Here is a 144179-nt window from a genome sequence, read left to right on the forward strand (position 1 = left end):
TCTTGATCTCCAGGACCAAGTCAAATGGCTGCATGAAGATTTGTCACGCGTTGCTGGAAAGCACCTTCCAGTTCTGTTTTCATGGAAAATAACTACTTTGTTTCAATAGGCGAGAGTGACAAAGTCACAACGTACTGACATCCAGCATGAAAGGGCACTGACGTTCCCTCTGATTCTGCAGGCTCAGGTCCACATAAATTGCAACTGTATTTTTCTAAACATTCTCTTGTCTGATTTTCTAGAAATCTTAATAGTATAATTCTCATCTGTTAAAGCATTCAGGCACTGACTCAGGTGGCAGACAACTGTGGATGGCATATTTCTGGAGCAGAGTGGTGAGAGACAGAGGGACAAATGCCTTCACCTTCCTTTTTTTTTCTGTCCTCAGCTTCTGATGCTGCGGGTTAATAGACCTGCTCAATGAATATAACATAACAGGCACTCGATGTCGCCTGCGGGAGGAGGTGGGGGGCTTCTGTCCCAGCTTCACATGGTGTTGTCAGCGTCACCCCGCTGACCTTCCTTTCAACAGGCCCTCCCTCTAGCTGAGGAGCACTAACCAAATATCTTAACAAGCCCAAAGCCAGGCCCGCCGGGGCACAGCCTTGTTTATGCATAAGCTTCCCTTGTAATCCCCGTGCATCTGTTTCTCCATCAGTAAATAGGAGTGACAGTAAAGCCAACGTGAATATTAAGAGGGTGACTGAGTCAGTCATTTAACAGATATTTATTGAGTGCCTGCTGCATGCCGGGCACCGTTGCAGGTGTTGGGAACATGGCAATGGTCACAACAGAGGAGTCCCTGTGCTCGCAGGACTTACAGTCCTATGAAAAGAAACAGATGGCAGTGCGCTGATGGGAGTGACGGGCACACAACACACACTGCCTTCTGCACAGTTACTGAGCTCTCCCTGGGGCCACGGGGGTTAACAACAGTGATCTCAAGCACATATCCTCCTGAACACTTGCTTCCCTGCTTGCGCTTTCTGTATTTTCCAACGCAATTACAACGAACAGGGATTACTTTGGTAAAATATTAACAAAACAACAAAAGAGCCACGGCATAATTTACCCGATACCGAAAAGTGTTTCCACGATGTCTAATAGAGTTATGATTCAGGTAATGATTCAATAAACATTAACTGCCCGTGCTGTTTTTCAGCCAAGAGGCATATTTTCCAGCTTTAGCACAGTGGCCCATTCATTCTGCTACTTCAGCATCTTTCATCCTTGGGTCTAGTCTCTCTATCCTGAATATCCTGAACCTTCTCCTTTGTGGATGGATATGACCATTATTTTTGTGTTTTCAAACCCTCATTTAATTAAAAACTATTCTAAAATTTTTTTCATCTTTTTAGAATCAGAAACTCTCATGCAAACTCTATTGCTAGTGAGTTTCATACATTTCTTGGTTTTTCAGGTAAACTGTCTTCTCTTTTTTAACACGAATGCTTTGTAGTATTTCTGTTTTCCCTAACTCTGCATGCAAAATGTTATAATTAATACTTTTCTTCTTCCCTCCTTTGATAATCAGAGCATCACCAGATCCCAGTGCCTGCTTTGTCGTGGCATGTCTGGCTCTGCATAGATTAGCACAGCTTCTGAACATCCCAGAAGACCCCCTTCCTCTCCTAAACCCTCCTCTGAAACCATTACGTTATTGCATTGCTGTCACTCTTCTGGAATTACTTGGCTGATTTTCTACCATTTATTTTGCTGGGTTACTTTTTTTCTTGCTTGTGATACTCATTTTTAAATTCCAAAATTACTATTTTTGCCTCACATATAGTTATACAAAATGAAAGTATCTGTTAATTTACCTCCTATTTTAAGAAGAAGAGACTTGGAGTTAAGAGTCAAAAGCATTACCACATATTAAGCACTGAGGATGTTACTTACAACAAAGCCCTATGTAAACCATTCTCAACTTTAGTTTTAAGAAACCGCATTTCCCTTTAGTGCTGAAACAATATTCCCAAGACCACTTGCAAAAATATATTAAAAATTGTATAGACTCCTTTCCCCAAACGTTCCTGGCATGTGCCCTGTTCCATAAATCTACCCTGCATGCCACTTGGACCAAGCCAGCCTTCTGGTACCAGCTGTATGACTCCAGGCCCATCACACTCTCTGAACTTGGCTTACCAAGACTACTGCTGACCTCTCTACCTTCTCAGCCCTCCCCAGTGAAGGCATGGCCCATCTCTTAACTCTGAAAAGCTCAATTAAGCCTTAACAAAACTATCCTGAACATAGCCAAGCAGCACTTAAAACTGCACCTTCTTGGCCTGTTGCAGACTCCATTGGCACCTCCACAGACCTCTCCTAGAGACTTCTCTCAATTTTAGCACCTCTGCCATCACGGGCCTGAAACCAGCTCCCCTCCTCAACAGAGGAAGGCCCTTCTGCCAAATGTTTCTCATTCCCTGGAATCAAGACCCCAGAGAAAATAAATAGAATATTTTTTAAAGTAAAAGTTTACTCTAAAAACACAGCATTTTGTAAGGGAAGAGAGTAACATCTACTTTTTAATGCAGAGCAGCTCAGCTCCTTGTACAAATTCATTCCAAAATAGCAGCTTAGTCTTAAACTTGCATGACGTAAAGACTCCCCTGGAACAGCTCCTCCATAAACAAAGGGGGGGGGGGATCTTCTCTGACAAAGGCACACCTCTATCCAGAGAAGCAAAACGGGCTGGCCGCTCTCAAATATCAATATCCCTTCCCTCTCTTCCCACTCTCCCCATGTATGGCCATAAAGCTTCAAAACGACTGGGATTCAGTCTCAGAGAAACATGTTATGCACATGTATAGCTTGACTCCAGCTCTTTGCTTCTAATTATGAAACAAGTATTGAAAACGGAACTTGATTGTGATCTCAAGCTGAGGAGTATCACATTTTATTTTGGAATGTAAGCCAGAGAACACAGCCTCAGGACCAGCCAGTGTGCAGTTTGGCCATGTTTATGCAGAGCCGAGGCAGAAAGTGGCTGGCAGCTGCAACAGTCACATGGTGAGTGTTTAGTGGTTGTAAGGAAGGGACTAAAGACATAACCCCATGAAAGCACACAATACGACGCTATGGAAGAAACCCAAGGGAGCCAGTGGGGGCCTTCCAGACTGCCGTGCAGCATACCCATCCTATGATTGATATGAGTTTATTCCAAAATTTCCCTAAAGAAAAGCATCCAAAACACTTTTTCAATTAGGAATCCAGCAAGAAGCACATGATGTAAGCAAATGGGATAAATTGAAGAGAGTTTGATAAAGGGACTATGTACAAAGATAGGCAGCTTAAGGAAATCACAATTTATAGCGCAGCACCCCTGGGCCACTAATATCCCAGATCTGAAGGTTCAAGTTGAGAGGGTAGCTGTGGAACCAGGAGGCAGAGAGGTCTATGTGGAAATGGGGGCCAGCTAGGAGCTAAGGACCTAGCTATAGGGACCCAAACAGCCCATGGCAATCCCACAGGATGGAGAGGGAGCCAAGGGGACACAGACACTGCCGTCACTCATCTCTTACTTTGATCTCCTGCCTTACTTGCTCCCTCCCATGGCTGAACTCAATGGAAGCAATCTGTACCATATAGTCAGCTCATGGGGCACAAGCAGGAGGAGAAGGGTGGAGAGTGTATCTGGAGAGACAAACGTCCCGCTAACATCGCATTTCTGGCCTTCTTCCACTTCTGCCTTGTACAAGGGGAGCCTGACTTTTGATCAGAGACTGAACAGGAAGCCAAACTGGTCTAATAGAGAAAAACTAAAACTTAAGGGCAATTTATTTAAGATTTCTAAATTAATTTCTCCATTTTTCTTAAGCACATAATGCCTAGAACAGGTGCCCCCTCCCCACCCAAACATTTTGCTATGCGTACAAAATTAGATTTTATTTTGTAGGCAATAGGTTCTGATGAATTCTGAGCTGGAGAATGGCTGGCTCCTTTGCACATTTGAAACAATATCTATGGTTAAAAGATTATATTGAAAGTGATGCATCTAGAGATATTAGTACTCTATGAGATACTGAAGAGAGTAGAATAGAGAGAAGGTAGAATTATGGAATTAGGTGGTTGATTGAATATGGGCATTAAATTAGGAGTCCAGAATGACTTTTAGAGCCCTAGATTTTTTTTGAGAAAACGTGTAGATGGTTAGGAGGATGACTGGATAATCACTCAGTTTGGGACACACAGAGTTTAATGTCCCTATGAAATACGGCCACGCAAGAGAAAGAGACCTGGGGCTTGCCGTGACTAGCAGGCAGCCAAGCCCCTGGCTGTGAAGGGATCAGTAAAGGTGGGGAGCAGAGCAGAGCTGGCCGAGAACGGCCTTAGGCACCACATTTTGAGGAATCAGACCTCCTCCTGCTTCCGCGCCACCCTAATCTTTCCCACCAGACGGCAAGAGCCACTGAGGACGGAGCTGGCTCCCTTGTTTGTAGCCCAGTGCCCGGTGTCTGGCACGGTGCCTGGCACACGCCTCGCCCCCGGCACGCGGTCCCCAACGGGCAGCGAGTTCAGTCGGGCTGAGGGAGCGGCGGCCGCACCGAGGACCCGGGTGACAGAGGTCCTGGCTCCCAGGGATTCCCCCGCCTCCACGTGGCTCTCAGGGCTCCCTCCGAGCCCCAAGTTCCTTTTCCTGGCTGCCTGTTCTGGGGATTTACAGTGGATCTTTTTTGCTTCCATTTCTCAGTTCTTAAGTTTGTCTTCCTTCTTGCCTTTCAGACTTGGTGTCAGGCCTAGCCTGTGAGAAGGGGACATGTTTGATGGTGCTGTTTCGGTCCCTTTTCCCTGTACATGAGCTTCCCTCACTTGTAAAGCCGGAGGCCCGTTCTGAGCTTGGAAAGCGGTCACGGCCAACTCAGAAATACGGGGCACAGCTCAGGAATACGGGGGGAGATGGACTAATCGGAACGTGCTCCACGGACTGTGTGGTCTGCCGACCGGAGTGCACTACGTAACAGGACTGTCGGTCCCACCTCCTCATTTATGTGAACGACTTTTCTCAGTGTTTAAATCTTTAAAATCAAAATAGGGATAGAATTGATGCTGTACCATGACACATTCTACTTTTAAGAGCTTACTCATGGAAATGCAAATTGGGGAAAAGCAGCCCTAACCATCTCATTGAGATATATTTCTAATAAAATTTACAATTTGTATAAGTATCCTTCAAATTTTGTTAGAGCAGAATGTTGTTTTGATTAATTGCATATCAGTAAATCACATTGATAATGCAATCCAGATTTTTAACTTTTACACCTTTGGGTTCACAAGAGAAAATTAATTTCAACTTTTAAGTACAAATTTTGATTGTATATGCATTCGATAGCTTAATCCATAGAAGACTTTCAAGCATATAAATGTATATAATTTGGATAAAATTCCATGGGGAGAACTGAAATAAGAAAACAAGTCCAAAAACAAGAATAGAAAAATATAAAATGTCTGACTGTTTAAAAGTATTTTGATGAATCTCAGAGGGAAGGCAGGGATGGGGGGTAGAGGAAGGAGAGATTAACCAAAGAATTTATATGCATATATCTGTAACCCAGGGACACAAGCAACAGTGTGGTGAAGGCCCGGGGTGGGGGGTGCAGGGTGGAGGGGATCAATGGGGGAAAAAGGGGCATCTGTCATACTTTCAACAATAAAGATACATTTTTTTAAAAAGTAATTTTCTTCAAGTATTTTTTAAATGGATGATAGTAGGATTCAAATCATCATGGTATTTAGATTCCACTTGGTGTATTTAAAAGGGTGATGTTACATGTTTAATTTAGAAATGCAATATTTAAAATATGCCAAAAAACTACATCCCTTACAATCATTTAAATTTAGGATAAAAAATATTTTGGTTGACAACTTAAAAAGTAATGGAAATTTTACTTTAGAGCAAACACTTTAAAAAATCATTTAAGAATTACTGCCTTAAGGCAACAAACTTTTAATCTTCAACAGGGATCATTTGAGGAACTCAGATGGGACTCTGAATGAAATTCCAATTAAAGCCCTGGCCTTGCTTATTCTGTAAACACCACAACAAAAACCATTTTTGTTCCTGTTTGGCATTTGCTTTCTCTTCCAGCTGGGGCCCAAACATACAGAAATGAGTGATAGTGGGAAAAGATTATACAATCTGGAATGACTCACTCAAAGGCCTTTATAAACTTTCGCTTTAGACTTGTTTTAGAAAAGAATCATTGGGTGAATCCTGGCTTGTTTTGCAAATGGCAACTGAAGCCCAATTTTAAAAAGGGGGCGCACACATATCATCAGCACAGTAACATCCCTGCCGGCCGCTTTCTTCAGCAACCATTTCACTACATTTGTAATAGCAGGAAACATAAAGAGAAACACACTTAAAAATGTTGACATTCTCAATGACCCCTTAGCCGCGTGGTGACATTTTTTGCCTTTATCTAATATACATTCTCTTGTGGATTCTTTTCTTGGCTGGCATTCCATGCCCAGGTGAAGTACAAAATCAACTCTGAACCTCTATGTGAATTATGACATTTTTTCTGTCCATTTCCAAACTCCATAACTTTATTTTATATGATTTATGACTTCTGGGCAATTAGCTCAAGGCTAATCCAGTTCCTGCACAGTACTGAAAATTCTACTGGCAAAGGTCCCCTTGTTATCACGTTAAAATGATGCACCCCCCGTATTCAAGCGCTCTTCCCTCTTTTCCACTTCAGCTACCCTGAAATATCGCCTCTCCTTAAATTGAGGTAGGAGCACATTCCTACCCCTGATAGGCAACCTTGCCTTTAGACATGAATAAAAAACCACCTCTGGCTGACTGTGGGTAGTGCAGGGCTCCTTAAACTTCTTACTCTGTCCAGTATTCTGGGTGATGGAACATCTCAGAGTCTTTATTATTTGTACCTATGGCACTAAAAATTCGTTTGATGAAATTATAAATATCCAAAAGGATGTCTAGGCACAAGTAATGCAAATTCTTATATACTCTTTTGTGCAATTTCTGTTTTAAGTTCTATGTAAAAGATGTGGCAGATTGCACATTAAAAGAACAAGCTCAGCAAGGAAAAGAATCTCTTCTTTTCTGAATCTATTTCTGCCCAACTTTCCATATATCTTTGACATTCCAAGAGAGAAACCTCAAAATAACTTTCAACTCATCTTTGTCCTTTATATCTTATGTACAACTACAAAACATATATTTATTCTTCCAAGTTATCAGTAAAGATATTGAATAGAATTGGCTGTAAAATAAATCCCATAGGTTGTATCCAGTATAAAAATTTTATGTGGGCAGAGACCTGTCTAGCTCATTCCCTGCCAAATCTCCAGGGCCTAGTACAGTGCCTGACACAGAGTAAATAATAGTAAATGAATGAAAAATGAAGGAATGGATGGCTATCTAGATGGATAGAAACTTGATGTTTTTGACATCTTGTGATCATTATTTAGATATGATCTTCTAGCCAGTAAATTTACCCCTTAAGTGTATAATCATTGGGAACATAATATTTTATAATTTTCTTGAGAATATCATGCAGGCTCTAGGGATTACCTACATCCACTACAAACTAATTACGTAATTTTGGACAAATGACTTAAGCTCTCTACACCTGGTTCCTCATCAATCAGAGAGTAACAGCACCTCTTTCACAGGCTTATTGGGAGAAGATGCCCATGAAACATTCAACCTGGTCCATAGGAAGCATTCGGCAAATCTGAGCTATCGCTTTTCCTACTGCATGTTTCTTTCATATTTGAGATTAATGCATGTGTGTGTGGATGTAAACAGTATCAGAATTATTATGTCAATTCTTTGCAGGGACATATATAATCACCTCTCCGCTAGCCACAAAATCATTTTATCTGTGCAGCTTGTACTCCGTGAGAGAACCAGAATGTAAAAATGTTGGTGCACATTAGGATTTAAAGTTGTAAATAACCAGACCAGTCACAGTATAGTAAAAGAAGGACTTTAGGTTTCTTTGGTGAAACAAAAGCAGGTATAAAAAGTTACAAAGATTTTAGATTTTCATTCACAAAAAAACACAATCGTTCACATTTTACACTATACATGGTATAATATAAATACAGGATGTATTATGTGCATTGTAATAAAAGAGGAAAAATTAAATCCTAGTAGGTCGACACAGTGCTGTTCTGAGCTCTGGAACACTCGGCGGTGGGTCCCAGTTAACACAGCTACCACGGAGCCTTGCTCAGACACTGTGAATGACTGTAGCTACCGGGGTTCCTCTAAGCCAAAGGAGGGTGCATGAAAAAGAATCAGTGTTGGGGCTGTTCTTTTGCTATTTGCAGTTCATATGTTGTCTACTTTTCCCAAGGTCATTCTAACTGAAATTAGGGAAAGACTCCTAAATGCCTTCTTTTCATGACAGATTTTTATTTAAACATTAAATTAAACGGATAGTAATTCAAAGTCATCTTCGGCAGTCAGTTTATTCAAAGAAAGGGGAGAAAACGAGTGGAAAGAGAAAGGAAGACATTTTAACACATACACCTAACTATTTCTCTATAATATGCTCCTTGCTTAGAATCGGCAGACACCATTTGCTCAGAGCTATACACTTTTCCACTCTTTTCATAATAAACACTTGATGCATTCCATCCATCACATTATTTAATCAGGGACAAAGGACCTAAGATTATACGGTTCCAAACTGTGTGAGCAAAGTACAAGGGCTAGCACTGGAAAATAACTAGCACACTAGGTCAATTTTCAGGTCTGGGGGGAAATAACATCCAATAAATTAAATCAGTATGGCTTACTTCATTTATTTATGTATGCTTCACAGCTGCAGCATTCATACATGAACATTCAAAACTTTATAAAAGATTAAAATGGTTATATATACAAAATTTCTTTCTTTGAACGTGTGTTGCTGTTGTAACAATCCCCCACCCTCCAGAGCCCTGGGTCTCTATCCCCTTGAAATGTGTTGATCTGGAACCTTGCAAGTTAGTGTTAGGAAAGCATTAAAAAGTAGACCTGGTTGAGTTAATAATTAGCACTTCGACCCCTAAAAATGCTCCTGGTCATAGAGAAGTCCTCCGTTCAGGCCTTTCTTGTAAGTGAGGAAAAGAGGAAGGCAGCGAAGAAGTTCCACATCGCAGTCCCCGCTCCAGCGCCCGCAGGCCTGCGCTTGTCCCGTCCAGGGAAAGCCGTCCTCGGTCTCGCTGCCAGTCAAAGGGCGGGCGAAACCATTTCCAGCCTAAACAAACTACCCAAAGCAGCCAGACCAATGATTAAAGACCTCTCGGGCTCCATAATCATCATTAAATATGCCAGAACTCAGTGTGACTTTTTATTTTATATACAGGATTAAACTCAACATTAAATCATCTTATTTACATTGCCATTGGTGCTGAAATGGAGCTTTTTAAATAGTACAGTAGGCTGGTCCACACGATCAAACGGCCTGCGGGAGGCCAGAGGAAACTAAAGGAATCGCGTAGGCTGCAAATGGTTTCTCTCCGCCCTCGTTTGCCTTCATCTCGTTTGCTTTCTTTCTGAAGGCCAATGCTTTCGCTTAGGATGTTTCTGGGAGCGCAGCAACCCCAAATGACTGGACGGTGGTCCAAAAATCCAGAGCAACTGATAATACTTCTCGAGGTGATAGGAAAGGCACAGGAAGTTAGGACTTTGGCTGAAATGATGAAAACACATGTTCGCCATTATAGGGATCAGCGCCTGGACTCCTGCCACCTCCGGCTCCAATGGTGCTCATGTTTTGATGTATTTATTGAATTGTCCTTTGATGAGGAGGAATTTTTAAAGTATTTCTTAGAATAAGTCCTTTGGTATGCAGATGCTACATGGAAGGAAAAAAAGAAAGAAAGAAAGAAAACACAACAATATTACTTGCTCCATACCCTACACTGCCAACACCGCAGCTGAAAAATGAAGGTGTCTAGGAGTCGTTAGAGCACGGCTGTCCATTCTCTCTAAAGTACCACTTACGGTTCATGCAGGTAATTTTAGGCATAGCCCATCTTCCATTTCCTAGGCAACGGATGGTTGGAAGGTGGCGTTGAATGAAACCAGCTTTGCAGTGATATCTAATCAGGGAGTTGATTTCATAACGAGGTTTCATCTTTCCAAAGGTCTTGGCATTTTCTACAACAGGGGGCTGGCCGCAAGCAACTAAAGAAAAGTAAATTAAGTTATTTCCAAATAATCTAAATATTTCTAACAGCATGAGTCTCTTTTTATCTCTTTCGGTCTTTATGTAAGCCACCAAGCACCATCATCAAAAGCAGTCACTTAGAATTCACGAATTGAAAGTATTCAAGAAAAATAAAGTAAATATTGAGGGTCTGGGCTTAATTTGAATCTCAGATTATGTCATTTTGAATTGTATTTTATTAAAGAACCAGAGGGCTAAATGGTCACTTTTCTGGAAAAATTCCCAATTAAAAAGCACTAGTCTCATGCAGCTAGGTGGTATTGTCTTCATCACTATCCCAAAGTTTTTATTTATTTCCCACCTTCATTTGGAAAAATAAGGACTTTATAACAATTAACTATTATTGTTACTTCCCTGAAAAACTTAAAATCTAAAATAAGATCATAATTTTAAAATATGGATAAAACATGGCCAAAATATGGATAAAATATGGACTCTTAAGTATCAATAAAATATATCTGGTTCTATTTACTCTTTTTTGACTTCTGCATGGAGACAGAGGGAAAGTCAGAACATAATATTCATGCTTAGTTTTGTAATTATCTTAAAAATTTAAATTCAAATTCTTGAGAAGGGTAATGAAGGTAAATCTTGGAAAATTTATAATTTTTAACTTACAATAAAAATTCTAAATATCAACAAACTTAGAAATAGTAAATAATAAAAAATAAATAGAAGTAACAGAAACCTTGCAATTTTGAAATTCAAGAGGCTGGGAAAATTGATTCAACTGAATTTGAACTTTGAGTTTTATTCAACATTGGTGTACTTGTTTTAAATGATATACTTTAAAAATTAACTTTTATTAAGCGACTGTGTTTTGCTATATATCTTTTATAAAAATATAAATTAACTCAAATATAATTTCCCTGAATGGCATTTCCTATCCAATTCTTAAGAATTCTGGCACCACAAGGCCCATGACAAGAACATATTTTTTTCTCTCATAAAATAATGCAGCTTTTCACTGGGAGGATGATTTCCAGAAACCTCGGGACCAAGATGATTGAATGTCAACATCCTAATATTAAACATTTATAAATATTAAATTTATTTACATATTCATAAGGTTGTTTGCAACCATAAGCTTTTGCAATGACAAATTTGGGTTTAACTTATATATTCAGTTCCTCTACTTGACTTCTGCCTGACAGAACAGCTTGAGGTGTACTGACCCATGGCAGACAACGGTGTCTTTAAGAAAACACAATCCAAGCACTTCTTTTAATTAATATAAGAATTGCATTCAGATAGACATAACCTAAAAATAGATTATAAAGTCATACTATATATAACTAAAAAATTAGAAATGTCTGTGCATGTATTTGATCTTCACAAATTCCTAAAGCAGAGATTTATATAATAATATATCATTTTCAATTAATAAACTACACAACATATGTGGTTCAGTGATAATCCCAATCTGGGTACTAGGAAGTGTCAGATAGAATGAGATCAAACTGACACAGAAGATTAAAAATTATGAACTAAGTAGTTCATTATACTTAATTCTGTACTATGTTGACAAATTAAAAGTTGTCTTTATAATTGTGGAGAAAGTAATGTACAGATTTCTTAAAAAACTAGTTATATATGAACATTTAATAAAGCTAAAGAATTCAATGAGTATGGTATTGGCAAGGACAGGCAAATAGACCGGAAGTAGATCCCCACATATATGCATGGTATTTGACAGAAGCAACATAGCAAAGCAGTGAGGAAAAGTAACTTTTTCACTTGGACAATTGAGTATTTTTATGGAAAAAATTTACTTGGTTCCTTACCTCAGAGAACACATAGAAAATCAATTTTATATGGTTTAAATGTATAACTATAAAAGGCAAAACTATAAAACATTTAGAAAACAAAATAGAATATAGTTATGATTTTAGGGTAGAAAAGAATTCTTGAGATAAAAATGGTTTAAATCATAAAGAAAAATGTAACAAATTGAAGAATTCTGTTCATCAAAAAAATGCCATAGGGTGAGAGTAAAGACAAGCTACAAACTGGGAGAAGATATTTGCAATATATCTAATTATCAAGGGATTACTAATCAGAATATAAAAAGAATTGCTACAAATCAATATGTAAAAAGAGAAGCAACCAATTTAAAAAAAAATAAGTAAAAGACATGAACAGAAACTTTACAGAAGAAAAACCATGAATGACCTATAAGTGTATGAAACAATATCAAGGAAAAAGTATTCAAGAAAATGCAAATTAAATAACAATAGATAACATATTATACCCACCAGGTTGGCAAAAATTTCAAAGTCCAAAAATACCAAATGTTGGCGAAGATATGGAGTAACAGGACCTTTCACACATTGCTGGTGAGAGTGCAAACTGGTACAACCACATCAGAAAATAATTTGGCATTTTCTAGTAAATCTGAAGGTACATATATCCTATGACACAGCACTTCACTCCTGGAAAAATACTCTATGGAAACTCATAAATGTCTACCAGGAACAAGTTCAAGAATGTCCACAGAAACATTGTTTGCAATAGCAAAAACACTTACTGGAACCCAAATGTCCACTGACAGGAGAAATGATAAATAAAATGTTATATAGTCATTCAATGAAATACCATACAGCAGCAACAATGAAGGCGGACAGCTACATGCATCAACATGGATAAACCTTACACACATAATGCTCAACAAAAAGAAAGCAAGGCACAAAGTACAGACAGTGTGATTCCACTTAAAGTTTTAAAATGTGCAAAGCTAAAAAATGTGTTCTTTCCAGATACAAACATATGTGATAACACTAAAGAGAAAAGTAAGGAACTAAGTCATTATCTATGGTTGGAATTGGGAGGTAAATAGATGAGACTGGACAGAACCTACTGGATGCTCCAGAGAACTGTGGATAGTATTCACTGAGGCATTTCTTTAATTTTATATATATATAAAAATATATATATATACACACACACACATATATATATAAATATATATATATATAAATACACACACATACACCTTTTATATATATTAGCATCCTCCTTTACAGGCATTTAATTAAAAGTAGAATTATTTAGGTCTGTATGTTTTAAGATGCCTATATTATCTGAAAGGAGAAATGAGTGTCTTTTATATAGACATATATAAAATTCATATAATTCCCCAGAGTACTGATTAACAAAAATTAAATCCACATAAATAAAAATCAGACAGTAGGGAGATAAAGTACAAAGATCGTTTTGTTTTGTTTTGTTTTGTTTTGTTTTGTTTTCTCCTTTAATGAGGTAGAGCCAGCATTCTATGAATCTCTTTCCCCATCGGGAGATGTAAATTGTGATGCTGGTTTTGTGAATCCTTTTTAGCTATAGGACAGTGGTTCTCAACCCTGGGGTAGTTTTCTTCTGCTTCCTCCACAGGGACAGTTGGCAATTTCTAGAGACATTTTCAGTTGTCACAAAGCAGAGGAGAGGAACGTGGAGCGAAGGAGAATGCCCGTGGCCTTCAGCGCACAGAGGGTAGAGAAGATGCTAAACTTTCTGCAATGCCCAGGACCGCCCCCCAGAGCAAGGAATTATCAGGCCCAGAATGTCAACAGTGCTGGTGCTGAGCAACCCTGCTGCAGGAAAAATTAACATAGGAAATAGAAGAAGGTTAGGATCATAAAATCAAAAGCATGACTCCAAGGACTCTTTGGAGATCTGAGAAAGCAAACATGACATTTGGGTAAAGACGAACAGGTCATTAAAGACTTCTTACATTAGAAGCAGGGAAAACAGACACTTGATTTGCCATTTTCACAAGTCCCACTGCAGAAGTGCTGAAGTAATGCACGTGGTCAGGAAAGCGGCTCGCGTGGAAAGGATATTCACAACAAACTCCTCTTTAGATCAGAGAATGCAAAAGCAGTCACAAATAACAGGTGAGTTTTGTCTGAGCTTTGTGTATCTTACTGTTCTCTTTATTATAATAGCATTTCTCATTATTGATGTTTCTTGAAATATTTATAGAGTGAATTTTAGTTTTATTATTTTTATATTCAAAACCAAATCAAATGGATTTTTTATTTTGCATTTGTACTTTAAACTCTTACCTGAGGTGGGTAAAAGTCTAGATATAGGGACTAAAATATTCACACTTTACCACCACTGCAAACAGGTTTAAAAGTTAGCTTACTGAATTCCTATCGGTTTAAGGCAGAAGTCTATAGGGTGTGCTTTAGAAATTCAAACATACTGGTCAATCATAAACACAACACATTTTTTAAAAACCAGCATTCTTAATTTTATCTGTTTAATGGCAACTAAGCAATTCTCCTCATTATGGAACTTACATTAACAACTGCTTTTGTTTGACTGCATCTTGAAGGCATTCAACTGTCTCATGGTTTATGAGCATTCAATAAACTTCTAAGGAAATGAGTTAAAAACTCACAGCTGCCCGGCCGGGCGTGGCTCAGAGGTTGAGCATCAACCTAGGATCCAGGCGATTGGGGTTCGATTCCCAGTCAGGGCACATGCCCGGGCTGCAGGCTCGATACCCAGTCCGGGGCGTGCAAGAGGCAGCCAATCAATGACTCTCTCATCATTGATGTTTCTCTCTCTCTCTCTCTCCCTCTCCTTTCCTCTCTCTGAAATCAATAAAGACATATTTTTAAAAAAATAAAATAAAAATAAAAACTCACAGCCTACAGAGACCAGGCAGTTAAAAACAGGGAGGGCTGAACAAGGACTGCAATGAACTGCAGGCCATGGTCCCTCTGAGGAGAGCAATGGTTTTCAGCTCCAGGGCGTCAAACCATGGAAACATTTGAACAGGGTCAAATGGTACCAGCTGTGCTTTTTTAAAAATTTATTTATTTATTTTAAATATATCTTTATTGATTTCAGAGAGAGGAAAGCAGAGGGAGAGAGAGAGATAGAAACATCAATGATGAGAGAGTCACTGATCGAGCCTGCAACCCAGGCATGTGCCCTGACCAGGAATCAAACCCCGATCGCCTGGATCCCAGGTTGATGCTCAACCGCTGAGCCAGGCCCGGCTGGGTGTGCTTTTTTTTTTAAAGTAAAAAAATCCAGAATATTTTATTATATATCCCAATTTTTTTAATGCCTTCCTCTTCAAAACAAACAGGTTCTTTAGCTCTTGGGCTGGCCATTGCTGTTGTTGTGTGTGTGTGTTTAAAGATAGTTGGAGATAGTTTTTCTACATAAATACTGCATTGTTATCTTAAGCACCTGAAATTTATGGTGTAAATATTACTGAAAACAAACTTTTTAATTGTATTGCAAGAATGAAATATTCCAGAGCAACAAGAAATACACAGTCTGTGTTTTAAAGAATGAAGCTTAGTCTTCCTGTGTTTACTTGGTAAAGAAAATGTAGATTAAGTCTACATTATTAATAGGGTGATTATTACCTGTTCCTTTTTTGCATGTATAGGTGAGATGGTAATTACAGGGAACATCATTCCACTCGCCGTTCTCATGCCAAATGATCACAACACAATCTTCTCCAGCAGAAAAGAAGCTGTCTGGCTGGTTGGGCCTCCAGTTCTCATATTGCTGCAAAAATGGAGGGAGAGGATGACTACTTGATAGGCAAAGAGAGCATATTATAAGGGTCACAGTGGCATTAACTCATGATCAAATTAGAATGGACTAAACAGTTTCCCTTTAACATCTAGTTAAAATGATTTTGGTAGTAGAGAAAGAGACTTTTATATTGAGTGGATAACATATGTATCTCTCCAACAAATATGTACTTTTTCTTTAGCAATGACATATAGCTCAGGAATTTTACTCTACATTTCTAAATATATAATCAGTGCTCAATTTAAGAAATTAATCATGTTATTATTATCAATTATAACAGCATTAATGAAAGTGGAACAAATAAAAAGATCCATAATCTTATCACTCTGATCCATCCTTTTCCTCCAGCCTTTATAGGCACGTAGAATTTATATGGTTGTGATTATAGTACAGTTAAATTCGTGTTCTTTCTTTTCTATGTTACCACTATAAAGTACCCTTCTTTGTCTTATTTAAAGTAATCATTTAATCCAAATTCATTTATTTGGTTAAAAAATTGAGATATTTCCTCTATTTATTTTATGTAGTTACCTGCTATACCTGCACACATCATTCTATACTCAACCTCTCTGAGTTATTCTGTTTGAGATGTGTTCTTATGTGCACCATACAGTTGTGTTTTGCTTTATGATCTAATCTGGAAGTTGTTTTTTTCTTAATAGGAACATGCATCACATTTATACATATTGATATAAAAGATAACCTTTTAAAAATATATCTTACTATAAATATGTTTGGGTATTTTTGTGTAATGAATTTCAGATACTAATTGAAAAGGATTTAATTGATTTGATGTTTTTCTACTGGTTTCCCTTCTATCTCTATCTTTAGATGGTATCTATTGGTTTCCCCATTCTAAGCAACGATAAATAACTGGAAATATCTTTTGCCTTCTATTATCGTAATACATGCCATTTATTCAGCACCTCCAATGAATAAAGTCCTCTTCTGGATGCTTGTTAAGCATTATCTCTTACAATACTCGAACAGTATTGGGAGTAATTTCAACCTTAGATATATTAAGCATCCAGGACCCTTCAGTTTATGTTCAATTTTTTGTTACTTTAAATACTGCTTCCACGTCAATCAGTAATTATATGAAAAACACAGCCCCTATCCCTATTCAAAAATAACAGACATTGATGAGATGAAAATAATATTGGACTATAAATAAGAGTTCACTTTCCTAGACTTGGGTCTCTTAACTAGAAATTAGAATGGGACAATTTTGTTTGTTCAGTGTCTTTCTTGCTCAACTTGAGCATCACTTCCCCGCTATGCTTTGCCTACTGTGGTATTACATCAAATCTAACACTGACAAGACAATGTCGACAAGCTTCCTTCATACGGTAGAAATACATATTCAGATTTATGTAACAATGGCTAACATGACCATCTTTTCTAGGCCTACAGGTCTGTTAGATTTTCCTTGAATGAAATTTAAAATAAGTCTATGATTTGAAACAATGAGTTAAGAGATTTTATTTGAGAAAGTTAAAGTCAGAGAAGGAAGAACTGTATCTAAGAATCAAGGCAATTCTCACTTCAGAGCTTGCAAAACAATGGTCCTACTATTTGCTCCCAACAGCACCATGGCTTTTAAAAGTGTATAATAACTATACTAGAGAATATCTATAGTTTTTCTTTCTTCTCAGAAGAAAAATTCAGTTTTTAAAACTTTCAAATATGGTAAAAAGCTAAATCTTTGATAAAATAAATATTAAGAAGATTATACTTTGCAAACCTCAGGATTAAGAAATCTACTTTTCCTTCAATCTCTTTGCTTAGCTTTGCTTTAAAGTTCTCCTAAATCATGCCAAAATTAAGACAGGAGACTAGAGGTCTTGGCTTTATTTATTTATTTATTTATTTATTTATTTATTTATTTATTTATTAAAAAGAGTCTTTGGAGAGTGATAAAACTGCAAAGAACCAAGAGAAGCTTAATAAATTTTGTTTTTTGTTTTTTCCCAAACACAGAATGAAGGTTGTTTTTAATTCTCTGGTGGAAAACCAAATGCAGAAATGATATGGATTTACACCCAACTCTAGTAGACTGCACCATACCCTGAGTAACCCCGGATGGCCCTGGGTAGGAAGCTCAGACCATACTCACCAAGGTACTCTGACCGGCAGGAACGGACCTTTGCTCTGAACTGGGTTTCTAATTATTTCTCTCTTTTCCTTGTGTTTGCTTACTTCCCTACCCTTATTACCTTTCACCCTCTACTTACGAAGCCTTTTCTCTCCCTGCTCTCCTTTAATAAATAATAAACAAGGAAATGGAGCAACAAATAGAGATACAAAAGTCCCCTTCAGTCTGCTGCTGGTGTATAACTAACTTGTCTTTAATGGATGAATTAAGGTAGGATAAAAATAATAAACAAAAAATAGACATTTCTTTAAAATAACAAAAATATACATTTAATACCTTTTATGACTAAGATTACAGAGTTCCTCAAATACTTAATTTGGATTTTGGAGCTCAATACTTTCTATCTTACTTTTTAACAAACCTCTTACAAGAAACCAGGAAATGTACTCAAAGTTGGAAAATTACCAATATCTCAATAGTATCTACAAACTATGCAACGCGCAGTGCTCCCCCTTCCTTGTCCCTACCCACACGGCCCATCTCCCTTTCCCTTTCTTTCTTTCTTTCTTTCTTTCTTTCTTTCTTTCTTTCTTTCTTTCTTTCTTTCTTTCTTTCTTTCTTTCTTTCTTTCTTTCTTTCTTTTCCTTCCTTCCTTCCTTCCTTCCTTCCTTCCTTCCTTCCTTCCTTCCTTCCTTCCTTCCTTCCTTCCTTCCTTCCTTCCTTCCTTCCTTCCTCTCTGTCTCTCTCTCTTTCTTTCTTCCTTTTTTAAATATGTCTTTATTGATTTCAGAGAGAAAGGGAGAGGGAAAGAGAGATAGGAACATCAATGAAGAGAGAGAGTCATTGATCGGCCGCCTCCTGCACGGCCCTTACTGGGATCGAGCCCGCAACCCGGGCCTCTGCCCTGACCAAGAATCAAACTGCAGTCTCCTGGGTCATAGGTCGATGCTCAACTACTGAGCCACGTTGGCCAGCCTCCATCTCCTTTTCTTGCTTTATTTTTCTCCATAACACTTATCGGCTAACATCCCATATGATTTACTCATTTATTTTATTTTTTGCTCCCTAGTAAAAATGTAAGCTCATTGAAGACAGGAATTCGGGGTTCTTTTGTTTAATACTAAATCCTCGGTGCCAGGACCTATGCTGGACACATACTGGTGCTGTTTAATAAATAATTTGACATTTAGAAATAATGAACCACAGAGTGTGTTGCATTCTCCCCTATCCATACCTACCCCTGATCGAAGACATTCTTGCTACTAACAAATGACATGTGAGACAGACAACCACAGGCACAGCCTGTGGAAGTAGATAACTTTTCTGGAAAACAGCTGGCAATATATATCCAGAGCCCCAGAAAGCTCCTACCCTTGGTCCCCATAATTCCACTTCTAAAATTCCACCCTAAAAAGTAATTACAGATGTGAATAACTGATTTATCTAAAATACTATTTATACTAGCAGTAAGTGGGAAACAACCTACAGAGTGAACATACATTCAATAAACTATGGTATAGCCAAACAAATGGATTATTGTATAGTCATTAAATATCCTGCCTTTGAAGAATATATAAGGGGATGGGAAATACTAAAGTATAAAGTTAAAATTAAAAAGCAAAACACTAAAAACATACAACGATCCAAATTTACACATACTCTCCGAAGCAGCTGTGTGTGTAAAAGGCCAAAAGTAAATGTAGTAAGATGTTATAAAGTTTATATCTGAGTTATTTGAGACTAAAATTATATTTTATTCTATGCATTCTTACATACTTTCCAACTTCCCTAGAGTGAGCATGAGTTATATTTCTAATCATTAAAAATGAACATTGTAAAAGGATCTACGCAGATTTCTTAGCTAACCCTTTCTCAATCTAACCTCAACAAATATCACTTCAAGTTACAGTCATTTGGCAACCCTGTATTTTGCAGCTGACATTTCCTCCTGATCTGACAATAACCATCTCATTTTCACACTGAAATGAGATTCAGATTCTCAGGGTGCAAGCTGCCCAGACTCAGACCTCTGGTAAAAGATTTAATTGTTTTTGGTGGGAATTACATTTGGCTTGCAACAGTGATTTAAAACGTGTGTTCTGCGTTGTTGCTTGGCAGAGCTGTGGCTTAATGGTGCAGGACCAAAATTTTAGGTCTGTGGTTTTTACAAGAATGTCTGATACTCACAAGCATGTCACACTATTACCTCATATCTGATAGCTCCATTGTGCGGATTTATTTTGGCTGGATGCTTTGATTCTGCTCCATATTATTGCCAAACTGAGTTAGCAAAGGAAACTCCAGTTTTCTGAACAACTTTCTTTGTTTCCTCATAAATGCTTTACAGCCTTATTTAACATCACTTGCAGAGAGAAAGAGTATAAAAAAACCAAATCTTTGACTTTAGGTTTAATAAGGTTTGGGGTTTTTCTCACTACAGTTAAATGTGAGGGAGGGATCTCTCCTCAGGAAAGCAATCCTAATGGAACCACTTTTATACACATGGGATTTCATACACATAGAAATAAAGATTCTTGGAATGAGCACAGAATTCACCACTCCCATAAGGATATTTTTCCTCTTCATTTGGGATTATAAGCACACACCCTGGGCGATCTAGCCTGGATCAACCCTCTTCTAGGGCTGGATGGGCAAACTAAGAATTATTTCAAAGAGCTAGCATGACTTGGGGAGAATTTATTTGAACTCTGTCGAAAAAAATGAATGCAGCCTGGCCAGGTGTGGCAGTTGAGCCTGGACCTAGGATCCAGGAGATCATGGTTCAATTCCTGGTCAGGGCACATGCCCAGGTTGCAGGCTCCATCCCCAGCAGGGGGTGTGCGGGAGGCAGCCAATCAATGACTCTCTCATCATTGATGTTTCTCTCTCTCCCTCCCTCTTTCTGAAATCAATAAAGACATATTTTTTTTTAAAAGTGAATGCTGATCAGATTTTCTGCATGTTTGTCTGTTTCTCAAAGCCTCATTTCCCATCCTGAACCCCAAACTCTCTTTGCCTCCCCTAGAGACCAGGATTAGATCAATACTCAGAAAAGGGAACCCTAAGTTACTTTGCATCTCCATTTTCTTCTGATGGCAGAGAAAATGATGGCATAAGACTCAAACTGTTGATGCAGAGAAAAGCTAGCTAAGATGTAACATTTTCTACATGTTCTATAACAAGCTTGCATTTTATTAAGTGGTAATTATTTTATACCTAGTATGAAGCTGCTCAGTGCAGTACATTATGTGATGAAGTTCCTTTTTTTAGAGTTCCAATTAAATGACTACCCCTGTCTACCTATAAAAAAAAGTGGCAAAAGAGTCAATCATTTCAATTAAATTGGATTTAGTAACTTTTCAGTTATTGTTTTCTCTTTCTTTTACCCCAATTAGATTCAAGTGCATCAGTTGCCAAAAGCATAAAATGATTAAAAAAAACACAAAAAACCCAGCCACAGTCCAACAGCTAAGTACAGTTTTCTCACTTTTGTCTCCACAAACCGGAAAACCCATTTTGAACCAATCGTAGATTGAGGAGAAAAGCTCAGAGCAGACTAGTTATTCTTTAAAATCGATCAAACTTGATAAATGCTTAGATGACTCTGAAGGATCCATATTTTACCATCAAAGCGTTGTCTCGGTCTCACATTAACACAGAGGTGAAGCGTCACTGTGCAGGTCCTCACGGGCACAGGGCGCCTCCCTGCGGCCTCGCTCCTCACTGAGGGCGGCTGGGCTCCCCAGATCTAACGGGCCTGACTGCTTTTCTCAAGCAGAAGGGCCGGAGAGCTATTCTCTCCTTCCTAGCTGTTCCCAAGCATCCAACTTGATTCAATAAACTTACTAAAGGAAAAGTGTGTGTAGGGGTGGGGGTCTCTGCTTTTGAAAATTATCAGTAACCTTATAAAGTCAGGCGGGGTTTACACCCTTTCAAGGTGAATCTCTGGCTATATAGTGCCAGCTGTTCCTTCAGAGATACCAGGCATCGACCTGAACAACAGTGTTGTGATTTCGGGGGCGGGAGGGGGTTGGGGGTGGAGGGAGGGTGGAGGTGGAAGAGGGCATAGAAGATATAAATGGTGACGGGAAAAAGAAAATAAAACCAGTAAAATAAAATACACACCACAAGGCCATGATCGATGGGCCTAAACCCTCAGCAGACAACTAGCGTTACAAGCAGGGCTCCGTGGCTGAGCACCGAGCTATGAACCAGGAGCTCACGGTTCCCTTCCCGGATAGGGCACGTGCCCAGGGTACAAGGGGTGCAGGGGGCAGCCCATCAATGACTCTCATCAGTGATGTTTCTGTCTCTCTCTCCCTCGCCCTTCCTGTCTCTATAATCAATTTTTTTAAAAAGCATGAACAAAACAAACTGATGATAAAAATGTAGCTAACTGCTCTTTTCCTTAGGCAGAGATAGATAACTGCCTTTTTCATAAGGTTAAGAAAGCATTATTTCAGAAACATACAAGATTTAGAAATAAACCAGGAGTTTTTCATTGCTTTGCTTTAAAAAAAGTTTACTGGGGTTCAGTTTTGAGCTCTGCTTTTGGTTAAAGGAAACAACACTAACCAGTATTAGTCAGTTACAGCTGTGACAGTCACAGCCCAGCTGCTCCTTTAGGTGACTCAGATGTAAGCAAATCGATTTATGAGGAAAACAGCTCAGTGGTGAAAATGAAAGGCTGGAGCAAGGGCGGTTCTTGAGGCAGAGAATGGCTTGCTCGTATCCCTCCATGCAACATTACAAAATAGTGTTCATTTTGCCACATGGAGATTTTTTAAAAAGTCTTTGAAGGAGAATGTCAATTGAAGAATCAAAAACTTGAAGATACAAGGTCACGCCTCAACCTCTACTAGAGAAAGAATTCCCAGAACGTTAGAGAGTCTTGTTTTTAAATTCTTTTATCAGTGTCTTAAAACTAAGAAGTTTTCAAAACACACTTTTTCTATTCAAACTTAATAACTAGCCTTTCTTCATAATAGTTGAAATTCTTTTCATTGCAATTTTATGATTTCTTAACTTGGTCAAATAACTACAAAGAAGAATCAGTGGGCACTAATTAGCTCTTCTAAAGAGTTAGACATTCTGTTTAGAATCTCTCGGTTTCTCTCCCTCTGTACTGAAAAGAAAAAGAAAAATTTCACAGACACTAGATAAAAGGACAGGTCGTCTTTTTGTGAGTCATAAACCTGAGATTTACCACCAGCACACACACCACACACACACACACACACACACACACACACACACACACACACATACAATTTACACTGTGCGTGTTGGCGCTAGGAAAGAATACACCTAAGGTCTTCGGGAATGGCCCTAGTCACACAGACCTGTGCAGCAGGTAGGCTCCCACCACGAACACAATGGAGAATACACAAATGGGTAGGTGATTAGCAGAGTAGACTGCAACAGAGCCCTGGAGATGGGAAAACTACTGTGCATTAGACATAGCTAATCGAACAGTTCTTACACATTGGGAGCCACTGCCTGAGCAAAAGTTACAAATTGTTTCATATTGTAGAGCTCCAAGGCCTTTAATGCATAACTGAAACTGCGAATCTTGAACCTGCAGCTGCCAAGGCCTTACTCCATCGACCTATGTATCACCTACCAACCCTAAGGATATTTAGATATAATTTTTTCAGCTGAAACGAACCACCTTTTATTATTTAAAATTCACTATAATTTAGATTACCTTGAATGGCCAATTAGAGGCTCTATGTTTTAGAACTATTATGAATGTTGCCAAGCACATTTGAACAATTAATCACACGCATTCTATTGAAAAAACCATACTTGACATTTGTCCAGGGAAGCTATTCTATGACATAATATATTATTGTAATTTGGGGGAGAATTACTAAAGCTTCAAGTTATAATTTGGGTGTTTTTTTTTCCATGAGCAGTCCAGTCACCTTTTTTTTACCTACTCCGCCTCCCCCCAAACACCGCTAATTTAATTCATTGTAAAACATTTTCATAAGAAAACCAAAATAGTCCTCTAGGTTCACACACCAAGGGAACTAGCCAAGGAAAACTTTCCGTTGGGTTTATAATTGTGTATAAAGAAAAGATACGTGAAAGACGGGTCCTAATATTTGCCCCAGTTGCTAGGATTTTACTAAGCACGTGACTCCATGTATTAGCTTCACGCTGCGTTTGAAAAATCATCTTTCTTACATTTAACTTTCAAGTTCACAATATCAAGCAATTCATGCTAGAATTTTCAGGCTCAAAGCTACAAGAACTTAATTCACAGAGAATATTATTCCTGTACAGATGTAGGTGGTGGTCTGGGAATGTGAAGTTTCAAAACACAAAATACAGTATGGCCACTAGGTGGAGATATCCATCCACCGTTCTATTATGTATCACAGGCTCCTGTTAACAAAACAGAATTCAGAATACGCCCCCTGAAATCATGTTTATTTACTCTATGTGGCAGAAAAAAAAAAGAAAAAAGATTTAAGGACTGTCTGTGATATGTTCTCTCAGTTTTGTGAGGGAAGTCATGAAGAGAACACTTCGCTAGAAGACAGGCCTAGCCAGACGGTATTTGCCAACCTGATTGCATTCTATTCTGCTCCAGGCTATTGCAGTCATAATCAGAATTTTCTGTTTGACTAAAATGTTCATCTACAACAGCTTATTTTTCTCCATTTTTGCCTTTTTAAATTATCACACAGTTTACATCAATGGTGAAATCATCTCAGAAGCAAAGCCGAATCTATAACATCCACCTAAATAAAATCCTTAGAACGGGGCAGGCCATAAACACCTATGCACACCAATGAATGTGGGCAGTGTGATTCACATTTAGTTGGGCTTTAGGGGCAAACTTATCTGGAGTAGCTATAAAAACATGACACCTGTACTAAAAGCTGACTTCTCTGTGTGCAAACTCCTCTTATCACCTGTGCTCCCACAGCTACAAATGACATCCCAGTGCAGTCGATGCCAAGGGTAAGCAGATAACTACGAAAGTATAAAAGCAAACTCCAAAGAGAAAACACTCTGCCAAGAGGACGGCTTACCAGTTTGAAACACAGGCTGATAAGAAGCTACCTTTTCCCTAAATAAAGAACTCAGAATAACCACGCTGGGTTACCCCCAGCCTTTCAGAACTCAGGTCAAACGTTTATCAGGAAGAAAGCTAGGAGGACCACTTATTACAGAAATCAAAACATTTGGGCATTTTAAAGTGCCCTTTTCCCCCCTAGATGGCTGTGGGACACAATAGGCATCTGTTTGCAGTCTGTGGAGGGTACATTTAACTTTGTTTTATTTAACTTGTTTGGGGCAAATGACCTCCCTGCTAGGTAGAGATAGACCCTCTTCTGATCTTTGTACTTGCTTAAGGTTACTCCGCTCTGGGTCTGAGTTTATTTATGTTTTAAGGGAGGTTATGGTTTTGCTGTTGTCTTTTAGTTGAACAACCGAAAGGAAAAGAGCAGCTTTGTTTTAAGGGAGAAAGAGACGTTTGTTTTGGTGTCACTGGCCTAGGCTGGCAGCCTGGAGTCGGATCCTACAAACATGAATATGCTGAAGGGAAGAAAAACGAACTTGGGGTCTCTTGGTAGTTGTGAAAGTGGCAAGGTGCCCATTATTTTCCCAGCTGGCAAATCTCTGTGCGGGAGAGACTATCTGCCAGCTCTTGAGCACAGCACTAATCTTGTGTAATAGCGTGAGCTCACTGCCCTACAAAGGCAGTAATTATCAACAGCACTTTCCGAAGGATGTGAGTTCCTCCCACTGTGAGACGCTTGGAGACAGGGCCCCAGGCAGAGCCCCACGGAGCCGCTTGCATTCAGTCCCCACGATGAATGGGTGCCAGGGGCTCCTTCACCCCAGCCGGCTTGTTTGCACAGGTCTTCAGTCAGGAAGTGCTAACAATCCCAATGCAATGGGGAAACTGCCAAAACCCATTCAACTTTTTTTTTTTTTTTTGGTCCTTTTTTGATGGTGATTCATTGCCTTAACCTTATTAGCCATGAAATTTAAATGTCTGTATGTGGTTTTAAAGTTTCAGAGAGCATGCAGGAAGAGCATCTGTGAGAAGGAACTATACTGCATTGATAAATTTCTTTCATAATCTTCTCAATAATGAAATGATTTTCCAGCAACTGCTAAATACTGTTCTTCCAGCTGTTTGACCATGACCCTCACTAGCTATCTGCACTCAAGTAAAGGCAAGGCGGAGACTAGGGTTTTGTGTTATTTCCCAGGTAGAACCAGAAGGACCAGTGCTTGGTTCCCAATCAAATTGAACTGCAGCACAAGCGAAAGTTGTCATTAAGAGCTTGGTGGTCTTTCGCAGAAAAGAAACTGAGAGTTCTACTAATGAGGAACGTGTTAAAGGCTGAGGAAACAGCATATGTTTTCCTTGGCTTTTAGGTTAGTATAATGAAGCCTGTGAGGTTTAACGTAATTAAATTAAGGTTGATATGCAGTGTGACTTGTTCACAGAGAAGTGGCATTTGGAGCTAAAACCGCACCACAGCTGACACACATCCATCTGCAAATACTTTATAGAAAGTTTTCTAAGATTTTCAGGTAGAAAGAGAAAACCTTAAGGTTTTGGTTTGAGGGTCTTGTTTGGCATTAATTTTCTGCTAAACCATGTGCCATCCTTTCAAATAAGCAGAAACCTACAAACAAGCTTAGAAAACACCATGAATTAGTTAATACTCCTGATTCTCTTTTCAGTGTCCAAGACATCTGGGAGAGGGAGGAGGCCAGAGCCTTTGTGTTTATAAAGGGTAATAATGATCCATTCCTGCAGAAAAAAGAACCGCTTATGGCCTGCGATTTGCTACTCCTTTACTCTGCCCCTTTTAAGTGTCTCTTCCTGGGTTAAGGGCTATTTATTGTTCCTACCTTATTCAAAGCTGGTTTTTCTCACTATACTTTGCGTGACAGACTGACGTGTTTATTTGTGAGAGAAGAAAAGGCACTCTAGATTCAGAGTCAAACCCACATCCAACCTGGCTATTCTCACCCATCAACTCTAACTGGGAGGGCGAGGGGGTCTCCCAAGTTCTAGGTGTGCCAGCTCACCAATGTTGGACCGTGCTTATTAAAATTAAAAAACAAAACAAAATTCAGTTGTGTTCTAGAAATATTTTTAAGTAGGATTTTTTTTTTAAGTAGCAAAGGCTATCCATGAGCATTTTGTAATCTATATCATAAGTATCAAGGGGCAAGATGAGTTGGCTAGAACTAGAAAATAAGACATATATCGATCTGTGAGTTTAGTAACCTGTTCAGGAGCTTCCTGACTAGTTCAGACACGTGCAAAGGAGAGGGGGTCTGTGTGGACCTGCAGAGTGAGAGGAGGTCATGGAAGTATCCTAGGAAGCCTGTAAGCCAGCAGCCTCGCAGGGGTCAGGCTTAAGTGCTAATGAAGTGAGGTGACCGAAGGGAAAATATGAAAGAGACGTAGAAAGTGTTTGTTAAAATGTATAAGAATAAATGCAGGGTTTGGTGTGGTGTTTTTTTTTTTTTACCAACAAATCAGACTTTCCAAAAGCTCCTCAGCTTTTAAACGGGGAACTGAACTGTCAGTTCTGCTCACTCCTTCAACCTCTGGGCAATGCTACAGAAGGTGACATTTTCCTTTCAAGCAATTGTGTCAGATCCACTGAAGCTTCAGGCCTCCCAAGGTGAGGGGTTAGCTTTGAAGGTGCTGGGGAACTCAGGGAAGGGAAGAGAGAAAGGAGGGGCACAGACCACAGGGAAGTCCCCTCGTGAGAGTCTTATTTATTCCTGGGGACCAGGAGCAGGAGGGAGCAGGATGGTAACAGCTTTAAACCTCTGTGGTCCGGGAGTTGACTTCAAACCACGGGTTGGGGAAGCAGGTAAGCAGTGTGATTAAGGCACCTGTTTCGAATATCTTCCTGATTGTGCTGTCCATGGACACACTACAGTCTATAGTTGCAAAGAAAGCTGTAAACATGTTTTGCTAGAAAGTATGTAGATAGAAAAATAGAAACGCTTCCACAGTGTTCCCTGGTGGTTGGCTGCCTGTGTGCTTTAAGAACGGTCCCAGATAGTGGATGAGTAAGTGAAGCTCTGTCCCACCAGAGGCAGCAATTCATCCTTGGTCAAACAGTCTACAAAAAATAAAATGAACTGACACCAGTCAGGAGTAAGAGTTCCCTTTGCTGGCCTCACTACATTTTGGATTTGGATAATAGGATTCTTTAAAGTCATTTTTCTTAAAAGAATATATGTCTATCTTGAAAACAATTCCCCCTTCAACGTTTCGAGTAATTGTCGGTGCCCTAAAACTCCATGGAAATCTGCCCTGATGTAACTCAAATCTGCAGCGGTGGAAAAGGTTGATTTCCACTTTTTCTTCCCAGAGCTTATTGTAAATGTATTCTCAGGACAACCATGGACACAATTGCCATCATTTCCAGCAGGAGCACCTGTTTCCTTTGAGTTAATAACTTGTAAAATGCATTAAGCTTGGCTATAAATTTCTGTTTGTTAGGAACAGTTTTTTCTTGTCATACCTATTAAGTTTTAATGCTTTTCATACTGGTACAACTTTGAATAAAATATTTAATTTAGATACATAAGAATTGCCACAAAGAGATTTAGCCAAAAGACGTAATTGGTCATTTCAGGATTCAAAAGATAACAGTGAATTGGTTGAACAATGTATGGGTGTTGGTTATCATTCAAAAAACATTTATTAGGTATCTATTTTTGTCAACAACTCTGCTAGGAATTTAACAAATACAGATGAAAGTTAATCCCTGCCTCAGAAAGCTCAGTGTCAGAAAATCTACCCCACAGGAGTCTGTGGTAGGATGGAAAGAGGCCCAAAGGGCCACAGGAACACAAAGGAGGAGCTTTTAATCACATTCAGCTTGGAAGGCTTCCTGGAAGAAGCAGACCCTTAGCTAAGCAAGATAATTGAATGCTTATTAAATAAAATTAGAGCAAGGGGCATAAACATTCTAAGCACTAGGGCAAGTGTGTGCAAAGGCGTGCAGGAGTCAGAGGTCCTGGCTTATTCCAGTGTTTTGAGATGGGATAGCTTAGGAGGTGGCAGAGCGAGTTGGTGGACTTGGTATGCCATGATAATAATTAGGATTTTTACTACAGGCAATAGGAAGACAATGAAGAATTTTAAGAAGGGAGTAATAAGAGTTCATAGCAAGGAGAAAGGAAGGTCATAGATACTGAAAACCAGATCTGGGGGAAACACTTCAGACTAGTCATTCATTTAACAATTAGTTAAAGATAGAACTTAAAAATCAGATAATAGTATAGAAGCAAGATAAGAAACATTTGTTTAAGTTGGCCAGCTTTAATGTGTATTTAACTTGGATGGTTTAACTTCATGTCTTTGAAGACATTACTTGGGTGACAAGTAGAGTAATTCATTACTTAAGTTATTTGTCAAAGTTTCCAGCAAAGCACTTGTGGCATTTCACTGTTAGAGATCAATAGTCCAGTTAAAGAATAACTGGTAGTAAAAATAATTGCTGGTAGAAATAACTTAGTAGGAACCCAAGTGACAAAGTGAAAATATAAATGTGTTAAGAGAAAGCAACCTGAATATAAATCACAAGGGGAGGCCTAGAACCAATTTTATTCATGAGTATACTTTTGTGAAATGTACTGGACAAGCACACCAAATAAATAATAATAATAATAATAAAAAGATTTTTAAAATATAACAAAAGCAGGAATTTGGCAATTTGTTAATTCTATCAACATCCTATTTCAGGGGCCAATAATGTGGAGTGAATCGATCAGGATCTGAAGAAGATGGGCAATTTAGCTAACTTGGACAAATAACATTGTTAATTTAGTATAAGCATGCAAATTGAATGAGTCTAGCTGTAAAGTATAATCATGTTAAATATGATATAATTAAACTGCAAGTTGATTGAAAGCAAAGTTTAATTATTTCAAGAAAAGAAATCATTGAAATTGAGACCTAATATAAACATGTTTTTACTGAATGTTACACTGCGTAACCAAAGATAATATACAGTAAATATCAAAGGTTCTTTTTGTTTAAATACTGCTCTACCTCCCAAGAAGGTTAAGCTCTAATAAATCTTTCAAACAAAAAATGGGGGAGGGGAGAAATCGCTCTAAAACATAAACAAAGTCTTTAAAATTACACACAGTCAAGTTAACACCATTTCCAAGTGTAAGCAGATACTGCTTTCTCCGAGGAAGAGTTTACTATTAGGGGTATTTTCAAAAGCAAGACACTTGGAGTAAACAGCGAAACAAAGGAGAACTATTTTATTCAAAGGCCTGTGCACATATGGAACCTGTTAAGGGGATGGTGGCTGCAGAAAGAACTACAAAGGAGTGTGAGAGACACCTAGGCTGTCTCGGAAAGGAAGGGATGGAGGCAAGGGTGGTTACAAAGCAGAAAGTGGGCCAGAGATCAGTCGGATGGGAGGGAGACAGGCTGTTGGGCAGATGGTCTTTTCTGTTCCAAAATGTTCAAAGTTAAGGGACACTCCTTACCACACTTTTATTTCATACAAAGAGTGAATTAAGAGGAAACCAAGAGCAGGTCAGAGTTTTTTCTGCAGTTACTTGTGTCATTTCTTTGACAAGCTTTGCTTGTCTGTGTAATTCATTGTTGCCTTCTTCAAGTTGAGGCCCTCACTTGGTGCTCTCTCCATAACCTTTAGTTTTCATTTAAAAATGTGAATTAATTAAGAATAAGGTTCCTGTTTACATTGTACAGTTATCAATGTTAGGTTATCTTCCTCTGAAAATTTCTGGGAAAGATCAATATTTTTCGACAAAGTGCAATGCTTGCTTATTTACCAAGGTTAGGTCCAGTAAAAAATTAATGGACACAGACCCCCCCCAAAAAAATGGTGTAGTTGGCTTGCTTTGGCATAGTGGGAAAATGACATCTGATGAGCCAAGCTCATCAGACTGGCACCTGGCAAGGAAGATAAATTCCCTAAGATATTTTACAGATCTTACATTGCTGCCAGATATAAGTCAATATTCAATCTCATTAATCAAGCTCACAGAACTTATAGGGCCTTATCCTGGACACCATGAGAAACAAAAAGCAAGCAAGAGAAACACTTCTTTGAAGAGCTGAACTGCTCATGGAGAGACTAGAATAAACATTTAGTAACCTGCAAAAATGGTAAGAATGAAAACAGACAAATCAATTTTATGTGACCAATGAGAGACTGCACATAGTCTGGGACTCGGCCCAATCAGGTCAACACGTACGTAGCAAATAACAGGCTTTACACACACTCCACCTGGTCAGCTGCAGCTCTTCTAGGCTCTGGGTTGGCACATACAGCTAGACGATGTAGTGGCCTAATCTGCAGGGCACCAGTAAGTACCAACCTGAATGGCCACCTGAATTCTTGGCATTCTGACTTCTATAATAAAGTTGGGAACCCACCTGCACTTTTCACTGGGCTATTTATAAAGGAAATTTTGTGAGAGGAAGACCTAATGGTGGGTACCCTAGAAACCCAGTTTATCCCACAGAGAGCAGTATGCATTCAACAAGAGAAAACACATTAAACGCCTAAAGTATATAACATACATTAAAAGAATTATGAAAATGTTTTAACTATCTGTAATATACAGGAAAAAGTCCTTTTAATTTTTATATTCACTTATAATTTAATAAAAACAAAAGTCTATATTCAATTAAAATTAATATATAAGGACTTGTGCATACCAACCACTATTAATCTGACTAAATCTATCCCTCTTAGGTACAACAGAAAGAAAACATTCAGATGCAAAAATTCCAGATACACCATCTAGGCAGGACAATTAGAAGAAAACAAGACTAATTGATCCAGAAGGTGTGGTTCATATATCTTACTAGGAATATGTTTATGGACAATCTCCTTTCCCTATTATTTCTGAGTCCTGCGAAAGAACCTACTTATGAACTTGAATGGCAAACAGTGCTGATTAAACACAAGGAGTCATGACAAATAGAGGGCAAGCCAAGTTTTATTTCAGGGTTGGTAAAGGCAAAATGTAATAAGGATACTCTTTAAAGTGAAGTAAGCACCAGCCAGAAAAAGGTCTGTGGCTTTGGACACAGACCTGAGTTCAAATACTGGCCTCACCACTTACTAGCATTGTGACTCTGACCTCAGCCAACTGACTTTCCCTTTCTTTACCTGTAAAGCACTAATGCCTCCATTAAAGGTTACTGTGGGGCATACACAGATGCCAAGTGCTTAGGACAGAGACTGACACAGATGAATAAGGAATATGTCCACAAGAGCACCAAGAATCTTCCTGAACAGAGTAGAATTTCCAAAACCAGAGATTACTCTGGCATTTGTTCTAAGATGAACTTTACATTTTGCCAAACTCATTAAATCTAGATGAGTGGCAGGAAATGAATGAAATTTAAGCAGCTAAGTAATTCGCAGCTAAGTAATTCACAGCCAAAAAAGAGCGTAACAACTATTTTCAATTTTTCTTCTTGTTTATCTAATTTAGAACTTAATTTATAGTTACTGTCTAGCCCAGTGGATCCCAACTTTGTCTGCACTTTAGAATCACCTGGGGCACACTTAGAAAACATAGCTGCCAGAGGTTTTGCTGTAATGAGTTTGAGCTAAGGCCTAGGAACCAGTTAATTATACTCTCCTGGTGACTGTTGCAGCCAGGGCCTAGAACCACTCGTACAGCTAAACACAAGGAGTCATGACAAAATAGAGGGCACCTGAGCTATTTCTAAGAAACAGTTTCGCCAGTCCTCACTTAAGAACCTTACTCCAGCCTACTCAAGGCTGTGGCCAGTATTACCAAATCACTCCTTTCTTTATGAAGTAGAGAAAGCTAAAAACATATAATTAGTCAGCAGAGTTTGACTGGAAGGAAATTCATAAGATCATAACTCAACAATCTTTTGTGAGATGAAAAAAAATGGGCATTTTTGCTTGAATAAAAACGAGCCATGCCTTATACAGGTATTTTTAAAAGGCTTTTTCTTTTACAGTTATTCCTTTCCTTTTCATGTTAAAGCTGAACAAAGCCAAGATAACCATCTGAAGGACAGACCTGAGGCAATCCTGATTATGTGGTTTCCCAGTTCAGTGAAAATCAGATACAGTTCTCTTTTAAAGAGAGCCCAGCAACTGGAGGACTGGTGGTTGGATGGACTCTCATGGAACTGTACTCTAATTCCCCTCTATTTCACTGAGTGACCCTGAGCAAGTCGCTTAACTGGTCTCCAGTCTAACGCATCCTCCGCACAACACCTCGACACACCAAGTTCCTAGGACTAGAATCATTTTCATCAGCAACTTACCAGTGTGCTGCCATCAGTCCAACGGAAGTCATGCTCAAACATCTTGTCATTAAGGCCTATCCACTGATAGTCATGGCCCACACCTGAAAGATGGCAAATAACACGGATATTTTTATTACCTCTCCATTATATGAATGAAATATATATTTAAAAAATTATTTTCAGAGTAAATCCTGCATCCTGTTTTCTGGCTGGATTTTTGTTTAGTTGCTCATAAAAATATTTCATGATCTAACTATCTTTTGTTCTTCTGCCCAATGTGCTTTAAACTAAAAAGCTAATTTGCAAACATCGTGAAACATTAAAATATCCTAGACAATTATTTTTCTAGCAGTTTACTACAATTTGAATATTTTTTTCATCCTTACTCATGATAGAAAATTTCAATTTATTTATTTTTTATTAAGTTATGCCATTGGCAAAAGTTCAGTGACCCAATAACATGTGACAGATCTTACCATGCTGGCCTCACTTTGGAAGCGACATGTTTCTTCTCAAAGCGGTTTAAACAGTGAATACCTAGACCAGACAGTTCTGCAAAATTTCTTTAGAAAAATAATGGCTTTCACCATGAGTCACTGGCAAGCATACCATGCAAAAAAGTTAACTGAACTTCTACAAACTTCTAAAAGATAGAAGGCATCATGAGAACATATTTAATTGAGCATCAACCAATGCTTCATGAGCAAAAAAATTCTATGTATTTGCCCTCCTCTTTGCTACAGTTTAAGGAGTTAGTTGGAGGTAAGTTTCATTAGCGTTGTCTCTGTCTACTCATGATCTTAATATGAAGTCCACTTTCCATGTCTAAAATAATTAGAAACTATTTGAGAACTAATTATGCACAGAGGATAAGATTAGAACTAATTAGCACAGAGGATAAGATTAGAGTGCTACCAGCAATTCACTTTGAATTACTGGGGCAAAAATAACTGAAAACAATTTTCTCTTTAACTTTAGACAACATATGCATGTACTCAAAATAGACACCAGGAAGGTAACCATCAGAAGAATTACATTGAACGATAAGAGGGAGCCATTATTGTAAGTCAAAAACTGGTCAAATAGCAATTTTCCATGATTCAATCTACAGCGGGCTGTTCCAGCTCTTATTGCGGGCAGGCCAAGAAAGGCCCTCCTGGGATATAGCGGACGGTTTCCCAAAGCGGGGCACGCATACGGCAGAGGTGACTTCAAGTAGCTTGAAGATGAAGGATCTAATAAGTTGAATCACGACCGAGGAAGCTGCTTTGTTTTTAGTCGGGCAGAGAGGAAGCTAAGCAGGGGCGAGAATGAATAAGCTTCGGGAAAGGGTGCGCGGCGGGTACGTACGGTTCACGAACATCTGCTCCTCGTGGGACAGGATGCTCGTGAGGTGGGCGCCCTGCAGGCGGCACTCCCGCTCCGCCGCGTCCCACGTGCGCCGATGGGCGAAGTACTTGTAGCACTGCCCTTGGAATTTGTGCCAGCCGTAGTCGCATGTCTCCGTGTCTGGGAACAAATAAGGCAGAGGCTTGTTAAACTCACCTTGGTCACTTAAACTTGGCTCACCGACCGCGTGCTAACACGAGACCCAAGGCAGTGTCAGGGCAGCATTCCTGAAGTAGCAGGTTCATAAAATTTGGTCCTGATGACAAAGAAAGGATGACAAGGAGAGCCCAACTGATCCCTGCCCGGCAGGTCCTCGAATAAGGTCTTGGCATTCTGGTCAACTTCGTTTTGTTAAGTTGATGAGGTGCTGTGGGAACTTAAGGCTCGTTTATATCAGTTAGCCTGTGGACAGACGCAGGCCTGCGACACCAAACTGAAATAGAGACCTCATTCCACTTCAAGTGCCAGCGCCCGTGGAGGGCGGTAAGTGAGAGCTTCCACACGTCTTTGGACTGAGAGCCAGCGTCGCACTGCAGCTTCCTGAGCCGAGCCAGCTTCTGCGGGAGAGGCCTGCAGGAGAGGCCGGCCAAACCCCTCTGGCTGCAGCGTCTGCTGCTTGCTCGTGAAGCCGCTGGGGCTAATTCCTCACCAATGAAACTTTTCTAAAGAGCTAATAGGATTTTGAATGCTTGCATAAGGACTTCAAAGGCTTGAAGCAGTCCTTTCTCACTTGCCAGAGAGAGAGCTGGTGGCCAGTCACTGGCCAGGTAAGATTTACGAAGAGACAAAATCTTCATCAGTAGGCACCTTCCGAGCTACAGCTAAGGCCGGACGCCTTCTGCCCAGAGGAGCAGGAGTATGGGTAACTGCAAATGCCAATGCATCCGGATTTTAACTTTATTAAGAATGAAAAAACGTAAGTTCTTTAACTTCATTCCCAGGGTTCCACCAAGCCGTGTGTGTGCATGTGTGTGTGCATATATGTGTATGTATGTGTGTGTATATATCCATATACACATACATATATATCTAAATTATACATCTAAATTATACACTGGCAGTGAGCTTCAGCTATACTTTCTGATGGCCAGTTTTCATGTGTTTTCACAGGAAAGAAGCCCTGCTCATAGCATTGCATTCTCAGTGGCACTCTTCCCTCAGACTCACCCACTCACAAGTGAGATTAAACCCCGTATTTAACAATAATTGATGGAAATAATTTTTATTTCCACAAACAATTCTCACAAATATATTTAACTGATTACATGTAAAAACTGTAAAGTTCACAGTATTTTAAGCACCAAGAAAACTTTCCAGAATACCTAATTCCCGTTCCTCCTGTAATTTTACTGATCAATGAGGAAAACAAAAGTCAACTACATGAAATAAATGCTTCTTTTATGTATCAGACTTGGTGGCCAAATTGAAAGCCAGATCACCTCCTCTTTCTACAATTGTGGGAAAGCCTGCAGCCTGAGAGATTAAAGTTATTTTTCCCTGGCTTCAGTGATTTAGGCCATAACCATACGACAGATGCAACTTATCTCTGAGAACAGTCTTTATTTCAGTTTAGTCTATCTGGCCTGTTGTTTAGTTACAGCCAGCTGACTAATTGGTTTAAATCATATGCACTGGAAGCTTTGAGTTTTATTAAAGTGCTGTTTGGAGACCACCAAATCTCATGGGAAAGGACACAAGACACAGCTAGATGACTTGGTATAAAAGTAGCACTCAGTGCCTAAGAATGAAGCATATTTTGGTTACTTGGATACAGTAATTTTCCTTTTGGGGAGTTCCCATAGAAGAACTCAGAGCTGAGCTACAAGGGGTGGGGAAGAAACTGATCTTCATATATGAGGGGGTTAGCTTACATGGGAGGAGAACTGGAAAAATTTTTAGAACACTCCTACTGCCAAAGTCAATAATATGATATTATAATAGCACAGCATTCCTTAGCCTTGGAAATTATCATTTATTTTTAAACACACAGTTTAAAATTCCAGAGGGTCCCTTATTTATTGAATAATACATCACAAAACATTCTTCCATATACTTTCTAATCTTCTATTAACCCAAATGGTTTTAGTCTGGTTTTATATTTTATCATTAAAATAGGTTATCATTATTTTTCCTTTTATACAAGAAATCACACGTTCATAAAATGTAGATGCGTGAGTACGTCGTTGCCGCAGTGCTCTTCTCAGAGAGCAGGTGCATATATGCCTGTCAGAACATGCCTCCAAAAAGTAGGGGCGGAGTTTCTGTTGAAACTAAACAGGGACAGCGTATTTATCTGCACTACACAAACCATAGCTTCCCAATGATTATAAACATATGTGCAAGTACCACTTAACAAAGTGACTTTTTTAAAAAGCCAAATATCCACACTGATTCATGTAATTTTTATTATTCATGAATTCAATAAATGTGTAAGGAATGACTACTTGTCAAGCAGCATCTCCTAGGGTGTTCTTCTGAAAAGAGGTATCAGAAGCAGTCTGTTTATCCCATCTTACCTAAAAATAATGTAATACACATTTCATTTATTAAAAGGCAACTCTTCTGGATGATACCATCTTAAAATTCATCTGACACGGAAATATTTCTTACACGTTAGAACTCCTACAATGCCTAGGTTGCATTATAAATCCCAGGTTTCGTTTTGCCCATGCATGTTGGGGGTGGCTGGGGGAGGGTACAACTCCTGCTTATGACCTCAGAAGATGAGTCTATCACTCTTAAACACTCTCACAAAAAAATCAATTCACTTTATGATACGCAGGCAATGTTTTCAACACCTCTGACATATAGCTGTCAAGTCTTAAGAAATTGTCAACACTTGGGCACTTCTCACTGGCAAGCTGTCATTGACTCTGGCTGGGGGCCATCTGTGTGTACAGAACTGTCTCTCCACTGTTCTCAGCCCCCTTTTAGATCCTAAGTCTGCTATCATCTCACCAAAATGTAGCCCCCTATTCCAGGGTTACTGGGAGTTGGGATGTTACTAATGCAGAGAATAGGTCAGCTGAAAAAACAAAGACACAGTCATCACTGAAATTTGGACAGAAAACTGTTTAGACAACAATGCTGCTGTTAATGAAGAAAACATTTGTTCTTAGGCAACCTGCTAAGAGCAGAAAAAAATCTTTCTGAGTCCTGGCAATAAATCACAGGAGCACAGCTGCATCTGGTAAACAGACCAGGATGGCTGTTTCTCAGCATCCTGTGGATGAAAGTTAAACTCTCTGTGAGGGAATAAAGAATGTACCTGAAGGTTAGGTGGCACCAGAAATGAGGGGGAAAAACCAAAATGTTTTCTTTCTGATATCCCTTTAAAGAGATGGAAAAGGTATAACTGGCCCAAAGTCCCTCCCAAGGATGTGTGACCACTGAATCCACCAGGTACACACATAAATAAAAGGCTTATCTGTGAGAGTGACCTAGAAGGGTAAAAATATTGAGAAAAACCTAGGCTTGAAAAGGCAGCTTAAGTTCATTTTCCCCACTCTCTAATTTACTAGCTGCGTGAGCTGGAACACATCCTTGTTCCTCTCTGAACCTCAGTTTCTGACCCATTTACTCATAGAAATGCTGTGCCAACCAAATGAAATGATGTACCTGGGAGCATTTGATAAACTATAAAGTAACCTACAAATAGTATCTCTTTTTATTCTCTGCCAAGAATTATGCTGAGTCACCAAGATCAAGGCTGGGTCTGTGTTGTACAGAGCTCTATCTCCAGGGCCCAGAACAGTGCCTGGAAAATAGTAGGTGCTCAATAAACACCTGTCAAAAAAAATGACTTTTTTTATTGCTCCTTATACTTGGAATTAAGGGGAGCAAGAATCATTTAAACATATTCTAATAACTCAAGTGTATCATCCTTTGTTTTCTTCAACAAACACCATTTTTCTATTTTCCTTCTTAAGGAAATTGCTGTCCATTTTCATATCTACCTTTTAAAATTCTAAAACAAACAGATTCATCCTAACCAATAAAGAGAAAGAAAAAACACACACACCTAAAATCTCAGCCATCAGCCATTCTCTTCAATTGGCAATTTAATACAGGCTCCTTTTAGTTTTGCTTTTAATTGCGGTGACGTCTGGATTAGCTCTGAAAAGCAGAATGTAGGGCCAGACCCGTGTGTCTGAGTGTCTAATACATTTTCATTCTGTCTGGTGGAATGGAAGTTTGGCACTAGGCACTTTGGTCAAAGCCAAGTCACTGTATGACTTTAAGTGGAGGAAATGGATGTTCCAAAGCTTAGTGTGCTGAGCATGCAATCTGTTTCTGATTGATGGCCTAAGAAACATTACCCTTAACCACCTAACATACACTCTCAGGTTGGCCATAAAGTGCAAATTACAGGGATCAGGAGATTTAAGCCATCATGAACATAGGCCTTTCTTTCATTCAGAAAAAGTAAATGCTTCTTCAGCAGGAAAATTCCCTGTCGAGCAGATTCACAATATCTTTTACGTAGCATTCGCCAAGCCCAAGGTAATGTATTCTAACAACTCTATAAACTCATTCTCCAGAGATGATCAACTATGAAAAATAAGCCCCTTGAGTCTCAAGTGCTTAGGGGGAGAAAAGAAAGGCAACTAACACTGAATTCAACACTCGTCGGTACTAACCACGTACGTGGGTTAAGGTCTATTCCTAATTTGTCTTCAGAAAGAATACATATGACAATGTTCCTTTTGTTGGCTAGAGGCCTTACATTTGCTCCGTGTACCTATCTGCAAAGGCATTCTATCAGCAAAATAGAAATGATCAAGTCAACACTATTTTTCAGATGTGAACTATGGACTTGTAAGGAAACCTAATGTACTGAGGTAACCTGTGATTTCCCTCTGCAGGAAAGAATATGCACTGTTGCCAAAATTACTAAAAACATCCGAACCATCATTACAAAAGCCTTATCTAGAAGTAATATTCAAAATGAAGTTTTCCATAAGGTTCATCATACAAATGTTGCAATAGCTCTTACCTTGCTCGCAAAGTGCACCGACATAGCTGGGGAGACAGAGGCAGCTGAATGTATTAAAACCATCAACACACGTGGCTCCGTTGCGACAGGGGTTTGAGTGACAATCATCAAAATCTGCAATAAAATCATAAAAGGCAACAAAAGTACTTTCAAAAACAGTCAAAGGGTTCTATTTAGTGTAAGGTTGCTAGATAAAATACAAGATAGCCAGTTAAATTTTAATTTCAGATTTAAAAGAAAAAAAATTTCGTATGAATATGTCCCATGTTATATTTAGGACATACTTAAAGTAAAAAATTATTCTTTTTTTACTCTAAAATTCATATTTAACTGGCATTCCTGTATTTTTATTTGCTAAATATCTGGTGACCCTAAGACAATTTCAAAGATATTAGAGGAGGGTCATTGTGTCCATTTCCTTTAGATGAGTCACACGAGCCCTCAAATGGATAATGTTTTAATCTAGCCTACCTACCCTCAATCCTGGTTCATGCTCTGATTACCTCACTCCTGGGATACTGAAAATACCTAACAGGCCTCTCACCCCCTGGGCCCTTCCCTCTCCGAGATATTCTTCACTATGCTGATTGCCACCTTCTTGGGGCACAGTCATGATAATTTTACTCATTGGTTGGCTACCAAACATTCCATAGATCCCAGCTGCCCAGGACAGTTGTCCTCATTGTGTAGCCCCTGGACCAGCAGCAGCAGCAGCAGCAGGAGCATGTGAGAATGGTAGAAATTGCACATTCCCAGGCTCACTCCAGATCTACTGAATCAGATATTGGGAGTGGGGTAACAAAAATTTGTAGTTTGCCAGGCCCTCCAGGTGACTCTAATGCACACTAAAGTCTCAGAATCACTCAACTAGAGTATGAAGTACAACTATTTAGTGCATGGATTCAGGACCTCCTCAGACCTATATAGATGCAACCTGCTTTCTGGTACTCTCTCCCAATATGTTTCTCTCCCACAAACCCATAAATATACATACCCAAATACCTGCAATCCCCCAGATGCATTCTGCAGTTTGTGGTCTCTGTGCTTTTGTTTGGGGTCCGAGTCCCCCACCACCACCAATCAAAATCCTCCCTACCTCTTGGATCTGTATGAAATGCAACCTTCCTACAAAGACTTCCATGATCTCCTCTGATGAAATGAATGACTTCATTCCCATAACATTTTGCAATTCCACTAAAATTTTAATTAATGTTTATATTAAATAAAAGGAATATTTTAAAATGAATATACAATATAAAATAAATTTCCAAGAAGTATATAATGATTCTTACCTAAAGAAATGGTCTTAGTAATGATGACATCATATAGTAATGATCCCAAATACTTTTATGGTGCTTACTTAAGTGCCAGCCATTGTTCTAAGAGCTTCAAGTATATTCACTCATTAAATTACTTTGAATTGACTTTAATGTAAAACGAATGAGGGCCAGATAGATGCTCTTATACAGATATATGGTGTTTAATATGTAATTATTTCTTAAATATTATCTATTGCTATATCTATATCCCTTCCACTTAGCACACAGACAGAGCTTACTAACTCTGTTGGCTTTTCTTTTTTTTTTTTAAAGACAAGCACTCTTTTAATATGAATGTTGGGGATTTTACACCAATATTTCTGTGGGCCTTCTTTCCACAATCGTTATGAGAAAAGCATCCTGGTACCTCTAAAAGAAGCACCTGACCAATATTATATTCCATCAATTCTTTCATCAGAGACGAGGGCTATATGTAGCCAAATTAAAAATGGGGTCTTTTTTTGTGTGAAGTAAAGGAAACCTAAATAAAAATGGGAATAAAAGGAACTGATTTAGTAAAGACACAATTATATTCCTCGGAACTTGAAAGAGAGGAGGCAGCCAGCAATCTCACACCTCCTGGAGGTGAAGATGGGTAGACGGGCTGCTGAGGACAGCCAGGGAAGGCACTTTCCCATTTCACACAGAAGAGCAAGCTATCTCAAAATGTAAAAGCTAAACTCCCTAGTTTTAAAATATAGCTTTGTAAAAATCTGTTGTATTTAAATTGATCATTTACTGATATGCAGATTTGGGGGATAGATTAAAATCTTTGTTAATATTTATGCAACTTTACATTTGTAGAAAGCTTATCTGTAAAACCCACAAAAAGACATAGCTGACCTCAGTAAGTAAGCTTCACTGAGTCGGGTATATAAACAGAATTCAGTAACCATATGTCCCCATTTCCCAGAGTTTACTTAAATTACTCTATGATTTTAACTTCATTGAACATGTAATTCATCTGGAAATAGGTTTCTCTGAAACCCTCTGATTGATTTGAGCAATATAAATTCTCCCCCATTGTATCTTTTGGAAAAGCACTACATTATTTCAGGCAAAGACATCTTACCAAGTTCACACTGGTCACCGCTGAAGCCCGGCACACAGGTGCATACATAGGAAGTTTCGGTAGAATAGCAGGTGCCTCCATTGAGGCACGGGTTCGTTTTGCAACGATCAGGTCCTATCATGTTCAGGAAAGGAAGAAAAGCGATTAGGCCCATCTCTAACTTTCAATGTATTTTAGCATAAAATGCCACTTATTGCTACCATGATATAAATAAGCTTTACCATAGCAATTTAGCGATACTCCACATAAAAATTAACATTAACTTTACTCTCTGGAGTGTTTCTTGGCATTATAACTAAGTATTACAAATTGCATCTATCATTTCTGGGATTCAATCATCATTATTTCTCAACAATATTTTGGTACATTATCTGACAGCTAATATATTCTACTGCAGATTTAGTTGGCATGATAATGGCAATTGATTTTAGTCAAAAATGATTACACATATGTGCACGGAATGGAAATGTATTCTTTTAAACGAGGTTAGTTCATGTGAAATGGCTGGGTACACAGAACATGCATTCTTTTTAGCAGATTGCTTGTTACCATCGTTTGGATTATTATTGCCTTTTACCACTTAATGCTCAGAAACTGTTTTTCTTCGAAAGTGTGCACTGAAGTCTCTTCTGCTACATTAATATGCTTTTTCCAAAAACACGTTCCAAATGTACTCCTTTAAACTATACTTGAAGAAAAGCAACACATGGATTAAACTCTACTGTATAAAAACAAAACCCAAACACAAAAACCTCACCTAACATGAAACCCCCAATTTTTATTACAATTTTCCCCATTAAAACACAAATAAAATCAACACGCCTAGCAGATAAAATATAAAGGCTAGAGACACAGATTTATAAGGAGAAATAGTTTAAAATATATTCCCTAAATGCAAATACTTTAACGCTATGTGAAGCACATATATTATTCTGTAACAACTCTTGGATAATTGTTTTTACATTAATAGCTTATGTTTATTATTTGAATGTTTTTCTAGAATTGCTTGTTTCAAAATGTTCAAGAATCCAAATCACAGTTTAAAGTTTTACAAAATAATTGTGATAAGTAGGTTATATGTGGGCTACAACCTATTTTCAAGAATCTTAAGACCCAAAACCCTAAAATAATTGCACATGAAAAGAAGCCATCTTCCAATGAAACGTGAACTTAAGGATAACGGAAAAGGAGGCAGTGCTGTAGAAGGTAACAGTGTTTTCACACAGCAAAGTCACACTCAGACTTTCTGAGTGCTGAGTAAATTCTGAACTACTGCAAAGGCTTCCCAGATTCCTGTTGGCATGTGTGGGTTCCACATTAGGTTACTTAGGCTAATTCAGATGCTTATGCCTACTTCTTCAAAAACGACCCCAACTCTTCTAAGACTTTCTCGTATAGTCCTAAAAAATATGTAAAACCTCCCTAGAATTTTAGCCTGCTGCCTTTCACAGTGCTCTGCCTAGATGACAAGGCCACAGCCGGCAGCACTCTACATGCTGCTCTCGGTGCAAAGTCAGCATGACACGAGAAAGCGTTTGGTAAAACCGGTGTGCCACACGAGTGTGACGTACTAGTATCGTTCCCTCCACAGACACCAGACACCACGCTGAGAGTACGGGGCAAGGGCTCGGCAAGAAAGGGGGTCTTTCTGTGAACATAAAGTAGCTGAGATTAGAAGAAAAATTTTACTTTTATGATTTTTATTCTTTCCTACACAGTTGGAATTAATCTCTGAAAGCTGAACCTGCAACAGCTAGTCCAGGCAATGCAATACGAGTGGCCGGTTACTGAATTAACCTAAAGAGACGACCTGTTTTGCAATGAAGACGCAAGATCTAATTCTAGGTAAACACTGTGGACTGGATGACTGGTGCACATTTCTTATTCATTTGTCAAACTTAATTCTCTCTCAATATATAGTTATTACCAATGATTCCTATATCATATTTTCACCAACCTGAAGTATATTATAACTAAATTACAAAAGGATAAATATTGGCCAGATTACTTGGTTATCATTTACAGGATAAATATATAGTGATGACAAAAAAGTTCATCAACCACCTTTGATAAATTTTATTCATTCATAAAACACTTCAAGTCATTTATAAAAAGTTCCACTTTATGGCTATTTTCCTCTATCTGAAGCACAGCAAACTGAAGTGGCACCAAAGATACTATTGAAATGATCAGAAGAATAATTCTAAGTATAGTCATGCAGTAAAGCATATTCATTAAAATAAAGCTTATTTTCAACCAACACAGCCCTTGAAGTACTGATTTCTTTTTCTTATTCTAGGTAGTAGCTAGGTGGTGATGGTTACTTGTGGATTCCACTGACAGTGTTATTTAAGTAATGTTCCAGAAAATACCATTGCAGCAGACTTCTCAACATTATCAGGCTAGAGAAAAAGAAAAATAAATTCTACAAAGTAAATAGTCCAAGATTTCTGGTTTACATATCATTAACTATCAATTACCCACTTTTATACAATATTAATAGGAAACCAGCAAAGAGCAGTGAAAAGACCATGAACTTTGGAATGGGGCTGATCTGGGTTCAAATCCCAATTTTTCCATGGTGTGTGTGGCTGTGCAGCCCTGAGAAAATTACAGACCCTCTCTTATGAATGGGGAGAGCAGTATGTGCTGTACAGCCTTTTCATGAAGGTCAAATGAGACAGTCTACATGAACCAGTATCAAATTCACGCTTTCTGTTCATTCGGTAAAAAGAAAAACAGAAATCCTCTCTGAACACAAAGAGGGCAAATAAATACTAAATGAATGCCCACTACGGCTAGGCACTGTGTTAGAAGCATTGTGTAGACTACCTGGACCAAGGAAACTGAATAAAAGTATGAACGGATAACTGATATTGCACAAACTATGTGGAATGTTTATTAGAGTTATTTACTACTATCAAAATTTAAAGGCCTGACACATTTTGATATTGCCATAATAACACTTATCAGTGAGAGATTTTTAAGAATGGATTTTTTTCTGGGTTTAAAACCAAGAGGTGTAGACTATGGTACATATGACAAAACAATATTTTAGTTGTAAAACAAAAATAAATTTTTACACCAGGAACATTTTCAATTTTCCATGGTACAATTATGCATTGTTTCTAAAACCCAGAAAAATACAAAGAACATCTATAAAGCTCGGAAATGATCCATACTTACTCTCTTTGCATCTCTTTATGGACTCAATACTATGGCCTAAACTACTGCTATGTGAGCAAAACAGAAATCTCCACTTGTTTAACATCATAATAAAAAATTGTATACATATATATGTTAGGACCAAGGGACTGTTTCCAAGTTTGGAAACAGATTTATCAATGTCGTGACCTTACCTGGTAAATAGACTGCTGTGCCTTCCACTGACTCTTCATTCATGTCAATCAGGAAACTGGTTTCCTTAGGAGTTTCCAGAAGGAAAGGTGATGATGTTGGAAGTGGAATATGTAACTCTGCAGTGCTCACTGTTGCCTGATTATTGGAATCAAGAATTCTCGCTGAGGCTTCCTGATCCGATGCTGCCACTGTGGAATCCCGCCCTCTGACAGAAGCTGCTTGTGTTTCAGAGTTTATCTCCAGAGAGGAAACAGTGGGCTTCTCGGAAGTCTGGGGGCTGGGCTGAGGCACCACACCTGCCCCAGCCCCACCGGTCGCAGAAGCAGACGTAGACGTAGAGTGTGGCCACAGTGTAGCACCTTCTGCCCTAATCCCACCTGCAGCCGTGATAGCCGCTCCAGCCTCAGGTGTTCTCATGCTAGAAAATACTTGGACTGTTTCTCCAGAAAGCTGAACACTTGTTTTGTTTGGGGAATCTTGGAGAATCTCAGTTCCTTTTTCAGCAATTAGTTCTGTTGGAGAAGTTCCCATTTGTTCTAATAAGTTAGGATTCGTTTTATCTTCTGAAGGTTCTGGTTCTGTGTCAGGAGCTAAGGATGAAGGCCCCGTGGTGTGAAAGTACTCTTCACTTGATGGTTTGAAAGTCACTTCAATATTTGCAAACCTGCCTGGGGACATTTGAGACGTGCCGGCACCTACACCAGGCAGAGCACTCGGCTGGGGGCTCTCTGTGTGCTCAGCGGCTCCACTGCCTAAGTGAACAGTGAGCAGAGATGATGTCTCAGAGGACAACCTTGCAAAGGCCCAGGCTGCTGATGTGTCAGTGTAGTCGGGGGGATGAGATCCTCCCATCACACTAGGTGCTTCTGTTAAACTCTGAGCCGTAAGGTGGACAGTACCAATACTTACGTGGGGTGTAGAATCGATTAGTGCCTCCCCAGCCCCTGAAGAGAATTCTGGCTGCAAAGAAGGACCCACATATTTCTTTTCTTCATACTCTTCCTGTGTCCTTTCAAAATGGCCCAACGTTGACACTACTTCACTTTGGTCTGCAATAGCCTGACCATCGGACAAAGTGCTTGATTCAAAGATGTCTTCCAGGGCTTTTGCTTCAGTTTTTGGTTCTTCACTATTTGGATGAACTGTGGCAGACTTACTAGGAATGGGCAGGGATGTTGCTGTGGGAAGTAAAATATCTAATTTTGTTTCTGTGCTTGGGATGGGGATCCCAGTTGTGAAGATAAAGCCCACGTGATCAAATTGGCTTCTGTCTTCAGAAGCCATGGATTCATTATGTGCTGCCTGAGTGTAGCCAGGCAGAAGAGTACCTCCAGAACCTTCAAAGTGTTCCTCAGTTAAGGAAAGGTTAACAGCTGCCTCATACTTCTCTTGAATTTGAGTACTGTCTTCATTATTGCCATGTGATCCTGATGGTGTCTCTGGATCGATGTCTGTTTGCATTCCAAGGATGTCTTCATACATGGGTTTAGTGTGATCAATATCTATGATAGTATTTTTATCTGATGTCAGCTCAGGTAGAATTTCAAGGATGGTACTCTCTGTAATTGTTAATAACAAATCCTTGTCCTCTTTGTCCAGATCTATTATAATATTTTCAGTGGCTTTTTTTCTGTCAGGTTTTAAGGTGGAATCCTCAAATCCCCTGAAATCATCGTGGAAACTATCTGCACCTTCTGTGGACCTCTTATATGACACTGTATTAGACAGTGTGCTAGTTGGATCTGGGGAGCTTTCATTCTGCTCTAAATGAAGAGGTAGGTCCACTGTAACTGTTGGGAATCCATCAATAGTAATGGTTTTAGCACTTGGAACCTCAGGATGTTTTTCCAGGGATGTATTAGAAACAAATGTGGTGCTTCCTTTTCTGGTTGCCTGAGTAGTTCCAGAAGTATAGACTATATCAACTATATCCAGTTCCCCAGATCCTTCTCCAGAATGTTCATAAAACAAGTCAGATGATTTTGGTGCTGATGTAACAGATCCTTTGGCCATTTCAAGACCATGAGTTCTAGCCAAAAAGCCAGTGGAAGAGGTTGCTGTCTCCCTAGTTTCTGCTACTGAAGAACCCTTGTCAGAGACTTGGTCAGTAGTAGGTTGTGGTCGACTACTCTGAATTTCTTCTTCCCAACTGTGAGTCTGAACTTGAGGATGTTCAGAGTCCGTGGAGAAAGTGAGAGGTGCCATAAAGGGTCCTTCTGTCCTGGTGTCACTTAAAATTTCTAGTAAGTTTGTGCTGGATGCTGTCTCACTACCTTCTGTTTTAGAAGTGAGTGGTCTAACTTCATTTGTTGCATTTTCCATTCCCTCATAGTCTTCAGTGGTATCGCTTGAGACGCTGGTTTCTAAATTTTCCACATGAGCAGTCTGGGGATATAATGTGCTAATAACTTGTTCCATTTCAGTAAAATTCACTGATACTGTAGTAGGCAAAACTTCTTCTCCTGATCCCAGGCCAGAGAATAAATCAGTATCTGGCTCTTTAATTATTGGCTTCATAACCTTGGGAAAGGGTTTTATATTTTCTTCCCCGTTGATTGATGAATCTGTAACGACACTTTCAGCTAGTATAGGTTCAGTCACTGAGGCAGTAGCCAAGAAAAAATGGGACTTTTCAGTAACTTCAGGGAGAGTAGTGTAGGGTTCCAAACCCTTTGCTCCTGGACCTGGAGTAGGCCTGTCAACTAAGGAAACACCTTCTGCCTCCATTTCCTCATCAGTGCCATACATTTTCTTTGCTGCCAGTGTAGAATAATCTGTGGTTCGAAATCCAGTTTCAATAAATGTCTGTGAATCAAAAACTGCTTGCTCTGGTGCAACGGAGCTTTGGGGGAATTCAAAAGAGTTTTGTTCTTGAATCTCTTCCTCTGATGCTGTTTTGCTCTCAATTTCTTGTCTTACAGGATTGACTCCTTGCCTGGACCACAACTCGGTTGGCTCCATTGTCTGGGGAAAGTCCATCGAAACCGTGCCATCAACCTTCACTTTCCCCCTTTCTGTTAGAGCTTCAGGACCTTCAGCTTCTGCTCTTGGTAAACTGGTGGGTCTCTTACCAGCTTGTTTGGTAGTACCTTCTCCCAATACCTGGTCAATAAATGGAGATTCTGTACCAAGAACATTTCCCACAGCACTGGGAAACACTTGGTCAATTGAGCTGCTGACTGAGACCACTTGCTCACCTGAGCCCTCAGCTGAGGCTGTGAACTCTTCCCAAGGGAAGGCTGAAGTGCTGACCAAGGTGCCACCAGGTCCTTCTGAGTCCGCTATGTGATTAATGTGACCTGAAGTAGGTATTGCTGACGGTGACATTTGGGTATCTTTAAATGCTGCATCCCCAGAGCTTTCCAGCATTACTATTTCTTCTTTGGTTACAAAATTAGATACTGTCGAGTATTCTCTTAAGTCACCACTGAAATCTTCCTCCAAAGGAAAATCTGTAGAGAAGCCCTTTATGTCTGTCCCGTGAACTGGCTCTCCTAAAACCTCTGATACAAGGTTTTCCTTGGATGTTTGGCTTATAACTTCAGTAAACTCTCTTGCAGTACTCAAACCTAGTCCTGTCGGCTCAAAAGGGAATATAGCTTCCACATCGGGAGACAAAGTGCCAGCTGTTTCCTTTTTAATTTGAATTTCAGGCTCTACTTTTAATGAAAAGAAGGAAACAGTGGTGGTTTCTGGGTCAGCAGCAGCTTTTCTAGAGCCCTGTTCCATAAAGACAGGGACGGGGCTACCCGGGATAGTGGACAGTCCTTCCTGAACCCCAGGCTGACTGCCACTGCTGGGCTCAGCAGTCTGTGCCCCCCAATTGTCTAAAACACTTGTTTCTGGAAAGACAAGGTTAGAACTTGTCATTGCCCTTTCAGACTGTATGGGTGTTGTCAAGGACACCACACTGTTCCTGGTAGCAGATACCAAATCGCTAGATGTAGCTTCATTTGAGTTTTCTAACTCAGAGGGTAAAATTAATTGATCTGCTCTCTGTGTGGGCAAATGTAGCTGGACTGTGGAAGCTGTACCTGCAGTTCCCTCCTCTGCATCCTTCCTTTGCTTTCCCGCCAGAGATGTACTGAAAACCCACTCAGAAGTGTCTGGGTCCCTTACAAATTTGGTGGGCACTACCTCTGTGGAAGGCTGTTCAGACACCAAGTAAACGGCAGTTGCAGGAACATCAAAAAGGTCGTCTGTGATCACTATCTTGCCAGAGTCTAAAGTAACCAGTGCGCCCGTAGTATTTCTCTGGGATAGATCAGTTACCACGGGGAACATTTTCTCTTTGTCGTCTTCTGCTCCCCCGGATCCTTCTGGTATCAGAACCGAAGGACTCCCCGAGAGCTCTACAGTTTGTCCAGGGGTCATTTCCACCCAGTTTTCCACAGTGGCCAATGGGTCAGCAGGCCTGGGGTTCCCTGTTAAGGTGACTGACACTTCCTCCAAAGCGTCTGCGGACCCAGAACTTGGAACTGCACTTGGAGTATGTGTGAGAGAAGCACCCCTTTCTGCCTCCCGGCCGAACGTGACTTCTGTAGACCTTGAAAAGATTGCTTCTGGGGGTTCTTGGGCCACAGCAGCATCTCCCGAAGACTCTTCTGGAAACGGAGGTACAAGCTCAGTGTGCTCAGGCACCAGGTCCCCGAGGTCGGGCCCCGGCTCCGTGGCCGACTCCGGTCCCTCCGTGGCTGCTCCCTCAGGCGACGGGGCCGTGGGGAACACGTCGGGCTCGCCACTGGAAAAGTGGTCTGGCGTGTCGGGGTGCGCGCCGGGCTTCCATGTCACCTCGAGCGATTCAGTTGTTTCTTTAGGTTCACTGGGTTGCACAGCAGGAGAGGACTCCGTTTCGGACATGAGAAACTGGTGAGTCTCGCTTTCGCTGCTGTCGGAAAAATTCTGAGAAGGTGCCACACTTTCAAACTGGCCACGCCTGGCTTCTGCCGCCTCCGGGTCCCTGGGCGCAGGGGTGACGAGGTGCTTCCCGTTTATGTACTGCACGGAGGGCGTGGTGGTGGCGTCGGTGGCGTTTGCGCAGCCCTCGTCGCCCTCGTCTTCCTCCTCGCTGTGGTATATGTCTATGTCAATTAACTCGGGGAAAATGGAAGCGATTAGGTCGTGCTCTGAATCTGTTTCTTCACTACAAGGCTCATCTTCTTTAGATTCTGAATCTATTGGATGACCAATCACACTCAAATCACTCATTCGACCTGAAAAAAACAAAGAGTTTTCACAATACTTAAATAAAATGTTTGACAGTGTATGACAGAAGAAACTGCCGGCAAGGCTGGCAGATCACACTCGCACACAAGGAGGGGCTCCAACCTGTCACATTAAGTACAGCCACCCTCCTACACACGGTTCTCAGTCTTCAGATTGCTGTTGTATAGTGACAATGGGAAAAATAAATCCGAATACAACATGATAGAAACAGGGCATGAAGACTCTTTAACATGTTTAACAAAGCTGCGTCCGTAACAGGAAACAAGAAAGCACATATATACATTGTCATCGTGACACGTGGGAATGCATCTTCGTGCGAACTGGGGAACAGATGAAAAATTAAGATCATTTCACCAAATTATACAGAAAAAGTGATCGATTGTTGACCCCCGCTATTCAATAAGGCAATGAGAAGAGATTCTCGCTGGCCTCCTGTCATGATTTGTCCTAAAGAAGACTGTTTTCTGAAAAGCGGAGGAGAGGTTTCTCTTCGGCCCACCCACGGTGCAGTGGCAACCCCTCCCCAAAGCAGGTGCGACGAGACGTAGCTGCGGAAACTGCAGCCACCTCCGGGGCACGGGGCCGGGCGCCTCGCATGGGCCTCCGCGCTTCAACAGCTCGCCGAAGGCACCAGAAAGGAAGAGGCCCCCACACTTTTGCACCTTTACCCTGCGTGACAGATGACCTGGACCGGGTCTATTATAGCTCTTTTTAAAACATTTCCTCCAAAGGAAGTTTTAGAGTCATCTAATAACATTTGAACTAGCATACTTTAAATAACAGATATCCTTAGAACGTTCCCTAGGTCATGACTTGCCATAGGGTGCAAGCTACTAAGCACAGTTGACTTCTCTGCCTCCAGAAATACACCAGCAAAGCCCCCTGTCTGGGCGCCAGGAAGGAGGAAATTCTGGGCGTCGCTCTGATCAGAGTGGAACTCTAAGGGTCCCGCCTCTACCGGTGCCCGATTCCTGGCATCACGGCCATGTGAAAAGGTACCTGTGGGGCACTGACCCACGAGGAAGACAAAGTAAAGCACGGAGGGTTGCACAGTCTCGCTTTCCAGCCCCCAGAAATGCGGGCGCAAAAGTAGCTCCAGCCTCGCCCCGACCCAGGCCACAGGTGCTCAGGCTGAACCTGAGAAGCTTACAGAAGGAAAGATTATGACGGCGCCACGCCTGCCCCCGTGGGTAGGGAGATCGTTCCTGTTGGAAGGATCTACTCCTTTCCATGTTTGAAGATCAACATCTAGAATTTACTGAGAGTCAGAAAAGGCCCTACGGAGAAGGATCAGTATTGCTTGTATTCTTTATGCATCAACACAAACACAGACATGGATGAACTATCAATAAAAACTCTACAAAGCTCCTTCTATGTCTTTAACTATGGTTTCTTAACAAAACAACAAAAAGCACAAGACCTTTATGTAGCTAGAGGACATATACTATATTTACATTTACCCCCTTCATGCTAATAAAAGCAGAAAGGAACGCTTCTTTGTATCCCATCTTTACTGTAATATCTCCATAAAATACTATTCATGCAGGGATGGCTTCCTCTTATCCCAATTACATGTCCTTCCTTATTAACTTTCACACATTACCGTTCATTCTTATATCTCAATCCCATTCCACACCATACATCCAGCCTTTCAACTATGTCAAAAAGGCTCATGGCTATTCAAATGAATGAAAAAAATATTTCAACCATAAGAGAAGCGAGGTTAATCCATCACTCTAGACTATCATAAAATATAAAATGAATACAGGTGACTTCTGCCATAGGTGTTGCAAGTACTCTTAATTGCCAAACAGGAAAATGACTAAATGCCTTACCTTTTTTCAAACAACATAATTAAATAAGTTCATTCAATTTTAGATCACTAAAGTTGTTACAGTGATCTTATAGTACCTCATGTTGTATATGTTTCTAAAGAGGACACCATAAAATTTTCAAATAACACTTTTAATATGGCTTACAGTAAAGCCTACTTTTTCACTATGAAAAAAAGAGTGAGAGAATAGATATGCACGTGCATATATATGTATGAAAGCAAATAAATTTAAATGCCTTTTGTACAAATAAATCTCTTGAAATATCATATCAATAATTCTATTTAGTCACCAAATTAAGTAGTCTCTCACTGCTAATACTATTTGAATATAGTTGAGGTAAGCCAGGTTTGGTTAAACTATTCTATACTTTATAGGATTTAACTGGAGCTTCAAAAATGTGCCTATCTAAATGTTTATACACTTGTTTTACCTTCAACCCTTTTCATTAGGAACAAATAAAACCAGAATTCATATTAAGAAGTATCACACACGCAGACACTAAATGCACACAGTACCTTTCATTTAAATACAGAAAGAATTTTAAATAAGAAATGTGGATCCGTGTCACGAATGAAAAGAATCACCACCACATTTTGTACCATTTTATAAATAAAGGAGATAAAACTAACCATTCAGCCAAGATTCTCCAGCCAAACACAAGGATCAATAAGGAAATAACTGTTCAATGTTGTTTATTTATAAACTCTTAGGCCAGGGATAGGGTAAAAACCGCTCGTTGTTATTATAGAATTTGTATGGGTTTCTAAATACATTTCTTAGTTTTAAAAATAATATTTAAAAAACAAAACTGATATAAATATATCCCATGAACTTCTTAGTGAATGATTATAGAGGGAGGTCCCATCAAGTATGATGTTGGTAGCTCTAAAAATAAGTAGAGTAGAGAAAAGCAGAGAGAGAAGATGCTAAGGTTGCCAATGTGTCAAATGTCAACTTGTCAAAGAAATTGGCACATATGATATTCACCTAAATGCTTTACAAAAGAATGAAAAGCTTAAAAACAAAATGTTTTTCTAGAAGAACTATAACTGAGAACAAGCAATTATATAATAATTTCACTGGCTATAAATTCTTATTAATTCAATTAAATAAAGACCCTGGCATTCACTTTACATTCTCTAATTTTAGTTCCAATGAACAAAGTATAACATTCTTTGAGTCTATTTTCCACTTGGATAATAAATTCTAACACTTCTTGTTACTCATAAATCTATGAAGATTTCCCTTAGCACATTAAACCATCATGTCAGAATATTTCACCAAAGACTCAACTGTTAGGTGCACCACATTCCATTTCCTAACCTAAATAAATACCACAATATTTCTACCACAGCAATATAAACATAGCAGAGAGATGACCTTTGCAGAGTCTCCATAAACACAGCTCAGCTTCATACTGGTTTTGCACACAACATTTAATTCACTACCACAACCATGCATGCCACCCAATTGTAATATGTTTCAGGAGCCAGTTGATTGCACAAAATTTACTGAGCACCTATTATGTACCGGGTGGTACAGCAGACACTTGCCTACCAACTTTATAGACACCTAAGACTTCCAAAGCATCTCCCAAGTATCTTCTGACTCCCTCCCTTCCTCCCTCTGCTCTCTCAGAAACAAATGCTCTTGCCAATAGGTTAGAGAAAGGAGCTTATTAAACTCTTTTCATCCTATTTTTAAAAGTTTTTGTCAATTTCCAAATGGTTTCATTGGATTTCTTAATACTGGTTTGAGGGTGAGGGAAATGTTAATTGCCTAGGGCTTTGAAGTTAATTTTTTCTGCCAATAGGATTCTCTCCAGATCAATTTACATTTTATTCTCTCAGTTTGGCCAATTAGTTTTCATACTTCTTTTAAATTTTTGTGGGGGTATGGTGGTATGAAATCTGTCGAGACAGGTAGATTCTTTCTTTCCACTGGACTCCTGTCACCTGCCACCTTATACCTAACCCCTATTCCTATTAGCTCTCCTTTGGTTAGTCAGTTTCTGAAATTTCTTTATGCCCCTTTCTTATCACCACCACCCCACCCAGTGCATGTGTTTTCAGAAAGCTGTGAACGCTATAATTATTGCAAACTATTAAAGTTTCTTTGTAGGGTGTGGCAGGGGAAGGGGGCACCTGTGCTATTGTAAAAGCAGATATCTCATTCCAAAATCAGAATCTGCTCTACTTTGTACTACCAGTGCACCCTGACGGAGTTATTAACATTCCCACCTCTCGGATGAACAAGCCCTTATAAAAGGCTGCTCTATTTTAGAATTGTATTCTAAGGGTAATATAACTTTTATTTGGATTTCAAGAGTTAAACCACAGAACTCTGCACAGTGTATGTATAATCTTTTCTATGTTTATATGAGTGTACTTTAACAGCTTGACTTGAATATACTAGTACCACGGTTAATAGATTTTTTTAGTGGCCTTTCACACAGAGCTTTATTGCTAGCTGACCTCAAGATAGTTATTCACCAAGTATTTTTAAGTACTTCATGGCAGAGTTTTGTAGATGTAGCACAAGTCCCCCAGTCATACTGTTAGCAGACACAAAGCATAGTTGCTAAGATGCATGGGCAGCTGGCTAAAGTTCATGTTTTCAGGGAATTTTACAATTTAAGTTTAAGAGCTTTCGATTAAATGTAAGCATATAGCAATCTACTCAGCAGAAATATATTAGTATCACATTTCTTTATTAAAATGGATTTTATTTTAATGAGCAACAGAAAATATTTTGTTTCCTTATTTTAAAAGTACAATAGACAGCCATACTAAAGTGTGTGAGAAACATGCATAGCATTTAAATAGAAAAAGCTTGAAGTTCTTTAAAATGTTTAAGTTTTCTGACACATACCTACAGATCCAAAAACCAGTCAGAAACAAATGCTTCCATTTCATTCATCTTTGATATGTTCTTAATTAAAATGAAAAGCTAACTGGTTTCACATGAAGCAAAGAAAACCACCTAATGTGAATTTCAACCAGATTATTTCAGACATTCTAAATTCCTCAACGTTTTCAAAATTTGAGACACTAAAAATGGTGCCAACTCAGGATATTTAAAAAAATTGACATTAGTAATCGAGATATAAACATTCTCCCAAAACCTTGTCAGATATTTTTGCATCCTTAATTACCTTAATGATTGAAAATCATGTGATATTTATACAATATTCAACCTCCCCAGAGGTGAGAGAGATTGAACTAAAGGTTGGGAGATCAATATTGGATTCTGCAGCCCATCTCTCTCTATTACCTCTGCTGGCTGAGGTACATTTGGTGTGCCACCCAAGCATGTTATCTTATACTGACAGCCTGCTTCATGCTGAGTGAGGTCAGTATTTCTCAATTCATGAATTTTACCCCCAGAAAGAGTAATATATATGTATGAACAATATAAGCGTTTCTGATTACCTTACTCTTACGAGGCAAACATATTATGGGGATGATAAATGGGAATCCTCTCTTTTCCAACTTCAGATAATTCTCTAATAATGCTGCTCCCTCAAGTGGAAAGAATGTGTTTAGATACAGTCATCTGGCCTAAGTGTACTTAACGAGCTATCACTGAGTGTGAGCTTGTCCTGCTTATAGGAAAGGCCCAAGGGCCTTCATAACTTCCAATTTTTAAAGGGTAAGGGCTCTGCTGGAGAGCATAATCAAGGAATCTGGGGACCTTCAAGAATTTCTGAACAACACGATAAAGAGAACTATATGCAAGGTAAGTAAACCACGTTATTTGGTTTCTAAATGTTTTCTTAAAAGTAGAACAAATAAAAAATAACCAACCAAGGGCAGTAATTTAATAGCTTTTTCACTAGTTCTGTAACATTGTCAAAGTCTGTGACAGACAGACAGACACATAGCTACATAGATAATTACCAGATATCCTAATACCAGAAAAAATGCTTTGGCCATATGCATAGATTCAAAATTTAAGTAAAAGCTTTGACTAAAGTAAAACAACTGGGGCAAAAGTAGATTTACAGCTGAGAGTACACAAAACACAGAGTTTATTCTTGTATTATTATTTATTAATTGTTGTATTATTTTCCATCGGAACAACTGTAAACCTATTTTTGACCCACCCTGTATATATATATATATATACTTCTTTTCTGAGCCTCCCAAATATGGCTACTAAGCTAAACTTCACTAAACACCATTTTATTTTTTAATTATGACACTTCTTTCTTCAAAAGACAGCAGTAGTTTCTGGTCACCTCTTCCACCTGATCTCTTCAAAAGAGTGTTCAAACATCTCCATTAACTGACCCCACATGTGTCCTCTCCTTTCAACTCTGTTGCTGTTCTCTGCTTCCCTGCCCTGCAGACCAGCGGCTCCGTGTCCCTGTCTCAACACCCTCATTCCGTCTCAGACATCCGCTCAAGAAGCATGCCCCTTGCCTCCAACTTGGAATGCTTTATAAACTCTCCTTTGAACTTGACCCATGCATTTAGGAAGGATTCAGCTGAAGCCTGCTGTTCTCCAACATACCTTCTCTAAAAGTCCTGAGCCCAATAAGTGCTATTTTTTATTTATGCCATAGGATTATGTCCTATTGTTTCTTATTTATAAATTCCCTAGTTGTTTTTACATTTCTCTCTCACCTCCCTTACTAAATTCCATATTCCATATTTAAAGTGAAGGGATCCTTTAGACATGTAATGCTTGTTCTTCTTACTCTGGCCAGTTAGCCCCTCTTGGGAATTTAGTTGGAAGAACGTCCACGCAGTTATTTCTTATCAAGAATGAAAAGTTTACATTCTACTTGTTTGCTGCTTTCTTTAAAAGATTTGCAATTTAGCCTGAAGAAATTGTTGTTCGTTGGCTGCAGTAACAGCCCAAATTTTAAGCTATGCCTAAAGAACAACGCAGATAACTCAAACACTAAAGACTCCGAAGGCTATAAAAATCCAGGTAATCTAAATATGCAGGCACAGTCTCAATATTTTCTTAATCATTTGTTTTCTTTCCAAACCCAGCATTCCATATAGACTTATATCAGGGAGGCAATCACTGCTTTCCCCAAATGTATATACTATATATATCAATATAGACAAAAGAATACTTAAATCCTAGCATACATATTTCCTTTTAATTTCCATGTTGATAGAGAGAAGGCAACGGGTACAGCCAAATGAGGTATGCAGTTCTGGGTAATTCGAGATATATTCTCTACCCTTCAGTATTGCTTCTGATTCAATTAGAGTCATTCCTGAAACTTTTAAAAACATATTTCAGTGATATTTAATTCTACTTTCTTCCTCACTTACAGATGCCAAGATTCATTTAACATTTGTGACAAAAGCTATACTTCCCAAAATATGATCAAAGGCCACCATTTCGCTCAGGGAGACTGGTTCAGATGTAATTTTTTCCTCCTTAAAACTGGTCAAGTATCTTTTAACCTGGCAGAGCCTTAAAGTAGCCCCTTCCCCAGGAATTTCTGTATTTCAGCTACTGGCTATAGGTCAGAAAGCCTTTAGTTTACCAGTGGTTTTCAGCCCTCACTGTGTGTCAAAGTCACACGGGGTGCATTAAGAAGTACAGATACTAATAATAATAAAAATGAAGCAAATTTAAGAAAAGAAACTATCAAAAACCAGAAATGCCTGAGCCCGCCACTAGAAATTCAGATTCAAGTTGTCTGGTGGGGGTGAGGGGGTCGAATTTTTATTTGGAGGCTCCCTGGTGATTTTGAGGGATAGCCAGGATTGAAAAGCAGTGTGGGCAATACTCATACACTGGGTGATTCTGGGTGTTTCTCAAACCCCAGCACGGAAGGGCATCATGGTTGGTTAGCAGGTTGGTGCCTGGCTCGTGCAGCTCTGGGTCCTCCCAGGTAAACTGGGTGATTGCCTAGTGAGGGGATAAATGTTCAGAGTTTCCCGGGAAGCCAGTTCTGAGACTTCGCCTGCTAAAAATGCTTTTTATATAAACTTATTTCATATTACCTCTATTTTCCCTTTCACTAAAGCAAGCAATTTTCCTATATTAAATACTCTCTTGCTTACTAATTATTTCAAGTTGCCTTCCTACTAAATCTATAGAGTGCATTATTTTCTCTCCTCCGGCCACACAGTAGCTTGACTGAATGACTATTTGAACAACCTTCTGAAATATTTCCTGAGGCTGAGTGTGAGGAGACAGGCAGAGAACATTTTATCTCCGGGTAGTAAAATGGCTCCCCTAAAGAGCAGAGTAAGGTAAGATCGCAACATACTGAAATATGATAATCATGCTACATTCCACTAAACTATACAGAATTATACATTGGTACATTTCCTTTTCCTTTCTCAACTTAGAAAAACAAACTTTCGGAAACCTAGTATATGCATCATTTGGCCAAAGCAACTAAGTCACCCTGTGAGATCCTGGGGACACTGCAGCACAGAGCCAAACAACGAGGCCACTGGAAGCCAGTTAAGGTGGGGCATACGGATGACACGCGCACAGCCAGGTCTGGGTGCAGTGCCATGACACAGGGTGTCAACTGTTCAGAGACATAGATACTGAAATATAATTAAGCTTTTCCTCTCCCTCCAAAGATTCTATGCAGTTTAAAAGCTCCTACTTATACTGTAAATGATTTATGAAGAAACGCTTTATACATTACTGCAATAATTCTAGCAAGTACTTAGAAGTTTCTTCATAATTATTTTCTTCCCAAGATTAAAATTACTCTTTTTAAGAAAAATTGTAGTCTTCTTGACAATATTTAGGTGTTTCCCTCCTAATTCATGCTCAAAAGCCTAAACTCTGGCATCTCTCTAAGGAAACCATCCTTAATGAAATAAAGTAGGTGCTCAGTTGTCCACAGGGTGCCTTAGGATGAAAGAATGTTTTACATTTTCTATCGCTTCAATTATGTTGTAAAAAAATTCAAAGTACTGCGATACAAATGAAAGAAATATACAACAGTTTTCACCAAAACACCATCCTTAATGCCTCCAGCTAGGGTCATTCTTGTAACTGTTCCATCAATAAAACCACCGAATACCCAATTCTTCTTTTTGCACCTGACAAATGTCTTATTGAGGTGTCATGCTTTGTAAACTGACAAAAATAGGCAATCCCTTCTTTAAAAAATAACATTTTCAGCTTTACCTCATTAAAATGAAACCTCAGAGAGCATTTCTTTTTCCTGTTCTTTGATCCCTATTGCTCCTCTCCCCATGCATGTCTGTCCCCTTAGCTACACCTACCAACCCCACCCCTCCCCCCAAAAAAAGTGCTGAACACTGTCTGGGCCCGTGAATGCAGTTTTTATTCATTGTACAAATGAATGATCTGAGGGCCATTAAGGAAGAAGAATGTAATCCCTGTGTTGAGAACTGGGGGTTTCCTTGACGACAGCAAAAAGACAGCAGGGAATGCCCATGTGTTCTATGAATATGCAAGAAGAGGCGAGGCCCAGTACCTGGAAAATTCATACAGAACTCAGAAAGAGCTCTTTTTCTTTTTTTAAAAAAATCAGATTGGTAGTTATCAAAATCATAAGCCCAATTTCCACACATGAAAAAGAGCAGGAAGCGAATGGATTGTATTGGTAGGTACTACAGAATCAATGCTACATTCAAAGGCTATATTATAATAAGGGCTGCAGCGGCTTCTGATCTGCACACAGTGGCATCCCCCAAATGCAATCCATGGGGGATTAAAATTTAACAAGCTCTTGCAGCAAGCAGATTCAACAGCATAATTAGAGTTGGCTCCCCACGGCATCAAGCATCTTGAATTTTAAGAGAACTCAGTTTTTACCTATTTAGTACAAAACAGTCTAAATTTCCTACATTTAGAAGATCAGCATAAAATAATTCCTAAAAGCTGAGAGGGGTTTAATTTGTACTAAGTGGTTCCCATGTGCTAGGCACCGTGCTTGCAGCTTGGTTGTCATGGAGTATTAACTGTGTGTGATGTGTCCACACAATGACTGGCCAGCCCTTGGAGAGGTTCCTTTCCTTTTAAGCGATCTGCTGTGTAGTATTATTATATATGTTTAAAGTTATAACAACTGAGATTATAGAAATTAAGCAATTTATTCAAGGTCAAAACAGATTGCAAATAGCCATGTTGATAATGAACCCAGGTCTGTTTCCAAAGGCTCTTTCCATTACATCAGCTGCCTCTTCTATGTCTCCCATGAAGGGAATTGCTCACCCACCCATTTCATTCAGAATATCACACAGTGTGCTTCAAAATACCAATTCTAGTCTTAAAACTAGTGCATGGTAATTGTTTGACTATTTGTTGAATAAGTGAGAAATATATATTTGTATATATACATATGTATATACATATGTATATATGATCATCTTGTTTCATAATCCCTGTGATTTGGAAAAATAATAAGGGTCAAAGTATAGGAAGTATTATTCTCTATATACATTAATAGCAATTATATCCATTTTACTGGCAAAAACTTTTGACAGAGAAATTAGGAAATTCTGGATGCACATTGCAGATAAGCAAAGGAGAGACTGACTGTAGATTCTCCATTTATAGCACCTGCTTCTGTCACACTAATGACTCAAAATTCACTTAACAAGATGTCATGAACCTTTAAACCACCTTTCGGGAGTATATAGCCCACTCTTCAAAAAGTAATTTTGAACTTTACAGTGTAAACTCTGAGCTATGATACTTCATGGGGATATATTTTGAAAAGTTAAGTGTACTTAACCTACAGAAGATGCTGTCGTTATTAACAAGTACAAATCACTGAAGAACAGAAGAGTGGCATGAGAACACCCCCTCCTGAGGAAGCTGGCTGAATGCTTCTGGTGTCCAGGACCTGTGGGCTTCCAGGTGTGTCCTATGAGGACACTCATCTTGTGAGGCAGCCTGCATTCTTTGTCATCTGAGCTATATTTAGAGAAATGCCTGTTAATACTGAGAGTTCCTTATACCCACTTGTGAGCTTCTGTTGGGAGGCAGTAGCCTAATAACTGGTTTCCAGTCATTTGTTTTTGACCTACCCCTCCATCAAGGACTGGCTTAAGGCTCTTCCATCTGTCCTGTGCAATATTCTCTGACCTCCCTGCCTTCACTGATTCCTTCCTTTGCTGACCTCATCTGCCATTCACAGCCAGCACTACATGACCTAGTACATTAGGCTCTGTTTCTTTACTGCAATTAGATTTGATTGTGTTACTGTTGGTTCCCCAAAATGCATTTAAAGTCCTTGGGATCAGGGACTATGGTTTATGTTTATTTTGTGCCCTTTTTAATATCTGTCAAAGAAGTAGTCAGGTTGTAGCTTTACCTGATGATAACCCTTGATTGATTCTATTCTGCTGAAGACAGTGTAAGCCTTTCTCTCAGGGTCACTGCCAATGACAGCTAAGCGGTATCTGTCTTTGGATAATGCCCCACCTGGGCAGTAGTTTTGGTAATGGTAAGTTGCAACTGCAAATCCATTTTCAAAAAGAATAGGCATTGGTTCATGTTAAGAAGAAGGTAAAGTTCCTTTTAGCTATCTATGGAACATGTCTTTTATTATTAAACTTCAATCTATGAAGAAAACAATTTCAATTTCTTAATTTTTTCCTCGAGTTCAGTGGGTTCATACAATATTCATAGAGCATTTTATAGATTAAGATGCTATGTGAGTTTGTGTGTGTCTGTGAGTGGTATTTGCATGTTTATGTTATATATACAAACTATTTCACTAAGAAGGATGTTTTAAAAAGGCCACCTTTGCTCTGTAGTGCAGTGCTAAGATCGTCAATAACTTAGAAACACTAAAGTCAATTCTTTTCTTTATACAATAGAAATGAAGGGGAAATGGTCTCTTCATTTTTCATTATTTGACTAATAGAAAAGAAACTCAATCTTTTTCTAGATTTAGAACAGCCAAGGAGGGAGGGGGAAGCCACTCTAATTCACCGCAGAAAACTGCGTTTCTCTGGCAAGGAGCCACAGCTGGAGCCCAGCAGAGGGAACCACTCATATGTGTAGGGAGCAGCCCCATCCACTCTCAGGGATGTGCTCCAAAATTCTGCAGGAAAGCAGCGCCCACAACCAGGGCTACAGATTTCAGCATGCTGTTCTCTTGCCATGGCAGGGCTCTGAATGGCATGCATGCTAGAAGCAAACTAAACCTAAGTCATCTGCTCTTAACAATTCAACAGAACGCCAATGAGAAGCCAGTATTTCCAGGCTCTGTGCTTTTTCAGGAATTGATGAACAGGTCAGCACCTGAGCCAATAGGGGGTCATCCCTCCTGTGAGTTCATCAGGGGCAAGAATTGCCTCACTGCAAAAGTGCTCCAAGGAGTGCCAAGACTGTTAGCCCCAGGGCCAGCAGTGTTAGAGCCAGTGTGCCTGTTTGCCCATCTGCAATTTTTCTCAAGTTGTCTCACAAATTATCTCTGAAGTTTAAACATGATAATATATGTAAAACATAGTCTGACAGTAACAAGCTCTAAGTGTGAGACGGGTAGTAATCTACCTCTGCACATACCAGTGACATTCTGAAATGTATCTGGATATTATCTTGATTACACATGGGCAGTTATATGATTGAAATTAGATTTGCTTCCTTTAGCAACATACAGAGTTATTCAAAGTCAATATCAATAAATGTGCACCATTATAGTGAAAGTATTGATAATCAGACTAATTAAAATTTTTTAATACTTTATAAAATCAATTCCTTCAGGAATGAGTAATTGTTTGGGCTTTATTTTGAGTTATATCATTCTCTTTTTAGCTCTTCTTTGAGGTACATGTTATTTTAGAAACTACCACAGGGCCTAGGGGAGAGGTTTCAAGACAGTGGGGCCCCTATCTCCCACCCAAACATGAACCAGAACAGCCATTCCTTTATCTGCTCCAAATGTGAAGCTTCTGAGTAAGATTTTGTTTGAAGAAATCTGATCCTATAATAAAAAATATGAAAGTAGTTTTTCACATAATTTCTATAAAAATAAAATATATGTGATTAAAATTTATATGAGGCTATCTTGAAGGAACATAACGGTTTTAAAGATGGTGACCTTGAAATCAATGACACAAATACTGGCATTTTCCTAGATTCCTCCTGTTCTCAGAGCCAACATCCCCTATTCTTTACCTTTTCCTCAACACCATTGGATTCATAAAATCAGCCTTTAGCTTTATGAACAAACAAAAATGCTGAAGGGATTAATCACATGGGAGTTGCTTCTGAATGACATAAGCATAACTCTCAATAAAGAAACTAAGCAAAATAAGTTCTAATTTAATGGCCAAAATTATCTTAACACCTCATTGATGTTTAATATCATCACATTAGTAATTTTATATATCTTTAAAATTTGTTATTTTAGTTTAATAGTGGCTTTACATTTGCCCTACGCTCATATTTAGATTGATACAAATGATAAAACTAGCAAAACAAATCTGACAAGACAAATAACATCAAGCTGGCCTGACAAAGAGTATGTAGTTTATATGAACTTGTTTTAGAAAAACCTAATAGGCCACCTATTTTAAAGTTATAACTGTGAATATTTTCAAGTTTTTCTTTGATTTAAAGACACCAGTATAAAATTTAAAAAAATATATTCACAGTTCTGTTACACTAACTTGTGACATTTCAGATGACTCAGAGAAAAAGCATTCTTTAAAAAAACAAAACAAAACAAAAGCCCAGAATTGAAGAAACTCTTCCTACATCATTAAACCCTGTAGACTCCATACATGTTCACAAAGAAAACCTTTTAATAATTTTTCAAAATGCAGGTGTGCAAATTACTCCTGAAATAGACAAGAGTCATGTTTTCAGTATCCCCCAAACCCACTGTTAAATACACCCCATAGCATTTTTCAGCTCATAAAACTTTTATGAGCTGAAAAGTTCCTTCAGATTTTTTAACTGCTAACTACAGTTGCCCTCCAGCAACAGCACCCTAAGTTGCTATTAAGATCCATTTGAACAAATATAACATAAACATGTCCTGAGTAGCATGTTTTGTTTCATAGCAGTAAAAAAAAAATCAAGATTTATATGACTTGCTGAGTGCAGCAAAAAAAAAAAATTATGAATGTCTTGGTTTACTGTAGCATGGGTGGTACTTTTGCTTACTTGGATATATAGTACATGTAGAGGTCGAGTCTATGTTTGTGAATAGGCTTATACAAGTTCGTACATATACCAAGGATTTTCCAGTCTGGAAAATGTGCCTTGATACATAAAAAGGTTGGTTTTCCAGGCACATATGTATTTTTCTTTGTTAATGTACACCTGCCTTAGAACCTATTAATTTAACATCTGCTTTAGGGCTTTCCCTTGCCAAAGTTCAAAATGCTTGAAAAATTAAATTTCTCAGAGGAAACAAATAAAATAAGTAAAAATAAGCAGTTGGATCTGAGTTAACCTCATTGTCTTAATAAGACAATAAATAATGCTTTTAGTCATAAAGAGAATGGCATATATAAACTATACAAAAATTATAAAAGAGAGGGAAGGAGGGGGGAGGGAGAGAGAGAGAGAGAGGGAGGAGGGGCGGGGGAGAAATGGGGGGGAACTAGGTAGACAGATGCTTGCCCCACGCGCCCGCCCACGCGCGCCCACACTGGGATCCTGTCCTGGAGGGAGAACCGGGTATTCCCTTCCCGCAGAGCTTTCTGACCATTTGTTATCCATACTGAACAAGAATTAGTTTGCAGACAAATCTTGGTCCCATGTTTTACAAATGGAAGAAAGAAGAGGAAAGCCCTGGCCGTGTCTCCCAGCCCCCGCTGAATTAAGTTCCCAACTCACATATAAATATGCGCCTCTGTGTAAATGGCTCTGGGTCGGGTTACTGGGCCTCCATTCCGAGTAACGGTTTATAAACCTAGGTTTTTTCCTAGGGCTGCCAGCTCTTCCAGGGAGATGGAGTTTCACTTTTCCATTCTGTAACTTGATCACCCTAACCTTAACACGGTTTCCCATTTAGAAGAGTTTTTAAATGTGGAACACTCTTTACATTTTCTAGATTATTCGACTGGGCTTAATATCCACACTGACGAAAGAGTAATCTAAATGGGGGAAAGCTGCTGTGTAGTCACTAGTCATTCAAATATATATATTTTTAATTCTCAAATGAAGTGTTGGCAGTAATTCCTTCTCTGCTCTCCCCGCTTCTTTCTCTTTCATATCAATACCCTCGTTGCAGTTTTCCAAGCCAGCTAACAGCAATCCTGGTCCCCGCCTGGCAACTCATCTTCTCTCTCCAACTCCAGTTCCAGGAGGCAGAAAAGGAAGGTAGGGAACATGCTGGGGTCTCCAAGACACAGCATGGCCAGTAGGGAAGTAATGCTCCCATGCCCGCCTCTGCCAGCTGCACTGGAGCGTGAAGATTAACTTCCAGACTCCGGTGATGTGTTCCCTTCTCTACAGCTTACTGCCCTGCGACAGCTTTCCCACTGAGAAAATTCTGGATAGTAGAGCTGTGAAGATAGAAGATCTGTGAAATGTCCCCTACAGCACTGGAAGCCAGCTGACCTGACAATAGAGTGACCTGTTTGTTCCCAACAGGTGCCCTCCTGAGAACTCTAATGAGGACAGCATCGCTCTTAAGAAAAATGAGAGCCTGGGGGAAATATTCCAACAGGACACGAGAGAGAAAAGAGAACATTCTTCTAGCCTGACTTCTCAGAGCCGTGTCAAGGGGAAATGAGCATCTATTCATTTAATTCACATCTTAAGACTAGGATATAGCTACTTAACTAAAGTCAATGATCTTGACTCCTAACATAGAGAGACAAACAAACCTGAATTGATCTATTGAACTGTATGCACTGGGTAGTCTCAACTCAGCTAAAACATGGTGTGGTCTTTAGAAAGGAATACATTATGTTTGATCATGAAAATTGCAAGTATTAATCAGTGTTAAAAAAACAGACAAACAGCTTTTAAGCATTTCCCCAGAGAGATAAATAAAATAATTAAGCAAAATAGATGGCATTGCAAATATTCCTATTGATGAAACAATTAAGTCATAAAATAATAACATTACAACCTAGTTTTAGGGAACAGAGGTAATAGCCACCTTCTGAAATTATAGTTGATGCAATGAATAATAGCATTTCCTAGAACTGAGCTAGATTGCATTTGTTCTGAATATTTAAAGCCTCATTAAAATATCCAAGGACAACAGCTTAAAAACATTTGGAACTTGCAAGAAATAACATTTAAGCAACAGGCCTGTTACCCACCCCACAAGTCATACGATAAACCTGCAAAATCCTGGAAAAGAAAAACCACAGCAAACCTTTAGATGTCTTTCTGTCGGCCCTAGGAATGGGAAAACGGGTTTAGCTGTCCACAGTGTAAGTGTTGAAGGTTAATGGTTAAAGACCAATGGAATGTTAACACAGTCTAGTACTACACTTGAGTAGTAATGCATGGAAGACACTGAAATTAGAACACTTGGTTCTGCATGTCCTGAGGGATGTAACGTGATGATCTGGTTATATTAGATGACAAAGCAGGGCTTCTTAAAACCTTTAAAATAAAATTGTATCTAACATTCTTCCAAATTGTTTAACATATTCCTCCAATGCTTGTACAAATTTGTGAAGCTAAAACACAGAACTTTTTCACACTCCAGTTATCTTCTAATGGCAGCATTTGGTATGTTGACTTTTTTTTTTTTTCCAAAAGAAAATTTCAAGATACAATGCTGATTGCCTTGACTGGTATGTCTAGAAAGCAAAGACTTACCTGTCTTGTTTTCTCTGACCTCAATAATGTAAATATTTATGTCAGGGTGGAATTTTGTCCCCGTTGGGGGCTCTGGAGTGGAAAGTGCCTGAGGACCGAAGGCTTCTTTGCCTTTCACAGTGGGTGGTCTTGCTGGCTGTGTAACAGAAGGAGGACTTGAAGCTGTGAAATATTCTCTATCGATACCGGTTTCCATTTCCTTGGCTACAATATCCTCGAGAGTGGTAGGAGGAGCACGAGATGTTGACTCTGCAATGATGACCATGTCACCCGCCGTTTCCTCACTGGCTTCCCTGTCAATGAGAGGTGGTTTCTCAGTGGGGACCGAGGATGGCTGGAATGCTGGAGTCCTGTGAAGTCTGTCCACTGGGCTGAAGGCAGTAGTGGTCTCACCTGGAACTGTGGCTTTAGTTGTTAAAACTTCTGGGAATTCTGTGGTTTTGGGCTTTTCGAATAATCCTGAGCCTAAATCAATATAATCTAAGGATGTTTTCTCTCCTTCCTCAGTAGTGGCTTCTTCTACAGGTTGGGTAGCACTTGGACTAATGCCTGGTGTTAGTGTTAGCACTTCCTCTGTTTTTGCTTTGTGCTCAGTGACAGCACCAGGTGGGTAAGACGTAGTGTGTTCAATTCTTCCACTTGGAGTTGTTTCTAGAATTGGGACTCTCTCAGAACTCGTCGCCAATCTATCTTCAGAAACAGTATAGGCCGACCCATCACTTTCCTGTTCATCCAAAGGTGCTGTCGCCTCCGTGGCTGTGCCAGCTGTAGAACTGAGAGCAGGAACTGGTTTCTCCGGAGTCTTATCTTTCCAAGGAAATTCTTCCTGAGTTGTTCCCTGGGTCATTTCTGTTGTTGTTCTTATAGTTTTAGGAGAAACAGTTGCCTCAAGGTGAGCCTGATCAATGGCATGTATGTCTTGAGAGGGTCCACCTAGGACTTCACCTTCTGATGGAAGAGAGGGGACCAGCACTCCCCAGTCTGTCTTGGGGATTACAGAGAGGGGAACGGTATGGGAAGTGTCTACATATGTAGTAGGCTCCGGGGGGCTGCTGTAATTAACAAATGCCAATCCTTCCACATCTGAAGTGTGTGCAAATTGAGGGGCAGTGGGCACAGGCTCAGAGACACCCGTGTCTTCTCCTTCATCCAAAGCACTTCCTTCTACAGTGGAATGAGCAAACCGCCCCTCCATGCTTGTGACAGGTGGAACCCTTTCTTCAGCTGTAGAGTCCCTCAAGGTTGACTTTTCTGTAGCGCCAGTCAATGTAGCTGGCCGAAATACAACTGTGACTTCCCCGTGGTCTGTCGTGTCTTCCTCAGTAAACTGCTCTGACGGCGTCTGAGTACCATCTGGGATAAGAGTAAAGTCACCCCCTCCATCCCGAGTGAAACCTGGGACTTCTCCACCCTTTCCACTCACCCCCGTAGTGGTGAGTGAGGCAGGGGGCGGTTTTGGAGAGCCTGCACGTTCTGTGAACCCTGACGGCTTCCAGGCCTTTCTATCTTCATCCCATAACCATTTGGAGACAGTGGCCACCTCCACACTTAAAGTGCCGGGGGTCGAATGCGCTGCTGTGACAGCCTCATCATGCTTTGTCGTATCTTGATGGCCGTCTGTGTCTAATCCAACTGCAGTTCTTGTGGAGTCTCCCTCCACCTCGCTCGCCTCTGTTGGCGCCACGCTTGGCTTTGCTGTTGTCGGTGGCGTTGAATCAAAGAATTTGGTCATTTCCGCCAGAGAACCTGAGGACGTGGTAGAGAACTTCATTCCAGAGAAGGCTTCTTCCTCTGTTTTGCCTATGAAGGGACCTTTGGTGATCTTTTCCTGTATTTCATCACTGGTATAAGCACCTGTTCTCGCCTCTGGTGGCAGGGCTTCTGTTCTTTCTCTCCCTTGTGTCACCTCTGTGTGCGCAGGGGGATGAGTAACTGTGGATACCCCCTCGGCTAACCTTTCATCTCCGGAATAAGGAAAGGACTCTGTGCCATGACTGTCAGGCCTAGCTCCCGGGGAGGCGGCCTCCGCATCCTCTGGTCGACCGGCTGTGGCGTCTTCTGAAGTCTTTGACACTGTAATGACTTCAGGTATTTGGCTAAAGCCCCAAGTGCTCTGGCCAGGTCTAACTGTAGATGTTCTGTCTTCACCACCACCTTCTCCCAAGGTGAAATAGCGGGTTGTGGGCACTGATTCGGAAGCACTGCTTACTGTTTTCTTTTCAGATTTAGATTCCAGGGTCATTCTTGTAGATACAAATGGTGTTTCGGTTACAGGGAATTCTCTGGAAGGAATGTGCTTTGAGATTTCCATAGACGTTACCAAGGGACCCACTTCTATTTGCTCAATTTGCGTAACTGATTCTCGTGTTTGTATGTCTTCCATGACACCATCCCATGAATCAGTAGCATGATGGGAGGTGACGGTTGTACTCTGGGGCACTTCTTTCTTAATTTCAGATACGTCTGGCTTTCCAAGTGGTCCTGAAGCAGAAGGTGAGTAATAGTCCCTATCCCAAGGCTTCTTGGCACTCCCAGCAGGTGTGGGTGGTTGAGTGGCTAATTTGTGTGTGACAGCTGGAGACTGAACTGTGGATTTCTGCTCAAAATTGACTATGTTTCCCACAGAAGGGAACTTTGTTGTAATGACAGGTAAGTCAGTGGTTAAAGGGGTGGTTGGTGTAGTTCTGTCAGGTACCATTTGTAGTTCTTTGGATAAACTGTGTGATGCAGTTTCTGTAAGGATATTCAGATCGATGGTTGTAGCCTCTGTTATATTCTGTTTAGCTAGAAAATAATTTCAAAGAGTTGATTAGACAAGTCACTAATAAAAAGTTGCACGTCCAGTGTTTGTTAAGTGCTGCTGTATGTTTTGGGGTGACCCAAAAGTGTTTTGTGATGAACAGGAGTCTAAAAACTATACTTAAATTAACCCAAGGGCAACTGAACATTTAATAGTCACCAACTGATCACGTGTTTTATAGTGTAAGGATTATCACTGCTTTTACCCATAGGTATGAGTGACTGTTCTTGGTTAAGGAAAATGAATATTATGTAGTTTTAAGAGAAGGAGATGTCCAAAAACATATAAATGCAGAGTTTGGAAACAGCGGATAGGTGATATATCAGAAACTAGAGCAGCAACTTGAAGCCTAGCAGAACTTAGTGTTACTATTCTGGAAGCTTCTGTACCCTGCCTCTGGGTTTCTCCCTCCTTCTCAAGCTGCACAGTGTCTCAGGGGAGAGGGAGGGCCTCCGATTGCAAAACAACAAAAAGCCACATCAAATGTCCCCAAGCTACATATAAACTATTACATTGTCCATAATGTGGAGGGTTTCATAAAAACAGGATATTAAACTTTTTAAAATCACCCTTCACTTGATTCCAGGTGTTGGACATTTGTCTTCTGCATCCTTTCAACTCTGGTGGAGCCTTGTTTCTAATAAATAATAAAATGTTTCTGGCAAAGGCCACTTGGCATTTGTCGTAGTTGTACGTTTTGTTCTATGTTCTACACACTGTGTTTGTAACTCTTAAAGGTCTTGGTTCCAGGCTTACTTTAGCATGAAGCACAAGCATAGAACAGGAAATAAAGTACCCACATGATATATTTTAGGTCTGTAATTACAAATCACTGGAAACAACCCTGGGCATCAGAAAGAATAGGCTCAGGCAATAAAAAGTAACATGTCATCATAAAACGCTACATTATAAGGCATCCAGATTTACAGGGAATGGTTTGACCTGCTTAAAGAAATTTAAATCGTGTATGAAAGTGACAGTGTTGCAGACAAGATTCCTTGTTAACACGAATCTGTTAACAGGAGGTGATAACAGCTCGATTTTGCTGTTATACAGCTTAGTGCATAAAGAGTCTGGGTGGTTGTTGTTTTTCAAATTCAGACTTTCAAAAATCAAAAATTAGCTGCCACTTAACTCAGAAGGAACTGTTCTGAGGAAACCTTAGTCGTTGCTTTGCCATAGCCTGTACTGCTTAAAACTAGTTGTATGGGTAATGCCTGGTCCCACTGATAAGAGTTGTAATATCTGTAGTATCTATAATATCTTGTGTCTTACTACTAATAATACCAAAACGGAGTCCTTGGAAAACAACACTGGATACCTTTGAGCTCCATCTACTCTGTCAAAACTTAATGATATTAGGTCAGTGAAACTGTTCTGTATGATACTAGAATGGTAAATACATGTCACTATATATTTTTCCAAACCCATAAAATGTACAGCACAAAAAGTGAGCCTTAATGTAAACTACAGACTTTGAGTGATTATGATGTGTCCATGTAGGTCTACAAATTAGAACAAATGTGGAGAGGAATGTCGACAACGGGGAGGCGATGCCTGAGTGGGGATGGGAGGCACATAGGAAATCACTGCACTGCCCGCTCCATTTTGCTGTGAACCTAAAACTGCTCTAAAAAATAAAATTATTTTAAAATTTTAATGACAAAATGATGTTATTTTTTATAAATCAGACTTGAGCTATAATAGCCCAGATTAACCAACTTTATAATAAAAACTTGATAGCTATTTACATTATGGTGCATTTATATAATCTTTAAAGTCTGTCATGATTTGTCCTTTTATAGTAAAACAAAACTAAATTTAAAAACAGAATTGAACTTTTCAAAATATATTAAATATCCTTTTTCTCTTTTTATTTTTTTAAGAAAACCTTTCTGCATTCATTTATTGGAAGAAGCTTTAGTCTATTTTGATTGAAAAAAGCAACTTAAGGAACCAAAGTGTGGCTGACTGTTTTTCTTTTAAGTCAACTCTCTATATCCTCTGAAATTCCATAACCGTTACCTCATTTAACTGCCAAATATCATTTTTGTCTTATAACTGCATTCTTTGGGGAAATAGTAAAATGTACGTACAGAGAAAGTTCCCATGGAAACATAATATAAACAGCACACTGCATATTAGAAAAAAATTAATCATATTAATAACAACAAAAAAGGTAATTTTGCTTTTACCCTCTGAGTATTTCCATGGCTGATGAAATTAACTTAACAGGAGGTGATAACAGCATTAGGGCCAAACAGAGGGCCTGTGAATGGGGTCTTCTTATGTCCCAACCCAAGTTCTGTGCTAGTAACTTCTACAGTGCTATGAAAACACTTTGAAAGTGTTTGAAAAATGAAGGAATCAGATTTTTAAAAAACTAAATAACTATGTCCTGGCCAATTTGTACTGTACCATTGGTGTTGGCCTCATGTAGTCCTGGAGCACAGTGAAGTGACCGTAATATGAGTCTCAGAGAATCTCTTTTACAAAGCCAGGATTTGTGATTAAAAAAAAAAAAAAAGAAGTTTCTAATAATTTTAGAGCCCTGTTAAAATGTCTGCTTATAATTAATTTAATTAATTATACTATTTGAAATGGAAAACCTCAAACTTCCTTTTGGGGTTGGGTGGATTTTTCATCAACTTAACAGCTGATTTCCATCATAACTCAGTATAGCTCCTCATCTGTGCCATTTGTTTCAACCATTTCTCCCACCCCACAAAATCATTTTTAAAAATACCAATATTTATGAAGAGATATTTTAAGAATAATGTCACTGTATTAATGATGATTATTACAAAGGTGAGAACAACAACTCGAGATTATTCTAACGGTGTCACTCCGGACGGAGCACTCACATGAAGATGTTTTCGTTTTAGAAAACTGCCAGTGTCCCCTCAGCTACATGAGGAAGCCAACAGAAATCAGCACACTTCTTTTCCCACAAAAGCTCCCTTCCAACCTTTGCAGCTGTCTACCACACAGATGTTTCACATCGCTCTACTTATGGCATTTTATGTTCTATGGACTATCTTCTCTGTTGTAAGACATCAGGCAGATTTTTCTAATAAAATATAAAAATCCTGTTACCAGCATGATAGTCAATTTAACTCATACCCATACAGCCTACATTATAGGGAAGTGACTAACTTCAAATTAGTTCTCCTAGATTAAATGTTTTTATACATAAATAAATGTAAACATTGGAATCACAAGTAAAGTGGATATTCAATAAGTTGATTCTGGGTTAACAGGGGAAAAGTAAAGGTTGAAACAATGAGATTAAAATTCAAAAATTTTTTACAAGTTTTATGAGTGAGTGAATGCTAACATATTCAAATTCAATAAACAGAAAACATTTTTAAAAGGAAAAGTTTTGGTGCCTATGGTCAGATTATGATCTAGGGCACAAGAAAGATAAACTGACCATAGGTTTGAAGGTAAACAAATATGGAAGAAAGATAGCATATGAAGTGGTGGGTATTTATTTAGCCTTCTTTGGGCCACTATTTTTAGTTCCAAGTTTAATCAAACAGAGGGATGTGACAAATAAGGAGGGCTCGAGGCAAGATCACATATATGATTTAAAGGCTTAGACAGTAAAATTTCAAAACAAGGAAGTTGTTTCCGTTGAGGAAGATGTTGAGGGACAATGAAGAATTGTGCTCAATAATAGAAATAGCTGTTCTTTAGATTTTGGTCTCCAACTGAAAAGGAAATATGGGCTCCAACTCTAAGGCAATGGATTTAGATAATTAGAAAAACTATCTGAGTGACAGTAATAAGATATTAGAAGAGCTTTTCTAGGAAACGTGTTCTACTCCCCATTTTGGAGATCAGTAATAACATCAAACAGAGATGATCATGAGTCTCGAATGCTTTCCATTCACTTAAATTTGAGGATGTGTGAGTGATCTCTCAAAGCCCCGTGTAACTCTCTGACTTCCACAGAACTAGCTTAACTCTGAGGCCAGAGAAAAATCAGAAGTGGTTTAGTTTAATCATCACAGGGGAATACAGAGGAAAACTTTATTTCACAGACATTAATTTATTTGTTTTTTTTTAATCTATTTGACAAGAATCGATTCTAATTATATTTATCATCAGCCATTATTAATGTTCTATTCAATGATTTTAAAAGGAAAAAGGGAATTATAGCAAAATGAGATTGGGTATTGTTCATTCACCAAGAAGGGGCTATAAAAACACTTTCTGCATTTGGTAAAAGCAAACAAGAAAAACATGATTATATTTCTAAATTCCTCTACTTTACCAACCAACTGTATATCTTTGAAATCACTTTGGAACTGTCACAAGGGCCACAACTCCTACAATATTTACCCTACAGAATTTAGCCACTACTCAACTATGTGGGAAAAGTGGATGGCAGTCAAGTCATTGAGAATATTTTTCGAATTAAAATATGTGTGTGTGTGTATATACACGTGTGTGTGTATACACACACACACACATATACGTGTATATATGTGCATGTATATATATACATGTATGTACAGGAGAGAGGGGCAAAAGTAGGTTTACAGTTGCTCAATATTAAATAACAATACAAGAATAAACTCTTGTGTTTCTCGTGCTCACAACTGAAAACCTACTTTTGCCACACCCTGTATATTAAGATAATTTTCGAAAAATAAATTAGAAATTTGGGAAGCTGTTGGCATTGCATGTGCTTTAAGAAAGGTATTTATGTTATGACTAAACATTCTAAGCTTTTTATGCACTGAATAAATTTTGAATATGATAGGGTCTTAGGTAGGGGAGAAATAAACAAGAATTTAGCTCAGATGGGACAAAACCCAAAATCTGAACCATTATATTTGCAAGTTATATATTTCCAAGTTATACAGATTAAATGAATTAGAGAGAAAACAATGGACCTAAACTTTCCAACTTTTTAAGATTTTAATGTAGATTTTTAGTAGGTGGCTTTTCTATTTGAATTGAAGTACCTTGCTATTTCCTACATTCACGTGAATTCTTCATTTAAACAAATAATTTAAAACACATCGGGATGAATTCTTTGTGGCTATAGACAGGCTTTGACTTAAATTTTGCCCTCAGGGAGAAAAAGTGTTTAAAAGTTTTCTAGTGCCAGTTTTATAAAGCACAAGAAATATATATAATCAAGCAAGGTAGTGGAGCTGGAGAATTCTACTCCTTCCCTAATTTAACCTCTCTAACCCCTTCAATCCCAGCACACACCAAGCCAATTTTGTTCCTTAATCATATTAGTCACTTAATGTAAAACTGATCTTAGAGCTTGAATTACCTGTTATGAGAATGTGATGTAAAAGAATATTTCTTTCTACTTTTAAGGGTAAGGTTTTTTCATTGTTGTTTGTTTTCCTAAAAATTTATTAAGAAAGACTTTTCTGTCGTTTCAGGTTTTAGAAACAAAAGCTAGTATTTCCAATGGCTTTTTATGACCCACTTGTATTGGGCTAATACACAACACATGGCCTTAACACTCAGAAAGTTGAGTTCATGGGAGGAGATCCAAGCAGAGGCATCATAGCTGGGAGGCAACAGTGTGCGAAATCACACCTTCCCGTTGTACTAACATCTAGTCTGCTGACTACTCAGATATCCCAGCTGTATCTTTCTGGCTAATAAAGAATGACTGTGTATTTCACTTTAGAAACCAATTACATAACAGGCTATTTTCTACTCATTTCAGTTACATATTGCTATAACAAGATGTATTAGAAACTAATAACTTTTCAGTGCATTTCAATATAGCATGCCCCTACCTTACACATAACTCAAGGTCACCCAAAATTGTAGCAGATCCCTGTTTAGTTGTCACATAGGCCGGACAGTAAATATCACCGGGCTCTGGATTCCTTGCTTGTTTAATTAAACATTCTATAAGTATGATACTATATCATGAGACTACTATTGATAAAATCATTTCAGGTTATTTGAGAATTTTGAACAAATATATCTTGAATGTTGAAAACTGTTATTTAAAACCAATTTAAGTAGTAAACCTAATGAAGGTAGCAAAAAACATATATGTATGCCAATATGGTACTAGAGAATTAATTATTAGAAGACACATTTCTTTTACTTGAAACAAAATGAGATAAAAGAAGATTTTTATTTATAGCGTGGTTCATTTTCAGGTATTAATTAATTGAATGTTATATTATCCATGTCAGTTCCAAGTACTCACCTGCAATTATTGAAATTTGAATTCTCTGCCATTTCAAAGAAAGACATACCAAACAAAGACAAAATAAACAAAACTCAAGGTCTCAACTCAGCTACAGTTGGCCTTGACCTTACAGCACCATGATCTAGTTGCATTTAAGGACTGAATTAACATAAAATAACTACTCAGATATATGTTCTGTGGTGCAACGGGGCACAGTTAAGACTTGACAATTCCTCATTCCTTTTAAAAAACCATTTGTCAAACTTCCCCGTTTTAACCACCTCGCTGCTGTTCCGTTTGCGTGTTTTGGCAGTTACTGAACTGTTTCCATTGCTGGTTGAACATCAATGCATGCCTTCGAAGTATTTTTTTTTAATCTGTAACTTTTAAAAAGGTATCAAACACTTACGTTTAAAGCAGTAGGCATCAAATCTGCTATCAGGGGAAGGAAAGCCTGTCTGGTTCTCAAAACGATACAGGGTTCTCACCCCAAGTAAACCACCTCCACACTGGGCCTTGGCCACAGTCACAGGGTGGCGAACGCTGGCGTCCATCAGCCACCCGTAATCGCACTGGTCAAAGCCATTCCTCCAAGCCGCGTGGAGCTCCCCCACAGTCGCCAGCTGGGCGTCGTGGTTTTCACACTCTTCTTTGGCCTCCTCATAGGTGAATTTGTTGGGAGCAGTGATGTGGAACACATCACCTGAAATAAGGAGAGGAAAAAAGCCCTACATTTAGTAGTCATTCCTTTCCAGCCTGGGGTGTCGGGGCGGGGGGGAACATGTAATACTTTTTCATGATGTCGTAGCAGCTTCTGCCACTTTAAATTGGGAAACAACGGTTACTTGATTTCGTTACTATTCATGTATGATAAGAACACATACCAGAAAAGTTTCATCTATACGCACTTTATTCTCAGATAACTGCTTCTATATACACATAGGCCATAGAAGCAGCCACTTGATAATAAAGTTACAATAAATTCTTTAAGATGAACAAACCTTTCCAACTGAGTCTTTGGATTATTGTGCAGGAAACGCTGTCCTTACTAACATTGCACGCTGGAAGGGAAACCTGTAGTGGACTCTCACTGAGGTTATTTCACTTGGTTTATCCTAAAATCAAATGGTAATTCTCTGACCTTCCTTCTCATGTATCAGTACCATCAAAATGAATTAAATCCCATCAAATCAAATAACAAAACAAGAAAACCTCCAGGGTTTGAAGTCCAGAGGGGATAGAAGCCGCTGTTACCTGCCCTCCTGTCCGGGGAAGGGGCTGTGGGATCGTCCTGCAGGGCAGAGCCTGCACGTGGTCAGGGCCCAGAGTGAACGGGGGCCATCAGCTCCCACCCAACCAGCCAAAGACACCAAAGCCTCCCTGGGAGGAAGGGGCACCTTTTTTTTTCAATTTACTGTGCCCAGGGAAGATACCTTTTGCAATCTGTCTGCCTAGAGGGGTGCCTTTCTCCAGTTCTCAGAAAGACACCAGGTGTGCCAGATAGCAGGGCCTCTAACTAGGTTTGAGAGGCTCATATTTGCTTAATGATTAACAAAGAAAGGCTGAACATTTACTTTGTTCATCACCAGGCCCAATTAACGGAGAATATGTTTATTATCATTTAACGTGTCATAATAAAATGCTCCGGAAATGCCAGTTTGTTAAATTGGAATGTTCCTTGGGTAACTAACAAAACAATTGGCTGACATTAATTCAATGGAAATTAAATGATGCTTTCCACATCTGAGCACAAGTGGCCTTTTATTTTTATTTATTTATTTTTTTTGCACAAGTGGCCTTTTAAAAGACAGAGGCAGAATTAGAGAAGACCTGAGCAAATATAGCAGGCAGGTGGAAGGATATGAAATGAAACGGAGAGGAAGCTAAAATATTGATAGCCCGTTATTGCAGCAGCTGCGGGTCCTGTTTCCCTCTCACCGAGGCCGCTCTCTGATTCTATGAGATATTAGACAACTGGGACTCCAGGGCCCTCACGATTAGGGTCTTCACCTGACAAAGCTTAGATGTAACGAGCAGTTGTTTAAAACAAATAGAGCCATTACGCTCTCTGAGTGTGTGGCAGCTTTATAAAACAAGCAAAATTGGTCATAGGAAAATAGCCAAATCACACATATCAGCTTTTCTCACTATAAATCTAAAATTGCTACTGATGAAATTGGGTCAAATCCCAATAAGAACTATTTGAAGGAGAGAAAGAAAAATGACTTTTACCTGACTGAAAAGAGTAAGGTGGGGTGTGAGTAGGTTTGTCCTTAATGATCTAGCCTAGCAAAGGACAGTAATCCTCAAATCTAAAAATACATTATGAGAATGTAAGTCCCCCCTCCCCACCCCTTCGATGTCTCTCTCCCTAATAAGTTTTAAAAGCGTAAGGGTCACCATGCCAGTCAGAGTGTGTATTCCATCCCATTTGTTCAATGAATGCCATTTCACGTCCTTGTTAGAAAGCAAGGTGCTCTTTCTCCCCTCCTTCCCGAGCAGCAGCTAGCGAAAGCCAAGTCTGCGGCGGGGCTGTGGGGAGCTGCTGCTGGAGCAGGTGACGGGTGTCACCTATGGGCTTGGCCCAGGCAACAGAGGGACAGAGGCAGGCGGAGGGGGAGAGGCTGGTCCGCGGCCAGCAGCCTCGCTCGCGTCGCGTTGCCCTCGCAGTCGGCCTGAAAGGGACCAAGCGTGAAAGCGGGCGGCGCGCCAGCCGCCCCCTCCAGGCAGAGCGCTGGGCTTTGCTGTCACAGCTGGCATGTCATTTTTGGTGCCCTAGTTTCCTGCACTGCGAGCTGCTTCTACATTGAGGCAAAACTACTGTTCCTCCTAAGTAACAGGAATAATCAATCAGCCAACCAGAGCAGGGCAACGAAATATAATTAATTGGGTAAAACTGCTTCTCCAAACAGCTACGTTAGTGGGTCTGTTAGGGGAAATCAACCTCTCCAAGTGCGGCCAGGCCAAGGGGCTAATGAGCAAAAGCGCCGGCATGATTTCACGGAGGCCGCCTTCCCTGTCTCAGATGGCATGCATGTTTGTGGTATTCAAGGGAAGAAAGGTTTCAGAAGGTGCTGGCAGGTAAGAAAGAGAATTCTCTTATTATTCAATCATAAAAATCTACTTGTGGAACTCTGTAGAGAGAGATTCTTGTTAAACCTGACTTCATGTGAAAATATCAATTGTTTCATTCATTTTTTGGAGGGTGCAATTTCCATCTATCTATCCAATACCCATGAGATAGTGATTTTACTTATTTGATTAAATTCCGTTATTCCCTAAAGCCACCTATTTTTCTTTTCACTTATATGTAGGAATTTTTCAAACATGAAAAATAAAATTTTAAATATACATATTGAAAGATACATCACCATTGGGTTTTGTGTAACTCAGACAAAAAAGGGAAGATTTAACTGACATTGAATTTACTTGAGGTGAGAATTAAAAGGCATCACCTATAAAGGTACATTTGCCATAACTGTTGTTTTATTTCAAAATAATGAGAAAAAGAAAGGAAAAACATTTCCTTTAACTCAGTTCCAAAAAATAAATATCTAAGACTCCTAAATCGTAATTGTTTAACATAAACATTACCTTGCCCACTTCAAAAAAACCAGTGATACAGTGAGCATCCGCATTATAGGATTATTTTACTATATCTTGATACTCCTAAGATTAACACTGAATCTGTATCCAAAGTGATAAGTCAAATGTCCAAACTTTGCCCTCCCTATGTGTTAGCCTCAAACTATTAAGGCCAGGACATCGTATTCTTTTATAAAATATGCCAGACTACCCTGGCATCAGTTTCGTACTAAAATTTAAATCACACACACAGGTAAATCAATGGGTAACACACAGATAGCAGTGACCGAACTAATTCACATTACTAAGAGTTCTGAATTTCTAAGGCATCTATAACTTCCTGTCAAGTACTTTTTTTGACTCCTTAGATGCCTGGTTTTAATTAGGTAATCCTTTGATATTATGAGATTTTTATCTAACATAATACAAATATAGATGACCTGCTGTTTAAATCAGAACTAATCTATTAAAAACTTATTGTTGAAGATGTGGATCAGGAAGATAGTCAACTTATGGTTCAAATTCTAAGAATATAATTTCCCAAAATGTCTTCCACAGAAAACTGGTGAGCCTTGAGATGTGACTAGGTATTCCAAAGAGAAGAGGTTCCATAGACAACTGCATTTAGAAAAACAAACACAACTCACTTGACAGGTTTCATTTCTACAAGACTTTTTAGAGCATTTAATGTTACAGTATTTATCATGAGTCCCACACCATCTGACCAGAGAACTCTCCTTTTTTTCACAGAATACTACTTAATAGGCCATGATCTGTTCCATGGAATAGTTCGGAAAGCATTGCTCTAGAGAATTATGTGTTTCAATGAAGAGGAACCTCAATTCATCCATAACAAATATAACTTAGTATTAAATTTCTGGTTGCCTATTTGTCAGCCTGCTCAAGATAGAAGGAGAGTAAGTGGATCAGGTAACCATACAGAATCAAAGCAGGAGCCAAAAAACTAAAGAGACTGCAAAGCAAAGGGCATATTAAGTCCATTGTCTCCCAAGGTTGCTTCAAAGACTACAAGTGAGCAAAGGGGGCTGGAGCAGAGTTGGGTGCCCTGATGAAGAGTCTAAGATAGTTTTTAAGCCAAACACAGAGGAGTTCATTTATTAAAAAGATATTTTTTGAGAAAGCAAAACAAGATACAGCCGATAGAAGCATCAGGCTTTCTCCATTGTAATAAATAGTAGGCATGTCTTTCCACACCATATCCCACAAAAAAATACAGGTCATGGGCTAAATACTGACCACTGTTACAATGAGAAAGCAGTCAAGATATTAAGATTTTCAAAATTCTTATTGATCTACTTTCAGTTTTTAAGTCTATATTCAGGAATTATTTACAGATCAAATTATATGTTCTAAACTATAGCAAGGTGGAATGAAATTTGACAGACACTGAGTCTGGGCCAGTAACAATAAAGTAACTCCAGTCTTGGTCCAAAAATGAGTGATAACCAAGAGATAAAATCTAAGGTCCAGAGGCAAAGCCAAATCAGAAATCCAAGGACAAGAGGAAGGGAAAGAAAACATGGTCAACAAGCAAAGCAGCTCAGAGCATTTGCTTAGTTTCTCTCCAGCATGACTTAATTGGTCATGTTGTGTAAGTTCCTACCCTGAGGGTGTCTTAAAGGGACCTTTTTGCCTCTCGTGTGGGCAATAAAATTCTTTCTGAGTTTTTATCCCAGTACCACCTGCAGGGTGAGAAGGGGGAACCTTCTGTGAGAGAAAATCCTATTTTATAGCATAGGACAAGGCTGTTCTATGTCTACACCTGAATACTTGTAACTAAACAATTTCATGTATTTTGGATTTACTAGATAGGTAATTGCCTTCCTGGAAGGCAAGCAACACTTTTATAAGTTGAGCCCACTATTAAGTTCCAGAAATGGCCTCATCAAAGCAGCTACATCTACAGGACACTTTTATCAAATTTGTAACTAGAGTGCAGATTTGGAACATGTTTCTAAATGTTATCTACCCATGAGACAAACTTCATTTTTCTCTAGATACAGAGAGCTAATAAAATACCAAGAAAGAAATACACAAAATATATTTTATGTACATGCAATAATGCATTACTTAAGATAAAATGTCAAGTTAATTTAAGTTGTTCTAAGAATTCATCGAGGTATATACCTATGCATTCACATTGGTGTACAATGTTAGAACAGAGGCTTTCACACACAGGCTAATTTGCATATTTCATAAAAAGCATATATGCAGTATTCTTGACCCATACTTTTCCAAAATTTCAAATTAAATACTGTGGCTCTGAATTATCCCCATTATTTCAACCTCTCAGGGAGAGTGTCCTGGAAGAAACTGTAAGATATTGCTGGTGAGATTTTAACAGCTGTTGACACTCCACAAACTAAATTCATCTTAACCATGGGAATTAACATCATCATAATTATTTAAAAAAAGACAAACACTTTAACTTGACAACTAATTGCTATAAGACTTCCTAAAAATTTGGACCATGCATGTGCTTTTCCCGCACTTCTGATTGCTAAACGGGAAAGCTGTTTCCTGGCTAACTCAAAAATGACACGTACTGAAAAGGCAAACGATGATAAAAACAAATCAAAACATAAAAACAACCCACGCTGTTCAAAAGTTAGAGTTTATAGCCAGGAGTAACTCAGAAAGATTAACAAGCCAGGGTTTAGAGCAAAGGTGGGATGGGATCTTTCTCTCCTGCTGACAGTTCCTTGTGAAAAGGGAAGTTGGCATCAGATGGCAGATAATACTCAGTTCTTTCCTGGACTACAGCTGACAGACGGGCTGCTCTCTGTGGCAGTCAAAGCTGAGCTCGCACCACAGTTTTCCAGCTGGATACTTGCTGGGTAGTGTGATAAATGTTTATGCTTCTTCTGTTTATCTGTGCTCATAACCCTTCTTTCCTGAACTGTCTAGTCTAAAAATTAGTTCTTATAAACGAGTCATGATTCCCTTTGTCCACTTGAGAACTGAACTCCCTGATTTTTTTTTATTATAAGGAAGTTCAAGATTTGTACATTTCCTTGCTCTTTGGATCAAAAGGGTATATAAGTAATAAATGTGTGCAAAAGTAGACACGGAGTGAGCTGGAAGTAGTCACGTGAAATGAGTTTCTAAATGCCCAAACAATAAAACCGCTTCCAGTATACGGCAAGGCCCATGATGATAAAAACAATTCAATGTAATTATTACTAGCTTTGAAGTTTTGGACTTTTAAGTTTTTTCAAAGGAGGCTTCTTTTTTTCCTTCCTCTCCCTCCCTCCCTCCCTCCCTCCCTCCCTCCCTCCCTCTCTCTCTCTCTCTCTCTCTCTCGTTTTTGCCCATGTCTGCGTACACAAGATCAAAGCAATGAACTAATGCTCGTTATTAGTGGATCCTGAAACCCATCAGCTGTGCATGTTTGGCTAACAGCTAACATATACTGCTATATAATCTTTTGAGAGCCAATATTTGTAGATGATTCATAAGCATGTCTATCCCCCTAAGATGTGATCCTTTAACCTGCACAGAGACCACCAACCTCCTGTTAACAGGGACAAGAAAATCTCCGGATCTGCCAGAGTAACTTCATCCCCATGTCTAGTGTTAGGCTGGTGATGTTTCTCATTTGAGGGGCAATGAGACTGGAAAGCCAGGTCAGCACCTTTCCAACTTCTCCCTTGTCTTAGGTTGAAGTAGAAGCATAATATGGCTTAAAGCATACACTTTGGGTTCTGAAATTTGTAACCTCTGATTATTACTACAGAATTGTCATTAATTGACTTTGATAGTCAGTTAACATTCTCTAAATCAGATAACATTCATGGGAACATTCAAATAACATTCATCTGTTTGTCAATGTGTTATCTATCATACAAGAGCTCATGTATGTCAATTTAAAGGGCTTAAGGACACAGGAAGCCCCACTAAAATGTAAATGTTTTCATGGATGTCAGTCTCATTCTTTCCCATTGACAGAGCAGGAAGATTTTAATTAGAGTGAGAAAGAAGTTCTAAAAAATTTCTGGGTGTCTGAGTCTTCAAAATATATATGAGATTGAATGTGTTATTTGGTCTGACAGGCACAGCATGGCTGCAGGTCAACACAGGAGGATCAGCCTAGTTTTCCGTGTGTGTTTTTTCGTGTGCATTTTTTTTGTGTGTGTTTTTTTTTTTAAGTTTCACAGTTGAGAGGTAAATGGCCACTGTATTTCCAGTGAATCTCTTTGAATTCAAAACTCCAGGAGACCTTGACATCAAAACCTTAATGCAAATAACTGGCACATGCTTCAAGGAGTTTATGTCAAGGCATTTCTAGTTTTTAAATGTAACATTATAGAATGAAAAATAACTATTATAGAAAATCCTAAGGATTCCATTAAAAAACTATTAGAACTAATAAGTTCAGCAAGGTTGCAGAATACAAGGTACAACATCAATATATGAAAATCAATTGTATTTCTACACTTGCAACAAAAACAGTAAAAGAAATAAAGAGAAACCCATTTACATTTGCATCAAAAAGATAAAATTTTTAGGACTAAATTTAACAAAAGTACTGCAAAACTTACTCTGAAAGCTAAAAAAATCATTGAAATAAATTAAAGAAGATCTAAAAAAAAAATAGAAAAACATCTCATGTTCATGGATCCCAAGAGTTAATATTGTTGAGATGGCAATACATCTCAAATTGATTTAGAAATTCAGTGCAATCCCTATTAGAATCCCGGGTTGCTTCTTTGTAGAAATTGACAAGCTGATCCTAAAATTAATATGGGAACTCAAGGTACTTGGAACAGCTAAAACAGTTTTGAAAAAGGAGAACTCAGTTGATGGTCTCACATTTTCCAATTTCAAAATTTACTACAAACCAACCATAATCAAGACAATGTGGTACTGACATAAGTATAGACAAATGGTTCAATGGAATGGAATAGAGAGTTCAGAAATAAACCCTGTATGTATGATCAGTTGATTTTCAACAGGGTGCCAAGGCCATTAAATGGGAAAAGAGTAGTCTTTTCAACAAATGGTGCTGGGATAAGTGCACATCCACATGCAAAAGAATGAATTAGAACTCTTACCTCACACCATATATAAAAATTAACTCAAAATAGATGAAAATAAAAGCAAAACTTAAATGTTATAAAACTTTAGAAGAAAACACAGAAGTCTTCATGACTGAGGATTTGACAATGTTTTTTTAACTATGACGCCAAAAGCACAAACAAAGAAAAATTTTATAAACTGGATTTCATCCAAATTAGAATATTTTGTACTTCAAGGGGCCCTATTGAGAAAATAAAAATACAACTCACAGAATGGGAAAAAATATTTGCAAATCACATACAGTATCTGAAAAGGTGCTTGAATCTAGGGTATATAAAGAACCCTTACAACTCAATAACAAAAGGGCAAATAACCCAGTTAAAAATGGGGAAAAGGTTCTAAATAGACATTTCTCCAATAAAATATATAAATAGCCAAAAAGCACATAAAAGGTTGCTCAAATCACTAGCAATCAAGGAAATACAAATCAAAACCACCATCAGATATTACTACATATATTACTGCATACCCATTAGGATGTCTATGATCAAAAAGACAGATAGAAAAAAGTGTTGGCAAGAATGTAAAAGAAGCAGGACCCCTAAAAACACTGGTGAAAATTTAAAATGGTGTAGCCACATTGCACAACAGTCTAGCAGTTCCTCAAAAAGTTAAAAAGAGAGTTACTATTTAACCTGGCAATTCCAATCATTGCAACCAAATCAGTAATGCAATCATTACTCAAATAAGAATTGGAATACTTTGATGTGATAAGTCAGAGAACGAAGGAGCTGTGAGAGCGCTTTGTATCTCCCTGATTTATACAACTGCCTATTGCTCTGCTAGGGAATCTTTGGTGGTCCTGAGAGTTTACTGCAGTAGAATAGAAAAAAAGGCGCATGCAATCACTCTCTGGTGCCTCAGTTTCCTTATGTTCAAAAAGGAGGGTTGTTTGTTTGTTTGTTTGTTTTTAAAAAGCCTGACAAGCAACCATTAATAAATAGTTCCTTCCTTGCCCTACCTATGGCTACCTCACAGTCTACCTATTGAAGTCACTGTACTCGATGAAGATGTCATTTACCAGAGGTGCTTGAGCGTGCCATGCCTGGCTACCTTCCTCAGTGGCTCATTGCTAGACCATTCAAACACTTAAACAGAAAAACTCCAAGCTCAGTTTCAAACCCCTAACAAGTTATGTTAATCTCCAAAGCCTATATAAGAAGCATAGCTGTGATCTATGATTCTGGGTTCTACAGAGGATAGCTAAAACGTTTTCAGCCTCTTCTAGCACCAGCTTTAATCAATGTGGGGAGGTTCTGTAATCCAGAATCAGTCATGAATTATCTGAACCACAGTTGCAGGAAGCTCTTCTAGCTGACTTGGGGCTTGTTAAATGAATAAGCCTAGTATCACTAATTCTTTTATTTAATTTTATCTTTATTGTTGAAAGTATCACTAATTCTTAAAGAACTCCCATCAATGAAGTATTCTGTAGAAAGCATGCTATAAATTCTATTAAAATCAAAAGCCAATCTGAGAATCTACAGGCAGGAAATTACACAATTTCCTGATTTGATGTGTAATCTTAGTCCAATTAAAGCCTCCAAAATCTGAGGTAGTTTATTCCATTCACAGAATCAGGATTGTGATGCTGGACGAGACCCTGTGAATTATCTAGTCCAACCTCCTAATTTTACAGATAAGAAAATAGAGATCATTCTTTTTTATGTGTACACAGCTAAAATTAAATGTATAACTCAACTCAATACTTCTATTTATATATTTAAGCGTCTAAGATGTCTGTTGATACAAATGAAACTCCATTTCAAAAGTCATGGAAACTTGTATTCCATAGGTTTTATAATGAAACTTCATTGAACCACCTAGACAGTGTTGCCACTATTCAACTTACACTTGTCTTTAAGAATCTCTGACTAGTGCTGAGTGAGAAATGATTATCTAAAATCAATCAGACTCTAAGCATCTTTAAAGCAAGGCTTGTATCTTGCCTGGCGTCACACCCCTAACAACCAGCAGAGTACCTACCACAAAGTAGGTAGTTTTTTTAACGAGTTGACTGGCCAAATGAATGAATGAATGATTGCTCTGAATATCAGTGTAGCAAAGTAAATAGGAGAAGTGAAACATGAAAACCCCTCCTGGGCTAGCTTATATTATTTAGTTGTGCTTTGGGGTGTTGGTCAGCACTTGGATTCACAATGGTTTGTCATCACAGGATTTTACCTGAAGTTCTCACAAAAATAGGTACCACACTTACAGCTTTCTATTCTTAATGCTCTAAAAGTGTGTTGGAAATAGTCCAATAGCAGCATGACTGAAAGAAAACCTGCTATTAACTAAAGACATTTCTAACCTGCATAACCATGTACACGCTCCTTCTCTTTCCACTTTAATTTAAGCTTATTTCACCACAGAATCATACGGTCATTTAAACTAAATGCTGCTGTTTGGAATTTAAACAAGCATGGAGACTTGTTTTATTCCAAAATGCTCCCGGTCTTTCCTCAGTTTTCTTAGTTCAAATGAAACTAGAGAAATGTAAACATCTTACCATCCAGATGGTCTACGTAGCAGTACACGTCGTAAGTTTCATGAGGAGAACGGAATCCGTAGGTCCTGACGCCTTCCTTCCCCATCATATCTCCATAACAGCCTTCTCGGGGAGTCCGGATGGGATATCTGGCCAAAGAAAAAACTAATGATTAGCACTTTATTCTCACTCCCAAATTGATAAATTAAAGCCTGTGCCCCACCCCCCCCCAGACAACTCACCTAACAGTCTGATCAGCCAGCCAGCCTGCATCACATTGCTCAAATCCATCTTCATAGGCAGCATTGAGCTGCTCTGGACTTGCTATGACTGCCCCAACTTCCAAACAAGTCTTCTGTGCATTCTCAAAATTCAGAGTGTACCTGCTGGTTGCCGCCCTGTAGTGAAACACAACCCCTGCAAAGAAAGCAACAAACCATTACAGCCATATTCAAATCGCCCGCTGCAATGTGCAAAGTTTCTCTTTGGAGCAAATATATCAAATTAATTGCTAACATGCTAATATCATCATGATCACTCTTTATTTTTACTTTATGTAGCATTATGCAAAATTATGGTGGTATGAGGAGCCCCCGGAAATGCCATTCACCTAGACGTCCCATTCAGCTCCATTAGAAAGTGTCCTAGCCCCAAATTTTCTGTTCACATGGAAACAATCTAAGATTTAAGCCACTAAATCCCAAGAGGTGGACAGTTGTCCGAATACAGGTAGTACTCAGGCTATGATGGGAACACTAGACAACTAAAGGGAGTAAGTATTGTAAGAGATACAAAGAGTTAAGACCAACTCCTATTTCATGATTTTTCCCAGGGCCTACTAAAAGCAGCACATGGAACATTCATCCACACCACTTCCCCTAAACATAAGACATGAGAAATTTACTTCCAGAGACAATATACTAAGACAGAGAAGGTACTGCACACATGTATGAGTGAGAAGGCTTGTTTTAATCCCTAATTAGCTTCTTGATCATATACAAGTTATTAATCATACACCAAATCTTAATTCCCTCCTCCTTAAAGTGTAACTGAAATTGCTTATGTTATTTGACCAATACGACATTCAAATTTGGTAAAGGATTTTTCAATGTTGAATAGCCTACCAAGTACTACTCAAATGTTTATAATATTCACTATCTGACCAGTGTAATTTAGGGTCTCCCCTATGACAGATAAACTGTAGGACTTTTATCCCAAAAAAATCCTGAGATAAAGTTCTTCAGACTCTATGGGTAGAAGTCAGAAATCCTGGTACTTGCCTCAAATTTCATTTTGTTGTATTTTAGGAGTTGCACAAACTAGTAGTTCTTGCTGAGGAAAGAGGGCTGAGGAAAGAACAGCTGGGGGTGGACCTGGGGGTCCTCTCCTCCCACTTCAGCAAGAGCATCTCCATTTTTAACTGGAGTAGATATGGTGACTCGTTTCTATAATCTGCAAAGTGAGTCGAGCTAATGTGCCTGAGGAGTCACTGGAAAATAGAAATTGGGACAACTGGATCTTAGGATGAGATTTTATTGAGTCACATCATTTTTGGTATGCAGGATGAATTTTGGTTTATGAAACATCTTCTATTCTCTTTTTATTCCTAGTACTTTACTGGGGCTGACAAAAGTCTCTTTCCCAGCCTGACTTCTAGCTATAAGAATCTCCCACATGCCCATCCTTAGATTGTCTGTCTCTTAGGCATGTGCCAGTAAAGTGACTATGGGGGAACAGACTAGCCAGGTCATAGCCAGGCACATCTGATCAGGAACAACACAAAAAGACCCACGCAGGCACCAAGTAGATGCATTGATAACTAACATTTGTTTTCCCCTTTCTGATATAGAAAAAATATTCATCAAATGCCTTCAGAAAAATTTTACCTTTATAGAACTATTCTGAAATTGTCAAGAAGTGTATATGGTGGTATTGGGTAACTAAGAGACCTAGTTTATAATAATCCCTAAGGCTTAAGCAAGAATTTGAAGAACAGTTTTAAATTAGTCTTATGTTGACTGAAGCTTCAAATAGTCTTCTTGGTAATTAAAAATCTTCCATGTGCACTGAAGATTGGCAGTTAGGGGGCACAAAGGGGCCTCCCTGACCAAGGCAGGGAATATCAGTCTGTACAACTATCTGAATTGTTGGGATAATTTGAAGACCTCATGGGGCTAAGGAGATTAAGCAGAGGATTTTCATTGTTTCAGAAGGGCAAGAGGAAAATCCATTGCTAATACTTTAATGATGAACATTGTAAGAAGTTGTTAAACTCCTTTGGGGATTTTAAATATATATTTAATATATTTATATTTAAATATTACATATATCGATATACATTATTATATAAATTTATATATAGCATGCACTTTACACTATTACCTATCTATCTAGAGAAACAGTAATAGAACAAAAACAATTTTATGCTAACTAAAATAAATGATAAAATGCTCAAAAGAGCGAAGAGCCCAGGACATTTACTGGGTAATATAAAAATAGATTTATGGAAGAGAGCAATAGAATCTAAATGTAAAAGGACGTCCAGAAAATTAATTTGTTGCATCTGAAATTTAAAGTATTTCCTTTTGGCTCCACAAGAAAGAGTTTCAATAAAGCCCTTTGTATATATTTCTGAAAGGTAAATATATTATAGGGAAATGGAGGGTTGGAAGAAAAATCTGTTCCATCATGTCTGGGTTTGAGAATTTTGCTTAATAACTTGCCAAAATATTCTTCTTCCAAGATCCATGGCATTATGTGTGCACCCAATTAAAACAATTTTTCTTTGCCTTCTCTCCTAACTTAAATTCAAATGACATATAAACCACTACTGAAAGAAGGCTAAAACCAAAATGTTTCATTGCAGGACTTAATGAATAACAACTAGTGTATTAATCTTTAAAAAAATTCACTGAGTTCTTCTTGTTTTGATCCAATTCAAGTGTTTATTGCATCTTGGCCTTTTTAAGGCACTGTCATATGTGCCATGGTACTTATTAAGTACCTTCTATCTTCAATGTAAATTAAGACATAATTTATATTTCTTAAAAGCAAACTCAAAGATTTTAACAATCATGTTAGGAGAGTGAGAAAAAAAGAAGGAAAAGGGTGTGTGTTTTTTGGTGTGTATATACCTGTATATGTGTATATACATGTGTGTATATGTATATGTGCATACACACTTATGTAAAAATTATAACAAAATGTAGGTTAGCCTTTACAGTCTTAAAAAGCTATCACTGATGGGCCTCAATAATGAAGTAATTCTCTTGAACTATATACCATGTCTTCATGTTCATTATTTCCAGTGTACAGATTATACTTTCTCCATTGAATCATTGAAGTCACTATGCAAAAAGTTGCCTTCCTTGCCTCCACCCCCCAACAAATAACAGTTTATTTTTGGTGAAAGACACTGACTGTGGGATGACTGATGGTTTTCCCACTTGTCCAAACCCTAAACAATAGCTACCCTTGAGCACTGTTTCGCAACACTTCTAACCAGGTATCACGTTACACACTCCCTCCCTGTAGATTCCAAAAGCCTCACCGTTCACGGTCAATGGCACGGCCTCCTGTGTGTCTTCAATCCCGTACATGACGTCGCAGCGGTAGAGGCCCGCGTCGCTTGCCAGCAGCTTGACCACAGTGAGCGAGGCGTCGCCCACGTCCTCAGGATGTGTGGGCACAGACACCCTCCCCTTGTAGCCCTGGCCAATCTTGATATTCCCATCTTGAGCCACGAGAACAGTAGTCTCCTTTAAGTCCTTCCCACTCTTGTCCAGTTCAATCTTGGACCATTTGATTCGGAGAAATTCACTGGTGTTATAACTGGGTGGTAAGGTAGGCATGGTGGAGAAATGACAAGGCAGGTTGACTTTTCCAGAGAGGGAGCCCTTGACAGGTGGGCTTTTTTCCACTGTGCCTTGAAGAAAGAGAAAACACCAAATTAACATCCTTAAAAAACAATCAAACTGAGTCAAATATGTAAGCGGAGAAGGAATCCTTACAGACATTTGTCACATTTTCAATATGTGAAATAATGAGAATGACTTCACATACAGAGAATAGTATACAATTTCAATAATGTTTATAACAAAACCAGGAGTTAATAATGCTCATTTTATGCATCAAAAATATGGCATTAATTTTAAAGTATTTGTAACTCAGTGTTTAACATGAAAAAAATAAGTGATAAAGCAAGTATAGGAAGGCAAGGAGTCAAGGGCAAAGGAGACTAGAATCAGCAGTGCAGGTTTAAAAGGCTGAAGCAATGTTACAAAGAGCAGTTGAAAGGTAAATTTATGTCTCAGGTCAGAAGATGAAAAACATTTGTTAAGATAACTGCCATATTACCTTAGAGGAAATGAAAATAAAATTCAGGGAGGAAGTGAAAATAAAAAAAGGACTTCAGTAGACTGGAGCAGGGGGAAGTCTAACACTTGAAGGGACCCTCTTTGGCTCAGTGTTTGAACCAAAGGCTTTCATCATAATGACAAATCCAGCTGCAATCACTTTGCAGTGAAACATTACCTCTAGATTATATCCTGGGGGAAAGTTGGCATCTGTTCACATAAACCCTCCGAAAGTATTAATCTGCACAATGTCTTTCTGTTTAAGCCCTTAAACTTTTAATGAGAAAGAATGCATTGGCTATAATTTAACACTATTACATGCAAAAGAAGTGTTCTTTCACTCTTATAGGAATCCATGGCCTTCCCTTCTCACCCCTCCCCCATCTTCCAGTGTCTACTAATTGGCTAGACAATATTTGGGTAATAACAATAGAGATTATCGTTAATACACAAGCAACTTCCACTTAATGAAAATATGATGAACAAATTAATAGTAGCTTCTAGGTGTAGTGAAATAATGATTCTTAATTAACCAAATTATGTATAGATAACACTTAGTGTGTTAGTGGTCAAAAGTGCTGGTAACACGTATGTCAATGTGGACATGCATTAGAAATGATATAGCTGTCAATATAGCCCTGTGGGTTCAGTTGGGGATAAGTCATTTTGAAAACTGCAGGAAGATATGGAGATATTATGCTCTTTAAGAAAAAAATATTCTCTATTGCTGGAGATTGAAATTTAACTTCAGAAAGACTGGCCTATAAAATCTTTCACATGATACAAATAAATTTAAAATAATTAATATTGTAGTATAGTTACTGTATTGATGATGGAAACCAGTAATCATTCCAAATTTATAATGATCACTGATGTCATAAATATCTTTATCTAAACTATATACAGTTTGTCCAAAACAGGATTTTAGACACTCAAGATTAAATAAACATTAAATTAAGTGTGCTATTAGCCATATTAAGTTAATCTTTAAAATGTTACAAAGACTATTAGTATTTTGGAATATAATAGCAAGGGAATAATTTTATTTTTAGTGGCCTCCTTGGCTTACAAAATAAATGATTTTACTTAAAGCTCATCTTCAGAGTGAAATTGGTCGAATCCCTTACTGAGGATGCTCCACTAAGGGTAAGTGACACTCAAGATCCCAGGTGGCTGGTGACAGACCTGGGCCAGAACACACATCCCCTTACACCTAATCAAGGAATCTTTCAACTTTGGTATTTATTGGGTTCTTCCCGTCCCTAAACTCGTTGTAGCTCCTTTACAGAGTCTGCACCTATCCTATTTCTAACGCATCCTATTTTTTAAACTGCTATCTGAAAACTGTTAGCAATTTCATGATCTTTTAAATAGATCAATAAAGACCACAGAGGACTCCCAGAGAGAAACTACTGCCTGTTACATAGGCCTCTAATTTGGAACCCATTAGGGAGATAATTATACAATTTGGTGGGAGGGGCAAGAATAGGGGTCCTGAGAAGGGAAGGGGTGAGAATTGTATGACCTAAAATTCTCCTGACATTTGTCATATATTCTAGAAAATATCATCTTTCTACCTAAAGAGTTATTTAGATGATTGACTTCATCAGAAATAAAGTATTGCTTTTTTAATGGAAAATAAACAACTTTATTATCAACCTCAATGATGGTATAAATTATAAGATTCTTTACCACCTCCTTAAAAATAATTTTAATGTAAGTGACTTCAATTCCTTAATATTTGTTACTAAATTATTCTTTTCACAGCTTTCAATGCATAGGGGCAGATATGAGATTCAGCCCAATGTATCTAATCTGAAGGTTTCGGGAACTTAGAGCATTCGTCAATAACTCTGCTGTAATGAAAAGATATATTGGAACAAAATGATGTCAAAAGGCAAATTTCCCAAGAGTTATGTGTTGTTCTGGATGTTTATAGGTACAAGAAAATGAAAAGCTTTGGTTGGATATAAATATATATTCCATGTAGAATCCAGGATTAACAAAAAGCTGTGTGGTCAGCTCCTTTGTGTATGAAATCTTGGGTCTTAATGTACTGGGTCACAGAATTAAGTTCACTAAATCTAAATATTTTAAGAAAGAAATTTAGTAGTTCAGAGGATAATGTTTATAGACTACCCTTGTTTAAGAAGGAAAATTGCTACCTGCAAGAACTTGTCTGAAATTCTGACAATGCAAGTAATAAAAATGAAGGCTAACAAAAAGTTCACTGTTCCCACAAGACTACAGTAAGGGGGAAATCACCAAATAATGAATAATCAATTACCTTTCATTCTCTGTCAGTAAATTCTGCCCAACAAGGGTGATGTAAATCCCATCTACAAAATTTGACCAAACACACATATACACACAGAGAACTTGGCCAAAAGCATGTCAGGTTGAGAGTATGGGAATTCATCACTTTCTCAGGTGATACATATTATTCTCTTGTTCATTTATTTGCTCATGACTGTGTGTGACTCCATTTATTAATTAGGGGAATATCCAAATAACTAGATCAGTGCTCATCAATATAATGTGTATTGGTAAAGCAAAGAGCTCTTCATGCATTAAAATAAAACCAATAACCAGTACGCAAGGTGTTCCTTAATGTTAGTTACTGACCTTTGGAAGGCCTAAGAGTAAACAGAAAAAGCCTTATGATGTAAGTATTTGTTGTGTTGACTGACAACTAGGCACTGCTGTGTGTCCCACTATGAACTCGCCAAATCTGTTTTACGTGGATCTTACGTTTTCAACTTTTGCCTCTCGTATGAAAAAATTAAATTCTTCTGAAATTAGCCCCAACTAATGACATATCTTAATCATGACCATAGATTTATAAAGAACTTGATTTTTGGAGTAAAGTCTATAATACAGTAGTTAAGAGCATAATCTGGGTTGTGGGGTGGGGTGGGGTGGGGTGGGGTGGTAAGGCTTCTCTGAGACAGTAACACTTGAATTGAGATAAGAATGACCTAGATGGCTATTAGAGTCTAGGGTCCACCAATCTGTTAACAGCCCCAAAGCTGTCTTTTTTCAGCATTTTCAGGAAGTAAAGGTGAAGGAGCCCAACTGCCTGGGTTCAACCCCGGGCTCCATCATTAAGTTGCCGTCTGGTCTCCTACATTAGCTATGCCTCCAAACCTTTGGTACTGCAGTTTCCTCATTCGCCAAATGGGGAAGGTATAAGCATCTGTCTCATTGGACAGTTAGGATGAAATAACCCAGCTATGCAAAATGCTTTCGACAAGGCCCACCACATAGAAATGACTCAATATTTCTAGCTATTATTACTATTTTCAAATACCGTCAAGGAGCTATATCATAATTTTTTTCACTTTTGCGTTCTTTCCTTTTTTAAAAGTAGAAAGTCTAAACTTTGTTTTAAGTGAGGGATGGCTGCCCTGTCCTTCAAGGTTCTCGTTATTACTTTCTCTGTAGTTCCCCTTCTATTGTTACCTACCCAAACTGACTCCCTTTTCTATGTCTCCTTCCTATGTCCTCTCTCTTCACTGGATGCTGTTATCCTTTCCTTTCCGTGACCTTCACCTTTACGTCCTGAAAATGCTGAAAAAGTCAGCTCGTGGGCTATTAACAGATGGGTGGGCCCTACAGTCTGAGAATCATCTAGGTCATTCATACCTCAATGTGTTACTTTCTCAAAGAGGCCTTACCACCTTCCCCAAACCCAGCTCACTCTCTATGATGTCACACTGCTTTATTTTTAGCAATCTAAAAGTACCTGGATTGTTTGTTTACTTGTTTATTGTCTGTCTCCATAAACTAAGAGATTAAGTTTAATGTAACCCAGGATAATGGGATACCCCTGTATACTCATAATAAAACCTGGCACACAGAAAGTATTCAAATAATATTTCAGTGGATAGATCTATGAATGGATGGGGTGTGGATGGATGAATGGATGAATAGATGGATGGACGACAAACAGGGTGATACTTAAACTATGAGTCTTGTAGAATGAGTTGAAGCAGACCTGTAGAGAACAAGAGACTGGACTGCCAAGCAGAAAAAATTACATGTGAAAAAACAGGTTATATGAAAGTCTGTGCATGAAATCGCAAATTAGTTCAGAGAGTCTGAGCATAGAGTGAGTATGAGAAAGAGGTGGGAGTTGAGTCTGGAGAAGTACACTAGACAGAAGTAGATCCCTGAAGCTCAAGGCAGGATCGTTCTTCATGGACCATGGTCCACGAATTTGGAATTATAAAACATTCATTTGGTGGATATATGATTTATAGCTAAGAAAAACAGGGCATGTCAACTTATCCAGTTACTTTGGGGAGTGCAGGGGGGAGAGAGAGAGCAGAAAGGGAGGCAGGGACAAATAGTCAGCTGTCAGTCTTCTCTTCATCTTCTTGACTCTTCTCAAAATCTAGTCTCCTGAGGGTCCGATAGTCTTTTTTTAAATAGGAAAGTCTTTGAGTAGTACTGAAGAAGACGGGAAAGTTGTCCAATGACATATAGAGTTGGCCCCCCATATCTGCAGGTTCTGCATCCACAGACTCAACCAACTGAAGAGAGACAATATATATTTTTAATGTTATGTTGTTGCTGATGTGCACTATGTAGTTAAGCCTAGATGGTTGCCTCTGGCGAACATGTACAGACTTTTTTCCTTGTCATTGTACCTAAATAATACAGTACAACAACTTTTTATAGAACACATTCTCTCAGGCATTATAAATAATCTATACATGGTTTAAAGTATGTGGGAGAATGTGAGCAGGTTACGTGCAAATGCTATGCCATTACACACAAGGGACTTGAACACTCTTGGATTTTGTCATCTGTTGGGGGTCTTGGAACCAAGTGCCCATGGATACCAAGGGATAGCTGTGTGAGCCTTTTTGCACAGCCTGGAAGGAATCTGGGAAGCTACTGAAAGCCTACCTGCTTCTTTAGCCTCCCGTTCATTATTTTGTTTTGATTGATTTAAAACCACTGTTTTCAGCCTAGTAACATTTTAACTGAAAGTTTTCAGTGCTGAATAGATCAGAAATTCATTCTTTATTCCAGTGATTCCATATTGCCATTCCTTGTCCCCGCACTTAAATATTTATTTCCCTTAACAACAGAAATGTTGTTACCACACTCACCTTTATGTTGTGCATAGGTTGCTATTAAGGTAGAGCACATCCATAAGATGCTCTTTATATTAATCAACATCTTGTCCTAGAAATGAAAAAACAACAACAAAGTGAATCCTAAGCATTCAGGTTTATGGTGCTCCATAAATCACATGCTATTTGTACATTGTGTGTAATAAGAGTACAAGAAGCAGCTCCTCTTGGGTTGTAAAAACAGGAGAGAAATTATAGTAGGAGTTGTCCCAATACTTTATTAGTTTGACTCTTACGCAATACAGTAGTTAGCAAAATAATCTCAGACCCTGATCTGGGGGACGTAACAACGTGAATGTGTGGGACAACCACAGCTGGGCAGGCTGCAGGAAGAACAGTGAAGCCCACAGCCTTCATTACTAGCGGCTAGGAACTGGCATAAAGAGAGAGAGGTGGCCACAAAGTCTGTATAGAAACAGGCAGTTGGTCATAGAGGGAGGAAGAGAAGACAGGGAAGCAATAGGGAGAGATGGTGGAGTAGTGTTTGCATCAAATGGGAGGTGGGAAGGAGCCTGTTGGTGGTTCATGCACAGTGTATCAAAACAGAGAATAAAGACTTCAGCAGGCTTCTTAAAGCACGGGCTCAATTTAGTTTCTAGGAGGTTGGGCAAACAAGATAAATGTATTTTGAGGAACTGTTAGTTACCAAAAAGACCTGTGCTTGCCAGGACTTTTAAAGCTGTTCCAACAATTCTAAAGTCTGAAAGGTAAAGAATGAAAGAAAGCACCATGTTCTGAGTTAAGAAACCTGCCCTGGCTTTGCCATTGATTTCTTGTGTGGCTTTGGAGAAGACATTTTAACAAACTGGGACTCAGAATGGTCCCTTCCAGTTCAAATTTCTATGAAGCTGTAATTATGAGAAGGGTAAGTACCAGTGTTGAGGACCATGTAGAAATCAAACAGCCAATCTCTGAAAAATTGCAGATCTCCACAGCTGTTCCCTTCTCAGGCACATTTAGAACTATTCTATGACAGCCAATGTTGGTTGGCTACAAGTAGCCAGCCATCCCTCTTTTTCCTTTCCAACAAAACTCTGATTCCATTCTAGTATCTCCCCTCCTTCGCACAGCCACATACTTCAGAGGAGCCTGGGTCAAACCCCAGCCCAAGGGTGATCCTGACAGTCCTAAGGAAATCCCATTGCTGTCTCAGTGATCAATTTTGATATAAATATATAACGCAATTTTGGCCACTGAGATGTGAGGAGATCTCTGCAGGGGTTCAAACAGGTGCTCCTGGGAAAGGTATATTCATCTTAAGAAGAGGGAAAAAAGAAGAGATGGTTGCTTTTCTTCCCCGCATATTGTTATGATAGGATATTCTCAAGCTGTGTGAGCCATATTGCATCCATGAGTGTGTAAGATAGACTCAGGGGATGAAGCTGAAAAAGACTGGGGAGAAACAGAGCTTAAGCCTAGAGTGAGCCATACCTTTGAACTTTATATGAGATAATAAATCCCTTTATTACTTAAACCCAGTAAAACCAGGGATTTTTGTAACTTGTAGCTGAAAGCATCCTACTGAAACATATTTGAGATGGTGCTCTAATAACTTCCTAACACTTTTTCTTTAGAAAATATCTAAATTCTAAATTATTTAGGACACCTACATTGAAAACAACCAAATGCTGTAAGAACCCAAGTCCAACTTGAGCTCAATTTCAGTCTCATAATTTATGCCAGCTATTTATTTTTCCTTGATAGTGTTCTCCATTTGATTGCTTTAGTTTATATATCTTGAACTGAGTGTTGGAACCTCTCCAAAACAAAATTATAAAATTCCAGATATTTTCTAAAGAGTATTTTTTAACCTAATACATTACATGTGTATTTTTCATCTATAGGCCATTTGACAACTCACAATGAAAAGCATACAGTTTATAATCTTAAGTTAAACTTGACAATTAAATTTATTATTTAGCCTAGTACTACTGGGTTGTGCTAACAAACATTGTTAAACACCAATTGGGAAATTCGATTTCTACACTTCTGAATTTCTTATAAGAAATATAAGAGACAGAAAGTATATGCCTATATCTCAATGCTATTACAATATTTCAGAGGAAAATAAAGATATCAATTTCACACATTCTATAGTTAAAAGTTTCCAAACAAAATGAAATTTTGGATTGTATCAAAAAATGCTATTAAAGAAAATGTATTCTATGTGTGTTAACTGAATCCAAATAAGAAAACTTTCTATAAATGTACTTATAAATGATAATTTCCTATCATCCTTAAAGAAAAAATTGTTCTCAGTGTCTTGTATTTTTCATTTTTTTCTGGAAAGTTTATAAGCATAATGTTAAAAATCCAGGCTCCACTGACAAACAGCCCTGAATTCAAGTTCTGAATCCTCCACTTATACTCTGTGATTTGGGGTAAGTTACTAATTCTCTCATTTTTAGTAGCTAATTAATTGTGCAAAATAGTACTTAATTATTGGAGTGATTGTGAGAATTGATAACATAATGCATATGACACACAGCTCAGTGGTACACAGTATACTCAGTACTCGATATTTATTATTGAAATTACTAACTCAGTCTTTCTACAGGTGTTCTTTTCCTAGTTTCATATGACTAAAAGTAAAAAGAAAAGTATTTGAAACTCTTGGATTTGAAAATTATAACCTGGTTTACCCCTGTAGGAGCAGTATGCAACTCTATGCTTACAATAAATTACCCTATGTGCTTTGAGTCAGTACTTGTAAACAGGTTTTCTCTCCCCTGTAGACCTAGCCGTGGAAGGCAGAGCTAGTATCATATCCAACTTACTAATCCCCACAATATTTCCACAGTGCCGGGTTTAGAGTAGACCCGTGAAGAAGATTTGTACACCAACCAAATGCATGACCAGTGCCTCCATTTCTTATTCAGAAACACACTTTGAAGCAAAGTGCCAACAATCTCTTACAAATATGGGCAAGTAGGCTAATTAACACCTGAAATAGATTTAAATCAGTCTAGTTGAATGTTTACCATGACACAATAATATCTGATGTTTGTCAATATCTAGAGTGTTGGATCTCATAACAAAGCCAGAGCAGAGGTGTGATCTTGACCCAGGAACGGGTCCTCTGCATGCTCATCTCCTCCAAGACAGATACTCAAAGTCTAACTCCATGTACAATGCTTCATCCTCATAAAAGTGTCCTCTTTTGTTGATGGAGTGGGGAAAATGGTCTTTCATCTGTATAACAAGTTTACTCAACACTTGCCTTAAAATTGCCCTAAGACAAGGATAAGGAATGAAGCCAGTGTGTTGAAAATACAAGGGAGAGATCAGTCATGTTTTAAATACATTTGTAAAATTATGTTTAAATAAGTTGCCAACATTTAAAAATTTGAGTTTTCACACTAAGTGTCAGATCTCTGACTTCTTTTGAAAAATCAGATCTAGCAAATCTAGTTTCATATTCTCGCTGGCCAATCATTAGCGCTAAGCAAGCAGCTGCCTCTCACCTGGGCTCTGTGTGCTCAAGGTTATCACTGGCCCCGTTTGGCTTCTCAGCCGATCATAATCCATGTCTGTTCCCTGTAGGCACCCGAATTTACAACCTTGATCTAAAGGATGGTCATTTATCTCTTTAGTAAGTATCTCAGAGTGGTTCACTGACCTTAGTTGTCTCAGTCCCTGGACATTCATTCATTTCTCTAGTTTTCTTACGGCTATGTCCATGTTCGTGGTTGCTAAGGCACACTATTTTCCTTATGTTTGATCTTACTAATTGAGAAACTTTCTAAGGCCTCTTTTTTTCCAGCACCACTCAGACCCCCATTTCCATTTGTCTGCTCTTCCTGTCAGTCTTGTAAGCCTAATCTATTAGTGATAGATAACAAGTCTGTCTGTAGAGAGAGGCCTGGCTGGTAGGAGAGCTGTGCCTATATTCAGCCTTCTGCTCCAGTAAAGTCAATGAGAAGAGGAGAGAGTCTTTGAACATTCAAGACACAGCTGACTGCGGCTGTTTAATTGCCTGGGAGACACCAGAGACAAGGTCACCCAGACTCCTATCCAGGAGAAATGACTGCAGAGAGAATAAAGGTCACTCCAGGAATGGGCTGCCTCAGAGAAAGAGAGAGCCAAAGTTCTAGCAAACGGACATTTAATATTCTCCCTTGATCTTGGGGAAGCCCCACTGAGCAAAGGGTGACTTAAGGACACAGACATAGTGGTTTTGTCTTCCAGTCTTCGAATTAGTTACCCCGAACAACAAACTGCCTAGGACACCTCAGCCACAAAGTGGATGTAATGAGCATTGCCTATTATATTGCTCCTGGGTGCTCTTTCGCAGGAGGAACTGCTGTAATACAGAGAGATGTCTCTCATGGTTTAAACATGAAATCTCATGAATTTACTTCACAGGAGTAATGTTGCCATGGGAATTTATCACTAACCTGTGACTGGATCCCCAAACCCGGACTTGGCTACGCTTTTTCAAGTCATTGTCCCTTAGTACTTCTCTGTTCTCTGCCTGGAGAACTTCTTCATCAGTCCATTGAAAACATACTCCACTCTTCATTCCATTTCCTATGCTCGATTGTCCTCATAGCACTTATGTATGTTTTTCGAAACTGCCTTTCTCTCCTCACCATAATATAAGCTCCAAGGGAGCAGTCTTTGGTATTTTGTTCATTGCTGTATCCACAATGCCCAGGACACTCAGCAAATATTTGTTCAATGAATGAATATGCCCATTTTTTACATAATTAGATGCATATTATATACACTATTTGGTACATTACTTTCTTCACTTAAAATTAGAATGTATCTTGGAGAATGTTCCAAATCAGCAAATATAGGGTTTTTTTTTTAATGTTATTTTTAGCTACAGTATTCCATTAGATGAATGTAGCATCTTTTGTTTCACCAATTCCATGATGAGTCTTTAAGGTGTTTCCAAATTTTTGTTATTAGAAAATAATTTTGCAAAGGGCACCCTTGTCCATTTGTCTTGGGTGACATTTGTTCCAATATCTATATGACAATACCTAGAAGAGGAACTGCTGGTCAAAGGGTATATGCATTTTTTTCAAAATCTGATAGCTATTACCAAATTCTTTTTTTTTTTTTTTTTAATATATCTTTATTGATTTCAGAGAGAGTAAAGGAGAGGGAGAGAGAGATAGAAACATCAATGATGAGAGAGTCATTGATCGGCATGTGCCCTGATGTGGAATCGAACCGGATCGCCTGGATACTAGGTCAACACTCAACCGCTGAGCCACGCCTGGCTGGGCACCAAATTATTTTCTAAAAAAAATGAACCTGCTTACATTGCCATTGTACTATGTAACAGATCCAGTTGTCCCACAACCTGGTCAATACAAACTTTCATCAAACTTTATTTTTACTGCTCTGATTGATGGAAAAACAGGGAAGCATATTATTGTTATTTTCATTGCTATTTCTTTAATTATGAATAAAGCTGAGCAACTTCTCATAATTAAAAAACATTTATGTGTATTTGTTTCTTCCAGTTGCCTGTACATAATATTTGCCTTTTTGTTTTGATAGATTGTGGTCTTCTTTTCATTTGCAAAAGTTCTTAGTATATCAAAAGAGTTATTAGCTCTTTGTCTCTCATATGTTACAGATAGTTTCCAAATGTGTTATTTGTTTTTGTGTAAATAATTTAATTGTTATTTAGACTTGTCAAACTTTTCTAGAATGCCTTCTGGGTTTTATCTTTTGCTCAGAACAGGTTTATCTACTCCTAGCATATTATTTTAAAAATCCCATGATTTCCTCTAGTTATTTTCTTTAAATGTAATTACTCACATTTCATATTTGATCTATCTTAACTTTATTTTAGGACTAGAAATGAGGTAGAAATTGACTCTGACTTTGAGTCACTTTGAGTGAACCGATCAGTTGTCCCCAAATCATTTACTGAAAAATCCTTCTTTTCCACTGAACTTTCATGTCCATTTCAGTCTATTTCTGGACTTTGTCTTCTGTTACATGAAACTAGACAATTCTTAAAACAATATACCCCTATCTAACTAATTTTATATATTTAATAGGAAATGCATGACTTAGGTAATACTGTCATTATTAAGCTTATAGAATTAGATCAATCTGAGTCCCACATACATACTATATTAACACCACTTATTTGTATAGTTTTCCATTTGCAAAAGCCTTTCCACAGATATTCATCTTTTTGATGTTTATAACTGTATACCCATTTAATAGATTCTGATACTAAAGTCTAGAAGTTGTGTCTTAATCTGGTTTTCTCAGTCCCAGTGCTCATCCCACTACACCACAGTTAATATCAACTCAGTAATTTAACAATAAAGATTATAACTTACATATTATATACATATTTATTATAAGCGATGTAATCGCATTTTTATAGACATAAGCACCTCTTAAAAGTCTTAGAAGAATCAGGGACATATATACATAGAAATAAGGTAAATTTAAATGTAGATATGCATTTACACCCTTTTATAGATGAGCTATCCAGAGTGATTTCAGGAATCGTAACTGACAAACATATTAAACAAAGGTAATTTTCACTAAACACTGAAATACAACCACTCCTGCAATACTCAGTGATAAGAACTTAGCAAAGGAAATATATATATACATACATACGTATATATGTGTATTATATGTATACAGGGTGTGGAAAAGTAGATTTACAATAATTCATATGGAAAATAATTCATTAAATAAATAATAATACAAAAATAAACTGTATTTCATGTACTCACAATTGTAAACCTACTTTTGCCACACCCTGTATATATATATATATATACATGTAATTTATGAAGTCTAGGCTACCAGAGGAAACTGGCAAAAATCCACTCATTGAAGTGGAGCTCAGCCAAGACATTAATTTCTACATCTCCTTGTTCTGATTCCAAACCAAAGAGAGTACAGGCCTTGTGTTTTCTGGTAAAGTACAGACCTATGCAACAATCACCATGTTTTCTCAGACCAGAGCTAGTAACTCTCAACAATGAGGGTTTGTGAGTCCAAACTGGTTTCTCTAGGTGGGTGGTGAAATAATAGCCTACTACAGTCATTCATTCTTTTCCTCAAACGAACCATGTGTCTTGAAAAGTTCTGCTCATTCACAGAGCAAAATCCCATTTTAAATACAGTGTCTAGGGATGTTTGCCCATGAACAAGGTCAACAAAAATGTTTAAACCCCACTAGGAAAGGAGAGCTTAGTTTTATGACTGTTGGGAGACAGCCTTGGTTGATCTTAGTGTTCTCAAAGACTCCGATGCTCGGTTGGCGACCAATCATTAACCACGGAGCACTTAGACATAAAGTGAAAGAGAAAACAATAACTATGTCTTTAATATAAATTATATCTGGCCTTAATTTAGCTTTTTAGGTCTTCTCCAAACAGAATTTACAAGGGTGTAGATATAGATATCTTAGAATATTTGAAGCATTCTCCCCCAGTCTGTAAGCACAGAGAAAAAGCAGAAACTTCGGTCTGTAAACACAGGTAAATGTAGGAGGATTCTTTCCAAACTTCATTTTTAAAAGCCAGAAATACAATTGAGGAATAACTTTTCATTTCTTTTTTATCTACTAAGAAAAACCAGTAACTTTAAATGTTTGCATAAATTCTTAAGGATTGTCCTGACTCTCATCCCCCTTCCCACCACCCACAAGAAGATGAAAGACTGTGGACTTCCTGGAGGAAGTAATTGCTCAATCACTTTGGAATCCACTGGAACCCTCTGCAGTATTAACTGGTCAAGACAGGCATGTGCCATTGTAAAATATTCCTCTCTTGACTTGGAGCTCAGAACTAGAAGTGAGTCTCTGATACCTTCTGCTTGATGTGCTAACGTTCCAAGTTTCGTTCACCCAAACTGGGAACAGATTTTATCTCAGAAAACTCGGTTGTTGCTTCCCTGGGTGCTTTCCTATTTTTACATGAGACTCACAACATCCTATTTTCAGACTTTATATTTTCACGATAGGTTTGGCATAATTGCCAAGCAGTGCTTAAAACAATTTACATCACAGCTTTTAGGAGCCAAAAAGAGAAAGAAGATCGATTAGATGTCAGAAGGTAAGATTGAAGAGATCATTAAAACCCTGTTCTTCCGAGAGAAAGCGAAGAAACAGGAGAGACTGAGACGCCGCGCTAAGTGGGAGGGTCCCGTGGGCGCCACATTCCCCGCGTTACTAGCTCAGTCATCTGTAGGCAAGTGCTGAGCCCCCACTGTGCGCAGGGACCTCCCCTGCACCCGCGGCCCCTTCGTAACTGCGTCCGTGGGGTCCTCTCTGTCCTGTCAAAAACGGCAATTGTTTGCTATTCCCGACAAACTCTTTATGACAGTCTGTCTGGAACGTGATGATCCTGTAGCAACAACGACAGGATAAACTCGTCCCATTGTTCTGCCAAAAAAAGGGTTTGCTTGGAGTAACTCTTTGCTTCTTCCCTGCCTCAAAGCAAAAACTCCTCCTATCGCTGCACAGAAACAAGAACAAAAAAGTCAGGCTTTCAGTAGGAGTGCAGCGCCGTCAGGGCAGAAGTCGGTCGCCGGCGGCAGCCAGCAACCTCTGCGCAGAGCGCGCGGCCCGGGCTCCAACCACGGAGCCGGCCTCGCCTCCCCGCCCCGCTCCGCCCCGCCCCCCGCTCCGCCCCGCCTTCCCCGCTCCGCCCCGCCCCGCCCCCTTTGGCGTGTGGGCGGGCACCCCGGAGCCCCGCCAGCCTCCAGGCTGCGCCGACCGCCGGTCTCGCAGGACCGCGGTCTTGGAGCCCAAGAAGTCACACCCGTCTCGAGCCCGCGGCTACAGCGCCAGCCCACGTGGCGGCGGACGGTGCTCTCCGCGCAGCAGAGCGTGCGGGTCCCGGGTCCTCCCCCGCGCGGGCGGAGCGCGTCCCGACCGCCCCCAGCCGCGGGTCTCCGGGGCTGGTTCCTCCCCTAAGCTTCCACCCCGCACGCCGCGCAGGAGCGTTTGTTGTCGCTGGTGGGATTAAAAAACTATTTTAACAAGAGACGCAAAATTCAGCCTAACGCTTCGAAACCCCGCCGGTCCGTTCCCAGCTCTTCGCGTGCATCTGCCCCATCTCCGTCCCGGCCTACTTCTGTCCACCGCCCCACCGCCCCCTTCCTTCCCCTTCCCTTCTCCTCCTTTCCCCTTCCCCTTCCCCTTCCCCTTCCCTTCTCTTTTCCCTCCTGGCGCCCTCCTTCCAAATGTCCCCGTTCGTCGAGTGCAGTGAAGCTGAGGACGTTTAAGCTTTGGACGAGGGGCTCTTCTTTTGCAATGTCCTGGGGCGGGGCCCTAGCGTTCGGTTCAAGTGGTCATGGGTCTTAGTAAAATTTCCAGAAGTCAGGCTTTCTGTATTATCTTTCTTAAAGCGACGCCCAGAATCGAGCATCAGTCCCCATCCCCCCAAAACCTGGATCCGCCCCCGGCCATGTGTGCTCCCGAGCCGAGCGGCAGGCTCGCCGTGTACCCGCAATGACTCGGAAGAAGGCTCTTCCGAACTTCGCAAGGACAAGGCCTCCTTCCCGGGTCCTTCAAGCCCTTAGGTTTTTGTCGCAGATTCTGAAGTAGGAAACTAAAGGCTGAAGGGGAAGAGAGGGCCCCCCACCCCCACCGCTGTGAAAGCGGCTCGCTCGCTAGGGGGACTCGTTCGTTCCCTCCACCTGTGCTGGATTTCTCCATCAGGGGGCACCCGCACCCGCCACAAAACTCTATTCCTAGACGCCCGGGCTCCGCGGGCACGTCCGAGGAGCGCACCGCCTCCCTCGCTCCTCCTGTCTCGCCAGGCTCCGCGGACGCGAGACGCAGGGATTTCGCACTAGCCATTCATTTGTCAGCCGTGGGGGAGGGGAGGCAGGCGCGAGAGAGGCCGAGCGGCGGAGGCTGGGAGAGGGAGAGGGAGGCAGAGAAGATGGAGACAGAGGGAGACAACGAGGAGACGAGGGACCCAGATGCCCAGGCTGTCTCTGCCTGCCAGCGTGCGCGAGGAGGGCCAGCTCTCCAGGCTCCGCGCACATTTCTCCTCCCTCCCGCGGCGTCTGCCGGGGACTTGCCGGACTGGCAGACGCGCAGCTGGATCCCAGAGCAAATAGTTTAGGCTATGACACTATTTTCTACTTCGTTCCCGCTGCCTAACACAGTGACTGCTCCACGCCCAGGGACGCGGACAGGGAGCCGGGGCAGCCCTGATGCCCTCCGGTCCGCACGCCCCAGGGATGTAGCCCAGCAGCGCCCACGCCCCCGCAGGGCGGCGAGAGGCTCGGTTGAGGGCGTCCCGCGGGCTCTCGCTTTCCGCGGCCGCTGGACCCGCCAGTGAAGTTGCTCAACTCGGGCTGAGAGCTGAGAGGGGGTGGGGAGATGGAAGGGACAGGAGGGTGGCTGTCGCCGGGGCGAGAGGGCTGGTCCTAGAGGCTCCAGATTCGAGTCCCCGCGCCACCTTTGTCTGCAGAGCGCTCGGGGCGCAGGTTTGCTCCTTGAGACAGGAGCGAGAGCCTCCGCTTTGCTCTTCGGAGGGAGCTAAAATCCTTGCCCATCCCTGCGGGTTCTGGGCGCGCTTTCCCGCCCAGGCGCCTCCCAGACCTCCGCGGCGCTCCAACCCCACCCCCATCCCCGGCTCCTTCCCGGCCAGCCCCGGAGCCCAGCGCACAGGACAAAAGAACCCAGGGCACCCGAGAGAGTCTTGACAGCCCCCAAGTCGCCCAGGAGACGCCGCGCCCGGCCTCGCGCCTTCCCGGGCGGGACCTCCCCGGGACGCGCGCGGGCCGAGGGGACCGCGTCCGCACAGGTCGCGGGCTGCTGGGGCGCGGGGCCGCCCCGTCAGGAGCTGCCCGGGAGCAGCTTTCCAGGAACGCGGGGAGCCGACCGCGCACCAGGGGCTGGGGACCAGGTGGCCTGCACCAAAGGGCTTCGGGGACGTGTACGGGGGCGAGTCTCGGAGTCCCCATTCAAACTTTTGCCTCAGCAGGTTAACAAAAAAAAGATCGAGGTGCCAGGGTCCCCTCCCACCTCCCCAGCTCAAGACGCTGGGACTTTTCTGGGGGTTCTCCAGTTGCCCTCCCTCCCTCCCTTCCCCCAGACCCGTTAGTACCTCCACCCCCGCCCCACCTCGGGCGTCTTTTGTCTGGGTCCTTTGGGCACCGCGGCCCGCGGTATCGCTCTCCGCAGGCGCCTTCGGAAAGTTACCTGCATTGTTAAAGTGCATATATTTTCCTAACTTCGCCCCACAGCCCGCTCTCTGCCTGACTCGAAGTCTTCTACCAATTGCATTGTACTTCTTTTTTCTAAGCTCGCTTTTTCTATAAGGTTGGTTTTTTTCTTTAAGGGGGAACAAAAGAAACGTGATTACCTTGAAAGGCGGCTTAGTGCAGTTGGTGGGAAACAGGTCACCGCAGAGCTGCGCGCGGGGCTCGGCGTCGCCCGGGCGGGTCACATAGGACGCGCGGCGGCCTGGGGAAGGATGCGGTGGGTGCGGGACCCGGCTGGAGGATGCGGGAGGTCGCGGGGCTGGCCGCAGATCCCAGTCCCGGCGCCTGTCCACAGCTCTTCGTGTTCGCGGCTGTCTCGCCCGCCCGCCTGGAGTGCGTCCCCAGAAAGGCCTGGTGCGGCTCGCCTGCAAGTTCAAATGCGGGCTGTGACACCCATCATCATTATATCACCGTACCGTCAGCGCCGAGGAGGAGACTCGGCAAGGAGGAGGAGGGGGAGGAAGAGGAGGAGGAGGAGGAGGGTTCATTCACAGGCTCCGGAGGCGCTCGGCGGCTGCAGCCACTCCTGAGCGCAGGCTGGGAGCGCGGCGGAGGGGCGGAGAGGCAGCCCCGCGCCGCCCGCCCGCCCGCCCGCGGCAGGACCGCCTGCCTCCCTCCCCAGGCACCCCCACCTCCCGGCGCTCCTTCCTGACCAGCACCAATCGGCGTGGGGACAGCGGCGCTCCCCATTCAGCGACTCACCAAGTAACGTCGCCGGGCGCAGGGAGCCCACTGCCCTCCGCCCCTCCCCGCCCCGCTTCCCGCCCCCCGCCGCCAGCCCCGGGGGAGGGGGAGCGCGCCCGGCTCTGGGGGGCAGGCGGGCGCTAGACCACTGAGTGCCGTCGGTTCTCCCCGGGAGCAAGCGAAACTCTGCGCAATCGGCGAGCAACTTGGTCGCGGCGTGTTTGCGCGGCCACCGCGCCCGCCTGTCCCGGGCAGGGGAGTGTCAGGCTCGCGGCTCCTGCCCACCCGGGACACAGACGATGAGATCCCGGTGAGACCGAGAGGGGCAGCCTGGGCACCCCACCGCCTGCCCGGGAGCCGCCCAGGGGGGAGCCCCGCGTCCTTGCGCAACCTACAAAGACCCTGGCGAGAAGGGCTGCACAGGAAATTCTCCGGTCGGAGCCAAACCGACCCTCTTCCTCTGACACAAACCTACACGCAGTGTAGATTGTGCTGAATTCCTTCTTCTGTCCGTCAGTCTTTCAAAGTGTCCCTCGTGGTAGAGTAATAATTTTTCTGAGTGACAGGGACTCCTTGGACGTATCAGTCACCTTCCCTGTGATCAGGAAGTGAAACCATAATCGTTCCTATTTATCTGATTTTTGTTTTCAGCCAGGCCCACCCAACTAGGTAAACAACATCAACACATGGAAGAGTGGCCTGCATCGTGTTACAAAAGATCTCCAGCAGGACCTTACAGAGCAAGGGTCAACCAGTTGACACAAAGGATTTGTGCCCTTTAGAAAAAGAGGGACTTTGTATTTTCCTTTTCTTTGAAGTCAAGTATGCATTTATACAATGGGGACAAAGTAAGTCCAAGGTGCACATCAGTTTAACACTGGGATTACTGCACCAATTAGCAAACATTTCTTTCTACACAAATACGGGAGCATCTTCATAAATCATCTCTCTGGTCTCTACTTAGAAAATTATGTCAAACACAATACCTCAGAACAGTGATGTTTAAAGAAGAAACCCCTTTTACACCCTGATTTCTTTGAGTAGGTCGGCTAACACTCATATTTTAAAACTTGTAGTAACCTACACTTCTGTGCATGCACATTTATAATATTTCTTCTGTGAGTTTCTTTTGCAAGTTGAATGAGTCCTGCATGATCATAGTTTTTAAGTGATAAAAGGTAGGTTTGTCAGGATAATTTCAGCCTTCAAAATGTACACGTTTCATTTATCAAATCCCTACAGTGAATATCACGACTATTAATTATAGCATATAGGAATCAATGTTTGTTTCCACAGTGACTTATTCTTAGTATAGATATTACACTACTATTCCTAACATTGAAAATCTATCCTGTTAAGTACTTAGAATAACAGAGTCATAACAACAGAACTGGACTTCAACCTTCACATTTGACAGATAAGCAAACCGAGGCCCAGAAAGTGACTTTCCTAAAGTCACATCTTTAGCAGCAAAGCTGGTACCAGGATGCAAATCTTGAGTCCTGGTCCAGTCATCTTGCCAGTGCTCCTCATGTCAATTTAATCACCAAGATGTCTTTACTCAGAAAGGAAGAAAAAGGAAATAAAAGAATCTTTATTGAAAGTTATATTCCAGGCATCAGTGCAGACCTTTCTCTGAAACACTTCAAGGTTCACATTATTATTCTCATTCTTAGATTTGAGCAAACTTAGTTGAGTTCCAGTGAGTTTATGTTTCTTGCCCAAGGCCACTTTCTAAGTGGTAGATCTGCCGACCTGAAATGTTCATTCGTGCTCCGTTACCCTGCATTCCCTTCATAACGCAGTTCAGTAAAACATTTCTACAAAGGAGATCTAGAGCAGAAACAAGCAACTAATGGAGAGTAATATCCATTTTGGGGGAAATGTTCAAGTTAACATTTACTATAAATAATGCCATCTGTACATGATGGAACATGACGAGAAATTATGGGTCAGATACTCTTTACATCCTGAGATATTTTCCTTTATCTTGCCAAGTGCGTTTCTCTAGCCCGCCAACGTTTATCATTCCTTACAGTGATCTTCCATAGACATTACAACTCTTGACCAGGTGGTCCTACAGGGCACTTTCTCAGGCAGACTCAACTGCTCAGAACATGGACAATGCTGGAAAGCTTTATGGTGCATGCTTTACTTTACTTTGACTTGTAACATTATTGTTTAGAAAATGAAACACTTATTCAGGCTATCAAATAACTACAATGAAATGACACCCCTGAAAATCTTTTTTCTTTCTCTAAGGCATATTTTCACCTCTAGCTATCTATAATAGAGAAGAAATTAAAAGGAAAGAATACTAGGTGCATTCAGAGCAGAGTCTACAGCTATATTATTTCTGTGTAACTGTCCTTGAGCTCTCTCTCTCTCTCATTCTGTGTGTGTGTGTGTGTGTGTGTGTGTGTCTTCCTCCTCCATCTCCCTCTCCCTTTCTTCCTCCCTCCCTTCCTTTCTTTTATCCAGAAAAAGAGAATGAGAGAACAGTCATTTCTGATTTCCCCATGTCTGACAAATCATCAGACATTTTTGAATGGGAAAATATATTTTTTCAGCTTTTATAACCAAAACTGTGTTAGTCCATTACACTCAAGTCTGAATCACACAGTAATTCAAGTATCTTGTGCACCCCCTTTAAATCCTGTCCTTGTACTGGGGACGGATGTTCTGTATGTAAACCCCACAGTTCGGGTGTAGATAAAGCAAGACCTTCACTCCTGGTGCTGGTGTCTACGAGAAACCAGAAGCCAGAAGCTACGTGCCTTGCTTCCTTGCCTTGATCTTGTCTTGAGGAACTTGGCTGAGGTCAGGGGCAGCCAGCCAATGACTTGAAGAAGAAAGGTGTTGTTGGCAAGTGGGTCTCCAGGGAATTTCATTATCTTCATCTAAACCTCCATCTGAAGGCCTTGGGGATCGCATTTCAGTCTTCTCCTTTTTTATTGATCAGGTGAAGTGTTCTGAGACATGGTATTATCTGTTGCTGCACTCAGGATGACAAGGTTTCAGTCCCATCCCCACTCAGACAACAGAGTTCACATTTCAAGTCCCTGATCTGGCTGATCCTAGGTACAAGCAAATATCCTCTCTGGGTGATGAAAGAACGTGACAAATTAAAAATGCACCTTTAATGAACTCCAAAGACCCTAGAAAAAGGAAGTCAACCCTCTAAGGTTGCTTCATTTTTAAAAAGCTTTTTTAAAATTTACAGACTAGGAAGAGACATTTTATCCAACACTTTACACCCTCTTTGGTTTTTCAGAAAATGCAGAAGTAATGTAAGGTTTTTATTGCTTTCTTTAAAAATTAAAAGAAACCATTCAAAAGGCAAAGTGTGATGACAATCTCATTACACTTTAGCCTGAAGTGTATAAATCACTTAGAGAAATTAAACACAGACAAATATCCTTGAAAGCCACAAAAAAATTGAATTTTTTCCCAGAAATCAGATACCAAGGCTTTGCTCCCCAACCCCCAAATCAAAATGTTACAGTAACATGTTTCTTTCAATAAAAGATTTTTTTCTATCTGTGCTGTAAATGTCTTGTTCATGGTTAGGCAGATTTCTCCAGGACTTAACTGGAAGACCATCTACATCACGCCGGAACTATGCAAGCCAAGGCCAAGTTCCAATGTGGGGTGATGGGAAAAAGGCTGGGCTGCCGAGAGGAGATGACTTCATTAGGGAGAAAGAGGCTCTCTGATTCGGTCCACACGGCAGCCAAATGGCTCAGCACATCTGCACTCACCCCTGGGAGGCCGCCTGGAGCAGCGTGTCAAAACTGCCATCGTTTTTATAAAGAAAATGATGGAGGCATGAATAAAGCAGTCCCACCAAATTGAATCGAAGGTAGCATCAACCTGACTCCTCTTCTTAGTCACTTTCTCAAACGCTTTTCTTTCCTCCCCACAGCCTGAACAATATAGGTCATGGTTTATAAATGATTTGGCTGAACCATGACAAAATGAAGAATCTGCTTTCTGAACGCAAGGAAGCGGCAGAGATCTTGGAATCTGTGTGGCAGCACAGAACAATGCAGAGACTTTCTTAAGAGGCAAAACTTTTGCAGTTGCTGTTTATTTTCAGGGAGTACCAGACCCGATTTATTTAATTAGAGCACAATGGGACCCAGGGAAAGTCGCTTAAGGGAAGCACCAGGGATGGTGCAAAAAGCCACCGTGGCACCATCGGCTTCTCTGGGGAGCAAAGGCAAGGCAAGACAGGAAACAAGGAAACTCTACATAGTGAGAGGAATGTTTAGAGGACTCCAGGACAGGTATCAGAACAGGGTGCAGAAACAACAAGCAGGCATTTCATTTTATCCTGTCAGTAAAAAGAATTGCAGGACTAGTTGAATGTCAGAGACTTTAGGCTCTTACCACAAAATAGGGGTGATCACGTTTTAACCCTGTGACTCAAAGGAGATCAAATATTTGTTATAACTCATAAAGAAAAAAATAAATAAGAATACTTATAAGACTCAGCAAATACTTAGCACAAACAGACTGCTCTCAATTTCATTTCTATTTTCTTTGTTCAATTCAGTATTTTTTGAGCACCTTCTATGTGCCCTGTTTTAGACCTTAAGCATGAAGGCATTCTTCAATAGCTAAGAATTACTTTTCATACTAAAGGAGTGTATAATCTCTATAGAAAAATTAATTTATTAGAGTATCCAAGGTTATGATTTATCTAAATGATGACTAATGAATTTAGAGGGGAAAAACGTATTTTGCGTATGAGTCCATTGTCTGGTCTAGTCAACCATCTTTTTAAAAAACCATGCTACTGACTACAAATGGATTAGGGAGAATGGTCGCTCAGCAAGTTTTTCTTTACTAGAAAATCTCTTCCATGTACATATCCTATCAACAGTGAATCCCAGGCATTAATCTTGTTGTGTGTGATGAAATTGGGTTACTTATTTTCCCATATAAATATAGTTGGTCAGATGACAAGTACTCAGGGTTCATTTTAAGTTTCCAGAAGTCTTCCAGAGTTGATAAATCAAACCACAGTTGAATGGTGGAAGGAAAGCATTAAATGTCATCCCATCAAGAAAAGGTCAGAGGCATTGATCATTCCAAGGACACTAGGGTCTCTGGCTGCTGGACACGAGTATCAAATGTACACATTAGAAAACAAGAGGGGAAAACAATGTGCTGAAAATGACTATTCTTCTTAGTCATCATAAAGCTGAAATAAATTGCTTAAAAACATAGTATTGAATTTATAGGCTTTTCTCAAAACTGCAGTTGTAAATGTGTAATGGCCCTTCCTAGCCCCTGTTTCTGCAACACCTTTGAGGACTTTTTGTCTTTTTTACTCTTCGGAGGTAGCTGCCTTCTCCCTCCCACATCATCTCACACCTTATCTGTCTTCACCCCCTCCCGTCTTTATTGAGATATAATTAACATATAACACTGTGTAAGTTTACAGTATATAATGTGATGATTTAATACATGTCTATATTGTGAAATGTTTGCCACAGTAAAGTTGTTTAACACATCCTTAGCCTCACATAATTACCTTTTTGTTGTTATGTGAGAACATTAAAACTATACTCTCATAGCAACTTTCAAGTATACAATACGGTATGGTTAACTATAGTCACTATGCTGTGCATCAGATCCCTGGAACTTGTTCATCTTACAGCGGAAAGTTTGTACCCTTTAATCAACATCTCCCCATTTGCCCCACACCTTCAACCCCCGACAATCACCATTCTACTCTCCACACAAGAAAAAGGCCACATATGACAAGCCCACAGCTAAAAACCATACTCAAAGGTGAAAGGTTGAAAGATTTCCCACTAAGATCAGAAACAAGACAAAGATGCCCTCACTCTCTGTAGTACTAGAAGTCCTGGCCAGAGCAATTAGGGAAGAAAAAAAGAAAGACAGGCATCTGAATCAGAAAGGAAAAGGTAAAATTGTTTTTGTTTGCTGAGGGCATGATCTTGCACATAAAAAATCCTAAAGACTTCACCAAAAAAAACTGTTAGACCCGATAAACAAATTCAGTAGTTTCAGGATACAAAATCAACATACAAAAATCAGTTGCATTTCTACACAGTAACAACTATCTAAAAAAGAAATAAAGATAGCAATCCCGTTTACAATAGCATCTAAACAATACAATACTTAGGAATACATTTAACCAAGGAAGTGAAAGATCTATGCACTGAAAACTGCAAGACACTGAGGAAAGAAACTGAAGAAAACACAAATAAGGGGAAGACATCCTTGTTCATGGATTAGAAAAATGTCCATACTGCCCAAAGCCATCTACAGATTCAGTGCAATTCCCATAAAAATTCGTGACATTTCTCACAGAAATTGAAAAAAACGATGTCTCTCTTAGTTTGGGTTCCCACAGAGATAAGCCCTGAGACAAGGATTTAAATGCAAGTAGTTTATTTGGGAGGTGAGACCAAAACACATCTATAGAGAAGCGGGGAATGGGGCAGAGGAGGGAAGGAGGCGAGTGAAGCGAGCGTGCCAAGCGGGTTGCCACTATGGGCAACTGGAGCTTGTGCCCGCTGGGGAATGCTGGGAAACGGGGGACCTGCGCCCCAGAGGTTCCCCATCTGAGACACAGGGAGCCGGAGCATCTCTACAGCAGTCCTGGGTTGAAGGCTTTTCCAAGGGGTGTTTTCCCTGCCGCTTCTGCATGTGACAGGTAGCCTGGGCTCTGGCGGCCTGGGAAAGCGCTCAGGCTGAGATGCAGGGGCTGTGGTGAGAAGCTGGGTCAGCATCACACAAATGACAAAGGTGAGGGGGATACGAGCGGGGTGTCAACCGCGTCTGCTGTGATTCCCAGTCTTGGGACCACCGAGGCTGGCTAGGATTACAGGACTGGCTACAAAAGGTTTCCCACCTTGGCGGAGACAGGATGAAGCGGCAGGTCTTAGCCAGGAGAAGTGTGAGCCCATCCAGCGCTCCCCCCTCAGGCCGGCTCTCCCTCTCCACACCACGCTCCCTCCCGCACTCAGTACTGCCTCCTGGGGGGGGGCAGCCTGAAGCTCAGGGCCTCTTCCCCCCCCACACACAGGACTAGTTTGACTCCCTCACATATATCTCAACTCCTAGGAGGAACCGGACAACTGAGGCTTGAAAACTGTTGTCCCAACAATCATATATAAATCTTAAATCTATGAAAATTAAAGTACAGAAGGGCTATAAATGTCTCTACTGCAAAGTCACTTTCCTTCAGACTGTTGGTCACTGGTGGAAGCTCCGTGACGATACACGCGGTTCCTTAGCACATGCTTGGCCCACAGTAGGTGCTAAGTGCATGTGTGCTGAACAGATGTGGAATGGCTACATCTGTCAAGTGTGTTCTATGTCCTGAGAACTATCATTAGAGAATAGAGGTAGAAATATAAAACATACTCTGCATCAAAAAAAAACCCCAAATTTTGGAAACTCAATTGCCTTACTGAGGCCGTGAGGACTATAAAAGAGCGAACCAGGCAGAGAATTAGCAACAGAGAATGGTGAGGAGTCTGGTGAGCCAGAGAGCCCGCTGTTACTCAGTTCCGGCCACCCGTGAGGCGGGACGGTTGGCCCAGTGCTCCCAGCTCTTAAAACATTAAATAGGCCAAATGAAGCGGGTCTGTGGGCTGAATCCCGCCGGAAGGATCCTAAGGTTGTCACCATTAGTTTAAATGCTCAAAGGGAAGGCTGCTGGGAAGCAAGCAGAGGTAAGGCTCAGTTTATTCCCTTTATCCACTCTTTCCTTTTCTTCTTTATTTCCTATCAGTAAACACACTTATGAATCTCCCAGAGGCCTGGCCACACCTTTAGTATATCCTAGATGCAAAGTCCCACAAGGATTATAGAGCGTAAGGGGGATAATTTGCCAGTTTCACTATATGAAACACAGTTAACACATCAACCTTCTTAGGCAAAAGATAAAAATATGTCAAGTACTAGAATTTAATATCTGCTTATTTAGAAATAAGAGAAATTTAAAGAAAGAGAGAATTGGATACAATTCCGCTGAATGTTTAACATGTTTGGAGGAGCAAGACATCTATCTCCTTAAATCCAATGGCCAAGTGACAGGCTGTGCACAGGGGCAGTTACAAAGCCTGTGTGGGTCTATCATTTGCATGCATTAAGATGGAAATTGAGCATCCATATTTTCCTTAAGGTCCCAGAGAAGTGATTGCACTTCCCAAACTCCCTCTGTACTCATAATTGCTTGATTTGTGAACCAAATGTGTGGTTTGAGGATGGAAATAGGTACACAGTAACTCCATTTGGGAGGTCCAATTTTGATCTCAGTGACAAGAGACTTTTCTTTATAAAAGAAAGATTGGGTATAGGATTCAAATTTAGTTTATTTAAAACATTTGGTATTTAGGAATTCATTTATTTGAGGGTCCAATTTGATTTTCTGCACTTCAGATTGCACCTTAACTGGGAAATGTAGTTAAGTGGTCATTGACATAATTAATTTTTTAAAAAGGAAACAAGTACGAAGTATCATTTTTATCAATAGGATATATCATATCAGCTTTGTAGCCTTAAAAAATAATGTCAAAATTTGCCCTGGCCTGGGTGGATCAGCAGTTAGAGCACCAGTGTGCCCACTGAAGGGTCTTAGGTTCGATTACTGGTCAAGGGCACATACCTGGGTTGCAGGTTCCTGCCTGGTCCCAGTTGGGGTGCATTCAGGAGGCAACCAATCAGTGTGTCTCTCTCACATCTATGTATCTCTCTCCCCTCCCCTCCACCTCCCCCTTCCACTCTCAATAAAAAGGAAAGGAAAAAATATCCTCTGGTGAGGGTTAAAAAAAATAGTGTCAAAGTTTTATATTTAAATGAATTGTAACAACATTCTTTAATTATCTGCTAGTTGTTCAAAAACACATGTGTGTAATACTAACCATTGCAAAATTGAATTTTGCCTCTACAGACCTAACAGATATTTTTCTAAAAACACCCTGGGATTCATAGTTTAATTCACAACAGTTTTTTCCTTCCTTGACAAGTCATATTTTTACCCTTGTGCAAGTATGTTCCATAGGAAATGGAATAGTCTTAAAAGCAAGTGCTCTTTATCGACTCAGATGTTGTCTTACCCAGGACTAGTGCTGTGTTACTTATAAACATAACACTGTTATATCTACTATGCCACAAGTTGTAATTAGCAGAGGGCTTTCAAGTACTCTCTTATTGCTTGAAATTAGCTTTGTGTTTGCAAGGCAGAGATGGTCTCCATTTCCCCCTCAGAGCTAGAGGTGAAGCGACATGTGGCCTGAGGTGAAGGCTCCAGGGGGTGCTGGGCTCCCAGGGGTGCTGCTGGCTGGCATGGGACATCTTGAAATAATGATTTTGGAACAATTCCTAAAATGCTGGGAAAAGTTACTTTTAAAAAGTTTGCAGCCAGCAGTCATTTTTAAATAGAATAGGAGACCACCATTGGGTTTTTTAAAGTATGTTCTCCTTCATTAAAGTAAATGCACCAGGCTGGCATTGATTTCTAACTTCTATTTTGGTGACAAATCTAATCATGAAACCATCTCCCTGTTATGGAGACCAAAACATTTTGATTCCAGGGAATTGTTTATCCAAAAGATACAAAAGATGCTACAATCTCAAAGGTACTTTAAACTCTTTCATTCTCCAAATATGATAATGATAGCAATAAAAATAATGGCAATAGTAAAAATAATAGTAATAATAGCCACCAACTGTTGACCACCTAAAATAGGCCAAGCATGGCTTCATGATAATCTTGAAAAGCAGGTATTATTCTAGCTTTTCAGAAGAGAAAACTGAAGCCCAGAGGGGAAGGACACTACCTGGAGGAGGAAGAATATGACTGATCCCAACTGCTCCTCCCAGGTACAGCAGACCGTGGACGTCTTGTACAGTCATCTATTGCCATGAGTTTTGGAAGAGGTAAGCGACGGGGGCTGAGGGCATGGAGAGCAAGGGCGAGATTACAGCGCTCAAGCTCAGATGTGTCTTATGACAGCACTGGTGTGAATTTATTGTGATACATTTTGTTCTTATTGTCAGACCTGACATGTCAGCTGGGTCAAAGCATAATTTACTGTAGGACAGCAGTGAATTTTCAACCCTTTTCATCTCAAGGCACATATAAACTAATCACAAAAATTCTGCAGCACACCAAAAATATATTTTTTGCAGATTTGACCAAAAAAAAAAAAAAAAGGTATCATTTGGATTCATTCACACCAGACGGCTAACGTTGTGTTGGCTGTTGTCATTTTTTACTTGACAGTCTAAGGGGAAAGAGGTCAGTGCCCCTGACTAAATAGTCAGGTACTGAAAGCCGCTGCCCTAGGAAAAGGCTCCAGCTGAATCTGCAAAGAACGAGCGCACTGTAACCTTCCCAGGGGCTGTTACTATTTGGGTAAGGGGCCACTTTTTCCCTCTTCCTTAAGCTGAAGCTGAACATAGCAGGGCCTGCCCAGCTCCCACCCTCCTAAAAACAAAACAAGGGAGGGGGAGTGTGTGGCAAAACTACTTATCACATTTAAGTGGCCTCAGACTTAGTTAAGTGCTCTGCAAATCCTTACCATCCCGGACATTCTGATAAACACTGTTCCGGGGACATTTTATTTTGATTTTGATAATTTGTCTTCTACCTCATGCAGTTTTACTCATGAACACAGAAAAATCAATTGCCGTTTTGTTCCATTGCTTATTCAATTAAAAGTTCTTTTTCCCCTTGTTCCCCCCTCTACCGTGCTTCAAAGCAGCAGGGGCGATAGCATCAGCCTTGGGTATTAGCCCTCACAGATAGAAACGTTCTTGAAACCAGCTCAGTAGGACTTTTTGTAATAACTTTGTCCATGTTCTCAGACTCCTATCAGTCCCTGAGGTAGTCATAATAAACACGATCTGAAGCTTCAGAATCTTCAGGAAATTCTGGCCTTTAAAGAAAAAAAGGAAAACTGTCTTTGGAGGTTTCTCCAAAGCTAATGCAATGTTTACAAATTGGGTCAATAATCTATAAAAATAAAACCAGGAATTATTTTAAAAGATAACTAAGAAACCTCTGTTTATACTGTTTTATACAGTACTAAAAATGACAGACAAAATTTTCCAACAAAAGTAGGACAGCGATTTCATAAGAGTAGGACTCCTTATAGGAAAAATGAACATTAAAAGTTTTGGCATTTCAAGTGCTCTTAAATAAAGTGAAAGTGGGATTAGAAAAGTAATTTTATGACATTTTCATAAAGTGTAAAGTTTATAAAGCATGTTTAATAAACATCAGCTCATATGAGGTGATCTTGTTGCCATGTAAAATTTTGCTTACAAGAAAAAGTTTAGTCCAGACCCAAATTATTTTCATTTTACTGATACCCCACTTAGAGATACCATGCACTTAGCAATCCTAGGTCACTCACTGTGCCCCGAAGCGTATATCATGGCTAATCTCCTCAAGTTCATCTATTTCTGTTACTTCTAGTTCACAACGCACGATAGGGTTTATGTTTAGTTATTTCTGGAAATTACAATAGCCTAATGCACTTCTACTAAATACTCTTCATGTTCCAGAAATTTCCAAATCAAATATTGATGATTTTTCTTATAACAAATGGACTTAAAAGTTCATTTCCCTGTGGCTTCTACCTTTGAAAACATCTGCTCTTTTATAGCATCCTGCTGGCCTTCATATATGTTGTTTTTATAACCTACAAACTTCTTTCCCTGCTTCCCACCTTTGTTTAACTGGGAAAAAATGGACCCAAATGTCAAGACCTGGATTAAGCTTTGGTACTCCAGGAAGTTTTTCTCTCAACTGACCTCCCTGTTGCACCCCAACCTCACCCCTGCTGCCCCTCAAAAGAGAGCTACTGTAAGGTGCATGTGCTTCCATTATCACCTTGATCCCAGTAATGCTCCAGTTCATGGATTACATGACTACATGAGACTTTAAAAGCAAGGACTGTTTTTTTTGTTTGTTTGTTTTTCCTGTACTTGTTTCCCCAAATTTTGGAGCAGTGCTTGACACCTAAATATCCTGAAAAATTATTTGGTGAAAAAAATGAATGATGAAAAAGAACACACCTAGTTCCTATTTCAGAGATATTTTTTGTTTCCTTCTCAAAATGAAGTAAAATCATTAGTGCACCTATTTCTTCGACACTGAACAATTAATTATTCATGGACACGTAAGGGTTGAAACAGCAATCGATTGTCTGGGTTTGAAACATGGCTTCACCATTTTACTAGCTAAGTAATCTTGAAAAGATAATTTAATTCTACCCTCTCCCCAAGGAAGTCCTCAATCTACTCATCCGTACAGTAGGGAGTGTAACACTATTTACCCCATAGAGGGGACTTTGCCCAGGCCCAGCGCAAAGAGCAGCTCTTGTAAGTGCCCAGTTATCGGGCTAGTGTTTAGCAATCTATTCTTTCAAAAAGCTGAGGAAAAATCCTCATTTTGTGCTGACTTCCCCTCCTTCTCTTCCTCCTGCCCCTCTTCCTCCTGCCCCCCAGCCCCCCGCTTCCTCCTACAGCTTGATTGAGATATGGCTGACAAATATATTGATGGGCCCAGACTTGCAAGATGAAAAAAATTCTGGTGGTGGTTGCACAACAATAGGAATGTACTCTATGTCACTGAACTGTATACTTTAAAATTATTAAAATGATAAAATTTATGTTATGTATATTTTACCACAATTTTACACATTTAGAAATATTTTTAAATGACATACAATAAGCCTCACATATTAAAAGTGTACAATATTTTTTGACAACTTTTGGCATAAGTATACATCCATGACACCATTACTACAGTAAAAACAATAATCATATTTATTATCTCCAAAATACTCACCATGTCACTGTGTAATCCTGCCCTTCCCTCATCCCCATCCCCAGCCAACCACTAATCTGTCTGTCACTATAGATTAATGTATATTTTCTAGAATTTTATATAGATGGAATCAATATGTACTTTATTTTTGTCTGGCTTCTTTCTTTGAGATTTACCGATGCTGTTGTATCAACAGATCAGTCCTTTTTATGGCTGAGGAGTATTCCATTGTATGTATTATATCCCAGTGTGTTTATCCATTCATTTCTTGATGGACATTTGGGTTGTTTCCAGTTTTTTAGCCATTGCAAGTAAAGATGCTGTGAATAGTTGCATACACATCTTTCTAAGGACATATGTTTTCATTCTCTTGGGTAAATAACTAGGAGTCGAATGGCTGGATCTGATGGTAGGTATATGTTTAACTTTTTTAAGAAACTGCTGAATTGTTTCCCAAAGTCACCGACCACCAGCAGTGCCTAAGAGTTCTGGTTCCTCCGTGTCCTGGACAGTTGGCACCACGGCTCGGAAACTCTCAAGGGAGTAAACTGGACCGATAGAAAGGCTCAACTTGTTCGCTTCCTGTCCATCAGGTACCACTGTTCTCTCTTGCCTGAGATCCAGTTCCTTGGAAGCCATTGTTTCACAGATTTTGTCCAGTTTTCCAGGTGTTTTCTGGCAGGAGGGTAGATCTAGGCCCTTTTATTCCATCTTGGCCACAGGTGTTAATGTCTTCATCCGTACGGTGTGAACAGTTAAATTTACCAAGTAGCCCAAGAAAGATGTGATCATTAAATGAAATTGCAGTCATATTTCATTCCTTCAAATAGCTCAGTTTACAAGAGACACCAAATGATTGCTCTATTATTTGTATCGTGTTCCATTTGGATGTTGGATCTCTATTACAAAGTATGTGAAACATAGGAACATACAATTTCTTCCCTATTGATTTGGGGAGAAGAGAAACAAGGGGGAGATTACTTTTCCCTGGCCAGTGTGTTGATTTCTTACTCTTTGCACATGAGCAACAGAGAAGACAGTGCCCTATAGAGTTGCTCAGCACTGCACCGGGTCAATTGTAAGAACTTAATAAATGAAGATGTGTGTCGACTCGAGGTACCTTCAAAACCCAATTAACATCAGCTGAATTGCGCGAGCTCCTTCTAAGGAATTTTCACTTTACACTATTTTATCTCTGATGAGGTGTATCAAGCAACTCTCTCATTAAATAGGGTTCGTGGAGAGCCTGCTTGCCCTGGGCACTCTGCTGGCTGATTAACAGATACCACCTTAGGCTTTGCATCTTTTCTGGTGTCAACGGGGTGCTTCATCTGTTAGGAGAGCTATTTCCTGGCTTGGAGGAGTCAGTGCAAGCTTAATGCAGTCTTCCAACAACCCGAAAGGAAGGTCAGCCCCCAGGCATTCTCTTCTGAGCCACTGCTTATCATTTCCTGGGAAGTCACCGGGAGGAGCTGAGTGTTCCAATTAGTGCCCATTTTAATAGCCATTCCCCTTATGTTTTCCTTCCACGTTCACATCATTTCAAAATCCAATTCAGATGAGAAAATTATTCTAGCCTTTGGGTGAAACAACTGACATGCACACATCTGAGGCAGTGGAGGTGGGACATGGCAAACCTTTGGGGGAAGTGAAATGGTTCCCAGAAGGTTGAGCAATCTCTGGGGGAGCCTCTCACAGGTGGTGAGTGTCCCGAGGCAACAAGGAGGCACGACTACAAGGTGCTCATTTATACTAAATTCCTCCAGTGCAGGTTCAGACTGGGGATGAAACTGGGGAAGTGAAATACCCTCACTGTGTGTAAAAGGCCTGTAGATAAAAGCACCACTTCTCAAGGGCATCAAACATTAACTTTTTTGATGCCTAAGTCCCTGAGGCAAAACAAAAATGAGAGTAAAGAGTGAGGAATGAAAAAGGAGAGAAAGCTTAAGTTTGAGTAGGCCAAAGACTTTAAAAACTATAAAGTCAAGATTTTATCATAATTATTAGAAAATCAATATTTTATTATTTTTTCCACTTTTTTATTGTGGTAAAATACACATAACATAAAATTTATCATTTTAAATAATGATTTTAAGTTGTACAATTCAGTGGTATTAAGAACATTCATATTACTGTGCAACCATCACCGCCATCCATCTCCAGAACTCTTTTTATCTTGCGAAACTAAAATTCTGTATCTATTAAACAACAACTCCTCATTCCCTTGCACCCCGAGCCCCTGGGAACCAACATTCTGCTTTACAGCTTTATGACTTTGACTATACTTCATAACTCAGGTAATTGAAAAGTCTGTCTTTATGCCAGTACCACACTGTTTTGATTACTGTGGCTTTGTAGTAAGTTTTGAAATCAGAAATTATGAATCTTCCATCTTTGTTCTTATTTTTCAGGGTTATTTTTACTATCTGAGATTCCTTGAGATTCCAGATAAATGTTAGCATGGGTTTTCCTATTTCTATACAGTTAATAGACTTGTTAATTAATTAGAAAGTCATTGTTCCAGGGACTGGAGTGTATGACTAGACCTGCCCCGACTTCAGGAGACCTTCAAGCAATTCCACTTGTGTGCCCCAGGAAGGCTTCAAGCGAACAAAACGGTAGCTCCAGGGAGAGAATGTCCCCCACGCAGGATGCAAATAAAGAATTTCTGGTCAGCAGATGAAGGGATGCTCAGAAAATCACCAGACTGCAGTTTTTATCTGATATACCTTTTTCCTGAATTCCAAACCCTTTACCTACACTTTTCTGCTCCTTATAAAAAGGGTAGGCTTAAGATGAGATGTAAGATGGTCTTTTTAGGGCACATAACCCACTGTCTTCTCAGATCACTGGCCATCTGAATAAAGTGCCAATAAAGATTCAATCCTTGTCTCTACTTATTGGTTTGGTAGTGACAGGTAGCACGAAAGCTGATTTTTCGGTTTCAAGTCTTCTAATCCATAAACATAGGATGCCTTCTCATCTATCTGTCTTCTTTAATTTCTTTTCAGTAATGTCTTATACTTTTCAATGTACAAGTCCTTCATCTCCTCGATTAAATTAATTCCTAAGTATTTTGTTCTTTTTGGTGCTGTTGTAAATCAAATTGTTACTTAATTTTTTTCACATTATTTTTGATAGTTTAAAACCAATTTTAACACCAAATTAGAAATAACATGAATATCTCTGGCCACGGAAATAACTTGAATCTAAAATTAGAGTCAATTCACAGAGTGTGAACTAAAGCCAAGTGGAAAAAATACCCTATTAGCTTGCTTAGGTATTCCAGGTTGAAATATACAAGGTGTGGGATCCCTGATTTATAGTTCCCCAATTTCCATGGTCAATTTCAAGTTACCAATGTGATGTCACTGAACGCCTACTTGGAAAGGGGAGCACACAGTTGGCCCTGTGCTGGATGGTGCAAGCCAGGCCAAGCTCACCAATGGATAGAACTGAACTACTGTTTCCATGCGAACCAGTTGTAAATTTTCTGTTAGAGATACAGCTTCCCCCCGACATCTTCATCTAAAGATGCCTGCCTTCCTAATGCCCCCAAATCCCTTAATCCTGGCCTTGTTTCATATGGATTTCTTCTATTGCCAGGCTCTAAATCCCAGGTTTAAGCCCATACTTCCCAACTTTCTAATCTTTATATGCTGTACTCTTGAAAATTATCATTTAAAAAACATTATAATAAGAAATTTTTGCCTCAATATATATACTTTACAGGAAAAATTAATATAATAATGAAAAAATATTATTAGTTATGCCACCCTTCAGAGATAACCACTGAATATGTGTCAATATGTAGCTTCCTAGACATTTTTGTTTATGTTTTCATATTCATGTATATATACATATATATTTTAATATATTTCATATATTTATAAGTGCAAAAAGTAACAAAAGTACTACACCACATGTAATGTTTTATGTTCCATTCTTAGCTTCAAAATTATTATAATTTTGTAACTGAGGGACATAGAATTAAAAAGGGAGGTTCTATGGTAGAAAGTAGAGAACACAAAGCAGAGAACACTAGTTTCTCAGAGAGCTAATTCCATTAACTATGTGTGGCCAAAAGGATTCCCTCATTCTATAAACAGTAAATACTAAACCCTCTTTTGAAAAGTCATAATATACTTTAGCATATTAAATATTCTAAGTATTCCTGTATGTTTTACTCAGTGTTTACTGAGTAAAATTATTAAGACATTAAATACTAATGTTATTAATACAGTATAACAATATAGCAATACTAAATACAATAACTAGAAAATAACTCTTTTTTTCACAAAATACTTATTTCACAGAACATTTTTTAAAAATTTAAGTTTCTGACGAGGTGAACAATGACTTACTAATCCAGTCCTCTCCTACTGGTTATTTAGGGAGCTCCAACTGGGGTCTACTGGCCCCAGGGCTGGGATGGACATGCTGGAAGCAAGTAGCATGGGTGTGCACACTTTGTATTTCCCCCCAGAGTTTACTCATTTAGTGCAGCCACTCTCTGAGCCCTCAGAAATGATAGTTGGGATATTATTTTTAGTCTACACAATAATGTTTATTCCCCTTCTAACGAACATTCGTTTTCTTCCTAGTCTCCCATTCCATCTTCAGGCTCAATAGGTAGGAGCTTTATTTATTATTTTTGTCGTTTGGGTTGGGTTTGATTTGTTGATTTTTAAAAAACATATTTGCTATAACGTTGTTAGTACCAGTATTTGTTAAATGGGAATGAAAACCTACCTGTTAAATTCTAGAAACATAAGTCAGTGATATGAAGACAGCTAGAGCAAAGAGCTTAGTTACAGGAAAAAGCAGAGACGAACAGTGACTGTGCCCCTGCATTCTGCTCTCAAACACAGAAGCTTCTTAAAGGAATTTGTAGAGAATACTACTTATGCTTGAAAGGAGCTTAAATTAATGAAGAAATAGCAAAGCTTCCAGCTATCCTCCAATTTAAAATATTAGAAAAGAGTTTAGTAACCTAAGCTTAATTAATATGCATGTTAATGGATAAAGATTAATGTATAAAAAGCAGCTGAATTTCACCTTAAATGTTATAATGCATAATTTATCTTCAAGAAACCTAGATGCCTTTTGGAAAGCTTTGAAAGTTATTTTTTTGGGGAAGCAATTCTGCTTGAAAAATCTAGTTCAGGCGGCTTATGTTTTATACCTATTCTCTTTCTTTCTCCTGAGGGCCTATTTTTCTTAAATCTATCTTACTTTTCTACTCTAAAAAATATTTCATTTAATTGCTTCCTCATTTAATTCCTCAAAAATGGATAGATACTTGACATTTTTATTAAAAAGAGCCCACGAAGTTGAAGTTAGTGAGACCAGATGAGTTTGTGGATACCTTTAAATATCTCTACAATCCAAAAATTGGCTACAATTATTATACTCAGTGTCTGACAAGTCAGGAAATATAAGGTAAACTTATGTTTAAAGAGTGTAAAGATTATGTGTTCTAATAATATGCACATTATTTTTTCAGCCTCTAGACAACTTGTTAGACACAGTATCTCTAAATTTAAACCATGGGTCCAATTGCTCATCTGTAAAAGAACTCTTAATACACTATTTTCTCTGTAGTTCCAGACTCAAGGATATTAAAAGATCAGAAAAGCCTTCAGTTAAACACACGTGCATCTTGTTTAACTGAAGGCTTTTTAGATCTTTTAATAACTTAATGGAAAGCTCCCTGAGGGCATAGACATTGTATCCCTAGCACTTATCAAAGTACCTAGTGCTCATAGATGTCAATAAGTATCAGCTGGGTGGGTGGATGGATGGATGGATGGATGGATGAATGAATGAATGACATTTGGGGTACCAACAACTAAATCTGTTTGGTGCTCCACATAGGACATATTCATAAAAATTTAATTCCAAATGAAACTTGTTTTGACACCTGATGCCTGAAACAACCCAATAATATGAGTATCCTTTGCAGCCTTCAAAATCTAGTGTAAGCCTCGCTCCCTCTAAGACTCCTTCTCTTCCTATTCTAGTTGTCATCAATCTTCTCCTCTGAAATTTTATAGCACGTTTAGTCTCTACCACAAAATTTAGCACTGAGTTATAGACTGTCTTGTAGAGTTCACTACAGCATATTTGATTTATGGCTATTTGACCTCTCTCGGGCTATGCACATTTTTAGTGCTCTGGTGAACTATAACTATCACACAATAACAGGCATGCAGTGTGCAAGTAAGCCTCTTAATCATCCTGTTGTATGATTAATAACTGTACAGCCCTTTATGTTGATAAGATTCATTGAAAACTATTATATCATTTGGTTTCACAATGGTGTAGTGGACATCGGTGCAATTATCCCCATTTTATAGATGGAGAAACTAAGAGCCAAGGAAGTTAAGCAATGTCCCAGTGGTTAGATGGTCATTAGATGATGGGCTGAACCTCAGCATGCAAAACCCATTTACTTGCTTCCCAGTCTGTTTTCTGAGTTGCTCAAGGTAAGTCATCTTTTGACGTTCAAAACCCATCCAGTTCTCCAGCCTTTCTGCCCTGCACAACTTTTATCCCAGACACTAGTTTCTAGATAATTAGTGATTCAGGAGGGAAAAGGGAGCGAGAGAGAGAGAAAGAAGAAATAGGAAAAAATCGGAGGAAAGCCTAGAAAGGACAAGATGCCGAGAAGTGAAGACCCAGGCTGGAGCACTGGAGGCCTATCTGGCCAGCAGATGTGTTTTGTTTGGGCCATCACAAAGCTTTTTTTTTTTTTAAAGTGAACTCACTGCCAACTTTTAAAATGGCAAGTGTTCTCATCTATATTTCTGGCTTCTCTTGAAAATATGAGACAAATGGCAAATTAGGCTCAAATTTCTGCATGGTGACAATTGACTCCAGCTGAGTAATGGCTGCTCCCTTGGTAGGATGCATGCCCTCCAGTGTACCTCAGTCCAAAGCCTCTCTCCTATTTAATTCTGGGTAGCCTCACTCTTCCAGCCCTTCAGAGATTTGTAGCTATTTCTTCTGCATAAAGAAATAAGAGGAGCTTTATTTTATAGCTATCTCTGCCTTTCTATAGATATCTTTAGCTTTAATGGGTTTATTTTAATATGCACATCTTAATTGGAGGACTACCTGAAGTCTCTTTTTTAGTTGAATAAATTAATTCACTGGACAAATAAAGTCTGTTCAAGAGCAGAAGTACAGGAACAAGGCTTAGAAATCTTGACAGAACCCTTTGAGTGATTTAGTTAGGAGTGAGGCTCTACAGAATTGCCACTGGGAAGTGTGTCCATGGCACTCGTGGAGATTGTATGAACGCCTTAGTTAGAACTGTGTTGAACGATTTTCAAGGAAGGAAGGAAAGGAGGGAGAAAGGAGGGAGAGTGAGAGAGATCTTTAGTTTGAATATATATTAAGATCAATAAAAGAGTTATTTTTAGGTTCAGAGAACTTCTAGTTTTTTGACACATACTAAGAGATATCAGAGAAAGAGAAATTAAAGTCTATAGAAAAGTAAAGAAATTGTGCACTGACTTGGTGGTTGCTGAAAACAGAAATTAAAATAGAATGTCATGAGCTGGCTGGAGGCACTTAGTAGCAGAGAAAAAGTAATGAAAAGGGGAAAAATATGTTTGTGGAGCAGGCTTGGAGAAATATAGAACCTCAGTGCTGCAATTACAACACGAATGTCTGGTCAACCTGGGGCTGCTGGAAGCAATCATTAGCGCTGGATAAATGACTGTTTCTGCTGCTCAAATAATAAGGTACCTCCAAGGCATCCAAGGCTGGGCTGAAGCTTGTAGCAATCCTCTTGGTATTTCATTAATTAGCTAAGACACCTCCTACTAGGCTTCTTTAAACCTCCATTGACAGAATTCAGGGATTTTTTTTCTAGGTGGAGAGAGAAAACCTCGTTTAATCATATCCTCTTGTTCATTTTAAGTAGGGGTCAGTTAGATTCACTTAAGCTCGGTGCAAATATTATCCAGGCAAAGATTCCACTTTGCGCTGAAATAACTCTATTAATCCAAAGCCCTGGATTAGCCCCTAAATGGTTTTCCTTTAAGAGAGGAAAACTATAAGACTGAGCGTTTGGTGAGGAACTGGATGAAAGGTTGGTTTCTGTAGACAGTTGTGCTTAGGAGACGTGCGAACTCTACTATCCCTTTTCTGTCTGTCTAGCCAAGGCGTCTCTGAATGCTCAAGGATTGTTTTTAAACCAAATTGATAAGAGACTAAAAAGACCCAGTCTGGGTTTTCTGGACCTTATCTTTTTTCCTTAAAATGCCTACCATGCCGTAAATGTGAAACAGAAATAGGTAAAAATTAAATCAAACATGGTCAAAAAACACATTTCCTCTTACCACAATGAATATCTCTGTGATTTTCTGGAAAGCAAAGCAATGGCAAGGTTGAGATGTGTGTCAGGTGGAGAAAGGAGAAGCTATGGGTAGGATCCATCGGCCGCAGAGAACAAAGCTCCCTCTTGTTCTGGTGGGGAGGGCACTGCCCAGGAACGTGTCCACTAGGTGGCGATTCATCTACATTAGTCCCATCACTGGAGAGCCCATCTGCTAAGCATTGCGATGGGCGTAAGGAAGGTAAACATGGACCATTTACTTTTAAAATCACATTTTCCTGAACAGTGACAGTTTTGAATAGTGGTGAGAATGGTCCAGATCACTCTTTGAGGGTGAAAGTTGAGCACTATTATTTTGGAAGATTTCATAATCAAGGTTCTGAGTCTTAGGCAGAGTTAAAGACTGTTGAGGCTAAAAGTAATCTTAGATAGGATCCAGTGACCACCCTTGTTTAGCAGATGAGAACCTGAGAATCAAGGATATCAAATCAGTTGCCTCAGATTATACTATTAGACAGTGAGAGGACCAGAATTAGATTCCATGTCACTTGGACGATCCTGATCCAGGTTAAAAGCTTTCCTCAATAAATGTGCTTATATGCAGGTCAAGTTCTAGACACAAAGCTGGATGCTGAAGATGCAGAAATAGCTTCTGTCTTGAATCAGCCCTGATAGTATAGTTGGAGAAACAAATAACCTAACAGGCAATAATACTGAGAGTGCATTAAACAATGACCAGCGATGTCTGCTTGGTGCTAAGAGCAGAATATGCCATGTGACAAGTCCCAGGCAGGCCCTAAGAAAAGTGAGTGTTTGGGAGAGGAGGTGAGTTCAGAAGCTGGCCAGGGGCTCAAACACAGGCAAAGACTAGGTGTTCGGAGCCAGGGGTTTGGTTACGAACAGAACACACAGCGCCAGAGGTTAACGGTGAGGCTGTGCTGTAACCAGGCCGGCTTCAAGATGCACTTGGAGTCCGATTGCCTCACAGCTAAAGCCTGGGCCAGTGGTAGAGATCAGGAGTCTGCAGGAGTCTATCACAAGGGAAGCCAGAGGACCGGGCAAGGCAGTGGGAGAACACCTTGGCAGGGGAGCTGAGCAGCCCTTGGTCGGGGAACCAAGTAAGGACACAAGAATCTGGGGTGCAAGTCGATTTCACTTTAGTCAGGAAGCATCTAATATGCTTTCTGCTGGGACAAGAAATAGTTGCAAGACACGAGCAGCCCGGAGCCTGGTGGCAAGCACACACAAGTAGAACTCAGTTCATTCATTCAATCTTTCTGTTTTTCTTGATAAAGCTATATAGAGATTGAATTTACTCATCTGACAATTGTACCTAGCTATGGTGCTACCTTTATCAAAAGTTGAACAAAATCAGTATGCAAAATTTCAAAAATCCATGCTCATCTCAAAACATAGTTAAGAAGATTTGGTGAAAGAGGGTGAGAAGAGGTAGTACAGTAGGTAAGTGGCCCCTTGTGAAAAGAAGCTGCCTCAGGATCCGTTTGTGCGGAATCTCCAGCTGTGTGTGACCTCCCACGTACGTGCAGCCAGGAACAGCGTTTAATTGCGAGGAAGCATTGGGTCTTGGGAAAGAGGGAATCGAAAACACAAAGCAAATTGTCTGAGAGGAAGACAAGTTCTTCCTTTATTCTAGAAAGTGAATGCCAGATCAGGCCATTATTAATGCACTCCTACACAAGTTTTGTCTCTAGACCTTAGGATATTGGCCTGTTTTCTCTGACAGGAAATTGGCTTTGCAGAGCACAGAGGAGAGCCCCTAGGTGAGTCTCAGGTCCTTACCGTCTAATGTCACCTTGAAGCAAGGCACCCTGAGGGCACAGCTGCGTTTTCTGTTGCGTGCTAACTGTATATTATCTCCAACTTCTGTCTTGAAATGTTTCATTCAACACAAATATAAATCTTGGCTTATTGTTGGTTTGAATTTATCAAGACTGTTCAAATGAGTCTAGAATATGCCACTAATCAGGGACGTTAATTTCTGAAAATATGATTTACAATGTTTTTTATTTTCTAAAACCATTGTGGGATAATTTTAATAAACAATTCAATATGTCCTGAACCCTGGGGAGGGCTTGTGGGTTGTTGGCATTGTTCTATTTCTTGGCCTCTGAGATGGTTCCACGATATTTTGCTTTGTAATCATTTATGTTACGTTTTATACTTTTCTTCATGTGTATTACATTTCGTACTAAAAAAATGATTTAAAAATGTTATGGTCTATGTTTTTGAATTTTTGAGGCCCTTCAGGGAACACAGTGAAGTGCTAGCAAACTCAGTACAGTAGTCCCCCCTTATCTGGTTTCACTTTCCCCAGTCTGAAAATATTAAATGGAAAATTCCAGAAATAAAAAATTCGTAAGTTCTAAGTTGTGTGCTGTTCTGAATAGTGTGATGAAATCTTGCGCTGTCCACTCTGTCCCACCCAGGATGTGAATCATCCCTTTGTCTAGCGTCTCCACGCTTTATATGCTACCTGCCCCTCAGTCACTTAGTAGCCATCTGGTTATCCCATCAGTTATCAGAGAGAGAGGGAGAGGGACCTTGCTACAATATTTCGTTATTATTGTTTCATTTTATTAGTTATTATTGTTAAGCTCTTACTGTGCCTAATTTATAAATTAAATTTTATCATAGGTAATAGGTATGTATGAATAGGGAAGACATAGTATGCACAGGGTTTGTTACTATCTGTGGTTTCGGGCCTCCACTGCGTGTCTTGGAACATATCCCTCGCAGAAAAGGGGCTACTATAGGGGTTTTCCATGGGATCCACTGACAATGAAAAACTAGTTCCCAGCTCTACCATAATAATTTCTCTTATAGCTGCACTTTGAAAGTAAAGTATTATAATGCACTCGCCCATTAAAGTCCTTTTAGTGACTTGAAAACACTTCACATGTATCTCTTTGCTTTCACTCTTGATGCCCCCCGGTGAGGGGTGTTGGCCCAGTTAGCCACACAGTATAACTTAAGGAGAATTCTGAAAGTAATTGTTTCATGTGCAAACTCTCTCTTTGGCACTCTCATGCCTCAGTTTTGGACTTTCTCACTGAGGAGGAATGTGTACTTGGCATGGTGCTGTATACCATTCATTCACCTCGGAACGTTAGCTGACCTCCAAAAACATTTGTCCTTCTGTTAACCTACTCCAGGTGTGTTAGAGACAGAACGTGAGACTCGGGGGCTCCAGGTTCATGTTCACTACAGCAGACCTGTGCTTTTAATCCTTTTCTGAATGTTCTGCTAGTTTAAACTGGTTTTCTGTCTGCCTTTGTTAGACAATGTCTATATATCTCCTCCATATAATACCAGAAACAGTTCGTGTGAGTCTAACGCTGCCAAGTTTTAGATACAATCAAAATTTGTGGTTTCTGTTTCAAACTGACCCTGCACCTTCAGTGTTTGGGCATGTTTCGTCTTGGCAAAGATTTGCTTCCTATTTCTAAGAATGAACTATTATTAGGTTCAAAGGCTTCTTGCCCATCTAATAGTTCTTAGAAAGGAAATTATCATTTTGTGAATGAATTTAGCAGGGTAAACATTTATGAGAACAAAATAAAGTCTGGAAGAATCAAAGTAGACACACAAAGGAAATATACATGATAAAAGTCATTTGTACCTAACAGAAGTCTAAAGCATTGAAAATAGCTTATAATTTATATATTTAAAATGCTAAAAAGAAAATTTAGTCCCAGAAACTGATTTCTAAAGTGTTTTATTGGCATTAAACTCAATGAAATGGCTTTTATTTAGTTTATTTTTTAAAAAACAGAACAAAACACTCAGGCTGGAAATCAAGATACGTAGGTCAAAATTCCCTCTGCCAACAACCAACAGCTATGTAAAAGTTGTTAACCTGTGCTACTAATTTGTTTAACTTTTTTTCATAGATAAGTCAGTGCCTTTTATTTTTTGGTACCAAAACACTTCATTAAAACAATGGTGGGAATGTAGTGAGGAAGGAGTGGTGCGTGTTTTTGTAAAGGTGACACAAATGAAAATGTTCTGCATTACGCACTATGGGAAGCCGCCCCCATGGGCCGCGGGGAAGCCAGCCTGAAGCTTCACTCTCATGGTCACTGTCTCCCACGGAGAGCTTGTCAAAGATATATACTGTGACGGCGGATGCAGGAACCCGTCTCTTGTACAAGTTTATTTACATGATCATCCATTTTTAAAATGGATCTCGCCTGCTTATTTAGATAGAAAGTCTCAAGGAAGTCAAACAAATGGGAGTCGTTTTTGTCAGTAGCTAGTTTCAGGGTTGTAGCAATAACAGATTCATGCGTCGTCTAGGTGCTATGCACACTCCATCGCGATCAACCTGTTTTCTCACTATTAGGGTTGAAATTATTGGTACCCTGAGGCAAGTTTGTCCATTTTTTGGTTCTGCAGGCTTGGTGTTGTTTTGGGGCCCTTGCAAGGAGGCTGTGGTCATCACGTCAGGTGACGAAGAAGAGGTGGCTGCCTCATGGTGTTGCAGTGATGGGACCCTTGGGGCAGGTTGAGTCTAGAACGTGGTGATGAAGTGGAGGCATGGCTCTGAATGGCTGATCAGGACCAAGTGTGTTTTACTTTTAGGGCTGCGTAGATCAGTACTCAGCCCCAGACTCAAGGGGACCCCTTGAGTCAGACATCCAGAGTTTCTCTCTCCCTCTCTCTCTCCCTCTCTCCATGTCCTTCCTCTGGCACTCTGTCCCATGAATTCTAACTTCCTTGGCTTTCCTAAACCCTGGTCTCGGTCTCCTCAACTCAGTGAAACCGATGTGTTTTGTACATTGCACGTTGCTCTGTGCTATGACCTGCCACTACCTCCAGGCAATAGGAATTCTTTGTTGCCCTTCTGTGGGATAATGGTCCTGTAATTTCTGCTGACCAATGTCATAAAAGTCTTGTTTCCCTTATTTTTGTCATGTTTTTAGTTGTTTAAGATTAAAGGATTTATCTGGTCTTTATTACTTCATCATGGCCAGAAGCAGAAGTCTGTCATCCTTGTCTCAATTGAAACTACATATGAAAGTGTTAGTGGGCAAATGTTAAATGCAGAGAGTGACTATAGTTTCCTTTGCCAAATAGATCTGGTGGGAGGAGAAGTCTCTGTACCAAAATGTTGTCAGTATAGAATGAGAGAAATAAACTATCATTTGAGATATTTCAGAGGTAACACCAACAGGACTTGATGATAAATTTGAAGTGAGGGAGGTAGGAAGAAGGACTGATTTTGGAATTTGGCTTGCGTAACCGACTGGACGATGGTGCCAGCTGAAGTGGGAAACACTACGTAAGGAGAATCCTTAGCCGAAGACCATGAATTTGATCTTGGGTATTTAATGTACAAGTGCCTTTGGGAAAGCTAAGTGAAAATGTCAAGCAATTTTATCTATATGTCTGAACTTTAGAAAGACTGTTCAGACTAGATACATATTAGTGAAATAGATATATAAAGTATACAGATGAAAGAGGTTGTCTGGCGGGGGGGGGGGGGGGGGGAGTAGTATAGAGTGAAAAGAGAGAGAAAAACACAGCTAAGACCATGCTGGAAGAATCTTAAAGTACAATGTCTCCTTCCCAGGAACCAGCACTCAAAATGCTTTACATACACAGGCATTCAAGAATTATTTTCCAAAATAAGGAATGTGTGAGTTAATCATGTGTAATTGGTGGGTTTTTAGATCTATTTGTTGTGATTCCCATTTTCTGAACTTTGTTGGTCCCTCAGCCAGTTGCCATTTCCATTTCCTGAGCTTCTAGGATCCTATAAAATTATAGGGGAGAGCATGTACTTAACTATTGCTGTTCCTCCCACTGCCCGCTGCTTCTTCTCTTACAATGATTAAGCCCTTGACTTTCATGCCCACAGTCACTCCATGGACACACCCATAAGACTGAGAAACTCAATATAGGTGGAGACCAGGAGAAAGTGCATTATCCCCAAAATAATTGTGTCCGTGCCCCCCCCCCCCCGGCCATTAAACCACTCTAGTTGCCATTCCTCCAAATCCCAATGCCTGGGCTTCTCACTGCCTTTTATCCTGGAGAGCTGCATAATAACTTTTTTGTTATTTTAAGCTAGTTTGTTGGCACCTAATAAGGGCTATTGTTTCCTATAGGTAGTGGGACCATTTTGATCAATCTTGGTGTCCCCCATTAGTACTGCACAGTGTAGGATCTTGATTTTAAACACACACACACACACACACACACTCCATTTATTGTCCATGCAACACATTTCACAATAAAGACATTAATTGACCTCATAAGTTTCCTGTCTGCAAAACAGAAGGCATTTGGGTTGATTAATAAAAGTCTCCACTATGTTCTATTTAATTGTGCCACACAAAAGGGGGTCTGGATCTCCCACTGAACAGACAATTCCTGCTTCATTAAATTCTGCTCTCATCTTTGCACTTCAGGTACTTCGATTAGATGGCAGCTCTATTTTGAATGGCTCATTCAAGCGTGACAAGATGCCAGTGGGTATTTGGAGAAATGATAGAATTAAAAGCACCCTTTACATCTGGAAGACACTACCTCTCATGTCTTATAATACTCAATTGAACCTTGTGGTTCATAAATATTCATAAGTCTGAAAACAGTATCTTAGATAAATGAACAAACATCACAGAATTCCTTGATGGGAGGCTCACCTCATACTTCAAAATCAGAAATTTATTTCTATGGAAGTGAACTATTTGCCTCACCTGGCACATATGAGGTGGCTTAGAGATCTATTTATTTTTAATTTCAGCATGCCTAGAATAGTAACCCTTCAGTGATTAAATATGACCCACAAGATGTAAAGCTTGAAAACTTTTTGTTTTCTGAAGTTGAATAATACACTGTATATTTAAATATTTTCTTTGAAGTAAGTTTAATTCACTTCAAAATGAGGTATGTTTTTATATTCATTTATTGACTTGAATTTACACAAATAAGGAGGTTTAAATATGTGAGGATAAGACTGTAAGTTCCTTTAGCGTTATCATGACTTCATAGAGAATCAGGCAGCCTATAATTTCATTAGTGAAAAGGTGAGAATCTTAAACTCGTTTCTCTTGGAAGATAATTAAATACTGAAAGTATGACTGGTTCTTTTTCCAGTGAGTATTTACATTTTTAAGTTGTTCATATTCATGAGCCAACAAAGTTGTATAAAATGATTCTTCCAACTCTAACGATTTCAGTAGACATACTCCTTACCAAAATGTAGCCGTTAGGACTGGGTGTGCTATTCCTTATAAAAAGGACTTTCCCAGTGTCTTGGGAGTTGTTGCATCACTTTGCACACTGTCTGACAAAGTGCCTTCCCGGTTTGTTCTCTAACTTGCTGACATTCAGGCGCTCTGGAAATTGAGCTAGTAGTTATGGTACTCTTTGCATTTATATTTCCTCTTTCAAGAGGAAAATTGGGGACTTTTTAAAGCAGTTTAATCACATTTCTCAGTAGTACAGGTTAATTCCAGAAGAAACCCAATGGAAATATAAAGACTTTCAGAGAGAAGATGGAAAAACCCAGAGAGGCCAGTTGCGATGGATATCAGCCATGCTCACAAATCGAGCTCTAGCTGACGGATTTAATTACTCAGGGGCAACCTTACAATTGCACTGTCTTTTCTCTATGGCTGGGCAAATATTCTTTAATGAAGACTGCCTCTTAGTTTATTTACCATCTTGCACGCACGAAAGTCCTTTGAACTGCTGGAATTTGTCTCGTGTGTCTCCTTTCTTTCGCAGGAGCCATTGCTCTCCCCCTTCTTGCCCCCACAAATACTTTCCTTAAACAAACATCCTTTCTTTTTGTTTAAAGCAAAGAAAATCTCCGCTCTCCATTTTTGTTTGACTTCCCACACATCGCCGTTAAGCTTTCCCCAAACACATATGAAAAACAGGCTTGGACTTTTCCACCGGTGGCTTTTTCACAAGATTTCTCCTTTTTAAAGACTGTGATTCTTTTGAAAAGAAACTGTCCCTTTCAGGGTTTTTCCCCCTCGTCAGGAATTGGTTGTTTGTGAATCTTCACATAGTCTCCAGTGACAAAATATACACAGAGGGAATGGCCAAGGGTGCAGTTAAAAGGACTCACAATTTATGTGCCCCTCGTTTGGCAGAAAGCAAGCCTACCTAGATAATCTCTGATTAAAGGAAGGAAGCGTACACGAAGACTGAGAAAATGACCCCTTCAGTTCTTTATTATCCACAATATCCTTGCTTTGCCACTGAGCCAAGAAGGGTGTGGCCGGTGTGCTCTGGGGTGTGGGATTATTTCAGGCTACAGCCCAGGCACGCAGTCAGGACGCTGCAGATTCACAGCACCCCTTGAAAGGCAGGAAGATTGTCCTTAACTGTATGGGGGAGGAGGGGGGCGGCTGAGGAAGGATACACTTCTCTTTATCACACAGACCAACTATTCCCAACGTGAGATCACCTAAGAATTGGCCTAGCGTGATTTCAAAGTTACATCATCAGGCTTTGACTTAGAAGCTTCACGTGAGGAGGAAGTACGTGGTTGACAGAGTAGCCAGAGACTAAAAATTTATAAGAACCTCACACTTTGGATCTGTCACTATTAACCTCTCCTGTCTTTATAAGTTTCCTTAGAATTAACTTTAGGTTTCCTTCTAATGCTAACGTTTGTCCATAGATAGATAGGTGGATAGATCTGTATAGAGAGATATCTATTGTATATTGATATATACAGAATTCAATATAGCATAGGAATTCCCCCCCCTCAATATATATATAGTATTTATAATATACTGTATTTATAATCTCTATAGATCAATATATATTAGAGATATCTACATATCTATCTATATCTATATGTCTATATCATCTATATCTATCTATATCTATCTATGTCTATGTCTATCAATAGATAGAGAGAGAGAAGAGGGAGTCAATAAATAAAGTTTCACAAGATAAGGACTCTAATTAATTTCTTCTCGACCTCCTTTCTATACACATACGTGTGTGTGCAAGTATGGTGCAGCCTGTATCAGTGCTATTTTGTTCAGCAAATATTTTTGGATTTCCTTCTTCCAGGCACAAGGTAGGAGAGCATTTGTTTACCCCTTTGAAGTGAGAGGAGGCCACTGACCTGCTTGGCCTGTGAAATGTGAGCAGGAGTAGGGTGCTTCACACCCAGGTAGATATTTTGAGAGCCAGCGTTTATCTCATCACATTCCCTCTCCGTTGTTGTGGCGACTGTGAGAGTACACAGTGACGTGAAGTCTCTGTCAGTCTGGGTTCCTGAGTGGTCTGGATAAGCAGACTCCTGACAGCCTGTGTTGGGCTTGAAGTGTCAGCAGGAAGCACATTGTTGTGGGTAAAACCTTGGAGACGTGAGCATTGTTTGTTACCACAGCATCACCTGGTCCAGGGATTGGCACAATGGTTTTGCAAAAGTCCAGATAGTCCATTTCTCTGTCTTTTTATTTTTCTTAACAAGCCTTTAAAATCTTTTCCTAGTTTCCAGACTGTACAAAAACAAGCTGCAGCCTGCGGGCCTGAGTTCTCCATTGCACTGACCTGGCCCATGCTGGGAGTTACAGTCATCTTCTCTCTGCATCACGTTCTTTCACTGTGAAATAGAATCCAACTGTCCTGACTATCCTACCACAGTTTCCCAGACAGAAAAAAGAAGAGATGGAGATAAAATTATTTAGAAAAAAATTGTTATCTGCTCTGCAAAATGTTATTATTTCAACTTAAATAATGATTCAAAGCAATACTTCCAAACAAAAGTGGTTAAAATCCTTTCTCCATCACATTCTCTTTATTTTCAGGTAAACAACCTATTTCAAATGAAGCTCTTCCCTGTCATACCCAACACTTCTCAAGGTGTGCTTTATAGAATATTGTTCCTCTAAGATACTGTACACACACACACACGGTTCTTTGTGTGTGTGTTTTTTAAAATCTTAGAATAATAATTCTCTTTTATTTCAGAGAGGAAGGGAGAGGGAGAGAGAAACATCAAAGATGAGAGAGTTGTCATCGATCGGCTGCCTCCTGCATGCCCCCTGCTGGGGATCGAGCCTGCAAACCTGGCATGTGCCCTGACTGGGAATCGAACCAGTATCTCCAGGATCCTAGGTCGATGCTCAACCACTGAGCCACTCCTGGCCAGGCCACATACGGTTCTTTGGATATATCAATTGAGGCACTTGCACATATTGTACCCATGGAATACTTTTAACATAATACCTATCAATATCCAGTGGAATTCCATTCATCCCAACACACTCTGGGCAGCCTTGCATTGCCTCTTGCTTGGAGCTGGGCTCCTGAAGTTGTCATTGTTAGTTTGAGTGGTCAAAGTCTAAAATTCCCTGCTTCCCTAAGTTCTGCATTTGCCCAGGCCTATGACCCAGCTCTAGGTTTATAGCATCTCTGGACAATTTGCATGGCACACTTGGGCTTGGACATCAGTGTTGGTGATAATAAAAATTAATTTCATGCTAAGGTCCGAAAATGCAACATGCCACTATCTGGGTTTTAAAAGAGACAAATTCAGGAGACAGCACTGGATGGGAGAGGCAGAGGAAAGATTTTTGGTTATTTGAGTTTTTAACATTTCTAGACTAATTGTTTTATAAGATCAAGAGACTTTGCAGTACACTCTCTGAAGAACTTCAGGCTTTTAAAAACAATAGATAGAGCTCTATAGATACCTTGTCATCTGTGATTGAAAATGTTACATACATTGGATTACTTCACTCTCATGCATGATAGTCATCTTTATTTGCTAAGTTATCCAAATCTAATTCAGTATGTGGGCACTGGAAGGAGTAACAAATGTTTCCCATTTAGAAGAACATTAGAATGTTTTAAGTTAGAAAATCCAAGGAAGGGGGAATTATGAGACAATAAAGAAATTAAAAGCTACATTAAATATGCTTCAGATATACTATATATCTCTATATATTTATATTATATATATTATATATCTCTGTATATTTATATTATATATATTTTCATATGTATCTGTACATAATTTTGTGATGTGACCAGAAAAAAATTGAGAAGTATATTAGTTGGGCCAGAATAGATATTTCTACTTCAACTTACATGGAATTATAGAATATTTCACATCTGATGATTCGGGTGTTATTCCGTAAGATGGAAAAAAGAGAAAAACGTGATAGGGTATCATATTTAAGGTGGTAAGTAACGGTCTAGCCCTTGAATGAAACTTGCCTCCAACTGAAATGATGTGGAGCTCTTCATGCATCTCCATCTTTTCTGCCCTGAATCACCAAAACCAAAGTGCCAGGGTAATCGCATTGGACACTGGAGGCCAAAGACCTGAGCTCAAGTAAGAACTTTCCAGCAAGCAACAGTGTGATGTGAGGAAAGTTACTTAACCACTCTGAACGTTTACTTCCTCACCTGGAAAAGGTGGGTCATGATATCCCTCTCCCTGAATTGCTGTGAAGGTGCTTATAGACAATCTATATGAAAATTGCTACCTTGTGACTGGCATGTTACATTATGTGCTTAATAAATGTGGATATGAATCTGGGTCAGTTAGTAAGTCTGAACCAAATTATCAGTGGTTCAAAATGCGCATATCTTAATTACCCCTTTAAAACCAGGACTATAGGGCAGGTTCTGGGGGGGGGAGGGGGGGTGAAAATGTGTTTCCCAGCTGTGTTTGGGCTGCAAATTAACAAAGAGCCAGACTCCAACAAGCTTAAACTATGATAAAATGTATTTTTCTTTTTCCTTCAAGGGGGAGTTAAAGGTAGTGTAGACGTCAGGGGCGGTTGCTTCAGAACTCAAGAATGTCATTAAATAGCCAGGTCCTTTCCCTTTCTCCTCTGTGGTCCACAGTGTTAACTTCATCCCGCGTCTCTTTCTCCACTGAGAGTGAAGGTTGCACCTTTCAACCATGGGATGACTTCCACTGAGTCTTATTGGACCAGTTTAGCTCACACATTCCTGAGCAAATGACAGTTACGGGAATGTTGTAGTTGGATGGAGTTAAGCACTAAGTCCTCAAGCAATTCTGGCAAGGATGATGGGCTTGTCACAATTGGCATAGTCAAGTCAGAACCTGTCTCTGGAATTAGGGTCACCTCTGAAATCACATGGCTGATGTTATTTTTGGGGTCAACCATACTAACACCATGACCAGGTTTTTCTAGAAGGCGCATACAAATTGTTTTAATTAGTCTGATACAGTCACCACGTCATCCTCAAAAGCCAATAGCTCACTCAATTTTGAGTCAGGAATTTAAAATGTGATTTAAAAAATTATTTCCTCTAACTAGTCAAATTGGCCCAGACCTTGCAATCAGGAAAGAAATTTAGCTTAGTTTGAGGAGAAACCAAACCATGGGGAAGAAGGATTTTTTCCCCCACTTAGGAATTCTATTCTAGTTCTCTATTTCAAGACCGGTCTGCATCACCAACTGACATACTGTAAGTTTAATGCTGATACATAGAAAAAGCTTTGGCCATGTAACAATTTTATCCAGATATTTTAAGGTAAAAATCTGATGTTTGAGTCTTGGCTCTACCACTTTCTACCTCTGGCCTTCAGCTAGTCACTTCACTGCTCTGAGGCTCACTTTCCTGCAACGTGAAACGGAGTAAAAACAGTATCTACCTCATAGGGTCAATATGAGAATTATATGACTTAATATGTATGAAAGGCTTAGTACATAACTGGCATGCGAAAATAAGATAGAAGTATTTGCTGTTATTATCATATTATTGTTACTATTTTTTTCTTTTATTTCAAAGTGGTACGCTGTCTCCTGAGGATGTTTTAGGCTAAGCAAGAGAAAAAGAAGTGGAGATATCAATGTATTTTCAATATTGTTATTAAGGATTTACCTTTACAAAGTACACTGCCTTTAGATAACCGATAAGATTTGTGGAAAACACAAATCTGGAAAAGACGTATTTCATGCAAAATGGTGAGAACTCAAGGCTCCATTTTGCGTGCACCTCGAGGCTGTAAAACTCCTCAGGAGGTACTCACGTAAGTTCCAAAGAGTAAGAAAGAATCCAGTGGGTTTTAAATAGCAATTGGGTGCAACTGTAATTGTCAGTTGTTCATGAATTTAGCTTGACTCTGAGAAATACAAAATTATCTGAAATCTCTTCTTCAACCAATTATAGAAGAACTTTCCTCACATGACTGCTATTTGGGGAATATTCTTTTAATCCCCATAGTTTTGAAAGGCTATGAGTGGTTTATGTCTTCGCCAATACTATGAATGCAAATGTTATTTTCAAAGTTATTAAAATAGTACTTAATCCAGTTAATGATCTAATAATTCAACAACTAGGACATTAACATAACGTAGGCGATTTGGTATAGTTTGCTAGAAGGTTGAGCAAATGAGGCCAAAGTTACAGATTCTATTTAAGTACGACATGGTCTAGTTTGACAGCTCTATTCTATAACCAGTGAGCTTCCAGGCATCCCCTTGGGACTGTGGGCTTTTGAGGACATGAGGGAGACTAGGCAAGGGTGGAGGGGATACAGCTGGCATCTATAAAACCGTCAGAAAGTAATTCAGAGCTCTGTCTTACAGATGGTGGCTCAGTGGCATTATGAGTAACCATGATCATGAAAATTGCCGTTTGAGTACATGCTAGCCACGTTGATCAATGTTTTGCCAACCATATTTTCTTTGATTTAATCTTCACAACAACACACTGAAGGGGGTATTATTATCCTCTTTCCAAAGATGAGGAACACGAGCCTTGGAGAGTTAAAGAAGCTTGCTCAACATCGCAGCGCTGATAACTGCGGGTGCCACAGTTCTGCGCGGAAGAAACGCTCTGCTTTGAGGAAGATTGTTGAGGACGTGCCTGCAGGGCCTGATTGAGCCCTGAGCCTACGCAAGCTTTTATGTTGCTTTCTAGTATTTTGTGAGCTCCTGTCTATAGTTGTAGTTTTCAGACAGCTACATCAAAAGCCAATAATAATAATAACAATAAATCTAATGTAAAAATGCAAAAATTTCCTGACTTTCTTGGAGGAGGAGGAGCGGGTACTGATGGTGATTATGATCATAGTAGGTATTCCTGAGTGCCTATCACGGGCCACGCACATTTAATCTTCTCATCAACCTCAAGTATGAGATAGATACTCATTCATTTTCTCTGATGCACTAAGTGAGATAAAAAGGCTAAAAAATTTCCTTTGAGATCACAGAACCACCAAAAGGAGAAGTCAGGACTTAAGTAACCTCCACATAAGGTGAAAGCCATGCTCTTACTGAGATATTATATTGACAAAAATAGCAAAGAAATGTTTACATAATGTGGCGGATTTGTGATTCAAACTGCACTCAACTCCCTCTTACACCATCTAAATGTACCATCCCCAGTT

General features: G+C 39.7%; 1 protein-coding gene across 2 annotated transcripts; it reads right to left on the bottom strand.

Moving 5' to 3' along the window:
- Positions 1-7947: 7947 nt before the first annotated feature.
- VCAN (versican) lies at positions 7948-108313 on the bottom strand. 2 transcript variants are annotated; one of them, XM_081133422.1, is made up of 15 exons: positions 108050-108313; positions 96702-96777; positions 90777-91151; positions 87469-87643; positions 87248-87375; positions 76460-76753; positions 67067-69850; positions 45290-50503; positions 41931-42044; positions 39540-39653; positions 34505-34663; positions 33173-33255; positions 15587-15731; positions 9971-10153; positions 7948-9821 (listed from the first exon to the last, which is right to left on the bottom strand). In XM_081133422.1, exons 2-15 carry the CDS (start codon positions 96769-96771, stop codon positions 9694-9696), a joined length of 9966 nt encoding a protein of 3321 aa, XP_080989548.1. In that variant the 5' UTR covers positions 96772-96777; positions 108050-108313; the 3' UTR covers positions 7948-9693. The 2 variants fall into 2 exon arrangements, with proteins under 2 accessions (XP_080989548.1, XP_080989549.1); XM_081133423.1 differs by lacking the exon at positions 67067-69850 and having other exon boundaries at positions 108050-108132.
- Between the last annotated feature and the right edge of the window lie 35866 nt (positions 108314-144179).

The sequence above is a fragment of the Miniopterus schreibersii genome (assembly GCF_964146895.1).
Source record: "Miniopterus schreibersii genome assembly, chromosome: 3".
Lineage (NCBI taxonomy): Eukaryota > Metazoa > Chordata > Mammalia > Chiroptera > Miniopteridae > Miniopterus > Miniopterus schreibersii.

Coding starts and splice junctions, on each gene's coding strand:
- VCAN (XM_081133422.1), bottom strand. CDS start 96,771: ATGTTGATTAATATAAAGAGCATCTTATGGATGTGCTCTACCTTAATA. Junction 87,644..90,776: donor CGTGCCATTGACCGTGAACG/GTGAGGCTTTTG, acceptor CTTTCTTTGCAG/GGGTTGTGTTTCACTACAGG. Junction 69,851..76,459: donor TGATGCCTACTGCTTTAAAC/GTAAGTGTTTGA, acceptor ATTATTTTCTAG/CTAAACAGAATATAACAGAG.